A 144179-nucleotide genomic window follows, 5' to 3' on the forward strand; every position below is an offset into this window, starting at 1 on the left:
GCTCGAAAGTTCTAGATACGTTCGAAAACGGTTCTAGCAGCAAAAAGACCAGCTAATTACTAGCTGGCTTTCCACTGTAATAGTGTAAGTCACTCTGTGACTCACACTATTATGACATTTCAGTGTATAGTGTGCGGGAACAGCGCATTCAGATCACTACTGTATGTATAATGGCGACCGCCATTTTTTTTTTTTTCCTTGTCTTCCTTCCTTAAGCGCACGCGTGTTGTGGGGCGGGCCAGCATGTCAGCCAATCCCAGACACACACACAGCTAAGTGTACTTTTAGCCAGAGAAGCAACGGCATGTGTGCTAGGATGTCCATGTCACATGTCCCTGCATTATAAAAACGAGTATCTACCCGTCCGGACGCCATTATCTCTTCTGCGTCCTTGGTGTCAGTCACCGCTGGCGCAGCGCCTATCTCCGATACTGCTGTGTACGCTCTATACACAGCGCTGTACAGAATAGGGATAGCACTTTCTATCAGTCCTTTTAAGGGCTAATATCGGCAGGGTCAGAGCCATAGGTGACAGGTCTGTGAAAAAGGAGTTTAACAGCTACACAAGATGACAGCGTCTGTGTAGCTAAGGTCAGGGATTTCCTCGCTGCATTTCCCCATTAGGACAGATAGAAAGGCAGGAAGGCAGGCTTCCTTTCCTCTATCCAGAGACCCACAACCCTGCCACTGTACCCTCCTGCCCTTTGCACACTCAAACTCATTGTTACTAAGACATTATACTAGCAAAAACACTGAGTGAACTTAGTGGCATCCTAAACGTGGCTGTTGGGACTTCTGTATTGTCCCACTAGTGCAAAGATATTTGCAACACGTCTGCCTGCATTGCACACTCAAACTCATTGTTACTAAGCCATTATACTAGCAAACACTGAGTGAACTTAGTGGCATCCTAAACGTGGCCGTTGGACTTCTGTATTGTCCCACTAGTGCAAAGATATTTGCAGCACGTCTACCTGCATTGCACACTCAAACTCATTCTTACTAAGCCATTATACTAGCAAACACTGAGTGAACTTAGTGGCATCCTAAACGTGGCTGTTGGACTTCTGTATTGTCCCACTAGTGCAAAGATATTTGCAGCACGTCTACCTGCATTGCACACTCAAACTCATTGTTACTAAGCCATTATACTAGCAAACACTGAGTGAACTTAGTGGCATCCTAAACGTGGCTGTTGGACTTCTGTATTGTCCCACTACTGCAAAGATATTTGCAGCATGTCTACCTGCATTGCACACTCAAACTCATTGTTACTAAGCCATTATACTAGCAAACACTGAGTAAACTTAGTGGCATCATAAAAGTGGCTGTTGGACTTCTGTATTGTCCCACTAGTGCAAAGATATTTGAAGCACGTCTGCCTGCATTGCACACTCAAACTCATTGTTACTAAGCCATTATACTAGCAAACACTGAGTGAACTTAGTGGCATCCTAAACATGGCTGTTGGACTTCTGTATTGTCCCACTAGTGCAAAGATATTTGCAGCATGTCTGCCTGCATTGCACACTCAAACTCATTGTTACTAAGCCATTATACTAGCAAACACTGAGTGAACTTAGTGGCATCCCAAACGTGGCTGTTGGACTTCTGTATTGTCCCACTAGTGCAAAGATATTTGCAGCACGTCTACCTGCATTGCACACTCAAACTCATTGTTACTAAGCCATTATACTAGCAAACACTGAGTGAACTTAGTAACATCCTAAATGTGGCTGTTAGACTTCTGTATTGTCCCACTAGTGCAAAGATATTTGCAGCACGTCTGCCTGCATTGCACACTCAAACTCATTGTTACTAAGCCATTATACTAGCAAACACTGAGTGAACTAAGTGGCATCCTAAACGTGGCCGTTGTACTTCTGTATTGTCCCACTAGTGCAAAGATATTTGCAGCACGTCTACCTGCATTGCACACTCAAACTCATTGTTACTAAGCCATTATACTAGCAAACACTGAGTGAACTTAGTGGTATCCTAAACATGGCTGTTGGACTTCTGTATTGTCCCACTAGTGCAAAGATATTTGCAGCACGTCTGCCTGCATTGCACACTCAAACTCATTGCTACTAATCCATTATACTAGCAAACACTGAGAGAACTTTGTGGCATCCTAAACGTGGCTGTTGGACTTCTGTATTGTCCCACTAGTGCAAAGATATTTGCAGCACGTCTGCCTGCATTGCACACTCAAACTCATTGTTACTAAGCCATTATACTAGCAAACACTGAGTGAATTTAGTGGCATCCTAAACGTGGCTGTTGGACTTCTGTATTGTCCCACTAGTGCAAAGATATTTGCAGCACGTCTGTCTGCATTGCACACTCAAACTCATTGTTACTAAGCCATTATACTAGCAAACACTGGGTGAACTTTGTGGCATCCTAAACGTGGCTGTTGGACTTCTGTATTGTCCCACTAGTGCAAAGATATTTGCAGCATGTCTACCTGCATTGCACACTCAATCTCATTGTTACGAAGCCATTATACTAGCAAACACTGAGTGAACTTAGTGGCATCCTAAACGTGGTTGTTGGACTTCTGTATTGTCCCACTAGTGCAAAGATATTTGCAGCACGTCTGCCTGCATTGCACACTCAAGCTCACTGTTACTAAGCCATTATACTAGCAAACACTGAGTGAACTTAGTGGCATCATAAAAGTGGCTGTTGGACTTCTGTATTGTCCCACTAGTGCAAAGATATTTGCAGCACGTCTGCCTGCATTGCACACTCAAACTCATTGTTACTAAGCCATTATACTAGCAAACACTGAGTGAACTTAGTGGCATCCTAAACATGGCTGTTGGACTTCTGTATTGTCCCACTAGTGCAAAGATATTTGCAGCATGTCTGCCTGCATTGCACACTCAAACTCATTGTTACTAAGCCATTATACTAGCAAACACTGAGTGAACTTAGTTGCATCATAAAAGTGGCTGTTGGACTTCTGTATTGTCCCACTAGTGCAAAGATATTTGCAGCACGTCTACCTGCATTGCACACTCAAACTCATTGTTACTAAGCCATTATACTAGCAAACACTGAGTGAGCTTAGTGGCATCATAAAAGTGGCTGTTGGACTTATGTATTGTCCCACTAGTGCAAAGATATTTGCAGCACGTCTACCTGCATTGCACACTCAGACTCATTGTTACTAAGCCATTATACTAGCAAACACTGAGTGAACTTAGTGGCATCCTAAACGTGGCTGTTGGACTTCTGTATTGTCCCACTAGTGCAAAGATATTTGCAGCACGTCTGCCTGCATTGCACACTCAAACTCATTGTTATTAAGCCATTATACTAGCAAACACTGAGTGAACTTAGTGGCAACATAAAAGTGGCTGTTGGACTTCTGTATTGTCCCACTAGTGCAAAGATATTTGCAGCACGTCTACCTGCATTGCACACTCAAACTTATTGTTACTAAGCCATTATACTAGCAAACACTGAGTGAACATAGTGGCATCCTAAACATGGCTGTTGGACTTCTGTATTGTCCCACTAGTGCAAAGATATTTGCAGCACGTCTGCCTGCATTGCACACTCAAACTCATTGTTACTAAGCCATTATACTAGCAAACACTGAATGAACTTAGTGGCATCATAAAAGTGGCTGTTGGACTTATGTATTGTCCCACTAGTGCAAAGATATTTGCAGCACGTCTGCCTGCATTGCACACTCAAACTCATTGTTACTAAGCCATTATTCTAGCAAACACTGAGTGAACTTAGTGGCATCCTAAACGTGGCTGTTGGACTTCTGTATTGTCCCACTAGTGCAAAGATATTTGCAGCACGTCTGCCTGCATTGCACACTCAAACTCATTGTTACTAAGCCATTATTCTAGCAAACACTAAGTGAACTTAGTGGCATCCTAAACGTGGCTGTTGGACTTCTGTATTGTCCCACTAGTGCAAAGATATTTGCAGCATGTCTGCCTGCATTGCACACTCAAACTCATTGTTATTAAGCCATTATACTAGCAAACACTGAGTGAACTTAGTGGCATCATAAAAGTGGCTGTTGGACTTCTGTATTGTCCCACTAGTGCAAAGATATTTGCAGCACGTCTACCTGCATTGCACACTCAAACTTATTGTTACTAAGCCATTATACTAGCAAACACTGAGGGAACATAGTGGCATCCTAAACATGGCTGTTGGACTTCTGTATTGTCCCACTAGTGCAAAGATATTTGCAGCACGTCTGCCTGCATTGCACACTCAAACTCATTGTTACTAAGCCATTATACTAGCAAACACTGAGTGAACTTAGTGGCATCATAAAAGTGGCTGTTGGACTTATGTATTGTCCCACTAGTGCAAAGATATTTGCCGCACGTCTGCCTGCATTGCACACTCAAAGTCATTGTTACTAAGCCATTATTCTAGCAAACACTGAGTGAACTTAGTGGCATCCTAAACGTGGCTGTTGGACTTCTGTATTGTCCCACTAGTGCAAAGATATTTGCAGCACGTCTGCCTGCATTGCACACTCAAACTCATTGTTACTAAGCCATTATACTAGCAAACACTAAGTGAACTTAGTGGCATCCTAAACGTGGCTGTTGGACTTCTGTATTGTCCCACTAGTGCAAAGATATTTGCAGCACGTCTGCCTGCATTGCACACTCAAACTCTTTGTTACTAAGCCATTATTCTAGCAAACACTGAGTGAACTTAGTGGCATCCTAAACGTGGCTGTTGGACTTCTGTATTGTCCCACTAGTGCAAAGATATTTGCAGCACGTCTGCCTGCATTGCACACTCAAACTCATTGTTACTAAGCCATTATTCTAGCAAACACAAAGTGAACTTAGTGGCATCCTAAACGTGGCTGTTTGACTTCTGTATTGTCCCACTAGTGCAAAGATATTTGCAGCACGTCTACCTGCATTGCACACTCAAACTCATTGTTACTAAGCCATTATACTAGCAAACACTGAGTGAACTTAGTGGCATCCCAAACGTGGCTGTTGGACTTCTGTATTGTCCCACTAGTGCAATGATATTTGCAGCACGTCTGCCTGCATTGCACACTCAAATTCATTGTTACTAAGCCATTATACTAGCAAACACTGAGTGAACTTAGTGGCATCCTAAACGTGGCTGTTGGACTTCTGTATTGTCCCACTAGTGCAAAGATATTTGCAGCACGTCTGCCTGCATTGCACACTCAAACTCATTGTTACTAAGCCATTATACTAGCAAACACTGAGTAAACCTAGTGGCATCATAAAAATGGCTGTTGGACTTCTGTATTGTCCCACTAGCGCAAAGATATTTGCAGCACGTCTGCCTGCATTGCACACTCAAACTCATTGTTACTAAGCCATTATACTAGCAAACACTGAGTGAGCTTAGTGGCATCATAAAAGTGGCTGTTGGACTTATGTATTGTCCCACTAGTGCAAAGATATTTGCAGCACGTCTACCTGCATTGCACACTCAGACTCATTGTTACTAAGCCATTATACTAGCAAACACTGAGTGAACTTAGTGGCATCCTAAACGTGGCTGTTGGACTTCTGTATTGTCCCACTAGTGCAAAGATATTTGCAGCACGTCTGCCTGCATTGCACACTCAAACTCATTGTTATTAAGCCATTATACTAGCAAACACTGAGTGAACTTAGTGGCATCATAAAAGTGGCTGTTGGACTTCTGTATTGTCCCACTAGTGCAAAGATATTTGCAGCACGTCTACCTGCATTGCACACTCAAACTTATTGTTACTAAGCCATTATACTAGCAAACACTGAGTGAACATAGTGGAAATCCTAAACATGGCTGTTGGACTTCTGTATTGTCCCACTAGTGCAAAGATATTTGCAGCACGTCTGCCTGCATTGCACACTCAAACTCATTGTTACTAAGCCATTATACTAGCAAACACTGAGTGAACTTAGTGGCATCATAAAAGTGGCTGTTGGACTTATGTATTGTCCCACTAGTGCAAAGATATTTGCAGCACGTCTGCCTGCATTGCACACTCAAACTCATTGTTACTAAGCCATTATTCTAGCAAACACTGAGTGAACTTAGTGGCATCCTAAACGTGGCTGTTGGACTTCTGTATTGTCCCACTAGTGCAAAGATATTTGCAGCACGTCTGCCTGCATTGCACACTCAAACTCATTGTTACTAAGCCATTATTCTAGCAAACACTAAGTGAACTTAGTGGCATCCTTAACGTGGCTGTTGGACTTCTGTATTGTCCCACTAGTGCAAAGATATTTGCAGCACGTCTGCCTGCATTGCACACTCAAACTCATTGTTACTAAGCCATTATTCTAGCAAACACTGAGTGAACTTAGTGGCATCCTAAACGTGGCTGTTGGACTTCTGTATTGTCCTACTAGTGCAAAGATATTTGTAGCACGTCTGCCTGCATTGCACACTCAAACTCATTGTTACTAAGCCATTATTCTAGCAAACACTAAGTGAACTTAGTGGCATCCTAAACGTGGCTGTTGGACTTCTGTATTGTCCCACTAGTGCAAAGATATTTGCAGCACGTCTACCTGCATTGCACACTCAAACTCATTGTTACTAAGCCATTATACTAGCAAAGCAAACACTGAGTGAACTTAGTGGCATCCCAAACGTGGCTGTTGGACTTCTGTATTGTCCCACTAGTGCAATGATATTTGCAGCACGTCTGCCTGCATTGCACACTCAAATTCATTGTTACTAAGCCATTATACTAGCAAACACTGAGTGAACTTAGTGGCATCCTAAACGTGGCTGTTGGACTTCTGTATTGTCCCACTAGTGCAAAGATATTTGCAGCACGTCTGCCTGCATTGCACACTCAAGCTCACTGTTACTAAGCCATTTTACTAGCAAACACTGAGTGAACTTAGTGGCATCATAAAAGTGGCTGTTGGACTTCTGTATTGTCCCACTAGTGCAAAGATATTTGCAGCACGTCTACCTGCATTGCACACTCAAACTAATTGTTACTAAGCCATTATACTAGCAAACACTGAGTGAGCTTAGTGGCATCATAAAAGTGGCTGTTGGACTTATGTATTGTCCCACTAGTGCAAAGATATTTGCAGCACGTCTACCTGCATTGCACACTCAGACTCATTGTTACTAAGCCATTATACTAGCAAACACTGAGTGAACTTAGTGGCATCCTAAACGTGGCTGTTGGACTTCTGTATTGTCCCACTAGTGCAAAGATATTTGCAGCACGTCTGCCTGCATTGCACACTGAAACTCATTGTTACTAAGCCATTATACTAGCAAACACTGAGTGAACTTAGTGGCATCATAAAAGTGGCTGTTGCACTTCTGTATAGTCCCACTAGTGCAAAGATATTTGCAGCACGTCTACCTGCATTGCACACTCAAACTTATTGTTACTAAGCCATTATACTAGCAAACACTGAGTGAACATAGTGGCATCCTAAACATGGCTGTTGGACTTCTGTATTGTCCCACTAGTGCAAAGATATTTGCAGCACGTCTGCCTGCATTGCACACTCAAACTCATTGTTACTAAGCCATTATACTAGCAAACACTGAGTGAACTTAGTGGCATCATAAAAGTGGCTGTTGGACTTATGTATTGTCCCACTAGTGCAAAGATATTTGCAGGACGTCTGCCTGCATTGCACACTCAAACTCATTGTTACTAAGCCATTATACTAGCAAACACTGAGTGAACTTAGTGGCATCCTAAACGTGGCCGTTGGACTTCTGTACTGTCCCACTAGTGCAAAGATATTTGCAGCACGTCTACCTGCATTGCACACTCAAACTCATTGTTACTAAGCCATTATACTAGCAAACACTGGGTGAACTTAGTGGCATACTAAACGTGGTTGTTGGACTTCTGTATTGTCCCACTAGTGCAAAGATATTTGCAGCACGTCTGCCTGCATTGCACACTCAAACTCATTGTTACTAAGCCATTATACTAGCAAACACTGAGTGAACTTAGCGGCATCATAAAAGTGGCTGTTGGACTTCTGTATTGTCCCACTAGTGCAAAGATATTTGCAGCACGTCTACCTGCATTGCACACTCAAACTCATTGTTACTAAGCCATTATTCTAGCAAACACTAAGTGAACTTAGTGGCATCCTAAACGTGGCTGTTGGACTTCTGTATTGTCCCACTAGTGCAAAGATATTTGCAGCACGTCTACCTGCATTGCACACTCAAACTCATTGTTACTAAGCCATTATACTAGCAAACACTGAGTGAACTTAGTGGCATCCCAAACGTGGCTGTTGGACTTCTGTATTGTCCCACTAGTGCAATGATATTTGCAGCACGTCTGCCTGCATTGCACACTCAAATTCATTGTTACTAAGCCATTATACTAGCAAACACTGAGTGAACTTAGTGGCATCCTAAACGTGGCTGTTGGCCTTCTTTATTGTCCCACTAGTGAAAAGATATTTGCAGCACGTCTGCCTGCATTGCACACTCAAACTCATTGTTACTAAGCCATTATACTAGCAAACACTGAGTGAACTTAGTAACATCCTAAACGTGGCTGTTGGACTTCTGTATTGTCCCACTAGTGCAAAGATATTTGCAGCACGTCTGCCTGCATTGCACACTCAAACTCATTGTTACTAAGCCATTATTCTAGCAAACACTGAGTGAACTTAGTGGCATCCTAAACGTGGCTGTTGGACTTCTGTATTGTCCCACTAGTGCAAAGATATTTGCAGCACGTCTGCCTGCATTGCACACTCAAACTCATTGTTACTAAGCCATTATTCTAGCAAACACTAAGTGAACTTAGTGGCATCCTAAACGTGGCTGTTGGACTTCTGTATTGTCCCACTAGTGCAAAGATATTTGCAGCACGTCTACCTGCATTGCACACTCAAACTCATTGTTACTAAGCCATTATACTAGCAAACACTGAGTGAACTTAGTGGCATCCCAAACGTGGCTGTTGGACTTCTGTATTGTCCCACTAGTGCAATGATATTTGCAGCACGTCTGCCTGCATTGCACACTCAAATTCATTGTTACTAAGCCATTATACTAGCAAACACTGAGTGAACTTAGTGGCATCCTAAACGTGGCTGTTGGCCTTCTTTATTGTCCCACTAGTGCAAAGATATTTGCAGCACGTCTGCCTGCATTGCACACTCAAACTCATTGTTACCAAGCCATTATACTAGCAAACACTGAGTAAACCAAGTGGCATCATAAAAATGGCTGTTGGACTTCTGTATTGTCCCACTAGCGCAAAGATATTTGCAGCACGTCTGCCTGCATTGCACACTCAAACTCATTGTTACTAAGCCATTATACTAGCAAACACTGAGTGAACTTAGTGGCATCCTAAATGTGGCTGTTGGACTTCTGTATTGTCCCACTAGTGCAAAGATATTTGCAGCACGTCTGCCTGCATTGCACACTCAAACTCATTGTTACTAAGCCATTATACTAGCAAACACTGAGTTAACTTAGTGGCATCCTAAACGTGGTTGTTGGACTTCTGTATTGTCCCACTAGTGCAAAGATATTTGCAGCACGTCTGCCTGCATTGCACACTCAAGCTCATTGTTACTAAGCCATTATACTAGCAAACACTGAGTGAGCTTAGTGGCATCATAAAAGTGGCTGTTGGACTTATGTATTGTCCCACTAGTGCAAAGATATTTGCAGCACGTCTACCTGCATTGCACACTCAGACTCATTGTTACTAAGCCATTATACTAGCAAACACTGAGTGAACTTAGTGGCATCCTAAACGTGGCTGTTGGACTTCTGTATTGTCCCACTAGTGCAAAGATATTTGCAGCACGTCTGCCTGCATTGCACACTCAAACTCATTGTTATTAAGCCATTATACTAGCAAACACTGAGTGAACTTAGTGGCAACATAAAAGTGGCTGTTGGACTTCTGTATTGTCCCACTAGTGCAAAGATATTTGCAGCACGTCTACCTGCATTGCACACTCAAACTTATTGTTACTAAGCCATTATACTAGCAAACACTGAGTGAACATAGTGGCATCCTAAACATGGCTGTTGGACTTCTGTATTGTCCCACTAGTGCAAAGATATTTGCAGCACGTCTGCCTGCATTGCACACTCAAACTCATTGTTACTAAGCCATTATACTAGCAAACACTGAATGAACTTAGTGGCATCATAAAAGTGGCTGTTAGACTTCTGTATTGTCCCACTAGTGCAAAGATATTTGCAGCACGTCTGCCTGCATTGCACACTCAAACTCATTGTTACCAAGCCATTATTCTAGCAAATACTGAGTGAACTTAGTGGCATCCTAAACGTGGCTGTTGGACTTCTGTATTGTCCCACTAGTGCAAAGATATTTGCAGCACGTCTGCCTGCATTGCACACTCAAACTCATTGTTACTAAGCCATTATTCTAGCAAACACTAAGTGAACTTAGTGGCATCCTAAACGTGGCTGTTGGACTTCTGTATTGTCCCACTAGTGCAAAGATATTTGCAGCACGTCTGCCTGCATTGCACACTCAAACTCATTGTTACTAAGCCATTATTCTAGCAAACACTGAGTGAACTTAGTGGCATCCTAAACGTGGCTGTTGGACTTCTGTATTGTCCCACTAGTGCAAAGATATTTGCAGCACGTCTGCCTGCATTGCACACTCAAACTCATTGTTACTAAGCCATTATTCTAGCAAACACTAAGTGAACTTAGTGGCATCCTAAACGTGGCTGTTGGACTTCTGTATTGTCCCACTAGTGCAAAGATATTTGCAGCACGTCTACCTGCATTGCACACTCAAACTCATTGTTACTAAGCCATTATACTAGCAAACACTGAGTGAACTTAGTGGCATCCCAAACGTGGCTGTTGGACTTCTGTATTGTCCCACTAGTGCAATGATATTTGCAGCACGTCTGCCTGCATTGCACACTCAAATTCATTGTTACTAAGCCATTATACTAGCAAACACTGAGTGAACTTAGTGGCATCCTAAACGTGGCTGTTGGACTTCTGTATTGTCCCACTAGTGCAAAGATATTTTCAGCACGTCTACCTGCATTGCACACTCAAACTCATTGTTATTAAGCCATTATACTAGCAAACACTGAGTGAACTTAGTGGCATCATAAAAGTGGCTGTTGGACTTCTGTATTGTCCCACTAGTGCAAAGATATTTGCAGCACGTCTACCTGCATTGCACACTCAAACTTATTGTTACTAAGCCATTATACTAGCAAACACTGAGTGAACATAGTGGCGTCCTAAACATGGCTGTTGGACTTCTGTATTGTCCCACTAGTGCAAAGATATTTGCAGCACGTCTGCCTGCATTGCACACTCAAACTCATTGTTACTAAGCCATTATACTAGCAAACACTGAGTGAACTTAGTGGCATCATAAAAGTGGCTGTTGGACTTATGTATTGTCCCACTAGTGCAAAGATATTTGCAGCACGTCTGCCTGCATTGCACACTCAAACTCATTGTTACTAAGCCATTATTCTAGCAAACACTGAGTGAACTTAGTGGCATCCTAAACGTGGCTGTTGGACTTCTGTATTGTCCCACTAGTGCAAAGATATTTGCAGCACGTCTGCCTGCATTGCACACTCAAACTCATTGTTACTAAGCCATTATACTAGCAAACACTAAGTGAACTTAGTGGCATCCTAAACGTGGCTGTTGGACTTCTGTATTGTCCCACTAGTGCAAAGATATTTGCAGCACGTCTGCCTGCATTGCACACTCAAACTCTTTGTTACTAAGCCATTATTCTAGCAAACACTGAGTGAACTTAGTGGCATCCTAAACGTGGCTGTTGGACTTCTGTATTGTCCCACTAGTGCAAAGATATTTGCAGCACGTCTGCCTGCATTGCACACTCAAACTCATTGTTACTAAGCCATTATACTAGCAAACACTGAGTGAACTTAGTGGCATCCCAAACGTGGCTGTTGGACTTCTGTATTGTCCCACTAGTGCAATGATATTTGCAGCACGTCTGCCTGCATTGCACACTCAAATTCATTGTTACTAAGCCATTATACTAGCAAACACTGAGTGAACTTAGTGGAATCCTAAACGTGGCTGTTGGACTTCTGTATTGTCCCACTAGTGCAAAGATATTTGCAGCACGTCTGCCTGCATTGCACACTCAAACTCATTGTTACTAAGCCATTATACTAGCAAACACTGAGTAAACCTAGTGGCATCATAAAAATGGCTGTTGGACTTCTGTATTGTCCCACTAGCGCAAAGATATTTGCAGCACGTCTGCCTGCATTGCACACTCAAACTCATTGTTACTAAGCCATTATACTAGCAAACACTGAGTGAGCTTAGTGGCATCATAAAAGTGGCTGTTGGACTTATGTATTGTCCCACTAGTGCAAAGATATTTGCAGCACGTCTACCTGCATTGCACACTCAGACTCATTGTTACTAAGCCATTATACTAGCAAACACTGAGTGAACTTAGTGGCATCCTAAACGTGGCTGTTGGACTTCTGTATTGTCCCACTAGTGCAAAGATATTTGCAGCACGTCTGCCTGCATTGCACACTCAAACTCATTGTTATTAAGCCATTATACTAGCAAACACTGAGTGAACTTAGTGGCATCATAAAAGTGGCTGTTGGACTTCTGTATTGTCCCACTAGTGCAAACATATTTGCAGCACGTCTACCTGCATTGCACACTCAAACTTATTGTTACTAAGCCATTATACTAGCAAACACTGAGTGAACATAGTGGCATCCTAAACATGGCTGTTGGACTTCTGTATTGTCCCACTAGTGCAAAGATATTTGCAGCACGTCTGCCTGCATTGCACACTCAAACTCATTGTTACTAAGCCATTATTCTAGCAAACACTGAGTGAACTTAGTGGCATCCTAAACGTGGCTGTTGGACTTCTGTATTGTCCCACTAGTGCAAAGATATTTGCAGCACGTCTGCCTGCATTGCACACTCAAACTCATTGTTACTAAGCCATTATTCTAGCAAACACTAAGTGAACTTAGTGGCATCCTAAACGTGGCTGTTGGACTTCTGTATTGTCCCACTAGTGCAAAGATATTTGCAGCACGTCTGCCTGCATTGCACACTCAAACTCATTGTTACTAAGCCATTATTCTAGCAAACACTGAGTGAACTTAGTGGCATCCTAAACGTGGCTGTTGGACTTCTGTATTGTCCCACTAGTGCAAAGATATTTGTAGCACGTCTGCCTGCATTGCACACTCAAACTCATTGTTACTAAGCCATTATTCTAGCAAACACTAAGTGAACTTAGTGGCATCCTAAACGTGGCTGTTGGACTTCTGTATTGTCCCACTAGTGCAAAGATATTTGCAGCACGTCTACCTGCATTGCACACTCAAACTCATTGTTACTAAGCCATTATACTAGCAAACACTGAGTGAACTTAGTGGCATCCCAAACGTGGCTGTTGGACTTCTGTATTGTCCCACTAGTGCAATGATATTTGCAGCACGTCTGCCTGCATTGCACACTCAAATTCATTGTTACTAAGCCATTATACTAGCAAACACTGAGTGAACTTAGTGGCATCCTAAACGTGGCTGTTGGACTTCTGTATTGTCCCACTAGTGCAAAGATATTTGCAGCACGTCTGCCTGCATTGCACACTCAAGCTCACTGTTACTAAGCCATTTTACTAGCAAACACTGAGTGAACTTAGTGGCATCATAAAAGTGGCTGTTGGACTTATGTATTGTCCCACTAGTGCAAAGATATTTGCAGCACGTCTACCTGCATTGCACACTCAGACTCATTGTTACTAAGCCATTATACTAGCAAACACTGAGTGAACTTAGTGGCATCCTAAACGTGGCTGTTGGACTTCTGTATTGTCCCACTAGTGCAAAGATATTTGCAGCACGTCTGCCTGCATTGCACACTGAAACTCATTGTTATTAAGCCATTATACTAGCAAACACTGAGTGAACTTAGTGGCATCATAAAAGTGGCTGTTGCACTTCTGTATAGTCCCACTAGTGCAAAGATATTTGCAGCACGTCTACCTGCATTGCACACTCAAACTTATTGTTACTAAGCCATTAAACTAGCAAACACTGAGTGAACATAGTGGCATCCTAAACATGGCTGTTGGACTTCTGTATTGTCCCACTAGTGCAAAGATATTTGCAGCACGTCTGCCTGCATTGCACACTCAAACTCATTGTTACTAAGCCATTATACTAGCAAACACTAAGTGAACTTAGTGGCATCCTAAACGTGGCTGTTGGACTTCTGTATTGTCCCACTAGTGCAAAGATATTTGCAGCACGTCTGCCTGCATTGCACACTCAAACTCTTTGTTACTAAGCCATTATTCTAGCAAACACTGAGTGAACTTAGTGGCATCCTAAACGTGGCTGTTGGACTTCTGTATTGTCCCACTAGTGCAAAGATATTTGCAGCACGTCTGCCTGCATTGCACACTCAAACTCATTGTTACTAAGCCATTATACTAGCAAACACTGAGTGAACTTAGTGGCATCCCAAACGTGGCTGTTGGACTTCTGTATTGTCCCACTAGTGCAATGATATTTGCAGCACGTCTGCCTGCATTGCACACTCAAATTCATTGTTACTAAGCCATTATACTAGCAAACACTGAGTGAACTTAGTGGAATCCTAAACGTGGCTGTTGGACTTCTGTATTGTCCCACTAGTGCAAAGATATTTGCAGCACGTCTGCCTGCATTGCACACTCAAACTCATTGTTACTAAGCCATTATACTAGCAAACACTGAGTAAACCTAGTGGCATCATAAAAATGGCTGTTGGACTTCTGTATTGTCCCACTAGCGCAAAGATATTTGCAGCACGTCTGCCTGCATTGCACACTCAAACTCATTGTTACTAAGCCATTATACTAGCAAACACTGAGTGAGCTTAGTGGCATCATAAAAGTGGCTGTTGGACTTATGTATTGTCCCACTAGTGCAAAGATATTTGCAGCACGTCTACCTGCATTGCACACTCAGACTCATTGTTACTAAGCCATTATACTAGCAAACACTGAGTGAACTTAGTGGCATCCTAAACGTGGCTGTTGGACTTCTGTATTGTCCCACTAGTGCAAAGATATTTGCAGCACGTCTGCCTGCATTGCACACTCAAACTCATTGTTATTAAGCCATTATACTAGCAAACACTGAGTGAACTTAGTGGCATCATAAAAGTGGCTGTTGGACTTCTGTATTGTCCCACTAGTGCAAACATATTTGCAGCACGTCTACCTGCATTGCACACTCAAACTTATTGTTACTAAGCCATTATACTAGCAAACACTGAGTGAACATAGTGGCATCCTAAACATGGCTGTTGGACTTCTGTATTGTCCCACTAGTGCAAAGATATTTGCAGCACGTCTGCCTGCATTGCACACTCAAACTCATTGTTACTAAGCCATTATTCTAGCAAACACTGAGTGAACTTAGTGGCATCCTAAACGTGGCTGTTGGACTTCTGTATTGTCCCACTAGTGCAAAGATATTTGCAGCACGTCTGCCTGCATTGCACACTCAAACTCATTGTTACTAAGCCATTATTCTAGCAAACACTAAGTGAACTTAGTGGCATCCTAAACGTGGCTGTTGGACTTCTGTATTGTCCCACTAGTGCAAAGATATTTGCAGCACGTCTGCCTGCATTGCACACTCAAACTCATTGTTACTAAGCCATTATTCTAGCAAACACTGAGTGAACTTAGTGGCATCCTAAACGTGGCTGTTGGACTTCTGTATTGTCCCACTAGTGCAAAGATATTTGTAGCACGTCTGCCTGCATTGCACACTCAAACTCATTGTTACTAAGCCATTATTCTAGCAAACACTAAGTGAACTTAGTGGCATCCTAAACGTGGCTGTTGGACTTCTGTATTGTCCCACTAGTGCAAAGATATTTGCAGCACGTCTACCTGCATTGCACACTCAAACTCATTGTTACTAAGCCATTATACTAGCAAACACTGAGTGAACTTAGTGGCATCCCAAACGTGGCTGTTGGACTTCTGTATTGTCCCACTAGTGCAATGATATTTGCAGCACGTCTGCCTGCATTGCACACTCAAATTCATTGTTACTAAGCCATTATACTAGCAAACACTGAGTGAACTTAGTGGCATCCTAAACGTGGCTGTTGGACTTCTGTATTGTCCCACTAGTGCAAAGATATTTGCAGCACGTCTGCCTGCATTGCACACTCAAGCTCACTGTTACTAAGCCATTTTACTAGCAAACACTGAGTGAACTTAGTGGCATCATAAAAGTGGCTGTTGGACTTATGTATTGTCCCACTAGTGCAAAGATATTTGCAGCACGTCTACCTGCATTGCACACTCAGACTCATTGTTACTAAGCCATTATACTAGCAAACACTGAGTGAACTTAGTGGCATCCTAAACGTGGCTGTTGGACTTCTGTATTGTCCCACTAGTGCAAAGATATTTGCAGCACGTCTGCCTGCATTGCACACTGAAACTCATTGTTATTAAGCCATTATACTAGCAAACACTGAGTGAACTTAGTGGCATCATAAAAGTGGCTGTTGCACTTCTGTATAGTCCCACTAGTGCAAAGATATTTGCAGCACGTCTACCTGCATTGCACACTCAAACTTATTGTTACTAAGCCATTATACTAGCAAACACTGAGTGAACATAGTGGCATCCTAAACATGGCTGTTGGACTTCTGTATTGTCCCACTAGTGCAAAGATATTTGCAGCACGTCTGCCTGCATTGCACACTCAAACTCATTGTTACTAAGCCATTATACTAGCAAACACTGAGTGAACTTAGTGGCATCATAAAAGTGGCTGTTGGACTTATGTATTGTCCCACTAGTGCAAAGATATTTGCAGGACGTCTGCCTGCATTGCACACTCAAACTCATTGTTACTAAGCCATTATACTAGCAAACACTGAGTGAACTTAGTGGCATCCTAAACGTGGCCGTTGGACTTCTGTACTGTCCCACTAGTGCAAAGATATTTGCAGCACGTCTACCTGCATTGCACACTCAAACTCATTGTTACTAAGCCATTATACTAGCAAACACTGGGTGAACTTAGTGGCATACTAAACGTGGTTGTTGGACTTCTGTATTGTCCCACTAGTGCAAAGATATTTGCAGCACGTCTGCCTGCATTGCACACTCAAACTCATTGTTACTAAGCCATTATACTAGCAAACACTGAGTGAACTTAGCGGCATCATAAAAGTGGCTGTTGGACTTCTGTATTGTCCCACTAGTGCAAAGATATTTGCAGCACGTCTACCTGCATTGCACACTCAAACTCATTGTTACTAAGCCATTATACTAGCAAACACTGAGTGAACTTAGTGGCATCCTAAACGTGGCTGTTGGACTTCTGTATTGTCCCACTAGTGCAAAGATATTTGCAGCACGTCTGCCTGCATTGCACACTCAAACTCATTTTTACTAAGCCATTATACTAGCAAACACTGAGTGAACTTAGTGGCATCCTAAAAGTGGCTGTTGGACTTCTGTATTGTCCCACTAGTGCAAAGATATTTGCAGCATGTCTACCTGCATTGCACACTCAGACTCATTGTTACTAAGCCATTATACTAGCAAACACTGAGTGAAATTAGTGGCATCCTAAACGTGGCTGTTGGACTTCTGTATTGTCCCACTAATGCAAAGATATTTGCAGCACGTCTGCCTGCATTGCACACTGAAACTCATTGTTATTAAGCCATTATACTAGCAAACACTGAGTGAACTTAGTGGCATCATAAAAGTGGCTGTTGCACTTCTGTATAGTCCCACTAGTGCAAAGATATTTGCAGCACGTCTACCTGCATTGCACACTCAAACTTATTGTTACTAAGCCATTATACTAGCAAACACTGAGTGAACATAGTGGCATCCTAAACATGGCTGTTGGACTTCTGTATTGTCCCACTAGTGCAAAGATATTTGCAGCACGTCTGCCTGCATTGCACACTCAAACTCATTGTTACTAAGCCATTATACTAGCAAACACTGAGTGAACTTAGTGGCATCAAAAAAGTGGCTGTTGGACTTATGTATTGTCCCACTAGTGCAAAGATATTTGCAGGACGTCTGCCTGCATTGCACACTCAAACTCATTGTTACTAAGCCATTATACTAGCAAACACTGAGTGAACTTAGTGGCATCCTAAACGTGGCCGTTGGACTTCTGTACTGTCCCACTAGTGCAAAGATATTTGCAGCACGTCTACCTGCATTGCACACTCAAACTCATTGTTACTAAGCCATTATACTAGCAAACACTGGGTGAACTTAGTGGCATACTAAACGTGGTTGTTGGACTTCTGTATTGTCCCACTAGTGCAAAGATATTTGCAGCACGTCTGCCTGCATTGCACACTCAAACTCATTGTTACTAAGCCATTATACTAGCAAACACTGAGTGAACTTAGCGGCATCATAAAAGTGGCTGTTGGACTTCTGTATTGTCCCACTAGTGCAAAGATATTTGCAGCACGTCTACCTGCATTGCACACTCAAACTCATTGTTACTAAGCCATTATACTAGCAAACACTGAGTGAACTTAGTGGCATCCTAAACGTGGCTGTTGGACTTCTGTATTGTCCCACTAGTGCAAAGATATTTGCAGCACGTCTGCCTGCATTGCACACTCAAACTCATTTTTACTAAGCCATTATACTAGCAAACACTGAGTGAACTTAGTGGCATCCTAAACGTGGCTGTTGGACTTCTGTATTGTCCCACTAGTGCAAAGATATTTGCAGCACGTCTACCTGCATTGCACACTCAAACTCATTGTTACTAAGCCATTATACTAGCAAACACTGAATGAACTTAGTGGCATCCTAAAAGTGGCTGTTGGACTTCTGTATTGTCCCACTAGTGCAAAGATATTTGCAGCATGTCTACCTGCATTGCACACTCAAACTCATTGTTACTAAGCCATTATACTAGCAAACACTGAATGAACTTAGTGGCATCATAAAAGTGGCTGTTGGACTTCTGTATTGTCCCACTAGTGCAAAGATATTTGCAGCACGTCTACCTGCATTGCACACTCAAACTCATTGTTACTAAGCCATTATACTAGCAAACACTGAGTGAACTTAGTGGTATCCTAAACGTGGCTGTTGGACTTCTGTATTGCCCCACTAGTGCAAAGATATTTGCAGCACGTCTACCTGCATTGCACACTCAAACTCATTGTTACTAAGCCATTATACTAGCAAACACTGAGTGAACTTAGTAACATCCTAAACGTGGCTGTTGGACTTCTGTATTGTCCCACTAGTGCAAAGATATTTGCAGCATGTCTGCCTGCATTGCACACTCAAACTCATTGTTACTAAGCCATTATTCTAGCAAACACTGAGTGAACTTAGTGGCATCCTAAACGTGGCTGTTGGACTTCTGTATTGTCCCACTAGTGCAAAGATATTTGCAGCACGTCTGCCTGCATTGCACACTCAAACTCATTGTTACTAAGCCATTTTTCTAGCAAACACTGAGTGAACTTAGTGGCATCCTAAACGTGGCTGTTGGCCTTCTTTATTGTCCCACTAGTGCAAAGATATTTGCAGCACGTCTGCCTGCATTGCACACTCAAACTCATTGTTACCAAGCCATTATACTAGCAAACACTGAGTAAACCAAGTGGCATCATAAAAATGGCTGTTGGACTTCTGTATTGTCCCACTAGCGCAAAGATATTTGCAGCACGTCTGCCTGCATTGCACACTCAAACTCATTGTTACTAAGCCATTATACTAGCAAACACTGAGTGAACTTAGTGGCATCCTAAATGTGGCTGTTGGACTTCTGTATTGTCCCACTAGTGCAAAGATATTTGCAGCACGTCTGCCTGCATTGCACACTCAAACTCATTGTTACTAAGCCATTATACTAGCAAACACTGAGTTAACTTAGTGGCATCCTAAACGTGGTTGTTGGACTTCTGTATTGTCCCACTAGTGCAAAGATATTTGCAGCACGTCTGCCTGCATTGCACACTCAAGCTCACTGTTACTAAGCCATTTTACTAGCAAACACTGAGTGAACTTAGTGGCATCATAAAAGTGGCTGTTGGACTTCTGTATTGTCCCACTAGTGCAAAGATATTTGCAGCACGTCTACCTGCATTGCACACTCAAACTCATTGTTACTAAGCCATTATACTAGCAAACACTGAGTGAGCTTAGTGGCATCATAAAAGTGGCTGTTGGACTTATGTATTGTCCCACTAGTGCAAAGATATTTGCAGCACGTCTACCTGCATTGCACACTCAGACTCATTGTTACTAAGCCATTATACTAGCAAACACTGAGTGAACTTAGTGGCATCCTAAACGTGGCTGTTGGACTTCTGTATTGTCCCACTAGTGCAAAGATATTTGCAGCACGTCTGCCTGCATTGCACACTCAAACTCATTGTTATTAAGCCATTATACTAGCAAACACTGAGTGAACTTAGTGGCAACATAAAAGTGGCTGTTGGACTTCTGTATTGTCCCACTAGTGCAAAGATATTTGCAGCACGTCTACCTGCATTGCACACTCAAACTTATTGTTACTAAGCCATTATACTAGCAAACACTGAGTGAACATAGTGGCATCCTAAACATGGCTGTTGGACTTCTGTATTGTCCCACTAATGCAAAGATATTTGCAGCACGTCTGCCTGCATTGCACACTCAAACTCATTGTTACTAAGCCATTATACTAGCAAACACTGAATGAACTTAGTGGCATCATAAAAGTGGCTGTTGGACTTATGTATTGTGCCACTAGTGCAAAGATATTTGCAGCACGTCTGCCTGCATTGCACACTCAAACGCATTGTTACTAAGCCATTATTCTAGCAAACACTGAGTGAACTTAGTGGCATCCTAAACGTGGCTGTTGGACTTCTGTATTGTCCCATTAGTGCAAAGATATTTGCAGCACGTCTGCCTGCATTGCACACTCAAACTCATTGTTACTAAGCCATTATTCTAGCAAACACTAAGTGAACTTAGTGGCATCCTAAACGTGGCTGTTGGACTTCTGTATTGTCCCACTAGTGCAAAGATATTTGCAGCACGTCTGCCTGCATTGCACACTCAAACTCATTGTTACTAAGCCATTATTCTAGCAAACACTGAGTGAACTTAGTGGCATCCTAAACGTGGCTGTTGGACTTCTGTATTGTCCCACTAGTGCAAAGATATTTGCAGCACGTCTGCCTGCATTGCACACTCAAACTCATTGTTACTAAGCCATTATTCTAGCAAACACTAAGTGAACTTAGTGGCATCCTAAACGTGGCTGTTGGACTTCTGTATTGTCCCACTAGTGCAAAGATATTTGCAGCACGTCTACCTGCATTGCACACTCAAACTCATTGTTACTAAGCCATTATACTAGCAAACACTGAGTGAACTTAGTGGAATCCCAAACGTGGCTGTTGGACTTCTGTATTGTCCCACTAGTGCAATGATATTTGCAGCACGTCTGCCTGCATTGCACACTCAAATTCATTGTTACTAAGCCATTATACTAGCAAACACTGAGTGAACTTAGTGGCATCCTAAACGTGGCTGTTGGACTTCTGTATTGTCCCACTAGTGCAAAGATATTTTCAGCACGTCTGCCTGCATTGCACACTCAAACTCATTGTTATTAAGCCATTATACTAGCAAACACTGAGTGAACTTAGTGGCATCATAAAAGTGGCTGTTGGACTTCTGTATTGTCCCACTAGTGCAAAAATATTTGCAGCACGTCTACCTGCATTGCACACTCAAACTTATTGTTACTAAGCCATTATACTAGCAAACACTGAGTGAACATAGTGGCATCCTAAACATGGCTGTTGGACTTCTGTATTGTCCCACTAGTGCAAAGATATTTGCAGCACGTCTGCCTGCATTGCACACTCAAACTCATTGTTACTAAGCCATTATACTAGCAAACACTGAGTGAACTTAGTGGCATCATAAAAGTGGCTGTTGGACTTATGTATTGTCCCACTAGTGCAAAGATATTTGCAGCACGTCTGCCTGCATTGCACACTCAAACTCATTGTTACTAAGCCATTATTCTAGCAAACACTGAGTGAACTTAGTGGCATCCTAAACGTGGCTGTTGGACTTCTGTATTGTCCCACTAGTGCAAAGATATTTGCAGCACGTCTGCCTGCATTGCACACTCAAACTCATTGTTACTAAGCCATTATACTAGCAAACACTAAGTGAACTTAGTGGCATCCTAAACGTGGCTGTTGGACTTCTGTATTGTCCCACTAGTGCAAAGATATTTGCAGCACGTCTGCCTGCATTGCACACTCAAACTCTTTGTTACTAAGCCATTATTCTAGCAAACACTGAGTGAACTTAGTGGCATCCTAAACGTGGCTGTTGGACTTCTGTATTGTCCCACTAGTGCAAAGATATTTGCAGCACGTCTGCCTGCATTGCACACTCAAACTCATTGTTACTAAGCCATTATTCTAGCAAACACTAAGTGAACTTAGTGGCATCCTAAACGTGGCTGTTGGACTTCTGTATTGTCCCACTAGTGCAAAGATATTTGCAGCACGTCTACCTGCATTGCACACTCAAACTCATTGTTACTAAGCCATTATACTAGCAAACACTGAGTGAACTTAGTGGCATCCCAAACGTGGCTGTTGGACTTCTGTATTGTCCCACTAGTGCAATGATATTTGCAGCACGTCTGCCTGCATTGCACACTCAAATTCATTGTTACTAAGCCATTATACTAGCAAACACTGAGTGAACTTAGTGGAATCCTAAACGTGGCTGTTGGACTTCTGTATTGTCCCACTAGTGCAAAGATATTTGCAGCACGTCTGCCTGCATTGCACACTCAAACTCATTGTTACTAAGCCATTATACTAGCAAACACTGAGTAAACCTAGTGGCATCATAAAAATGGCTGTTGGACTTCTGTATTGTCCCACTAGCGCAAAGATATTTGCAGCACGTCTGCCTGCATTGCACACTCAAACTCATTGTTACTAAGCCATTATACTAGCAAACACTGAGTGAGCTTAGTGGCATCATAAAAGTGGCTGTTGGACTTATGTATTGTCCCACTAGTGCAAAGATATTTGCAGCACGTCTACCTGCATTGCACACTCAGACTCATTGTTACTAAGCCATTATACTAGCAAACACTGAGTGAACTTAGTGGCATCCTAAACGTGGCTGTTGGACTTCTGTATTGTCCCACTAGTGCAAAGATATTTGCAGCACGTCTGCCTGCATTGCACACTCAAACTCATTGTTATTAAGCCATTATACTAGCAAACACTGAGTGAACTTAGTGGCATCATAAAAGTGGCTGTTGGACTTCTGTATTGTCCCACTAGTGCAAAGATATTTGCAGCACGTCTACCTGCATTGCACACTCAAACTTATTGTTACTAAGCCATTATACTAGCAAACACTGAGTGAACATAGTGGCATCCTAAACATGGCTGTTGGACTTCTGTATTGTCCCACTAGTGCAAAGATATTTGCAGCACGTCTGCCTGCATTGCACACTCAAACTCATTGTTACTAAGCCATTATACTAGCAAACACTGAGTGAACTTAGTGGCATCATAAAAGTGGCTGTTGGACTTATGTATTGTCCCACTAGTGCAAAGATATTTGCAGCACGTCTGCCTGCATTGCACACTCAAACTCATTGTTACTAAGCCATTATTCTAGCAAACACTGAGTGAACTTAGTGGCATCCTAAACGTGGCTGTTGGACTTCTGTATTGTCCCACTAGTGCAAAGATATTTGCAGCACCTCTGCCTGCATTGCACACTCAAACTCATTGTTACTAAGCCATTATTCTAGCAAACACTAAGTGAACTTAGTGGCATCCTAAACGTGGCTGTTGGACTTCTGTATTGTCCCACTAGTGCAAAGATATTTGCAGCACGTCTGCCTGCATTGCACACTCAAACTCATTGTTACTAAGCCATTATTCTAGCAAACACTGAGTGAACTTAGTGGCATCCTAAACGTGGCTGTTGGACTTCTGTATTGTCCCACTAGTGCAAAGATATTTGTAGCACGTCTGCCTGCATTGCACACTCAAACTCATTGTTACTAAGCCATTATTCTAGCAAACACTAAGTGAACTTAGTGGCATCCTAAACGTGGCTGTTGGACTTCTGTATTGTCCCACTAGTGCAAAGATATTTGCAGCACGTCTACCTGCATTGCACACTCAAACTCATTGTTACTAAGCCATTATACTAGCAAACACTGAGTGAACTTAGTGGCATCCCAAACGTGGCTGTTGGACTTCTGTATTGTCCCACTAGTGCAATGATATTTGCAGCACGTCTGCCTGCATTGCACACTCAAATTCATTGTTACTAAGCCATTATACTAGCAAACACTGAGTGAACTTAGTGGCATCCTAAACGTGGCTGTTGGACTTCTGTATTGTCCCACTAGTGCAAAGATATTTGCAGCACGTCTGCCTGCATTGCACACTCAAGCTCACTGTTACTAAGCCATTTTACTAGCAAACACTGAGTGAACTTAGTGGCATCATAAAAGTGGCTGTTGGACTTCTGTATTGTCCCACTAGTGCAAAGATATTTGCAGCACGTCTACCTGCATTGCACACTCAAACTCATTGTTACTAAGCCATTATACTAGCAAACACTGAGTGAGCTTAGTGGCATCATAAAAGTGGCTGTTGGACTTATGTATTGTCCCACTAGTGCAAAGATATTTGCAGCACGTCTACCTGCATTGCACACTCAGACTCATTGTTACTAAGCCATTATACTAGCAAACACTGAGTGAACTTAGTGGCATCCTAAACGTGGCTGTTGGACTTCTGTATTGTCCCACTAGTGCAAAGATATTTGCAGCACGTCTGCCTGCATTGCACACTGAAACTCATTGTTATTAAGCCATTATACTAGCAAACACTGAGTGAACTTAGTGGCATCATAAAAGTGGCTGTTGCACTTCTGTATAGTCCCACTAGTGCAAAGATATTTGCAGCACGTCTACCTGCATTGCACACTCAAACTTATTGTTACTAAGCCATTATACTAGCAAACACTGAGTGAACATAGTGGCATCCTAAACATGGCTGTTGGACTTCTGTATTGTCCCACTAGTGCAAAGATATTTGCAGCACGTCTGCCTGCATTGCACACTCAAACTCATTGTTACTAAGCCATTATACTAGCAAACACTGAGTGAACTTAGTGGCATCATAAAAGTGGCTGTTGGACTTATGTATTGTCCCACTAGTGCAAAGATATTTGCAGGACGTCTACCTGCATTGCACACTCAAACTCATTGTTACTAAGCCATTATACTAGCAAACACTGAGTGAACTTAGTGGCATCCTAAACGTGGCCGTTGGACTTCTGTACTGTCCCACTAGTGCAAAGATATTTTCAGCACGTCTACCTGCATTGCACACTCAAACTCATTGTTACTAAGCCATTATACTAGCAAACACTGGGTGAACTTAGTGGCATACTAAACGTGGTTGTTGGACTTCTGTATTGTCCCACTAGTGCAAAGATTTTTGCAGCACGTCTGCCTGCATTGCACACTCAAACTCATTGTTACTAAGCCATTATACTAGCAAACACTGAGTGAACTTAGCGGCATCATAAAAGTGGCTGTTGGACTTCTGTATTGTCCCACTAGTGCAAAGATATTTGCAGCACGTCTACCTGCATTGCACACTCAAACTCATTGTTACTAAGCCATTATACTAGCAAACACTGAGTGAACTTAGTGGCATCCTAAACGTGGCTGTTGGACTTCTGTATTGTCCCACTAGTGCAAAGATATTTGCAGCACGTCTGCCTGCATTGCACACTCAAACTCATTTTTACTAAGCCATTATACTAGCAAACACTGAGTGAACTTAGTGGCATCCTAAACGTGGCTGTTGGACTTCTGTATTGTCCCACTAGTGCAAAGATATTTGCAGCACGTCTACCTGCATTGCACACTCAAACTCATTGTTACTAAGCCATTATACTAGCAAACACTGAATGAACTTAGTGGCATCCTAAAAGTGGCTGTTGGACTTCTGTATTGTCCCACTAGTGCAAAGATATTTGCAGCATGTCTACCTGCATTGCACACTCAGACTCATTGTTACTAAGCCATTATACTAGCAAACACTGAGTGAACTTAGTGGCATCCTAAACGTGGCTGTTGGACTTCTGTATTGTCCCACTAATGCAAAGATATTTGCAGCACGTCTGCCTGCATTGCACACTGAAACTCATTGTTATTAAGCCATTATACTAGCAAACACTGAGTGAACTTAGTGGCATCATAAAAGTGGCTGTTGCACTTCTGTATAGTCCCACTAGTGCAAAGATATTTGCAGCACGTCTACCTGCATTGCACACTCAAACTTATTGTTACTAAGCCATTATACTAGCAAACACTGAGTGAACATAGTGGCATCCTAAACATGGCTGTTGGACTTCTGTATTGTCCCACTAGTGCAAAGATATTTGCAGCACGTCTGCCTGCATTGCACACTCAAACTCATTGTTACTAAGCCATTATACTAGCAAACACTGAGTGAACTTAGTGGCATCATAAAAGTGGCTGTTGGACTTATGTATTGTCCCACTAGTGCAAAGATATTTGCAGGACGTCTGCCTGCATTGCACACTCAAACTCATTGTTACTAAGCCATTATACTAGCAAACACTGAGTGAACTTAGTGGCATCCTAAACGTGGCCGTTGGACTTCTGTACTGTCCCACTAGTGCAAAGATATTTGCAGGACGTCTACCTGCATTGCACACTCAAACTCATTGTTACTAAGCCATTATACTAGCAAACACTGGGTGAACTTAGTGGCATACTAAACGTGGTTGTTGGACTTCTGTATTGTCCCACTAGTGCAAAGATATTTGCAGCACGTCTGCCTGCATTGCACACTCAAACTCATTGTTACTAAGCCATTATACTAGCAAACACTGAGTGAACTTAGCGGCATCATAAAAGTGGCTGTTGGACTTCTGTATTGTCCCACTAGTGCAAAGATATTTGCAGCACGTCTACCTGCATTGCACACTCAAACTCATTGTTACTAAGCCATTATACTAGCAAACACTGAGTGAACTTAGTGGCATCCTAAACGTGGCTGTTGGACTTCTGTATTGTCCCACTAGTGCAAAGATATTTGCAGCACGTCTGCCTGCATTGCACACTCAAACTCATTTTTACTAAGCCATTATACTAGCAAACACTGAGTGAACTTAGTGGCATCCTAAACGTGGCTGTTGGACTTCTGTATTGTCCCACTAGTGCAAAGATATTTGCAGCACGTCTACCTGCATTGCACACTCAAACTCATTGTTACTAAGCCATTATACTAGCAAACACTGAATGAACTTAGTGGCATCCTAAAAGTGGCTGTTGGACTTCTGTATTGTCCCACTAGTGCAAAGATATTTGCAGCATGTCTACCTGCATTGCACACTCAAACTCATTGTTACTAAGCCATTATACTAGCAAACACTGAATGAACTTAGTGGCATCATAAAAGTGGCTGTTGGACTTCTGTATTGTCCCACTAGTGCAAAGATATTTGCAGCACGTCTACCTGCATTGCACACTCAAACTCATTGTTACTAAGCCATTATACTAGCAAACACTGAGTGAACTTAGTGGTATCCTAAACGTGGCTGTTGGACTTCTGTATTGCCCCACTAGTGCAAAGATATTTGCAGCACGTCTACCTGCATTGCACACTCAAACTCATTGTTACTAAGCCATTATACTAGCAAACACTGAGTGAACTTAGTAACATCCTAAACGTGGCTGTTGGACTTCTGTATTGTCCCACTAGTGCAAAGATATTTCCAGCACGTCTGCCTGCATTGCACACTCAAACTCATTGTTACTAAGCCATTATTCTAGCAAACACTGAGTGAACTTAGTGGCATCCTAAACGTGGCTGTTGGACTTCTGTATTGTCCCACTAGTGCAAAGATATTTGCAGCACGTCTGCCTGCATTGCACACTCAAACTCATTGTTACTAAGCCATTTTTCTAGCAAACACTGAGTGAACTTAGTGGCATCCTAAAAGTGGCTGTTGGACTTCTGTATTGTCCCACTAGTGCAAAGATATTTGCAGCACGTCTACCTGCATTGCACACTCAAACTCATTGTTACTAAGCCATTATACTAGCAAACACTGAGTGAGCTTAGTGGCATCATAAAAGTGGCTGTTGGACTTATGTATTGTCCCACTAGTGCAAAGATATTTGCAGCACGTCTACCTGCATTGCACACTCAGACTCATTGTTACTAAGCCATTATACTAGCAAACACTGAGTGAACTTAGTGGCATCCTAAACGTGGCTGTTGGACTTCTGTATTGTCCCACTAGTGCAAAGATATTTGCAGCACGTCTGCCTGCATTGCACACTCAAACTCATTGTTATTAAGCCATTATACTAGCAAACACTGAGTGAACTTAGTGGCATCCTAAACATGGCTGTTGGACTTCTGTATTGTCCCACTAGTGCAAAGATATTTGCAGCACGTCTACCTGCATTGCACACTCAAACTCATTGTTACTAAGCCATTATACTAGCAAACACTGAGTGAACTTAGTGGCATCATAAAAGTGGCTGTTGGACTTCTGTATTGTCCCACTAGTGCAAAGATATTTGCAGCACGTCTGCCTGCATTGCACATTCAAACTCATTGTTACTAAGCCATTATACTAGCAAACACTGCTGCCAGTTTAAGGGCCGTAGTTGCATTGTCAGGGATAATTATTGTTGTTTATTCTGCTGTTAATAAAGCTAGACCACCGCTGTAATCTACACCACCTCTCAATTTTTAAACAAAGAAGAAAAAAATCAGCTCACCGAGTTGCTGTGATCCGCTGTGTATCCAGGGCTGCGCACGGAGGGCTGGGCTGCCATATAGAAATCAAGGAAGAAAAGTATCCAGCGCGGTCCAAATTCTCGTATAAAAAGTCATCTTTATTATTAATATTATTAATATATTATTTATATAATTATATATATAATAATATATATATTAATAATAAAGATGACTTTTTATACGAGAATTTGGACCGCGCTGGATACTTTTCTTCCTTGCTCTCAATTTTTACTACCACATTTTAAGTGCACAATCTTGTCGCAATCAAAATGAGTGGCAAAATGACAGATGCTGGTGGAAAGGGGAAGAGGCGTGTTGGAAAAGGAAAAAAAGGGTTTTTCCGTGGGGAAGGTGGAAAAGCTCCATTAACATCTGCTGAAGATAGACCATCTTCCAGCAAAAGTAAGATGTCTACTACTTACCGTGGACAATCCGATGTGCTCCCTTTTTTACGGACACGAACAACTGGAACAAAGGTGGATGATGGCCAAAAAAGGAAAATGCTTGAATGGATCTCAAGTGGTCCAACAAGTGCCCTCTCCGCCACCTCAACTACCGCATCCAAAAAACACCAGTCCTCTGAGTTGTCATCCCAATCAAACTTGCTTTCTCCCAGCTCTGAAGTCTCCATCCGCCCTGCACAGTATGGTGGAACTGAGATGGCTGAGTCTGCAGAGCTGTTCATTCACACTATAGCCTGGGAATCAGGCTGTACTCACTGTAGCTCCCAAGCTACAGTGAGTACAGACCAGGAAATGGTCTGCAGTGATGCCCAGAACCTTTGTGACTCTGATTCAGGCCATGAGGACCAAGTTTCTGAGCATCATGTTGACCCTTTTTCACAAACTGTAACACCTGTTGTTATAGACAAAGAGGAACATACTAATGACGACGAGACACAGATACCAGATTGGGATGACAACTTAAATATTCGGTCAGGGCAAGAAGAGGCTCGGTCTGAGGGTGAGGGGAGTGCAAACACAACAATTGATGAGGAAGTTCTAGATCCCACCTACTGTCAACCCACAGTCAGGCCCTCGAGGAGGTCAACAGAGACGGTGTAGGAGGATGCAACTGACGACGAAGTTACCTTGCGCCTTCCTGTACAAAGTAGGAGTACTGGTAACACGTCTACAACTGTATCCTCAGCCACCACTGTGCCTCTGAGCACTAGTCGGGGTGGATCATCAGTTCGCATGACCTCTAAGCCTTGCCTAGCCTGGTCCTTTTTTGACATAGCAAAAGATCGCCCAGATTATGTGATCTGTAAAATTTGTCATGATTCTGTTAGTAGAGGGCAAAACCTCAACATTTTGACAACTTCTTCCATGAATCGTCACATGAATAAATATTATATGTCCCGGTGGGAAGCTCACCGTGCTGCAATGCGACCTAGTGGAGCGAACCATCCACCGCCTGCCCCTTCTAGTGCATCAGCGCACTCTTCATCTTCTAGGACTGTGGGGACAGCTGTCACACCTGATTTTCCACGCACAACTTCCACCACTGTAACCGCAACAGGCAGTTTGCTTGGTAGGTCGTCAGTTGGTTTGGAAGGGGAAACATGTACGTGTGTACAGCTCTCTCAGACATCGATAGCACCAACGTTGGATGAAGGCGACATCATGTCTACGCCTGCACTTTCCTCACAAACCTGCATTTTTACAGGGACACCCTACTCAACACCGTCTACACACAGCAGCCAGATCTCTATCCCTCAGATGTGGACAAATAAAGGGCCATTTCCTGCGACCCATGACAAAGCTAAGAGGTTGACTTTATCCCTCTGTAAGCTCTTGGCTACCGAAATGCTGCCTTTCCGCCTGGTGGACACACAGGATTTTAGAGTCCTTATGTCTGTCGCTGTGCCCCAGTAACAGATGCCCAGCCGCCACTACTTCTATAAGAAAGGTGTGCCCGCGCTACACCAGCATGTCGCACACAACATCACCGCTTCCTTGAGAAACTATGTCTGTCAATGGGTGCATTTCACCACCGATACTTGGACCAGTAAGCATGGACAGGGATGTTACATGTCGCTGACTGGGCACTGGGTAACTATGGTGATAGATGGTGAAGGGTCTGCTGCACAAGTCTTGCCATCCCCACGACTTGTGTGTCAATCCTCTGTCTGTCCAAGTTCCGCCACTGCTTCTGCCTCCTCCACCTCATCTGGGTCCTCCACATCCGCCCCATGCCTGCCTGGTCAGGCCACCAGCGTTCTCACTGCGCAGAAGGAATCACGCACCCCTCATTACTATGCTGGCAGCAGAGCGCAATGGCATCAGGCGGTCTTTAGCTTGACATGTCTTGGGAATAGGAGTCACACAGCTGAGGAGTTGTGGTCAGCTCTGCGGTCCGAGTTTAATAAATGGTTGTCTCCACTCAATCTGCAGCCTGGTAAGGCCATGTGCGACAATGCTGCAAACCTGTGTGCGGCCCTTCGCCTGGGCAAGGTGACACACGTGCCTTGTATGGCTCACGTGTTGAACCTTGTTGTCCAGCAATTTTTAACACACTATCCCGGCCTGGATGGCCTTCTGACCAGGGCACGAAAACTGTCTGCTCACTTCCGCCGTTCAACCGCCGTAGTTGAGCGACTTGCATCGCTCCAGAAGTCTTTCGGCCTGTCGGTTCATCGCCTGAAATGTGATGTGGCGACACGCTGGAATTCGACTCTCCACATGTTACAGCGACTGTGGCAGCACCGCCGAGCCCTGGTGCAATACGTCATGACGTATAGCCTGGGCCAACGAGATGCAGAAGTGGGGCAGATCACCCTGATTGAGTGGTCTCAGATCAAGGACCTATGCACCCTTTTGCACAGTTTCGACATGGCGACGAATATGTTTAGCGCTGACAATGCCATTATCAGCATGACAATTCCAGTCATTTACATGCTGGAGCACACGCTAAACACTATTCGGAGTCAGGGGGTGAGACAACAGGAAGGGGAGGAACTACAGGAGGATTCATATGCGCAAGACACAACAACATCACCAAGGTCCAGACGTTCATCATCACCAACGCGGCAGGCATGGGACCATGGGGGACAGGGATCAACAAGGGCGCATGGTAGCAGGCGAAATGTTGAGGAAGGTGCAGGAGAACATGAAGAAATGGAGGACGAACTGTCCATGGACATGGAAGACTCAGCGGATGAGGGAGACCTTGGTCAAATTTCTGTTGAAAGAGATTGGGGGGAGATGTCAGAGGAAGAAAGAACGGTTAGCAACTCTTTGCCAAAAACACAGCATGGACTTGGTCTGCATGGCTGCGCAAGACACATGAGCGCCTTCTTGCTGCACTACCTCCAACATGACCCTCGTATTGTCAAAATTAGAAGTGATGATGACTACTGGCTTGCCACACTATTAGATCTCCGGTACAAGTCCAAATTTTGTGACATAATTCCAGCCATAGAAAGGGACGCACGTATGCAGGAGTATCAGCAGAAGCTGTTACTCGATCTTAGCTCGGCTTTTCCACCAAACAACCGTGCAGGTGCAGGGAGTGAATCTCCCAGTTGTAACTTGACAAACATGGGACGGTCTAGTCATCTTCAACAGTCTACCCGTACCAGTAGCACCGTATCTGGTGCTGGTAACAGCAATTTTCTGGAATCTTTTCATAATTTTTTAGACCGTCCTTTGCAAGGCCACCAGAGACAACAAGTCTGACACATAGTCAACGGCTGGAGAGGATGATACAGGAGTATCTCCAAATGAACATTGATGCCATGACTTTGCAAATGGAGCCTTGCTCATTTTGGGCTTCAAATCTTGAAAAATGGCCAGAGCTCTCAACTTACGCCTTGGAGATTTTGTCGTGTCCAGCAGCCAGCGTTGTCTCTGAACATGTCTTCAGTGCTGCTGGGTGTGTGCTGACAGATAAGCTCACGCGTCTGTCCAGTGACAATGTGGACAGACTAACGTTCATCAAAATGAACAAGTCATGGATCCACAAGGAATTTACTACCCCTGTGTCATCCTGGGGAGAGTAAATGCTTGTGGATTTGGAATGTGCTTGATGTAAATCAAAACATCCTGTTTGCAACTAGGGCACAAGTGCTGCCACTGATGGGGTGTCTGTGGGGCCCAATTTTTGGAAAAAAGGGAGACTCCGCTTGGAGTAACCCTTGCTTGCCGTGTTTTTCAAAAGGAGCCAAGATGAACAAGTCATGGTTCAGCAAAGACTTTGCTACCTACCCCGGTGTCATCCTGGGGACGGTTAAGGATGGCGTATTTTTGAATGTGCTTGATGCAAATCTAGCTGTGAAGAGTACAACTGGGGCACAACTGCTGCCACTGAAGGGGTGGGTGTGCGTGGGGCCCAATTTTTGGAAAAAAGGGAGACTCCGCTTGGAGTAACCCTTGCTTACAGTGTTTTTAAAAAGGAGCCAAGATGAACAGAGCTGGGATCAGGAAAGACTTAGCTACCTACCCCGGTGTCATCCTGGGGACGGTTAAGGATGGCGTATTTTTGAATGTGCTTGATGCAAATCTAGCTGTGAAGTGTACAACTGGGGCACAACTGCTGCCACTGAAGAGGTTAGTGTCTGTGGGGCCCAATTTTTGGAAAAAAGGGAGACTCCGCATGGAGTAACCCTTGCTTACAGTGTTTTTAAAAAGGAGCCAAGATGAACAGAGCTGGGATCAGGAAATACTTTGCTACCTACCTCGGTGTCATCCTGGGGACGGTTAAGAATGGCGTATTTTTGAATGTGCTTGATGCAAATCTAGCTGTGAAGTGTACAACTGTGGCACAACTGCTGCCACTGAAGGGGTGGGTGTGTGTGGGGCCCAATTTTTGGAAAAAAGGGAGACTCCGCTTGGAGTAACCCTTGTTTGCCGTGTTTTTTAAAAGGAGCCAAGATGAACAAGTCATGGTTCAGAAAAAACTTTGCTACCTACCCCAGTGTCATCCTGGGGACGGTTAAGAATGGCGTATTTTTGAATGTGCTTGATGCAAATCTAGCTGTGAAGTGTACAACTGGGGCACAACTGCTGCCACTGAAGGGGTGGGTGTGTGTGGGGCCCAATTTTTGGAAAAAAGGGAGACTCCACTTGGAGTAACCCTTGCTTGCCGTGTTTTTTAAAAGGAGCCAAGATGAACAAGTCATGGTTCAGCAAAGACTTTGCTACCTACCCCGGTGTCATCCTGGGGACGGTTAAGAATGGCGTATTTTTGAATGTGCTTGTTGCAAATCTAGCAGTGAAGTGTACAACTGGAGCACAACTGCTGCCACTGAAGGGGTGGGTGTAAGTGGGGCCCAATTTTTGGAGAAAAGGGAGACTCCGCTTGGAGTAACCCTTGCTTACAGTGCTTTTAAAATGGAGCCAAGATGAACAGAGCTGGGATCAGGAAAGACTTAGCTACCTACCCCGGTGTCATCCTGGGGACGGTGAAGGATGGGTTTTTTTTGAATGTGCTTGATGCAAATCTAGCTGTGAAGTGTACAACTGGGGCACAACTGCTGCCACTGAAGGGGTTAGTGTCTGTGGGGTCCAATTTTTGGAAAAAAGGGAGACTCCGCTTGGAGTAACCCTTGCTTGCCGTGTTTTTCAAAAGGAGCCAAGATGAACAGAGCTGGGATCAGGAAAGACTTAGCTACCTACCCCGGTGTCATCCTGGGGACGGTTAAGGATGGCGTATTTTTGAATGTGCTTGATGCAAATCTAGCTGTGAAGTGTACAACTGGGGCACAACTGCTGCCACTGAAGGGGTTAGTGTCTGTGGGGCCCAATTTTTGGAAAAAAGGGAGACTCCGCATGGAGTAACCCTTGCTTACAGTGTTTTTAAAAAGGAGCCAAGATGAACAGAGCTGGGATCAGGAAATACTTTGCTACCTACCTCGGTGTCATCCTGGGGACGGTTAAGAATGGCGTATTTTTGAATGTGCTTGATGCAAATCTAGCTGTGAAGTGTACAACTGTGGCACAACTGCTGCCACTGAAGGGGTGGGTGTGTGTGGGGCCCAATTTTTGGAAAAAAGGGAGACTCCGCTTGGAGTAACCCTTGTTTGCCGTGTTTTTTAAAAGGAGCCAAGATGAACAAGTCATGGTTCAGAAAAAACTTTGCTACCTACCCCAGTGTCATCCTGGGGACGGTTAAGAATGGCGTATTTTTGAATGTGCTTGATGCAAATCTAGCTGTGAAGTGTACAACTGGGGCACAACTGCTGCCACTGAAGGGGTGGGTGTGTGTGGGGCCCAATTTTTGGAAAAAAGGGAGACTCCACTTGGAGTAACCCTTGCTTGCCGTGTTTTTTAAAAGGAGCCAAGATGAACAAGTCATGGTTCAGCAAAGACTTTGCTACCTACCCCGGTGTCATCCTGGGGACGGTTAAGGATGGCGTATTTTTGAATGTGCTTGATGCAAATCTACCTGTGAAGTGTACAACTGGGGCACAACTGCTGCCACTGAAGGGGTGGGTGTGTGTGGGGCCCAATTTTTGGAAAAAAGGGAGACTCCGCTTGGAGTAACCCTTGCTTACAGTGCTTTTAAAATGGAGCCAAGATGAACAGAGCTGGGATCAGGAAAGACTTAGCTACCTACCCCGGTGTCATCCTGGGGACGGTGAAGGATGGGGTTTTTTTGAATGTGCTTGATGCAAATCTAGCTGTGAAGTGTACAACTGGGGCACAACTGCTGCCACTGAAGGGGTTAGTGTCTGTGGGGCCCAATTTTTGGAAAAAAGGGAGACTCCGCTTGGAGTAACCCTTGCTTGCCGTGTTTTTCAAAAGGAGCCAAGATGAACAAGTCATGGTTCAGCAAAGACTTTGCTACCTACCCCGGTGTCATCCTGGGGACGGTTAAGGATGGCGTATTTTTGAATGTGCTTGATGCAAATCTAGCTGTGAAGAGTACAACTGGGGCACAACTGCTGCCACTGAAGGGGTGGGTGTGCGTGGGGCCCAATTTTTGGAAAAAAGGGAGACTCCGCTTGGAGTAACCCTTGCTTACAGTGTTTTTAAAAAGGAGCCAAGATGAACAGAGCTGGGATCAGGAAAGACTTAGCTACCTACCCCGGTGTCATCCTGGGGACGGTTAAGGATGGCGTATTTTTGAATGTGCTTGATGCAAATCTAGCTGTGAAGTGTACAACTGGGGCACAACTGCTGCCACTGAAGGGGTTAGTGTCTGTGGGGCCCAATTTTTGGAAAAAAGGGAGACTCCGCATGGAGTAACCCTTGCTTACAGTGTTTTTAAAAAGGAGCCAAGATGAACAGAGCTGGGATCAGGAAATACTTTGCTACCTACCTCGGTGTCATCCTGGAGACGGTTAAGAATGGCGTATTTTTGAATGTGCTTGATGCAAATCTAGCTGTGAAGTGTACAACTGTGGCACAACTGCTGCCACTGAAGGGGTGGGTGTGTGTGGGGCCCAATTTTTGGAAAAAAGGGAGACTCCGCTTGGAGTAACCCTTGTTTGCCGTGTTTTTTAAAAGGAGCCAAGATGAACAAGTCATGGTTCAGAAAAAACTTTGCTACCTACCCCAGTGTCATCCTGGGGACGGTTAAGAATGGCGTATTTTTGAATGTGCTTGATGCAAATCTAGCTGTGAAGTGTACAACTGGGGCACAACTGCTGCCACTGAAGGGGTGGGTGTGTGTGGGGCCCAATTTTTGGAAAAAAAGGGAGACTCCACTTGGAGTAACCCTTGCTTGCCGTGTTTTTAAAAAGGAGCCAAGATGAACAGAGCTGGGATCAGGAAAGACTTAGTTACCTACCCCGGTGTCATCCTGGGGATGGTTAAGGATGGCGTATTTTTGAATGTGCTTGATGCAAATCTAGCTGTGAAGTGTACAACTGGGGCACAACTGCTGCCACTGAAGGGGTGGGTGTGTGTGGGGCCCAATTTTTGGAAAAAAGGGAGACTCCGCTTGGAGTAACCCTTGCTTACAGTGCTTTTAAAATGGAGCCAAGATGAACAGAGCTGGGATCAGGAAAGACTTAGCTACCTACCCCGGTGTCATCCTGGGGACGGTGAAGGATGGGGTTTTTTTGAATGTGCTTGATGCAAATCTAGCTGTGAAGTGTACAACTGGGGCACAACTGCTGCCACTGAAGGGGTTAGTGTCTGTGGGGCCCAATTTTTGGAAAAAAGGGAGACTCCGCTTGGAGTAAGCCTTGCTTACAGTGTTTTTAAAAATGATCCAAGATGAACAGAGCTGGGATCAGGAAAGACTTAGCTACCTACCCCGGTGTCATTCTGGGGACGGTTAAGGATGGCGTATTTTTGAATGTGCTTGATGCAAATCTACCTGTGAAGTATACAACAGGGGCACAAGTGCTGCCACTGAAGGGATGGGTGTGTGTGGGGCCCAATTTTTGGAAAAAAGGGAGACTCCGCTTGGAGTAACCCTTGCTTGCCGTGTTTTTAAAAAGGAGCCAAGATGAACAAGTCATGGTTCAGCAAAGACTTTGCTACCTACCCCGGGGTCATCCTGGGAACGGTTAAGTATGGCGTATTTTTTAATGTGCTTGATGCAAATCTAGCTGTGAAGTGTACAACTGGGGCACAAGTGCTGCCACTGAAGGGGTGGTGTGTGTGTGGCCCAATTTTTGGAAAAAAGGGAGACTCCGCTAGGAGTCACCTTGTGGTGTTTTACATGATTTTAGAAGGGCGTGTTTGCCTATATCTGTGTCTTCTCCTCTTTTTCCTTGTCCAGCTCTTTTGTTTTCGCATGAGTATATGTCCTTGTCACTTTCCCATGTGTTTGTGTTGTGTTGTGAGTTGTTTGTCACCTTTTGGACACCTTTGAGGGTGTTTTCTAGGTGTTTTTATGTGTTTGTGATTGCCTGCCATTGTTTTCTATGCGGTTCGAGTTCGGTTCGTCGCACGTTCGACGAACTGAACTCGAACAAGACCTCCGTTCCGGATGGTACTGTTATACTCACTGTTATTGACACACACAAGTCTCTGGTAAACAAAGTTGATGGTGGTCGGTGCCCGCAGCCGGCTGCGTCTGGTCCCCCACCCGGTTCGGTGGTCTTTGCCTTTCTCCTGCACCGTGTAGTGTATGTGTAGACTGCCTGCTCTTCAGCGACGGGAGTCCGCTCCCCGGCTGCAGGTATGTCAGGAGAGCCCGTTTGCCAGCAGACGCTGGCCCGTGGGATCTCTCTGCCTGTGCGGTGGCTTTCAATCCCCCTCGGTGGGCTGTTGTCTTCAGTCGGAACTTGGGTGGGAAAGGACCTATAGTCCAGACCTCAATCAGTGAATTAACTCAGTCCAGTGGCTTCTGGACCTCATTTCAGGGTCTGAGTACCCCCCTGTGTGCTTCGGTTTCCTGTCGGTTCCCCGGGTCGGTACCGGCGGGCCACTACCCTGTCCCGGAACACCACGGTTCCACCTGGCCATCTTCCCGGCTCCTGCAGGCTAGGCCACCGTATGCCTCCTAGCCAAGGTGTGCGGGCTACGACTCTCACACCTGTCAGTCTAACACAGGCCCGTACCACGGGCCTGACCTCCTTACTCCTCAACACTACAAACTTAACTGCCTGTTAGTTTCCTGCCTCAGGCCCTCTGAACTCCTCGGTGGGCGTGACAACCGCCTGGCTTTGCTCCCCTGGTAAGTCCATTAAGCACTGAGGGAGGTGACTAGGGTTTATGTGTTTGGCTGATGTTACCTTGTGTGGGACTGGTGTTGTGTGGGTCGCTATCTGTGACTACCAGGGCGTCACACTAGCACTTCTTGTTTCGGACAATCCCTGACTTAGAGTACTGTGGGATTCGTCCAGGGAAGTCGCGGCTGCCTTCCTCCCCTTTCTGACCCGTTTGCTGGCAGCGTGGACAAAGGTTAAGATGGCTCCAGGCTCAATCCTCCTTATGGGCTCCCTCGTTGCTGCTGATGCTTGGGCTCTGTGATGGTTGGTGTGGGACTTGTTGTCCACCCCACCGGCAGGTTTAGTAGGTAGTTAAACTTGAGCATACTTCAGGAACCTGTTTCCCCTGCGTGCCTAGCCCTCCAGAAGTCTCCGTACACAACCAGCTGGTTCCCTCAGTGTCCTCCAGACTAGCTGATTTCCCCAGCGTCTTTCCTTCCAGCTTCTGGTGACTGAACTCCCCCGCCAGCAGCCACTACAGGTGCAGGATCTGACAGTGTTCTGCTCTTCAGCCCTACACTTCAGACACGGCTTCTCCACTCCTACTCCTTTGACTGCCACTGCACACTCTCTAGCTTCCAGTCCCACTACCCACCACTAGCCGAGATGCGATGGCTACGACCCCTCCTGGGTCTGCCCAGGGGTCCCCTCTAAGCTGTGTGTGTTCTGGGTACTACATGTCTGTGCGTACACACCCCTGTCAGCCTTTGGGATTACCTGTTTGTACTGACCCTGGCATGGGTGCAGTACTCAGTGACGCCTGACCAGATCAGGGGCGCCACATATGAATGGACCCCCCCGCCTTGTGCAGTGTATGAATGGGCCCCCCAGCCTTGTGCAGTGTATGAATGGGCCCCCCTGGGCCCCCCAGCCTTGTGCAGTGTATGAATGGGTCCCCCCAGCCTTGTGCTGTGTATGAATGGGCCCCCCTAGTCTTGTGCAGTGTATGAATGGGCCCCCCGCTTTGTGCTGTGTATGAATGGGCCCCCCAGCCTCGTGCTTTGTATGAATGGGCCCCCAGCCTTGCACTGTGTATGAATGGGCCCCCCAGCTTTGTGCTGTGTATGAATGGGCCCCCCAGCCTTGTGCTGTGTATGAATGGGCCCCCAGCCTTGCGCTGTGTATGAATGGGCCCCCCAGCCTTGTGCTGTGTATGAATGGGCCCCCAGCCTTGTGCAGTGTATGAATGGGCCACCCAGCTTTGTGCAGTGTATGAATGGGCCACCCAGCTTTGTGCTGTGTATGAATGGACCCCCCAGCCTTGTGCTGTGTATGAATGGGCCCCCCAGCCTTGCGCTGTGTATGAATGGGCCCCCCAGCCTTGTGCTGTGTATGAATGGGCCCCCCTTCCTGTTCCCTATTATGCCATTGTTCACACACACACACACACACACACACTTTATTCTCACCTGTCCTCTGTTCCTGCGCTGTCCTTACCTTATCAGTCCGCAGGCTCATAGACCCCTCGGTGATCCCGCTCTCTGCACGGAGCCGCTACCGCAGGATGCAATCATGGCTTTACTGCAGTTAAATGCTTTGCAGCGCCATAAAGCATTTAACTGCAGTAAAGCCATGAATTCACCTGCAACGACGGCTTCGTGCAGAGGACGGGATCACCGAGGGGTCTGTGTCCTGTGGTCTGGAAGAAGGAGCTGGAGCACCGCGGGAACGAGGAGAACAGGTGAAAATATATTTTTTTCCTTCAGCTCCTCCTGAGCGCTTACCTGCAGCCCTGCGCGTCCTCTTCTCTGCTGCTCCAGTGGCAGTGTGATGACGGCCGCTGTGTCGGTGCGGGGCTGACCAGCTCCGCCTCAGACCTGACACCGGCCGCATTGTTCAAATTTACGCGCGTCTGAATGATGCGCGTACATTTGAATAGTGTTGCGGTTTCCAGGACAGGTCTGGGACTTCCGCAGTGCAGGACCTACGGTGATATCACATAACTTTAATGTCACCACAGGTCCTTCTGCAGCCGCGCAAACTGCAGCGATAGTATGGAACTTGTGCTATCGCTGCAGTTTATGATTGAAAAGCTGGGGGCCCTCAGAGCGTGGGAGGGGGGGGCCTTCACAGCGTGGGGGCCCTGCCCAGTCTGCCGCACATAACGCCGGCCCCGAAAAACCGGCAGCCCCATGGCACTATACACTGCCCCACACTATATAAGGCACAGGGGCCCACCTGAGGACCCGGGGCCTACCGGGGGATTCCCCGCTACCCCACCGGGCCAGACCGCCCCTGGCCCCAGGAATATCATTCCACCTTCAGGGACGCCACAGGGTCTTCTTTAGTATACGTGGCAACAGGTATGTCAGTTTTGTATATAGGAGCCATGACGACACTCACAGTTTGCGGTCAGGGATATGGGTGACCACCACTGCATATTTAACGAGCGTCTGGGGCTGATGGAATCTGCAGTCGGATGATATGGCCTCCCGTGAGTGAGGCTGGCCCCAGGGGCTCAGATGTGTGGAACAACAGGTCCCAGAATAACTCAGGCTCAGTCCAGAAAGTCTTTCAACTCATTTTTACTCACTTTTGCTGTTATCGTGAGGTAACCCGGGCGATGCTGAAACAAACCAGTTGGAACCAGGAAGTCTTTCAGGCCGATCTGAGGGTAACCATTAACTCGCCTTCCTAGCACTTCTTTGTTCGGATAACTGTCGCGGGCGGGGAGGAGGGTGTCTGCACTGCGCTCACCCCTCTGCTCGGGTCCGGCGGCTGCTGCTCAGTGGTGGCTCGAGCGGTGGGCCGGATCCCAGGGGTCCTCGAGGGGCACTCCTCGCCCGTGAATGAAAGGGGATTGGGTTTTGAATAAAGTCTATTGTCCGTGACGCCACCCACGGTTGTGGTGATTTGCTGGCACCACCGCTGCTATGGATGGGGATCCCGGGAGTGATGGTGTGTAGCAGCAAGGTGTTGTGTTGCCCCTCCGTGGGTAGGGGTTGGTGATCCCGGGGCCCAGTGATGAGGTGCGAGATGCAGGGCCTGGTGGGCGCAGGGATGCAGGGGCAGCGCTGTGCCTTGCGGCACTGTGGTACTCACTCAGCCAGAAATCAGGACACAGTTCTTGGTAAAACACTCGGCTGGATGGACGGGTCCCACAGACGCTGCGGTGTTTTCCCCTGACCCAGTTTGGTGATGTAAGTCCCTTTCCTGCACCTTCCGTACACTCCTCCTGCGCTCCGGCTTCCAGCTGGCTCCCCGGTTCAGTACCGGTGGGTCACCGCCCAGCCCCGGCTACCTACGGTTCCACCAGCTGTCTCCCCGGCTCCCTGCAGACGGCCACTCACGTCTGCCGAACTCTCTGTACGAGGCCCTAGGCTCCAACCTAGGCCCCTGGCTATGTCTGCCTCTCTGCAGACCTTCTCTCCTCCTCTCCTAGGACTTGACTGGGCTTGTTTCCTTCCTCAGGCCAGCTCACTCCTGGGTGGGCGTCTCCATCTCCTGACTCCGCCCACCTGGTGTGTCAGTCTGAGCCCGAGGCAGAAAGCAGGTCACTTTGGGGATGTCTGCTGTGAACTGCTGGGGGTGGGTGTGTGTGTGTGTGTTGTTACCTGTGTCCCCTGGCTTGTCCAGGGCGACACATTCCCCCTTAGCAAAATGCAGACCGTCCTCGGGCTGCCCGTCCATCACCGGTTTTATTTTATTTTTTTTTTTAAACTGCAAAAGATCAAAACATCAAACACAGCATTTTCAATCCTCCCACAACGGGATGCACATTACTTTAACGTTGCAATAACAGTCAAACACTTTTAATAATAACAGTGTAACGGGTCCTTCAGTCACCCACCCAAACAACCTAGCCTTGGTGCTGCCCCTAGGAAGTGGGCAGCACCACTTGACCCCAGTCCAGGAACGGCTCCAGATCGGTCAACGGGACCGGTACTTCGCTGCCGTTGCGGCCGGGCGGACTGCCGGAGCCGTCGTCATCTCCGTCGCGGCCGGGCGGACTGCCGGGGCAGGTGGCAGGGTGGTGACAAAGGTGAGGCCTGGGGACCCCAGGTCTGGGTCCTCCCCCACAGATGCTGCGGGCTCCGCTACCGATAACAGGGGTAACGGGTTGGTGCATCACTGCGGCGGCCTCTTCCAGGAACCAAATGCAGGCAGAGTCCTGGCGTCCCTGCTTCCACAGCCGCGGTTCACATGCAGCCGGACGCCATCCCGTCCCCCTTAGCTTCTTTTTAGCACTTCCTTCTGCAGGGGGCGGGGCTCCACTTTCACGCCTTTCCTGCTCGGGGAAGACGCTCGAGCGGGAAATTCTTCGCGCCAAAGATGGCGGCTTCCGAAATTTTTCTGCCGGACACCTCCGGCGGTAACAAGGCGCACCTCTACCAGACGGCAGAGCGGTAAGATCCTGTTCGTGACGCCAAGTTGTCGCGAGCGGGGAGGAGGGTGTCTGCACTGCGCTCACCCCTCTGCTCGGGTCCGGCGGCTGCTGCTCAGTGGTGGCTCGAGCGGTGGGCCGGATCCCAGGGGTCCTCGAGTGGCACTCCTCGCCCATGAGTGAAAGGGGATTGGGTTTTGAATAAAGTCTATTGTCCGTGACGCCACCCACGGTTGTGGTGATTTGCTGGCACCACCGCTGCTATGGATGGGGATCCCGGGAGTGATGGTGTGTAGCAGCAAGGTGTTGTGTTGCCCCTCCGTGGGTAGGAGTTGGTGATCCCGGGGCCCAGTGATGAGGTGGGAGATGCAGGGCCTGGTGGGCGCAGGGAGGCAGGGGCAGCGCTGTGCCTTGCGGCACTGTGGTACTCACTCAGCCAGAAATCAGGACACAGTTCTTGGTAAAACACTCGGCTGGATGGACGGGTCCCACAGACGCTGTGGTGTTTTCCCCTGACCCAGTTTGGTGATGTAAGTCCCTTTCCTGCACCTTCCGTACACTCCTCCTGCGCTCCGGCTTCCAGCTGGCTCCCCGGTTCAGTACCGGTGGGTCACCGCCCAGCCCCGGCTACCTACGGTTCCACCAGCTGTCTCCCCGGCTCCCTGCAGACGGCCACTCATGTCTGCCGAACTCTCTGTACGAGGCCCTAGGCTCCAACCTAGGCCCCTGGCTATGTCTGCCTCTCTGCAGACCTTCTCTCCTCCTCTCCTAGGACTTGACTGGGCTTGTTTCCTGCCTCAGGCCAGCTCACTCCTGGGTGGGCGTCTCCATCTCCTGACTCCGCCCACCTGGTGTGTCAGTCTGAGCCCGAGGCAGAAAGCAGGTCACTTTGGGGATGTCTGCTGTGAACTGCTGGGGGTGGGGGTGTGTGTGTGTGTTGTTACCTGTGTCCCCTGGCTTGTCCAGGGCGACACATAACCCCAAACTTAAAGTACCGTGGGGTCTATCCAGGGAGTCGCTACTGCCTTTTCTCCCTTTTTGGCCCGTTTGCCGGCAGCGTGGACCAGGTGAGATGGCTTCAAGCTCTGTCTCCTTATGGGTCCCTGCGTTGCTGCTGAGGCTCGGACTCTCTATTGTTGGTGAGGTACCTCTAGTCCCCTCACCGGCAGGTTTAGCAGATCAATAAATGAACGTCTACTCTAGGCACCTGTTCCCCGTGCATGCCTAGTGACCAGCAGTCCCCGTACTCGACTGCCTCTCTCTCGGTGTCTTTCTGACTAACTCACTGGTAAACGTTCTTCCACGCTAACGGCTACTCCACGTGCAGGGTCTGACTAGCATGCGTCCGCGTCTCCTAGCAACCGCCGCTCACTACAACCAGGCTGGCTCACTCCACTTCTTTCCTGACAGCCCTGCAGCTTAGCTTACAGCCCCTCCGCTACACCCCTCAATAAGAATTGAAGGCCAGACCCCTCTAGGGACTGCCCAAAGGTCCCATATAATGGTGTGGGAGACCTAATTGCTATGTGTCTGTGCGTACACACCTCTTTCTGGCCTTTGGAATTACCTGGAAGCACTATCCCAGCATGGGTGCAGTACTCAGGGATGCCTGACCAGGCCAGGGGCGCCACAGCAGCATCGGACGCCGATCACACTACAGACTCTGCTCCACACTATGCTTTCTCACATGCTTCTGAGTTGTACAGGCAGGTTCAGATGTAGCTGTGTGCTCATTAGTGATTAGGCTAGCAGGAGTTAATCTTCTGCTAGCTTGCTGGTTGCCTTTGGATCACATGTTGTTGGAGACCTATCAAGTTAAGGTACTTTACACGCTGCGATATCGGTCCCGATATCGCTAGCATGGGTACCCGCCCCTATCTGTTGTGCGACACGGGCAAATCGCTGCCCGTGCCACACAACATCGCGCAGACCCATCACACATACTTACCTGCCCGGCGAAGTTGCTGTGACCGGCGAACCGCCTCCTTTCTAAGGGGGCGGTCTGTGCGGCGTCACAGCGACGTCACTGAGCGGCCGCCCAATAGAAGCGGAGGGGCGAAGATGAGTGGCCGGAACATCCCGCCCACCTCCTTCCTTCCTCATAGCGGCCGGGAGGCAAGTAAAGAGAGGTTCCTCGTTCCTGCGGCGTCACACATAGCGATGTGTGCTGCCGCAGGAGCGACGAACTACATCGTTACTGCTGCAGTAACGATAATCGAGAATGGACCCCCATGTCACCGATGAGCGATTTTGCACGTTTTTGCAACGATGCAAAATCGCTCATCGGTGTCACACGCAGCAACATCGCTAATGCGGCCGGATGTGCGTCACAAATTCCGTGACCCCAACGACTCCGCATTAGCGATGTCGCAGCATGTAAAGCCCCCTTTACTCCCCACCTTTTTAAGATAGGGGATTCTGTGTTCGCATGCCAACTATAGCTTTTGCTACTCTGGTCCATGTGCTGTTGTGTTCCAGTTGCTTGTGATTTATTGCATATGCTATGGAAATCCTCTCGTCGTCTGGTTATTTCCTTCCTGCTCTCTATTTTCTCCTTATCAAGTATTGTCTTATATCTCCGTTTGTGGTAGTGGTGTGATGGAGTTTTGGTGCCCCATTTGTCCATATCAGTGGGTGCAACCGCTCCTGTCAAAGCCCTCGACTGGGGTGAGGGTGAGGTGGTATTAGATCAGGGCTGTACAGGAGCAGGGAAAGGAAGGTAACCCAGACATCTTCACCATTGGAAGTATCTCTAGGTTCAATGACAGCTAGGGTCCCCTATTTAATTTAGGAGCCCCGGTCTCCTGTTGTTCCTTCACACCCAGTGACATCAGCACTCCCCTCTACTGCCTGCTACACACTTACTGGCTGTTAGTAATCTACCTCAACACCAACCTCTATAATTCATTCTAGCATTGTAAGTGATAGAGCAGTGATCCTGTGTTCCCATTAAAAAAATGTGTTGCTATGGAATGCAATGCACTGTTTCAAATGTAGTTTTACGTGTTTGCTAAATCACATCATCAGGCACATACAGGGTTAACAGTTTGGAACAGCCCGGGATGAGAGGAGCTACATGGACATACAGGGAGCAACTTTCTTGTAATGATTGAGACAGAGCTGAATATTCAGACGAGATAGACTAAAGGCCACTTTACACGCTGCGATATCGTTACCGATATCGCTAGCGTGCGTACCTGCCCCTATCGGTTCTGCGACACAGGCAAATCGCTGCCCGTGGCACACAACATTGCTCAGACCCGTCACACTACTTACCTGCCTAGCGACATCGCTGTGACTGGAGAACCGCCTCCTTTCTAAGGGGGCGGTTCGTTCGGCATCACAGTGACGTCACTATGCGGCCGCCCAATAGAAGCGGAGGGGCGGAGATGAGCGGGATGTAACATTCCGCCCACCTCCTCCCTTTCACATTGCCGGCAGCCGCAGGTAAGGTGATGTTCCTCGTTCCTGCGGTGTCACTCATAGCGATGTGTGCTGCCGCAGGAGCGACGAACAACATCGTATACGCAGCAGCAACGATAATTGGGAATAGGTGGGATGTCACTTATTAGCGATTTTGCACGTTTTTGCGACGATGCAAAATCGCTCATAGGTGTCACATGCAACGACATCGCTAAAGCGGCCGGATGTGCGTCACAAATTCCGTGACTCCAACGAGATCGCTTGAGCGATGTCGTAGCGTGTAAAGCGGCCTTTAAGCTACCCATTACATCTAAATTGATCATAGAGCTGTCATATGTCCCCCTATATTACCCGTGTCCACAATTTTAGGTGTGTACAAAACTGTGGTTGTCAACACTTGTGCATTAAATATACACTTAAAATAACATGACACCACAGAGGCCAGATGAAGTTCACAGTGACTCCATCTGCATCACCATAGTGAGTGGTTCTGTCAGGACTTTTGTAGCTTTACATGAATTCTGTTTTTTGTGAATTTACGCAGAAACCCTGATGAAAGCGGATATACAGTATGTGAACTGAGTCTTATGACGATATCACTGGCCTAGAAAATTTAACTTTTTTTGTGATAAATGCATGAAATAGTCTGTTTCCTATATTATTGCCTCTTGAATCCAAATCTGCTGTCAAGAATGTCTCTATGGGGCAGGGATTTTGAGTAACGCATTTACATTTTGTATTTTCTAATTCTATATTTTCTATATTTTTCTAGAATCATTGCCTACAGGCCTGTAGTACACAATCCCTACTTTACCAGCTTGCCCCACTCTAAATGCAGCTAGTAGTGGTATAATTAGAGAATAGATTACATTTTTTAGGCAAACATATATGTATACCCCCAGAGGTAAAAGTTTATTAGCCCTAGCACCTGGTGCATACGCTTTGCCACTGTAGGAGTCCCACTCTTTAAAATTGATAAATATATTCTGAGGCCCTCCTCTAAGTGTTTTCCAGGGTTTACTGCAATACCTCCTTTAAATTTGGCCCAAATTGACTGCTTACCTCGGAAATGTTTTCATTTAGGCTTGTGGACACTGATGCTTTCTGCAACCTAAAGGTGACAGCCATCCCCTAGCACTCATTCTCCAGCCGCCACTATTTCTCCTGGTGCGCTGTCCCCGCCTTACACAAGAATGTGTCCCATAACATCACCCATTTAACCACTGACACATGGACAAGTGCTTGTGGCTAGGGATGCTGAATTTCCCTGGCACACTGGGTGACTAATGATGAGTGAGTTTCAAAATACTCGGATTCGCGATATTCGTATCGAGCACTGTCTAATACTCGTGTATGGATTCCGAATAGTGTGTGCAATGCAAGTCAATGGGGAATACTCGCAATGTAACGAGTAACCCGAATACTGCACTATTCGTGCGAGTAGCGAATAGTACAGCATTCGGGTTACTCGTTACATTGCGAGTATTCCCCATTGAATTGCATTGCACACATTATTCGGAATGGTATTAGCGTAATGGTATTACTCATTACAAGTATCAAGAATTCAAGTATTTCGAAACCTGTTCATCATTATGGGTGACCCCTGTGGATGCCTGGACCCAGTCAGACCCTGGAATGGCACATGTGCTGCTGATGCCTAGGATTGCCACTCCTAGTTCAATCAGGGTTTCCCCCACCTCCAACATTAGTTCCTGCACCACCTTCTCCTGCACCAGATAAACAGGGTGATCATGTGACTCTATATTTTAATTTTTCAAGGGTGTATACAATGCCATCCTTGATCATTTTTAGGTGCCTACCTCGAAAATTCTCTTACATATGCAAGTACATCTCAATAAATTAGAATATCCTGAAAAAGTTAATTTATTTCAGTAATTCAATACATAAAGGGAAACGCATATATTATATAGCGTCATTACAGAGTGATCTATGTCAAGTGTTTATTTCTGTTAATATTGATTATTATAGCTTACAGCCAATGAAAACCCAAAAGTCATTATCTCAGAAAATTAGAATATTATATAATACCATCTGAAAAAATGATTTTAAACTCAGAATGTTGGAGCCTACTGAAATGTCTGTACAGTAAATTCACTCAATACTTGATCGGGGGTCCTTTTGCATGAATTACTGCATCAAAGCAGTGTGGAATTGAGGCGATCAGCTTGTGGCACTGCTTAGGTGTTATGGAAGCTCAGGTTGCTTTGATAGCAGCCTTCAGCTCGTCTGTATTATTGAGTCTGATGTCTGCCATCTTCCTCTTGAGAATACCCCATAGATTCTTCATGGGGTTTAGGTCAGGCGAGTTTGCTTGCCAATCAAGCACAGTGATATTGTGGTTATTAAACCAGGTATTGGTACTTTTGTAACAGTGTAGACAGGTGCCTAATCCTGCTGGAAAATGAAATTTTCATCTCCAAAAGCTTGTCGGCAGAGGGAAGCATGAAGTGCTTTAAAATTTCCTGGTAGACGTCTGCATTGACTTTGGTCTTGATAAAACACAGTGGGCCTTTTGTACACCAGCAGATGACATGGCTCCCCAAACCATCACTGATTGTGGATAAATCACACTAGACCTCAAGCAGCTTGGATTGTGGCCTCTCCACTCTTCCTCTAGACTCTGGGACCTTGATTTCCAAATAAAATTAAAAATCTACTTTCATCTGAAAACAACCCCCTTGGACCACTGAGCAACAGTCCAGTTCTTTTTCTCCTTGGCCCATGTAAGATGCTTCAGGCATGGTCTATGGGTCATGAGTGGCTTGACACAAGGAATGCGATACTTTTGACCAATATCCTGGATACATTTGTGTGTGGTGGCTCTTAAAGCACTGACTCCAACAGCAGTCCACTCCTTGTGAATATCCCCCAAGTTTTTGAAAGGCCTTTTCTTAACAATCCTATCATAGCTGCGGTTATTCCGGTTGCTTGTTCACATTTTCTACCACACATTTTTGTTCCACTTAACTTTCCATTAATATGCTAGGATACAGCACTCTGTGAACAGCCAGCTTCTTTAGCAATGACATCTCTGAAGAAGATAGCACCGAATTGTGTGCGCGTCGGGGTGGGCATCACATCCTTGGCCTGGTCCTCCTGCTACATTCTAGTAAATACCTGTGGTTTATCTTTATTCACCCTTCCTTGTGGATCGGCTTTGTATGGCTTCTGGCCATTACCTGTGCCCTCTGACTAGTGGAGCAGCGTTTCATTATGTTATACACCTGCAACTCTATGTAACTGGCATATGATTTCACTATTTACAGCTATAGAGCTACAGGTAGTCAGTAACTGTCGGTGCACAGTGTAACCCATGCCTTTTACCACTACCTTGTGGTTTCATTATCGTTGTATACTATGGTAGCAATTTTGTATACATTGGATGCATAGCTTTTTATTAATATTACACCCTTATTTGTGGTGTTTGGTACTTTTTGCAATTGTTTTGTAGTCAGCTGCTGTCACGCTCCCGGTGTCCCAGCGCTCCTTACCTACTGAGCCGGTTTCACCATCCAAGCACCACTCCGTACCCACTGATCCGGTCGCACCATCCAGGCACCGCTCCATACCCACTGATCCGGTCTCACCGTCGCTGCACCGCTCTGTACCCACTGGTCCGGTCTCGCCGTCACACCACCGCTCCTTGCTCACTGGTCAAGTCGATGCGTCCACCGGTCATGGCTGCCGCTCCCGCTCATGCTCCCCTGAGTCCAGTTCCTGGTCTCAGGAGTCTGACTCTGACTGATGCCTCTGTATAGGACCGGGCCGCGCCCACTCACCTGGTCTTATAGGCCTAGCACTGCTGCAACAGGAAATCACCTGAGGCTGTGCTGGGTATATAAGACTGGCCTTTCTATGTGGGCAGGACCTGATCATCGCTTGTGTTTCTTTGCTTTGTCTTGTGAGCTAGGTGCTCAGGTCCTTTTGTTCCTGTTTCCTGTATTACTGCCTTAAAGTACGCTGTGACCCTAGTGACCTGGTCCTGTCTTTGCTTCCTGATACCTGCACCTGTTCCTGTACTGTCCTATGGGACTCCATGACCCTGGTGACCTGGTTCTTCCCGTTCCTGCCACGCTAGTGCTCCAGCTACCGTGTACCCTGCCCTCCAGGTGGGGTACTCGGTCCAGTGGATCCACCTCCTGGGCCTACCAGTCCTCCCCGGCCCTCACAGTATGATCAGGCCATGGATTCTGCTGAAGCACAGAAATCAGAGCTGGCTGAGCTGCGCCAGGAGCTGGCGCAACAGCGCAAAACCCTGAACCGGATGCTGAAATTCCTGGCGTCCGTGGACCACCGGTTGTATACGCTGCAGACCACCGCCTCGTCTTAGTCCACGCAGCAACCAGTCTCCACGTCTGAACCAGGTTCCTCCGTGGCCTCGCAACTTTGCCTTGCTGCTCCGCCTCGCTGCGCAGGGGATCCCAAGTCCTGCCGCGGCTTCCTGAACCAGTGCTCCCTGCACTTCCAGTTGCTCCCGCACTTGTTTGCCTCAGACCAGGCCAAGGTGGCGTTCCTGATGTCACACCTGGAAGGTGAAGCCCTGGCCTGGATTAACCCCCTGTGGGAGAACGAAGACCCGATGACCACCGATATCCAGGAGTTCCTACGAGCCTTCCGGGGCACCTTCGACGAACCCGGACGAACTACCGCAATGACCTCTACGCTCCTCCGGCTATGCCAAGGGACCCAAACAGTCGGCCAGTATGCCATACAGTTCCGCACGCTCGCTTCGGAGCTGGGCTGGAACAATGAGGCCTTAACGGCAGCCTTTTGGGAGGGTCTCTCTGGTCGTATTAAAGACTAACTCGCTGGCCGTGACGTTTCACGCTCCTTGGACGCTTTGATTTCCCTGGCCACCCGGATTGACCTCCGTTTTCTGGAGCGTGCCCAGGTGGTACCCAAGCGGTAGTCCATGAGAAGCGACCACCTCGCCACATCTTGCCCCCTCAGAAACCTACCGCACCCTCGTCCCTGCCTTTGCGCAAATCGTCATCAGAACCCATGCAAGTGGACCATCTGACTCAAGCCAAGCAACGCCGTGCAGAATGGCTCGCCTGGGGTCTGTGCTTCTATTGTGGAGACGGGTCACATATGCTTCGAACATGCCCTGAGAAACCTGGTAGACCCCAGGTCCAAGGGATGGTGGGAACAGCCACCCTTGCCACCAGAATCCCTTCAGTCCCAGTTAAACAGACGGTTCAGGTGACGACAGAGGGGACCCGGTTTTCGGAAGAGGCCCACAACGATTCCGGGGCAGCAGGCAACTTTATCCACCAGGCCACGGTAGACAAATACCAGGTCCCTGTCACTCCACTGAAGAAGTCCCTCTGGTTCGCCTCCGTAGACGGCAAACCGCTCTACGAGCCTGTCTGGTATACCACCGAGCCCGTGAACCTCCAGGTTGGCACTTCGCATACAGAGACCATCGCCTTCTATGTGATCCCGGGGATAGCTCCTGAGCTCCTGTTGGGCCTGCCCTGGCTGAAACTTCATGACCCTGTTATTAGTTGGCGCTCTGGCGCGGTTACCCGCTGGAGTCCCTTGTGCCACGAAAACTGCTTGCAGCCTGTTCCTCAGTCCCTGGCACCTGACTCAGTGAAGCTGTAGGATCCTGAAGAAGAGACAACGCTACCCAGCGACGTTCCACTGCCCCAGGCATCTGAGACTTTGATTCCACCGCCTTCTGGAGATGAGACTTTGAGTCCACCGGCTACTGAGGATGAGACACTGTCCTGTACCCAGTCCGAGACGCTCGATCCGGTCGTCCAAGATTCCAGCCCTGCTTCTGACTGTCCTTCCCTTTCCGTTGCCTCCCTTGCCGCTGACATGGGTTCCCCGATATGGGACATAGTGGCCATGAAAACGGTCCGGGGTAAGCAGTCCTTCCTGGTCGATTGGGTGGATTGCGGTACTGAGGCCCGGTCCTAGTTGTCCCGGAAGTACGTTGCTGCCTCTCTTCGGTGCGCCTTCATGTCCCAGTCGCGGAGAGGGGGGCTTCAAGGGGAGGTACTGTCACGCTCACGGTGTCCCAGCAGCGCTCCTTACCTACTGAGCCGGTTTCACCATCCAAGCACCGCTCCGTACCCACTGATCCGGTTGCACCAGCCAGGCACCGCTCCGTACCCACTGATCCAGTCTTACCGTCGCTGCACCACTCTGTACCCACTGGTCTGGTCTCGCCGTCACACCACCGCTCCTTGCTCACTGGTCCAGTCCATGCGTCCACCGGTCATGGCTGCCGCTCCCGCTCATGCTCCCCTGAGTCCTGTTTCTGGTCTCAGGAGTCTGACTCTGACTGATGCCTCTGTATAGGACCAGGCCGCGCCCACTCACCTGGTCTTATAGGCCCAGCACTGCTGCAACAGGAAATGACCTGAGGCTGTGCTGGGTATATAAGACTGGCCTTTCTATGTGGGCGGAGCCTGATCATTGCTTGTTTCTTTGCTTTGTCTTGTGAGCTAGGTGCTCAGGTCCTTTTGTTCCTGTTTCCTGTATTACTGCCTTAAAGTACTCTGTGACCCTAGTGACCTGGTCCTGTCTTTGCTTCCTGGTACCTGCACCGGTTCCTGTACTGTCCTATGGGACTCCATGACCCTGGTGACCTGGTTCTTCCCGGTCCTGCCACGCTAGTGCTCCAGCTACCGTGTACCCTGCCCTCCAGGTGGGGTGCTCGGTCCAGTGGATCCACCTCCTGGGCCTACCAGTCCTCCCCGGCCCTCACAGCTGATTTTATATATTTATATATATATATATATATATATAAAATTATATTTATTCTTGCAAATTGTACCCGTCCACTATACATCATGCGTTTTTTTTCTATTAGTGACACCACTTTCATTTCAGCCAATTGGCAATTGGTTGTGTTTTTTTATAAAACTTTAATATATGTTTTTTTATGAAGAATTAATAAAGATATTGTTATTTTGTGACTTTTTGTTTGGCTTTCTTTCTTGATGTAATGCTTAATCCCGAAAGGTCTTATTGGTCCTTCTAAACCCCCACACTCATGATTATAATTGAATTGTATCTCACAGCTATCACTAATTTCCTTCTGTGTGTAGGTACGGGTTTTTTTCTTTAACAAATTCTGTGATAGCAATTACATTTTGTGACTTACCCTGCTTGCGCAATGTGTCAATGACTGCCTTCTGGACATCTGTCAAGTCAGCAGTCTTCCCAATGATTGTGTAGCCTACTGAATCAGAGTAAGGGTACCTTCACACTTAGCGATGCAGCAGCGATCCGACCAGCGATCTGACCTGGTCAGGATCGCTGCTGCATCGTTACATGGTCGCTGGTGAGCTGTCAAACAGGCAGATCTCACCAGCGACCAGTGAACAGCCCCCAGCCAGCAGCGACATGGAAGCGACGCTGTGCTTGCACGGAGCCGCCGTCTGGAAGCTGCGGAGACTGGTAACTAAGGTAAACATCGGGTATGGTTACCCGATGTTTACATTAGTTACCAGCGCACACCGCTTAGCTGTGTGTGCAGGGAGCAGGGAGCCGCGCACACTGAGCGCTGGCTCCCTGCTCTCCTAGCTACAGTACACATCGGGTTAATTAACCCGATGTGTAATGCAGCTACATGTGCAGAGAGCAGGGAGCCGCGCACACTGCTTAGCGCTGGCTCCTTGCTCTCCTAGCTGCTGTACACATCGGGTTAATTAACCCGATGTGTACAGCAGCTACATGTGCAGAGAGCCGGAGCCGGCAGCACAGGCAGCGTGAGAGCTGCAGAGGCTGGTAACTAAGGTAAATATCGGGTAACCACCTTGGTTACCCGATGTTTATCTTGGTTACAAGCTTACCTCAGCTGCCAGACGCCGGCTCCTGCTCCCTGCTCGCTTCATTTCGTCGCTCTCTCATTGTCACATACAGCGATCTGTGTGTCACAGCGGGAGAGCGCCTTTGAAGAAAACGAACCAGGGCTGTGTGTAACGAGCAGCGATCTCGCAGCAGGGGCCAGATCGCTGCTCATTGTCACACACAGCGAGATCACTAATGAGGTCACTGCTGCGTCACAAAAAGCGTGACTCAGCAGCGATCTCGGCAGTGAGCTCGCTGTGTGTGAAGCACCCCTAAGGGACCATTTTAAATGCTTAGGAAGCATTTGTAGGTGTTTTGTGGTAATTATTCTAAGTTTCTGAGATAATGACTTTTGGGTTTTCATTTGCAGTAAGGCATAGTCATCGACATTAACAAATATAAACACTTGAAATAGATCACTCTGTTTATAATGACTATATAATATATGCATTTCCCTTTTTGTATCGAATTACTGAAATAAATTAACTTTTTGAGGATATTCTAATTTATTGAGATGCACTAGTAATTTCAAACAAAATTCCAAAAATGGGCGAGACAAAATTGTTGGCACCCTTAATTCATTATTTGGTTGCACATCCTTTGGAACAAATAACTGCAATCAATTGCTTCCTATAACCATCAACAACCTTCTTACACCTCAACTGTAATTTTGGACCTCTCTTCTTTTGCAAACTGCTCCAGGTTTCTCATATTTAAAGGGTGCCTTCTACCAAGCAATTTTATGAGCTCTGCACAGGTGTTCAATGGGATTCAAATCTGGACACATTGCTGGCCATGTCAGAACTCAGCTTTCTGACACTGGGGACTACATTGTGACCCTTTGGTATCTTTCAGATTTCATAATGCTTTGCACCAATCATGATGGCCAGATCTTTGAACCTCCACCAAATTCTGTTGTATGCCCTGTATTCTTTTATGATGTGCTTTACCAAAAAGCTCTCTCTAAAGCCTGCTTTACACGCTACAATATATCTTACAATGTGTCGGCGGGGTCACGTCGTAAGTGACGCACATCCGGCATTGTAAGTACATTGCAGTGTGTGACAGGTACGTGCGATTGCGATTGAACGTTAAAACATTCATGGCATACACATCGTACCTGTCTCTAGAATTGCACGTTAGATTGTTCATCGTACCCGGGGTAGCACACATTGCAGTGTGTGACACCCTGAGAACGATGAACAGATCTTACCTACGTCCTGCGGCTCCCGGCTCACAATGCGGAAGGAAGGAGGTGGGCGGGATGTTTACATCCCGCTCAGCTCCGCCCCTCCGCTTCTATTGGCCGGCTGCCGTGTGACGTCGCTGTGACGCCGAACGTCCCCCCAATCCAGGAAGTGGATGTTCGCCGCCCACAGCGAGGTCGTATGGACGGGTAAGTACGTGTGACGGGGGTTACTCGTATGTGCGGTACGTTCAACAAATTGAACGTGTCACACATGCGATGGGGGCGTTGCAAATCGCATACAAAATCGTATGCGAAATTGCAACGTGTAAAGCAGGCTTTAGTCTTATCTGTCCAGAAGACATTTTCCCAGAAGGATTTTAGCTTACACACGCACATTTTGGCAAACTGCTGTCTAGCTTTTTATTGTCTCTGTGTCAGCAGTAGAGTTCTCATGGGTCTAGTACCAAGGCAGGATAGCTTAAATTTCTTTGGAACTTGATTAGGGCTGCTTGTCTACCATCTGGACTATCTTGCGTTTCAATCTCTCATTAATTTTTCTCTGCTGTCCAAGTCCAGGGAGAATAGCTATAGTGCCATGGGTTGTAAACTTCTTCATTCTATTGCACACCATGGACAAAGCAACATCAAGATCTCTTCAGATAGTTCTCTTCTCCTCTTTCTATTCTCTATGCTTAGTGTTGCACACTCAGACAGACAATGCAAAGATTGAGTCAACCTCTCTTTTTACCTGTTACTTGTCACAGGTCAGTTTGAACAAAGTTGTTCACCCATAATTTTGGAAAGGTGCAATAATGTTGTCTGGCCCATATTTAGAGTTTTGTGTGAAATTATGTCAAACGTTCTCTGTTTATTTTTGCTGTTCCAATACACACAAATTAAGTAAGCATGTGTATGATAAAGCATGTGTAATTCCAATATTTTTCTGGGAGAAATACTTCATTTTCTTGAACAAGTGTGTCAACACTTTTGGCCATGACTGTATGTATTTCTCAGCATTGAGGACTTCATTAAAAGCGTGTATGTACTGTGTGTCTAGTGTACGACTGGCGTGTATGTGATGTGTGTCTAGTGTACGACTGGCAGCTATGTGATGTGTGCACTGTCTAGACACTAGACACTGTCTAGTGTACAACTGGCGTCTATGTGATGTGTGTCTATGACTGGAATTTATGTGCGTCTAGGATACGGCCGGTGTATATGTGATGTGTGCCATTAATGCTTCTCAATTAGGCCCCAGCCATTCCATCATTAGGTCATGCCCCCTCATGTACAGACTGAACCAGATATACATTTCTGTTGTACATGTTTTCAACATTGTTTAGGTATACTGCCTTGCATTACAGCTGGCATGTGCTACCCTGCTTCTCTGCACCCCAATGATGCTGATGTCTGCCCCTGCCCTATGCTTATACTATAACCCATAATTTAATAAGGGTCCCTCTCCCAAAAAAAAACACTGTCAGTCGGTGTGTGTGCCCTTTCCCAGCTAGCAGTGATATGAATGGCAGTTGAGCAGGCCTCAGCGACCTCGATCTGAATCATTGCCTCCCTCAAACACCACTTATATAACTTCTGTAGGGTCGGTCCGGGCATTGGTTGAGACCTAGTGTTGTAGTTGTGCACCCGTCCGACACACTACATGAAACAGGGTTAGGGTGTGTGGTGGAGCCGGTGTGGTGTGGTTACATGAGGGCTGTGGGTTCTTTTCACAGGCTGATAGTCCTGAAAAATCACAGACACACTCTTGGTTGCTGATTAACAATTTAACTTTACTAAAACACTACCATTCTTCTCCTTGGGGAGGCACACATAATTTACAGACTTTGTTATACAGTGCAACACGGCTCTTACCATACAAGCTATATACAGAGGCTCCTGAGAGTATACAGATCCTCCACTCCGGGTCTTTTAGCAAGTAACTTCTCCCCTAAGGATAGGCTACCCTAAGTTTAACATCCAAGGACCCCAAAACTGGTAATGACAGAAAGTGATCTTTTCCCGCACTACCTAAGTCTGCCTGTTGACCACGGAGGCGCTGCTGATATACTGTATCTCCCGGACACCTCTCTGTAACAACCTTCTGTAGGTCACCAATTTCAGTCTTCCTCCTGCCCAATGCTTCTGCTGTTCTCTATCACACCTTACTGCTCTTGCTCTCTATTACTGCTCTAACTTTATCTCAAACACTTATTGACTAAAACCAGGCAATCCTACCTCTTATATCCCCCTAAACTGTGGGCCGGGCTTCCTTCATTAATGCTTGCAGTCCTACCACTGTACATTAAATCTGAACTCCCTCCTGGAATTTGGCGAGTCCAGTGATATCTAGTGGTAGCTGGCAGAACTACGACACAATCCACAGGAACACTTAAATATATTACTCTAAAATACATTAAAGATACAATTCAATAAACAGATAAAATCCACTTTCAGAGTATAACTTCCGGTATTTTCAGGAGGGGGATTCTATCCGTAGGACACCCTCCTACATCCCTCCCCTCTTTGACCTTGGTCGTTTTCGACCAAGTCGACACTTGCAAGATAGAATGGTATAGAAAACATCCTATACATAAATCATTATCTTTCACGTCTTCCCCTGACGAAGGAGGCATGTTTTGCACCCCTGAAATGCATTGGGACCCCTTTTGCCCGTTACAGGCTTCCGTAGCCTGTCCTGAGCTCTGTGACATCACACGCACGTGTCTAAGTATCCAAAGAAGCCGCCGGCCGGAGCTCCTGGTTACAGACGCCAGCTCTGATTTACATCCTTTCCACTGGGTCAGATCTTACCCCGTGAAGCCTGCCCGCAGCACACTGCAAGTCCTCGCACCCACTGGGAAGAAGCAGCTGCAATCCCGTAACCCAGCCATCCTGAAACACACCATCTCAGCAGCGGTCCAGGCTGGTCAGATAAGGATTCCCATCTACTCATCCACATTTACTGCTATCATTTATAACAAGTAAGTTATCCCCATTCATTTAAAATCGTCTAAATTTTGTTAAAATTGTACTAACCCTCACCTTATCTCTTTGTGAGCGCTATAGTCTTTTGTTATAAATCATTATCTTTAACGTCTTGTTCCAAGACAATAACAGCCCGAGAGCCAACATTCATGACCCTCAAAGTCCAGGGTACAGTCTCTTTACACTGAAAGTTGCATATCTCTTACCGGGTGCCACGGTGAGGGCAAAAATCTTAAACCACAAGATTACTCTTCCCGACAGTTCAGGAGGTATACCATTTGATCAACGTTCCGTTTCTTGATGCGGCTAGCGCATCAGGTCATCCATTACTTTTTTTCCTCCTCCCTGCTGCACAGGACTGGGCTCAGTCTCTCAGGTGTCATTCAGGCCAGAGTCCATGGGGACTACATCCATAAACAGGACAGGACCTAGTCCAGGGGGCTACGTCCATAAACAGCAGAGGACTTAGTCCATAGGGCAAGACTGGCCAAGTCCATGAGAGCTGCAAGGGAGCAAGTCCTGGGCTGAGGGTACAGTCCTCCTCCAGCATCAAGGGCTCGCAGAGTTCCCGAATCCAGCAGAGGGGTGCACAGCATGCGCTAAACTTGAATAGGGGAAAAACAAAAGTCAAATGCAAACACAAAGTTCTGGCCTCTTCTGGCCGTGAGGGGCATTTCAACATCAGTCCAACACAGATACAGGTCTTTTCCGGCCTCGATTTGTAGTTCAACATCCCTCTTCATCAAACACATACAGGCCTCTTCCAGCCAACAGGGCAACATAACAAGTCCCAACAGAAGCTCATAGCATCCAAGTCAGAACAGGGGGGGGAAGGGTGCTTCAGAACCAACCCCTACCTCCACAACTGTTCTCTATCACACCACACCACTCTTGCTCTCTATTAATAATCTGATTTCATCTCAAACACCTACTATAACCAGGAAATCCTACCTCCTATATCCCCCTAAACTGTGGGCCAGGCTTCCTTCATTAACCCTTGCAGTCCTACCACTGTACCTTTTATCTGAACTCCCTCCTTGCATTTGGAGAGTCCAGTGCCATCTGGTGTTAGCTGGCAGAAATACGACACAACCCACATGAACACTTTAATATAATACTCTAAAATACAATAAAGGTACAATTCAATAAACAGATAAAATACACTTTCAAAGTATAACATCCGGAATCTTGGGAGCCCCATATCATACTAGTGCCTGAGCCTGCTTAACAATCTACTTACCAAAATTGTGAAGCAACAGTACCTTCTTAGGCCCTGTGCGCACAGTGCAGTTTTTTATGCATTTTTGGTGCAATTTTGGGTGCAATTTGTTGCCCTAAACTGCATGCATTTCCTTCTCCGGCAAAATCTATGAGAAATCAGAGAGGCTGTGCGCACATTGCTTCTTTTTTACTTGCAATTTTGGTTGCAGAAAAAAGAAGCAGCATGTCAATTCTTTCTGCGTTTTTGACTTGCATCTTTCCTTTGAATATAGTGAAAAAATGCATGGGCAAAAACGTACCCAAAAATGCACCGAATCGCAGCAAAAACACATGAATTTTATTCATGTCTTTTTTGGCCAAAGGTGCGTTTTTTTCTGACAGAGGGTGCATTATTCGCTGAATAAACAAAACTGCAGCATGCGCACATAGCCTTATACAGTATCTCCCTCTGTTCTTCTTGCAGCAGTGCAGTCCACCAATCATAGCACAGACCTGAGCTGTGCTATTGAACCAGATAGGGGTTGGAGCCAGAGAGGAAAAACAACTTAACACTGATTTGCTGATTTACAGGCAATCAGAGTCTGAATAACACCAGCAGCATTGCGCCGATCCTGCAGTGCTTGTGACTGTAACTTCTCACTGCTAGAAAGACAGAAGTTATAGTGGGTATGGAAAGTATTCAGACCCCTTTAAATTTTTCATTGTTTGATTCATTGCAGCCACTTGGTAAATTCAAAAAAGTTCATTTTTTTCTCATTAATGTACACTCTGCACCCCATCTTGAGAGAAAAAAAACAGAAATGTAGACATTTTTGCAAACTTTATAAAAAAGAAAAACTGAAAGATCACGTGGTCATAAGTATTCAGACCCTTTGCTTAGTATTGAGTAGAAGCACCCTTTTGAGCTAGTACCACCATGAGTCTCCTTGGGAATTATGCAACAAGTTTTTCACAGCTGGATTTGGGGATCCTCTGCCATTCTTCCTTGCAGATCCTCTCCAGTTCCATCAGGTTGGATGGTGAACGTTGGCGGACAGCCATTTTCAGGTCTCTCCAGAGATGCTCAATTGGGTTTCGGTCAGGGCTCTGGCTGGGCAGGTTACGAATGGTCACAGAGTTGTTCTGAAGCCACTCCTTTGTTATTTTAGCTGTGTGCTGAGGGTCATTGTCTAGTTGGAAGGTGAACCTTTGGTCAAGTCTGAGGTCCAGAGCACTCTGGAAGAGGTTTTCTTCCAGGATATCTATGTACTTGGCCACATTTATCTTTCCTTCAATTGCAACCAGTTGTTCTGTCCCTATAGATGAAAAATACCCCCCATGGCATGATGCTGCCACCACCAGGTTTCACTGTGATGAGGTACCCGATTTTCACCAAACATACCGCTTAGAATTATCACCAAAAAGTTTTATCTTCGTCTCATCAGACCAGAGAATCTTATTTCTCATAGTCTGGGAGTCATTTTTGTGTTTTTTTGCAAACTCTATGCGGGCTTTTATATGTCTTGCATTGAGGAGAGGCTTCCGTTGGCCATTCTGCTATAAAGGCCCAACTGGTGGAGGGTTGCAGTGATAGTTGACTTAGTGCAACTTTCTCCCATCTTCCTACTGCAGCTCTGGAGCTCAGCTCTGGAGCCACAGTGATCTTGGGGTTCCTCTTTACCTCTCTCACCAAGACTCTTCTCCCACAATTGCTCAGTTTAGCTTAACGGCCAGGAAGAGTTCTGGTGGTCCCAAACTTTTTCCATTTAAGGATTATGGAGCCCACGGTGCTCTTAGGAACCTTGAGTACTGCAGAAATTCTTTTGTAACCTTGGCCAGATCTGTGCCTTGCCACAATTCTGTCTCTGAGCTCCTTGGGCAGTTCCTTTGACCTCATGATTCTCAAATGGTCTGACATGCACTGTGAGCTGTGAGGTCTTATATAGACAGGTGTGTGTCTTTCCAAATCAAGTCCTACTAGTTTAATTAAACACAGCAGGACTCCAATGAAAGAGTAGAACCATCTCAAGGAGGATCACAAGGAAATGGATAGCATGTGACTTAAATATGAGTGTCTGAGCAAAGGGTCTGAATACTTATGACCATGTGATATTTCAGTTTTTCTTGTTTAAAAAAATTGCTAAATTTTTCTGTCAAGATGGGGTGCAGAGTGGACATTAATGAGAAAAAATAAACTTTTTTGAATTTACCAAATGTCTGCAATGAAACAAATAGTGAAAAATGTAAAAGGTCTGAATACTTTCCGTACCCACTGTATGTCACAAGCTCCCAATACAACTCTATGAGAGCCAGAATGAGGCTTACAAAGAGATGCACTGATGTCCGGAGCGGTGGCAATAGAAGATGAAGTCGCTCCAAGGTGAGTAAATTACAGGGGGTCAGGGTCTTTCATTTAAAGCACGACTCCAGCTTGGCAACAAAAAAACAAAACAAAAACACTTGAGTGGTGCTTTAAGTGAACTACTGCAATACTTTAGTGCGTGTCACTGTCAGAGCCCACTAGAGGATCATCCAGTCCTGAGGCAAGCTAGTTTGAGGTAAGAGAGATGTCTTTTATATGCTGCACTACGTTTCCTTGGTCAACCACTACTTCTACAATCCTCAAAATTGCCAATTTATTAGTGTTCTCAATGTTGAGAAATACAGACGGATTCTGCTCCCTCCCTCAGTATTATTAGGGAGACATATTGTTGTTTCTAAATTTATTTTGCAGCAGGACAATGACTCCAAACTTACAACTATTGTCATTAAGAACTATATTCAGCTTAAAGAAACACAAGGAGCCCTAGAAATGGTTACAGTATATGGCTCCTAAAGAGACGTGATAATAACATCATGCACTGGGTCTGAAATTACATAAAGAGACAGTAGGATTTGAGTAGGCCTATATCTGTGGCACCCCTGAGGCTTCGGTATCCACAGGGTACTGCACCTCACTTATGGTACGGTACTCATCCTGGGTCCAGAGGAGGTCGGTACCGGTTTCACTACACACAAACTCATACATACAGTCAGGTTGCCCTAACCATTGGGGACCGAGCCAGGGTCGGGTCTTAAGGTAGTCAACAAACATGGGGGGTTGCCACCCACTAGTGACAGGGAACCGGGGGAGGAGCAGCCACCAGGGGGAGTTGTGAGCTAACATAACAGTGAGGAGTTCTCCAGCAGGAGAGGAAAGGAGTGGACGGGTAGCTCTCATGGGACAAAGGAGACAATACAGTCCCTGAGGTGAGAGAATCATTGCTCCTTCAAGACTGGCGCAGTGCAGGGTGCAGAGCCCTAGGGTGACACAGACTTTACGTTGTATCACCAGAATTTGCAGGACAGGGGGATTGTACGTCCCTCTAGCCACCACAAGTTCCCGGAGCACAGTGGCACATAGGGTCTGGAGTCGTGACTAAAAGTCAGACCCCACTGCAGACCCGCATCACCTGCACACTGGACGGGAGCTAAAACTACAAGAATCGGGGTCCCCAAGTAGCTTCAGGCCACGGGGATTCATCTCTAAAAGAACAAGAAGAAAGGGCCCACAGACTACTGGACTGGTTCTGACCTCCGAAGGATCCGGGATCGGCTGGGGGCCATCATGGCAGAGACCGGTACCCTGATGCAGTACTTGAACTGTGAGTAAAAAGACCTGAAACTGCAGCAGCTGACTCAGCCTCTTATTGCTGGCGCCCCGCGCTACAGCACCAACGGCCGCCATTACAGTCCCTCATCATCCTCCCTGGGGCGCGCTCCACCTGTTTTCTGTTAGGACAGTAGGTAGGACCCAGCATGTTTCAGATTGACCTTAAGTCTGGTTAGTCGGCAGAACCGCATAACATAGGTGTCAGTGAGAGGAGACCAGGGTGAAAGATAGCAAGATCTGGAAAATCAGGAAAGGAAGTAACTAACTACAGAGAGATAACTACTACATTAGCGTGGGCTCTATAGAGATGAGCGTTGTTCAAATCGAACTGTTCACCAATTTCAAATTCGAGTTGTTTTTGGTAATGTTCGAGTCATTCGACGAACTCGAACGATTTGCTTAACGTTCGACCATTCGAGGTACCGTTCGATAATGGTTCGATCACCAAAAACGTAACTGTAGCTTTTTACAGCTACGTGTGCAGGGAGCCAGCGCTGGCAGCCTGCGGTAAGCTGGTAACCAGGGTACATATCGGGTATCCAAGCAAAGCGCTTTGCTTAGTAACCCGATGTGTACCCTAGCTATGTGTGCAGGGAGCCAGCGCTGGCAGCCTGAGAGTTGCATACGCTGGTAATCAGGGTACATGTCGGATATCGAAGCAAAGCGCTTTGCTTAGGAACCCGATGTGTACCCTAGTTACCAAGCACAGCGTCGTTACACGGGTTGCTGGTGGCTGGTCGCTGTGGTGATCTGCCTGATTGACAGCTGTCACGCTCCCCGAGTCCTCGGCTCCCCTCCCCGGGTCCTCTGCTCCGCTCCCCGGGTCCTCAGCCCCGCTCCCCGACTCACCTGCCACGCTCCCCGCTCCCCAGCCTCCGGTGCCCGTCCTTCCCAGGTTCCCTGGCCTCCGATCCCGGCGTCTGACGGCTTCCCAGGCCCTGGCCGGCTCCCCTGCGTCCTCCCCTCAGCTTCCTTCCCTGGCTTCTGGCACCCGGGCGGCGCGCATGCGCATTAGGGCGCGCGCGCGGTCACTGACCCTTTCTTAAAGGGCCAGCGTCCATTAACAGGAAATGAAGCTAAACAGGTACAGGGTATATAAGGGTTTATTGTCCAAGGGGGCGGGGCCTGATCTTCGTGTTTTCCAAGCTAGGAGTCAGGTCTCCTTGTGTCTCCTTGCCATACTCACGTATCTCTCTTCTAGAGCTGATCCTGCCTCGGCATCCGGTCCTGCTGAATCCCGAACCCCGCACGCTGTCCGTCTGCCATCTGACAGTCCGTACCATCTCGGATCCCTGCGGTGACCCGTCATCTCGCTCCAAAGGTTCCGGACCCCGCCTGACCTCATCTCGGCTTCCGAACCTGAGCTACGTCACCCGGACTACCATCTGTGACTCCGTGGTCCCAGGGACTTCTCCGTTACACACTTGCACGGACTGTTCTGCTGCCCATAGTGCTTCAGCTACCGGACTCCTTACCACCATCTTAGAGTTCGGACCAGTGGATCCACCTCCTGGGTCTGCCCGACCGCCTGGCCCTGACAGTAAGATCAGGCCATGGATCCCGCTGCAGCACTAGCGGCCTTGCAAGAGGAACTCCAACGCCAGCGTGAAGTCCAGACCCGCATGTTGGACTTTATGACTTCCGTGGACACTCGCCTGTACACGTTACAAGCGGCAGTTACGCCTTCAACATTCCGGGCCTCCACTAGTCAATCCACGGCTCCCGCACCCGTGGCAGCCTCTTCGGATGCTTCCCGACTCCGTTTGGCTTCACCACCTCGTTATGCCGGAGATCCCAAGACCTGCAGGGGCTTCATAAACCAATGCTCCCTTCATTTCACGCAGCTGCCACATTTGTTTGCCTCCGACCAAGCCAAGGTCGCCTTCATCATGTCTCACCTAGAGGGCGAGGCACTGGCGTGGATGAATCCCTTGTGGGAGAAGGAGGACCCTATGACCAAGGACCTTCAAGAGTTCCTGCAGGCCTTTCGCAGCACCTTCGACGAGCCGGGACGCGCCTCTGCGTCTGCTTCATCCCTTCTCCGCCTGCGTCAAGGAACACTGACGGTAGGCCAATATGCCATCCGTTTCCGCACTTTGGCTTCAGAACTCGGGTGGAATAATGAGGCCCTAACAGCCGCCTTCTGGGAAGGACTCTCGAGTCGCATCAAAGACGAGTTGGCGGGTCGTGACGTGCCCTCCACCCTAGAAGCCCTGATTGCCCTAGCCACTCGAGTGGACATTCGTTTTCAGGAACGCTCCAAAGAGCTATCTCGTGAGAGACGTCCGGTACGGCATTCCTCACCTCCACGGAAGTCCTCCGTACCTCAGTCATCAACAGCGGGGATTCCCGTCCACGAGCCCATGCAGATTGACCGAGTACGGCGGTCTGAACAACGTCGAGCGGAGCGGCTCGCCAAGGGTCTCTGCTTTTACTGCGGAGAGGGCACACACCTGCTACGCTCCTGTCCAGAGAGGCCGGGAAACTCCAAAGCCTAGGGTTGGTAGGAGAGGCCACCCTAGGTGCTGGGACTCTCTCAGACCCGGTTATGTGGACCGTGCAAGTGTCAGCGGGAGAGACGCGCTTCACGGCTGAGGCATACCTCGACTCTGGAGCAGCAGGCAATTTCATCCAGCAGGCCACGGTGGACAAGTACCGGTTGCCTGTTACTCTACTCGATAAGCCCCTAGTGATTGCCTCTGTGGATGGGAGACCCCTCGCTGATACCATCTCCTGGGTCACCAGGCCGGTCGAACTGCGTATCGGTGCCCTGCACACCGAGAACATCGCTCTCTACGTCCTTCCACACATGTCCCATCAAATCCTGCTGGGACTTCCCTGGTTGCGGACACACGAACCATCAGTCAGCTGGGGTACTGGCGAAATCACCCGATGGGGCTCCGCCTGTCATGAGAGGTGTCTGAAGTCTATACAACCCATCCGACGACCTCCGGTTCCAGAGAGCCTACCAGAACTGCCCTCGGCCTATTGGTCCTTCGCAGACGTTTTTGACAAGAAGGAGTCTGAGGTACTTCCGCCACACCGTCCCTACGATTGCGCCATCGACCTGCTCCCAGGAACAACACCACCTCGAGGACGGATATATCCGTTGTCTCCAGCCGAAACCAGGGCCATGTCTACCTACATCACAGAAAGCCTGGCAAAGGGATTCATCCGGAGATCCTCCTCTCCTGCGGGAGCAGGCTTCTTCTTCGTTAAGAAGAAAGAGGGTGACCTACGCCCATGCATTGACTACCGGGGTTTGAATCAGATCACCATAAAAAACAAGTACCCCCTGCCGCTCATCCCCGAATTGTTCGACCGGCTCAGAGGAGCCCGTGTGTTCACCAAACTGGATCTTCGGGGTGCCTACAACCTAGTTCGTATCCGCTCTGGGGACGAATGGAAGACCGCGTTTAATACTCGCGATGGGCACTATGAATACTGCGTAATGCCCTTCGGTCTGTGTAACGCTCCTGCCGTATTCCAAGAATTGGTGAACGACATTTTCCGGGACCTCCTCTACATCTGTGTAGTAGTTTATCTGGATGACATCCTTGTCTTCTCTCCGGACCTCCAGACCCACAGAGAGAACGTACGGCTGGTTCTACAGAGACTGAGAGAGAATCGTCTCTATGCCAAATATGAGAAGTGTGTCTTTGAGCAGTCTTCTCTCCCTTTCCTGGGATACATCATCTCGGGTACAGGGCTGCAGATGGATCCACAGAAGGTCTCCTCCATTCTCAACTGGCCTCCCCCTTCTGGACTGAAGGCAATCCAACGGTTCCTGGGATTCGCCAACTACTACCGCCAGTTTGTCCCTCACTTCTCTGCCCTGACTGCTCCTCTCTCCGCCTTGACCAAGAAGGAGGCTAATCCAAAGGACTGGTCACCTGCGGCCGACGCCGCGTTTTGCTCTCTGAAGCGAGCATTTGCCTCCTCTCCTGTACTCCACCGACCGGAGTTAAACCGCCAGTTCACCTTGGAGGTGGATGCCTCCTCCTCAGGAGCCGGAGCAGTGCTCATGCAGAAGTCCTCCTCCGGGAAGATGGTGACTTGCGGTTTCTTCTCCAAGAGCTTCTCAGCGCCTGAACGTAATTACACCATCGGTGACCGAGAACTATTGGCGGTCAAACTGGCTCTGGAGGAGTGGCGCTACCTCCTGGAAGGAGCAGTGTACCCCGTGATTATCTACACGGACCACAAGAACCTGGAATACCTTCGGTCCGCTCAGCGACTGAACCCACGGCAAGCCAGGTGGTCCTTATTCTTTGCCAGGTTTGATTTCCAGCTCCATTTCCGACCCGCGGACAAGAATGTACGCGCTGATGCCCTGTCTAGGTCTCTCATGCCCAAGGAGCAGGAGGAAGAGAGTACCCAACCTATCATCTCTCCTAGCAAGATTATTCCGGTAGCTCCTGTCACCCTGGCCCAGATACCGCCCGGGAAGACCTATGTCTCCGAGACCGACAGGCAAAAAGTCTTACACTGGGGTCATGCCTCAAAAACAGCCGGTCATGCAGGTCAGAAGAGAACATGGGGTGCGATTGTACGCCATTACTGGTGGCCATCCCTTCGCACGGACGTCGCTGCTTTTGTCTCTGCCTGCTCCTCTTGTGCCAGGAACAAGACGCCCAAGCACCTGCCATATGGCCGTCTTCTGCCTCTGCCTATACCCTCAGTTCCATGGCAACACATAGCGATGGACTTTAGTACGGACTTGCCGTTATCCTCCGGGCACACAGTCATATGGGTCGTGGTGGATCGGTTCTCCAAAATGGCTCACTTCGTCCCTATGGCCGGACTGCCCTCTGCTCAGGAACTCGCGGAAGCCTATATACAACACATCTTCCGCTTGCATGGCTTTCCATCCCACATCGTGTCCGACAGGGGAACTCAGTTCACCTCCCGCTTCTGGAGGGCGCTCTGCAAACATCTGGGAGTGACTCTGGACTTTTCTTCTGCTTACCATCCTCAGTCTAATGGCCAAGTGGAGAGGGTCAATCAGATCTTGACCTCCTTCTTACGTCACTATGTCAACGCCCATCACGACGACTGGTCCACGCTTCTGCCTTGGGCTGAATTCTCCCATAACCACCACATCAGTGAGTCGTCCTCCAAGTCTCCCTTCCATGTCGTTTACGGACTTCAGCCCTCCGTCCCGTTGCCTATATCCCCTTCTTCGGATGTCCCTGCTGCTGATACTGTAGCCCGTGACTTCGCTACCATTTGGGACTCTGTCAAGGCGTCCCTTGGGCGCGCTTCCCAGCGGATGAAGACACACGCCGACAAGAGGCGCCTGGACCCTCCGTGTTTCTCTCCTGGTGACCTGGTCTGGCTTGCTTCCCAGTACATCCGATTGAAGATACCTTCCTACAAGCTGGGTCCTCGCTACATCGGGCCGTTTAAGGTCCTCAGCAAGACCAATGAGGTCTCCTACAAACTGAGGCTTCCGGCCACGATGCGGATTCCCAACTCCTTCCACGTCTCTCTGCTCAAGCCGGTTTTCCTTGGTCCCTTCTCCTCTGCTGCCAGTCCGGCTCCTCCTCCTATTGCCGAGGACGACATCTATGCGGTAAGGGATATTGTGGCCATGAAGACTGTTCGAGGCCGACAGTTCTTCCTGGTGGACTGGGAGGGGTATGGTCCTGAGGATAGGTCCTGGGAGCCCAGGGAGAACGTGGGCACTCCTCTGATCCGTGCCTTCATGTCCCGGTTGCGGGGAGGAGGGCGTGGGGGGGGGGGGTACTGTCACGCTCCCCGGGTCCTCGGCTCCCCTCCCCGGGTCCTCTGCTCCGCTCCCCGGGTCCTCAGCCCCGCTCCCCGACTCACCTGCCACGCTCCCCGCTCCCCAGCCTCCGGTGCCCGTCCTTCCCAGGTTCCCTGGCCTCCGATCCCGGCGTCTGACGGCTTCCCAGGCCCTGGCCGGCTCCCCTGCGTCCTCCCCTCAGCTTCCTTCCCTGGCTTCTGGCACCCGGGCGGCGCGCATGCGCATTAGGGCGCGCGCGCGGTCACTGACCCTTTCTTAAAGGGCCAGCGTCCATTAACAGGAAATGAAGCTAAACAGGTACAGGGTATATAAGGGTTTATTGTCCAAGGGGGCGGGGCCTGATCTTCGTGTTTTCCAAGCTAGGAGTCAGGTCTCCTTGTGTCTCCTTGCCATACTCACGTATCTCTCTTCTAGAGCTGATCCTGCCTCGGCATCCGGTCCTGCTGAATCCCGAACCCCGCACGCTGTCCGTCTGCCATCTGACAGTCCGTACCATCTCGGATCCCTGCGGTGACCCGTCATCTCGCTCCAAAGGTTCCGGACCCCGCCTGACCTCATCTCGGCTTCCGAACCTGAGCTACGTCACCCGGACTACCATCTGTGACTCCGTGGTCCCAGGGACTTCTCCGTTACACACTTGCACGGACTGTTCTGCTGCCCATAGTGCTTCAGCTACCGGACTCCTTACCACCATCTTAGAGTTCGGACCAGTGGATCCACCTCCTGGGTCTGCCCGACCGCCTGGCCCTGACAACAGCTCACCAGCGACCATGTAGCGACGCACCAACGATCCCTGCCAGGTCGGATCGCTGGTGCATCGCTATGTGTGACGGGAAACGAAGCGTTTCTATGACTATAAACACAGCTATAAACACAAGTGGTGGGTAGTACAATCACGTGTACAGGAAGAGGATTCCTTGTGTTGATAAACACAGAAGAGTGGATCCTCCCGGTATCGCCACCCCTGCTTCCACCTCCCGTCCAGCGCCCTGTCAGCTCCACGGGAGGTGGAAGCAGCTGCGAAATCAAAAGTGAACAGTAGAAAAAAAAATATCATATTCACCTGTCTGCTGACTCCCGATATCTCTGCTCCAGGTTCCTCTTCCCGATACCGCCACCCCCGCTCCGGCTGTGTGCAGACTCCCTGGACACGTCCGATGGCTGCAGGACCTGACGATGATCAGCTGATGCGGTTACCTGACGGAATCAGCTGACAGTATAAGTCCAGCGGAGAGGCCGGCTATTTACCGTCCGGCTAAACTATCAGCTGATGCTGTCAGGAGACTTCATCAGATGTTTACCGGCGGCTCCTGCAGCAGATGGGAGTCTGAACAGAAGTGAGTAGCTTTTTTTGTTTTCTTTTTTTTTTTGCACTGATGCATCAGCTGATTGTATAAAAGCCGTTTATACAATCAGCTGATGTGTCATGTGATTCAGGCCCTTGAACCTGACACATCATCTGATCGGTATGCCTTCCAGCATACCGATCAGATGATATTGGATCTGGATTGGACGGCGCGGGACACTTCACCCAGGATTCCTGGGGAAGGGGGTTCTTTATTTCAATAAAGATGGAGTCACTAATGGTGTTGTGTTTTATTTCTAATAAAACTATTTTTCTGTGTGTTGTGTTTTTTTTTTAACTGTACTAGAAATTCATGGTGGCCATGTCTAATATTGCCGTGACACCATGAATTTCGGGCTTAGGGGCAGTTGATAATATACAGCTAGCCCTAACCCCATTATTACCCAGCAAGCCACCCGCCACCAGGGCAGCTGTAGGAGTTGGACACAGCACCAGAAGATGGCACGTCTATGAAAGCGCCATTTTCTGGGGCGGCTGCAGACTGCAATTCGCAGCTGGGATGCCCAGAAAGCTTGGGCACCCTGCACTGAAGATTCCAATCCCCTGCTGCCTAGTTGTACCTGGCTGGACACAAAAATTGGGCGAAGCCCACGTTATTTTTTTTAAATTATTTCATGAAATTCGTGAAATAATTTAAAAAAAAGGGCTTCCCTATATTTTTGGTTCCCAGCCGGGTACAAATAGGCAGCTGGGGATTGGGGGCAGCTCGTAGCTGCCTGCTGTACCTGGCTAGCATACAAAAATATGTCGAAGCCCACGTCATTTTTTTGGGGGAGCAAGAAAACTCCTGCATACAGCCTTGGATGGAGTATGCTGAGCCTTGTAGTTCTGCAGCTGCTGTCTGCTCTCCTGCATACACTAGTGGATGAAGTGTGCTGAGCCTTGCAGTTCTGCTCCCCCTGCCACTCCCTCCAGCATACAGTCCTGGATGGAGATTGCTGAGCCTTGTAGTTCTGCAGCTGCTGTCTGCTATCCTGCATACACTAGTGGATGAAGTATGCTGAGCCTTGTAGTTCTGCTCCCCCTGCCTCTCTCTCCAGCATACAGTCCTGTATGGAGCATGCTGAGCCTTGTAATTCTGCAGCTGTCTGCTCTCCTGTATACACTAGTGGAGAATGAAGAACATATTGAAGAAGGAAATGATATCAGACCTTTTTTCTTTTGCCGCAAAACGCAGCCAAAAAAGCAAAAAAAAATGCATTTTTGATGCATTTTTTAAGATACTGTGTATTTGTGTGTTTTTTGTGGGAACAACCGCAGCGTCAAAAAAACACAGTGTGTGAACTTACCGTTAGCGTTTCTAGGACTATAAACACAGCTATAAACGCAAGGGGTGGGTAGTACAATCACGTGTACAGGAAGAGGATTCCTTGTGTTGGTAAACACAGAAGAGTGGATCCTCCCGGTACCGCCACCCCTGCTTCCACCTCCCGCCCGGCGCCATGTCCAGACAGGAGGTGGAATCAGCTGCGAAATCAAAAGTGAACAGTAGAAAAAAAATATCATATTCACCTGTCTGCAGACTCCCGGGACACGTCCGATTGCTGCAGGACCTGGCGGTGATCAGCTGATGCGGTCACCTGATGGCATCAGCTGATCGTATAAGTCCAGCAGTGAGGCCGGCTTCTACCGCCCGGCTGGCTTAAACTATCAGCTGATGCTGTCAGGTGACCGCATCAGCTGATTACCGCCGGGTCCTGCAGCGATCGGATGGGAGTCTGCACAGAAGTGTGTAGTTTGTTTTTTTTTCTACTGATACATCAGCTGATTGTATAAACGGCTTTTATACATCAGCTGATATGTCATGTGATTCATGTCCTTGAACACCTGACACATCATCTGATCGCTTTGCCTTTCAGCAAACCGATCAGATGATATTGGATCCGGATTGGACATCGCGGGACCCTCCACCCAGGACTACTTTAGAGTGGGGGGTTCTTTAGTTCATCAAAGATGGAGTCACTAATTGTGTTGTGTTTTATTTTTAATAAAAATAGTTTTCTGTGTGTTGTTTTTTTTATCTTTACTAGAAATTCATGGTGGCCATGTCTATTCTGGCGTGACACCATGAATTTCGGGCTTAGTACCACCTGAGAATACAAAGCTGGTATTAACTCCTTTATTACCCAGCGAGCCACTGCCATCACGGCTACTGGATGAGCCGGATAAGTGCCTGGAAATGGTGCTAAGAAACAATGCACCATTTCTAGGGGTGGCTGTGGGCTGCCGAGAATCCCAGCCCCCAGCTGCCTGGCTTTACCTGACTGGTGATCAAAATACGTTGCAATAGTAACCTGACAGGCAGGTTACTATAGCAACGGTGATCTCCGATCACCTGATTCCCAGCGTCGCTATTCACCGGCTGTGGCATCCAGTCCCTGCATGTGGGCTGACTTTGTAAAGAGCGCTGACATGCAGGAACGGGAGCCAAGCATGTGCCCGAGTATCTTGCCGGTACTCGCTGAGTATACTGAGTACGGAGATGCTCGGGCGAGCACCGCATACTGGCGACATGCACTGACAGGACCTAGCATGACATCATAGCCATGTGACAAGTCTGTAGCCAATGAGATAATACACATGCGACTGGTCACATGCCATGACATCACGGAAAGGTCCTATCATCAGTGCTGGTTACCGGGAGGACACAGCGATGATCGGAAGGAGAAGCAGCGGGACACAGAGTCTGCAGGACGCGTCACGGGACCTGTAAGTATAATGGCAATGTTTATTATTAACTGTATGTGTATATGTATAATGTGTTTGTATGTGTTTCTGTTTGCCTGCCATTGCTTTCAATGGGGTTCGAAGGTGTTCATCGAACGTTCGTCGAACGCTCGACGAACACACCCGGCGTTCGACGAACCGAACTCGAACACTAGGGGGGTGGCTCATCTCTAGCGCTGTTTTGTACCATTTTCGGTCACATACGTTTTCTGCAGAAAACGTATGTGCCCGAAAGTAGTGCAAGACAGAGAACATGCTAATGTAGTCTTCTCCATTACATTCAATGGCCCTGTCAGCGCATGCATCCGAAACACGTTTTGCAGGGTCGGGAGGAGCGGTTCGGACGGATGCCCTGACGGGACCACGAAACGTAAGGCAAAACGCAGTGGGAAAGTAGCCTAAGCCAAAATCCTTATGGAAAAGCGTCTTGTGGATACATGAGAATGAGATACAGCCTTTGGGCAAAGAACATCATTCTACTGTTTACAGAAAATGAAATAAGACCTGCAAAGAAAAAATACAGTCAAATATGGTGGCAGTTCAAAGATGTTTTGGGTTGTTGTGCTGTCTCTGCCACTGGGTGTCTTTACTGTGTACAAAGCATCAAGAAATCTGAAGATTACCAAAGGAAATAAAGTGTCAGAAAGCTGGGTTTGTGTCCTAGGTCATTGGTCTTCCAGCACCACAATGACCCCAAACATACTTCAAGAAGCACCTAGAAATGGATGGAAACAAAACGCTGTAGAGTTCTGAAGTGGCCAGCAATGAGTTCATACCGACATCCCATTGAACACCTGTGCAGACATCTTAAAATTACTGATGGGAGAAGGCTCCCTTTAAATATGAGAGTCCTGGAGCAGTTTGCAAAAGAAGAATGGTCCAAAATGACAGTTGAGTTGTATGAAGTTTGTTGATGGCTATAGGAAGAGAATGATTGCAGTTATTTATTCCAAAGAATATGCAACCAAATATTAAGTTGAGGATGCCAACACTTTTGTCTGCCTATGTGTGGGGTTTTGTGTGAAATTATGTCAAATTTGCCTTTTTTTCTCCAATACACAAAGAAAGTAAATGTGTTTATAACATTCAGTGCCTACAAGTAGTATTCAACCCCCTGCAGATTTAGCAGGTTTGATAAGATGCAAATAAGTTAGAGCCTGCAAACTTCAAACAAGAGCAGGATTTATTAACAGATGCATAAATCTTACAAACCAACAAGTTATGTTGTTCAGTTAAATTTTAATAAATTTTAAACATAAAAGTGTGGGTCAATTATTATTCAACCCCTAGGTTTAATATTTTGTGGAATAACCCTTGTTTGCAATTACAGCTAATAATCGTCTTTTATAAGACCTGATCAGGCCAGCACAGGTCTCTGGAGTTATCTTGGCCCACTCCTCCATGCAGATCTTCTCCAAGTTATCTATGTTCTTTGGGTGTCTCATGTGGACTTTAATCTTGAGCTCCTTCCACAAGTTTTCAATTGGGTTAAGGTCAAGAGACTGACTAGGCCACTGCAACACATTGATTTTTTTCCCTCTTGAATCAGGCCTTGGTTTTCTTGGCTGTGTCCTTTGGGTCTTGTTGGAAGATGAAATGATGACCCATCTTAAGATCCTTGATGGAGGAGCGGAGGTTCTTGGCCAAAATCTACAGGTAGGCCGTGCTATCCATCTTCCCATGGATGCGGACCAGATGGCCAGGCCCCTTGGCTGAGAAACAGCCCCACAGCATGATGCTGCCACCACCATGCTTGACTGTAGGGATGGTATTCTTGGGGTCGTATGCAGTGCCATCCAGTCTCCAAACGTCACGTGTGTGGTTGGCACCAAAGATCTCGATCTTGGTCTCATCAGACCAGAGAACCTTGAACCAGTCTGTCTCAGAGTCCTCCAAGTGATCATGAGCAAACTGTAGACGAGCCTTGACATGACGCTTTGAAAGTAAAGGTACCTTACGGGCTCGTCTGGAACGGAGACCATTGCGGTGGAGTACGTTACTTATGGTATTGACTGAAACCAATGTCCCCACTGCCATGAGATCTTCCCGGAGCTCCTTCCTTGTTGTCCTTGGGTTAGCCTTGACTCTTCGGACAAGCCTGGCCTTGGCACGGGTGGAAACTTTCAAAGGCTGTCCAGGCCGAGGAAAGGCTAACAGTAGTTCCATAAGCCTTCCACTTCCGGATGATGCTCCCAACAGTGGAGACAAGTAGGCCCAACTCCTTGGAAAGGGTTTTGTACCCCTTGCCAGCCTTGTGACCCTCCACGATCTTGTCTCTGATGGCCTTGGAATGCTCCTTTGTCTTTCCCATGTTGACCAAGTATGAGTGCTGTTCACAAGTTTGGAGAGGGTCTTAATTAGTCAGAAAAGGCTGGAAAAAGAGATAATTAATCCACACATGTGAAGCTCATTGTTCTTTGTGCCTGAAATACTTCTTAATACTTTAAGGGAACCAAACAGAATTCTGGTGGTTTGAGGGGTTGAATAATAAATGACCCTCTGAATAAACTTTTCACCATTTAAAAAAAAAAAAAAAAAAAAAGAAATAACATTCTTTTTTGCTGCAGTGCATTTCACACTTCCAGGCTGATCTACAGTCCAAATGTCACAATGCCAAGTTAATTCCGAATGTGTAAACCTGCTAAATCTACAGGAGGTTGAATACTACTTGTAGGCACTGTATGTCATTGCAATAATTTTATGGGACAATTGCAAGGGTGCCAGCTGTGATACGAATGAGACAAGTATGAGTGTGTTACTGGGTTAAGATAGGTATCCAGTCTTCAGAATATTTGAAATGTTATACTATAATCAATAGCAAACAAACCTTGGGTTGTTACGTTGTAATTAGTAACAAAAAACCTTGAAGCACTGTGCTGTGATCATAAGACTAAGGGGTGCTTCACACACAGCGAGCTCGCTGCCGAGATCGCTGCTGAGTCACGCTTTTTGTGACGCAGCAGTGACCTCATTAGCGATCTCGCTGTGTGTGACAATGAGCAGCGATCTGGCCCCTGCTGCGAGATCGCTGCTCGTTACACACAGCCCTGGTTCGTTTTCTTCAAAGGCGCTCTCCCACTGTGACACACAGATCGCTGTGTGTGACAGCGAGAGAGCGACAAATGAAGCGAGCAGGGAGCAGGAGCCGGCGTCTGACAGCTGAGGTAAGCTTGTAACCAAGATAAACATCGGGTAACCAAGGTGGTTACCCGATATTTACCTTAGTTACCAGCCTCTGCAGCTCTCACGCTGCCTGTGCTGCCGGCTCCGGCACTCTGCACATGTAGCTGCTGTACACATCGGGTTAATTAACCCGATGTGTACAGCAGCTAGGAGAGCAAGGAGCCAGCGCTCAGTGTGCGCGGCTCCCTGCTCTCTGCACATGTAGCTGCATTATACATCGGGTTAATTAACCCGATGTGTACTGTAGCTAGGAGAGCAAGGAGCCAGCGCTCAGTGTGTGCGGCTCCCTGCTCTCTGCACACACAGCTAAGCGGTGTGCGCTGGTAACTAATGTAAACATCGGGTAACCATACCCGATGTTTACCTTAGTTACCAGTCTCCGCAGCTTCCAGACGGCGGCTCCGTGCAAGCGCAGCGTCGCTTGCACGTCGCTGCTGGCTGGGGGCTGTTCACTGGTCGCTGGTGAGATCTGCCTGTTTGACAGCTCACCAGCGACCATGTAGCGATGCAGCAGCGATCCTGACCAGGTCAGATCGCTGGTTGGATCGCTGCTGCATCGCTAAGTGTGAAGGTACCCTTAAGGGGTGCTTCACACACAGCGAGCTCATTGCCGAGATCGCTGCTGAGTCACGCTTTTTGTGACGCAGCAGTGACCTCATTAGCGATCTCGCTGTGTGTGACAATGAGCAGCGATCTGGCCCCTGCTGCGAGATCGCTGCTCGTTACACACAGCCCTGGTTCGTTTTCTTCAAAGGCGCTCTCCCACTGTGACACACAGATCGCTGTGTGTGACAGCGAGAGAGCGACAAATGAAGCGAGCAGGGAGCAGGAGTCGGCGTCTGACAGCTGAGGTAAGCTTGTAACCAAGATAAACATCGGGTAACCAAGGTGGTTACCCGATATTTACCTTAGTTACCAGCCTCTGCAGCTCTCACGCTGCCTGTGCTGCCGGCTCCGGCTCGCTGCACATGTAGCTGCTGTACACATCGGGTTAATTAACCCGATGTGTACTGTAGCTAGGAGAGCAAGGAGCCAGCGCTCAGTGTGCGCGGCTCCCTGCTCACTGCACACACAGCTAAGCGGTGTGCGCTGGTAACTAATGTAAACATCGGGTAACCATACCCGATGTTTACCTTAGTTACCAGTCTCCGCAGCTTCCAGACGGCGGCTCCGTGCAAGCGCAGCGTCGCTTGCACGTCGCTGCTGGCTGGGGGCTGTTCACTGGTCGCTGGTGAGATCTGCCTGTTTGACAGCTCATCAGCGACCATGTAGCGATGCAGCAGCGATCCTGACCAGGTCAGATCGCTGGTCGGATCGCTGCTGCATCGCTAAGTGTGAAGGTACCCTAACTTTGTTAAAAAACAACATACTGTGCAACTGCAAGAAACTGATGATCTGGCTAAAACATACTGCGCAGCCGTGATGGAGGATGAAGTTGGAGCTGTTTATAAAAAGGGGGGGCCCTGCTCAGCGAGTTAGGGACGTTCCAGAAGGTATAATGGACGCATTTCTTCTGTGATGATAAGACCAGAGTATACTCCTTCTCGCTGACACTGAGGACCCTCCATCTGAGAAGTGATGTTACAATACTTGGTAATGTAATGTATTAATGCTTAATTTCTCTATACAGTTAGGTCCAGAAATATTTGGACAGTGACACAAGTTTTGTTATTTTAGCTGTTTACAAAAACATGTTCAGAAATACAATTATATATATAATATGGGCTGAAAGTGCACACTCCCAGCTGCAATATGAGAGTTTTCACATCCAAATCGGAGAAAGGGTTTAGGAATCATAGCTCTGTAATGCATAGCCTCCTCTTTTTCAAGGGACCAAAAGTAATTGGACAAGGGACTCTAAGGGCTGCAATTAACTCTGAAGGCGTCTCCCTCGTTAACCTGTAATCAATAAAGTAGTTAAAAGGTCTGGGGTTGATTACAGGTGTGTGGTTTTGCATTTGGAAGCTGTTGCTGTGACCAGACAACATGCGGTCTAAGGAACTCTCAATTGAGGTGAAGCAGAACATCCTGAGGCTGAAAAAAAGAAAAAATCCATCAGAGAGATAGCAGACATGCTTGGAGTAGCAAAATCAACAGTCGGGTACATTCTGAGAAAAAAGGAATTGACTGGTGAGCTTGGGAACTCAAAAAGGCCTGGGCGTCCACGGATGACAACAGTGGTGGATGATCACCGCATACTTTCTTTGGTGAAGAAGAACCCGTTCCCAACATCAACTGAAGTCCAGAACACTCTCAGTGAAGTAGGTGTATCTGTCTCTAAGTCAACAGTAAAGAGAAGACTCCATGAAAGTAAATACAAAGGGTTCACATCTAGATGCAAACCATTCATCAATTCCAAAAATAGACAGGCCAGAGTTAAATTTGCTGAAAAACACCTCATGAAGCCAGCTCAGTTCTGGAAAAGTATTCTATGGACAGATGAGACAAAGATCAACCTGTACCAGAATGATGGGAAGAAAAAAGTTTGGAGAAGAAAGGGAACGGCACATGATCCAAGGCACACCACATCCTCTGTAAAACATGGTGGAGGCAACGTGATGGCATGGGCATGCATGGCTTTCAATGGCACTGGGTGACTTGTGTTTATTGATGACATAACAGCAGACAAGAGTAGCCGGATGAATTCTGAAGTGTACCGGGATATACTTTCAGCCCAGATTCAGCCAAATGCCGCAAAGTTGATCGGACGGCGCTTCATAGTACAGATGGACAATGACCCCAAGCATACAGCCAAAGCTACCCAGGAGTTCATGAGTGCAAAAAAGTGGAACATTCTGCAATGGCCAAGTCAATCACCAGATCTTAACCCAATTGAGCATGCATTTCACTTGCTCAAATCCAGACTTAAGACGGAAAGACCCACAAACAAGCAAGACCTGAAGGCTGCGGCTGTAAAGGCCTGGCAAAGCATTAAGAAGGAGGAAACTCAGCGTTTGGTGATGTCCATGGGTTCCAGACTTAAGGCAGTGATTGCCTCCAAAGGATTCGCAACAAAATATTGAAAATAAAAATATTTTGTTTGGGTTTGGTTTATTTGTCCAATTACTTTTGACCTCCTAAAATGTGGAGTGTTTGTAAAGAAATGTGTACAATTCCTACAATTTCTATCAGATATTTTTGTTCAAACCTTCAAATTAAACGTTACAATCTGCACTTGAATTCTGTTGTAGAGGTTTCATTTCAAATCCAATGTGATGGCATACAGAGCCCAACTCACGAAAATTGTGTCACTGTCCAAATATTTCTGGACCTAAAGCTGGTGTCACACATAACGACGACGACAACGACGTCGCTGCTACGTCACCATTTTCTGTGACGTTGCAGCGACGTCCCGTCGCTGTCGCTGTGTGTGACATCCAGCAACGACCTGGCCCCTGCTGTGAGGTCGCCGGTCGTTGCTGAATGTCCAGCTTCATTTTTTGGTCGTCACTCTCCCGCTGTGACACACACATCGCTGTGTGTGACAGCGAGAGAGCGACGAAATGAAGCGATCAGGAGCCAGCACTGGCAGCTGCGGTAAGCTGTAACCAGCGTAAACATCGGGTAACCAAGGGAAGACCTTTCCCTGGTTACCCGATGTTTACGCTGGTTACCAGCCTCCGCTCTTGCTGCCAGCGCCGGCTCCTGCACTGTGACATGTGGCTGCAGTATGCATCGGGTAATTAACCCGATGCATACTGTAGCAAGGAGAGCAAGGAGCCAGCGCTAAGCAGTGCGTGCGGCTCCCTGCTCTCTGAACTGTGACATGTAGCTGCAGCACACATCGGGTTAATTAACCCGATGTGTGCTGCAGGAGAGCAAGGAGCCAGCGCTAAGCGCGGCTCCCTGCTCTCTGAACTGTGACATGTAGCTGCAGCACACATCGGGTTAATTAACCCGATGTGTGCTGCAGGAGAGCAAGGAGCCAGCGCTAAGCGCGGCTCCCTGCTCTCTGAACATGTAGCACAGCGACCTTATGATCGCTGCTTCTGCTGTGTTTGACAGCTAAGCAGCGATCATAACAGCGACTTACAAGGTCGCTGTTACGTCACCGAAAATGGTGACGTAACAGCGACGTCGTTGTCGCTGTCGTTTAGTGTGACACCAGCTTAACTGTATACTGTGATTTACATTGATTGTATGATTTACATTAATTGAATCAATAGAACAGGGTAATATTGTTTCTGCCATTCCATAATTGAACATTATCCTGATAGAATCTTAATAAATTGTTACATTATTGTTTTACCATAAAACTGTATTCAGTGTGCCTGATTTGTATATTAGTGAGTGCTACATAAGTAAGGGCGTATCCGCCCTGTCACTTTGACGTGGTAAGACACAAAAGGGTGCTTTACACGCTGCGACATCGCTAGTGATTGCTAGCGATATAGAGCACGATAGCACCGCCTCCGTCATTCATGTGACATTTGGTGCTCGCTGCTATAGCGAACATTGTCACTACGGCAGCGTCACATGCACATACCTTGTCAGCAACGTCGCTGTGACCGCCAAACAATCCCTCCCTCAAGGGGGAGGCGCATTCGGCTTCATAACGACGTCACTGCGGCGTCACTAAGGAGCCGGCCAATAGAAGCGGAGGGGCGTAGATGAGCGGGATGTAACATCCCGCCCACCTCCTTCCTTCCTCATTGCCGGTGGATGTAGGTAAGGAGATGTTTGTCGTTCCTGCGGTGTCACACATAGCGATGTGTGATGCCGCAGGAACAACGAACAACATCGTACCTGTGGCAGCAGCGATATTAAGGAAAGGAGCGACGTGTCAATGATCACCGTTTCTTAACGATTTTGCAATCGTTGATCGTCGCTCCTTGGTGTCACACGCCGGATGTGCGTCATTAACGACGTGACCCCGACGATATATCAGTAGCGATGTCGCAGCGTGTAAAGCACCCTTAACACTTTCGGCCTTGATTGTAATTAACATCAAATGTCTGCACAGTAAAATACTGTATTAAAGAACTGGTGGTCTCCTTCAATGACTTGGTTAACAACTGGTCCTGGCCAGCAAAAGCATTGCATCTATCTAAAAATTCCATAATTCAAAACATCATCTCAATATGCAAAAAAAAAGTCATCACACAGCCCCAATCCCGAAAAATGAAAATGCTATGGGTCTTGGAAAATGGCAACAAAAGCGCAATTGTTTTTTTGACAATCTTCTGAAATTTTTTTCACCACTTAGATAAAATTTGATGCTGAAATGTCTGCACCAAATTTCTGCACCAAATTTGCATCTCCTGGCAGTTAACAACACCAAAACTGCATCAAAACCTTTTTTGTACATTTTTTTGCCAAGAGATGCAGATTTGGTGCTGAAATTTATATGTGGCGCCCCTGAGGTCTCAGTCGCCACAGGGTACTGCATCTGTCTTAAAGTGCTTTCCTGATCCAGGTAAGAAGAGGTTAACCACTGGTGTTCAGAGCTTACACACATCCTGAGCTCATAACTTACACAATTCCCAGCCTATCAGTCAGCTAGTTATACAATACAGAAAGCCTGACAGCCTGGGGAATTTCCGGTTGCTGAGGCAACCACCAATTAGTCATTCCAAGGATGGGGGCTGCCTGAGGAAATGAGCAAACACAAACAGTTTCTAGTCAGATCATTCTGAGACAGATAAGCAACAATAGGTCCCTGGGGGGTGTGCAACTTAGCTCCCATCAGGGAGACCGCCCGGGATGTGTGCTTCAGAGCTATCTCGGGAAAGGAGAAAGTGCCAGAACATCTTGGGACTTGTAGTACCATGGCTGCTATAATGAGTGCTTAAGAGATTTTATAGCTATGACCGGACAGACTGGAAGAGATAGGGATGAGGGAGAGAAGCAGGATATGAGCGGGTGGAGCTGGTGAGACAGAGGAAAACATGGTAGCTGAGGTCGAGCCTAACCGTACCCGCAGTGCCAGCGCAGTCGGAGTGCAGAGCCCTCGGTTAGGGAAACCTTCATGGACTCTAACAAATCTGCAGTGGATGGGGATTCCAAGTCCCATCTCCCACTACCCATTTTCCCGGAGCTAGACCCCACATCGGACACGCATCCCCTGCATATAGGATGAGACGCTTAACACAGACGGCAGGGTCCCCAAATTGCTTCAGTCCACTGGAACCGTTTGTCAGCGCAGAGGAAGAAGGTCTCACACACTCCACAACAACGGTAGTGACCTCTCATTCATCCGGGATCGGCTGGGGCCCAGCACGGTGGTAACCAGTACCCTGAGGGCATTATCATAAGAACTGTGAGTAAAAGACCTGGACCCTCAACTGTTGCCTCAGTCCCTTATTACCGGCGCCGGCGGCCTACACTTCGGTGCCATTGGCCCTTCTCCCCCATCTCCACTGTTTCCCCCTAGGGCTCGCTCCACCTGTGGGGAGCTGGACTACCTGAGCTGCGTCAACATCCCTGGGAGAGAGCCACATCTCGCTGTGGCGGCTGAATCCCTTGCCATGCACCACAGGTGGCGCTTCAAAGCAAACCCTCCTCCCCCCATTACCGGGACACTCTGCACCCTTCTTTAATGACACCAACGGGGCCACGGAGCCATGTCAGGTAAGTCATAGCAACCCCAAAATACCACTGGCCTGGTGACAGGTGAGACCTGAGGCCCCGGGGTGTTGCATATACACCAAATTACTGCACCAAATCTGCATCTCCTGGCAAAAAAATGCATTAACACTGCATCAAACCCGCATCGCGTTTAGATGCATTTTTTTTTTTGCCAGAAGAGGCAGATTCGGTACAGGAATTTGGTGTATAAATTTCAGCACCATATCTGCATCTCCTGGAAAAATATCATATCAAAACTGAATCACGTTTTGATGCGGGTTCTTTTGCCAGAAGATGCAAGATTGATACAGGAACTTGGGTGTGTAAATTTCAGCACCATATCTGCATCTCTTGGCAAAAATAGCCGCACAGTTATCTGCCAGGAGATGCAGGTCTGATTCAACTCAGTTCACCTGAGATGGGGTTACTGAGTTCAATATCACCTGAGGTCAGTTTACTTGGAGTCACAGAGGGGTAATGTGGGACCTCCAGCTGTGATCACAGATAAACTGAGTGAAGTCACCACTCATAGTTGCCGTTCAGTTGGTTTCTGCCTGAAGCTGAAGAATGATGTCATATTCTGTAATGTGCTTGTGCGCTGTGACTTCAGTATATAGCAGAATCAGGATCGCCGTGGGACCTCATTTGGATTACATCAGAACTGGGTGTTTTGGCTTAATAAATTGGACAAAGAGGGTGGGGGTTTTGTATTTTATTTTAAATAAAGGATTTTTTCTGTGTTTGTGTTTATTTCTTTTCACTTACAGTATTAGTAAAGGGGTGTCTTATAGACCCTACTCATTACTATTTTAGGGCTTAGTGGCAGTTGTGAGCTTTCATTAAATCCTTATATTACCCCGATTGCTACCTCACCGGGATGAGCTGGGTAAAGTGCCGGAATTGTCGCATCTAATGGACGCAACAATTCTGGGTGACTGCAGGCTGATATTTTAAGGCTGAGGGGGCCAATAACCTAATCTAAGAATACCAGCCCCCAGCTACTAGCTTTATATTGTCAAAACTAGGGAGGACCGCATTTTTTAAAATTATATCTAATTAAATATCAGTTTTAGAAAAAGCCATATAGCGTCCCTATTTTTTTGATACACAGCCAAGATAAGCACATGGCTGGGGACTGTAGCCTGTAGTCGTATGCTTAATCTGCACTGGGTATCACAATATTGGGGGACCCCACGCCAATGTATTTATTTTTACACCATTATAGAGACGCAGACAGCCAATCATAGACCCTGTCATACGGGTGGGGGCACAGTCTGACTACAACCAATCACAGATGCTGGGAACTGGTGGTGAGCGGGGAAAGCAGTGCATATATAAGAGGGTTAAAAAGCGACCCAGGAGTATTGTTACAGCCATGTGGGAGACTCAATTGTACCTCCCCGGGGCTCGGCCGGCTGCCGAGACACTTGGATCCGTGCTCGTCGGTGGGTGGCTCGAGCTTCTCACGGACCCGTGGTTGCTGGCAATGTACGGTGGGGTGATCCACGGCCGGGGCTGCAGTTCTTTGGGGGGTTTTAAGTTTGTGACGCCACCAACGGGTTGTGGTGAATAGATGGGCACCACCACTGCCGTTGACTAGGCTCCCGGGGACGGTGTTGCGCAGCCTGGTGTTAACCCCTCTGTGGGTAGGGGGTGATGGTCCCGGGGCCCGTGGGATGCGAGGCTAGGGGAGTGCCTAACGTTGCGGTGCGGTGCAGTGCTGCGCGCGGCCCGAGGGCACTGTTGTACTCACTATCACAGACACACTGGAGTCTCTGGTAAACCAAACAAGATGGTGGACAGTGCCCGCAGCCGGCTGCGCTTCTCCCCTTTTTCAGATTGGTGGTTTCCGCCTTTCTCCTGCACCTCGCTTTTAATGGAATGATGACTCCTATGCCTGAGCAACGGTAGTCCGCTCCCCAGCTTTGTGTATGCCAGAAGAGCCCTTTTGCCTGCAGACGCTGGCCCGTGGGATCTCTATGCCTGGGCGGTGGCTTTCTATCCCTATGGTTGGGCTGTTGCCTTCAGTCGGGTCTTGGGTGGGAAAGCACCTTAAGTCCAAACTCCAATCAGTGAATTCGACTCGGTCCAGTGGCTTCTGGGACTACCTGTGACTACCTGGCTAGTCCAGGGCGTCACACAATAAGTACAACAGTCCTGCTTTATTCCTTAGTTTCTTTCTCATTCCTTTTTTTTATTAACCAGTTGGCTGAATTTGAACAGTAACACAGAGTTCCTTGAGAACTCCATGTTCGGGGTCCGTGCATGGACACTAAGTATCTAGTATGGACCTCAAACTTTACAGTTCGGGTTTGCCCATCACAATTTATAAAGATTAGGAAACACAGGAAGTATGGTAATGGTGGCTTGTTAACTTCATGAGTTTCAGAATGGTCTCCACCTATTTTATATTACATTTTGAACCCTCTATATTGCAGTAGAGTGATTATGTCGATCATTTTTATTTTGTTTTCTAAAAGTAAACTTTAAATCTTTTTTTATGTTTATTTATTTCTGAATATCATACACTAGAGAAAAAGATAAAGAAGAGAGACCTGTTTACAGGGTGATAAGTAGTAGGACCGAGCTTTGTTCTTGTTTTTTTTTCCGGATTCTGTCTGCCAAGACTTACAAAAGTAAAAGCTTTGTATTTGTCTCCATGTTGTGTTGACTTCATATGATTTTCAAATGTTTATTTAAAGTTTCAGAAAACAGTTGACACCCAGACTTAAACCAAATCTGCCAAGACTCAGCTTCTATTTCTCAATCCTTGAGTTCAGGGGGTCAAGAAAAAGGGGGTGGTTAATTTGAAACAGCTGGTTGACCCGAAAGCTGCAGGATTGTGCGATATTGCTGTGTAGTGCATTATGTACCTTGTGCGCTGAACGGCTTAATTGTCCCCGGGTATGGATAGGCCAGATACTTTGTGTAACACATTGGTGTTATTCTGATCTACAGATAATCATATGTAATTAACAAGACATTAGCATAGTAATCACTCAGTGCCTCGTTATTACATTAATTAGAGGGAACTAGTGCAGACCGCATACAAAATAGAAAATCCATTTTCCAAGAAAGAGTGGCGATTCCTCTAGCCCCAACCTCCCACAAGCACCCTGGTCAGCTCTCCATCTGCTCTCTGACCTGCAGCAGGTTCATAATGAATGTGGGCAAAGAATATGATACTCCGATGCAAAATGGAAACAACTTTTTACAAAGGCTAATTCTACAACTATTGCCTTAAGAAATGTGCAAGCGAGCGCAGAAGAGAGCAGGATACTGAAAAGGAACCAGAAGGAAAAACAAAAAATAAAGAGACAATGGGTTATTCTCCTTTTGTAAACAGCCAAACCAGAGAGCAAAACCGAGGGAGATTATCTCACTCACAAGCGTATCAGGGTTGGAAAATCCCCAGATTCTGTAGGGCTGCTTTGATACCAAAGAATACAAAGACGGGTGAATTTTGCAAGAAAAACTGAGCAGTGCTGAAAAAGTGAGAACACGTGCATAACATAGTAGCTATGGCATTAGAGTATATAACTGGTGCATATGCCATAGAAAACATATAGGCAAGCAGATGCTATTATCTACAGGAAAATCTAATATAAAAAGTTTGCTTTCTTATTTTAACTTTTTTTATTATTATTATTTTCAGCGCTGGGTGTTGTATTTTTGTATGCGCTGATAAATTGCTTTCTTTCCCTTGTGTGTGCACTTTGTGGTGTAAAAACTGCATGTTCCTCATGATGCCACCTGCATCCCAGCCATTTGGCCCGCTCCTTGTAAAACGCCCTGCTTGTTGATACAGCAGCCAGGGCCGCTTTCATTAAATTTTGCACATTCCATAACACAGGAGCAGATTTGTAGGTAATGTTAACTCTTCACAGCATATTTCATGAAGCGTGAGAACAATACATTACTTAAAGTTACCATTCCAGAATGTTTCCGTTTGCAATGCAGACAGTAGATCCACCATCAGCTCCAAAAAGTCTCATGGAGCCGCAAAGCACAACCTATATGTGAAGAAGCAAACTACCCAGTATCAATCAAAAGGTCCCAGAATTTTCAGATATGCCCTCAACTACATCACCATCTGCCTATTTTATGACCTAAGTGTAGTTATGAGTGAGCTCTACCAGGCTCGGGTGTTCGGTAGCATAACAAGCAGTTACCGGAGTAAAATAGAAGTGAATGGGGAACTGAAGCATTTTCTGGAAGAGCTCCTGTAAAAATGCTTGAGTTCCCCATTAATTTCCATTATAGTCGAGACCGTCCAAGTGTCCAACTCCTCATATCGAGTACCAAGCACCTGAGCATGGTAGTGCTTGCTCATCACTAATACTGAGCACCCGAGCATGTCAGGGCTCGCTCATAACTAACACCGAGCTCCTGAGCATGGTAGTGCTCGGTCATCACTAGTTATGAGTACCGAGCACCCAAGCATGGTAGTGCTATCTCATCACTAGTACCGAGAACCTGAACATGGTAGTGCTCGCTCATCACTAGTACTGAGCACCCGAGCATGATAGTGCACGCTCATCACTAGTATCAAGTACCCGAGCATGGTAGTGCTCGCTCATCACTAGTACTGAGCACCCGAGCATGGTAGTGCTCGCTTATCACTAGTACCGAGCGTCTCATGCATTATCAAAATTATATCACATATAATGGTGCTTTTCATACTTTTTTCATACATTAAGTGTATTTGAAAATGTAACACAATGTTACACAATGTTTCTGTCATGATTTTAGCATGGCTTTGACTCTGCAGAACCAGTGCATGCATTTTGTCTCCGAGATTAGGTCCGAGTGGAAGGACCTATTCGGTCGTGCCTCGTTCCGGAGGTCATGCTGCCATATCTTGGTGTTGTTATCTCCGTGTCGCCACCAGTAATAACTCCTGCTATGCTGAGTGCAACTCGTTCCTGTGAGTGTACTCTGATCAAGTCCCGCTACCCAGTACCATTCTCCCTGACCTCCGTCCCTCCTGCCCAGCCTGACCTCCCTGCCCTCCTGACTCCAGTCCTGTTTCGTGTCCTCACCTCTACTCCCTCTTCTGGGCGTACTTGTTTTCCCTGACCTGCACTCCTCCTGCCCGATCTGTCATGCCTATCCTCCTGACCCTGATTCCATTCCATGTCTCAACCTCCACTCCCTCCCCTGTGCTTACTTGTTCTCCTGGCCTCCAACCTCAGTTTTGTTCTTTGACTTTTGCTTGCTTACCCCTCGGTACAGATGTGACATCCCGACATAGACCTTGGCTGATTGACTATCCCTGTGCTTATGTTAGCGACCTGTAGTGGGCCCCTGTCTTACTGCACTCAGGAGTTCTTCCTCTACCCTGAGTTCCAGTGTCCCCTAGTGGTAGCTTTACAGTTTCATACCTATGTATCAGATTTGGATCATTCATCAAGTGGGAGCATGGAATTATAAATTGTTAAAATATAATTATGTATAAATAGCTGCAAAAATGTAAAATCTTCCAACATCCCCTGTATCAAATGGAAGGTGGATGTCTGGTGCGGGTATATGAAGCAGGTAACAGGTGCACTGGTATACATGGAGGGTGCCAGCTGCTATACTCTTAAACATTTATTACTGCAATCAATGATGCCTATTTCCACTTCATAACATGTTTGGGGGGTGCTGATTGGTTGCCATAGCAGCCGGGGGGATACTTACGGTCTCTGTTCGTGCCATTTTTGTAGTAGCCCTATAAAGCACAACCGGTGGATTTTGCAGTCCACATATGGTTTATTCATGCTTCTCTACAGTAATACTGAAGTACTGCAGTATATGGTACAATCTATCCAACGATCACAAGTTCAAGTTCTCGGACTAAAAGTAAAAATTATGAAGTTAATAAAAAAAAGTTTGAATGACCAATCTTTTGAAAATACAAAAATTAAAAATATAAAATTATTTAACCCTGTATTTCAGTTGCCACAACTGCCTCCAGAAAAAAATATTAAATGTGATTTAAACATTGTGGGCGCCTAAAAATGATACCAATAAAAATGACAACTCATGACATAAAATCAAAGTCGGCATTGCATTTTTTTACACGATTTTACCCCCCAGGAATTTTTTTTTCTATATTTTAAGACATTATATAAAGTGCTTGGTATACAGAGATACCTCCGTTTTTGTTGATAATCCGTCCAAAAACAATCGATGAAAACCGAAGCAATTCATTTTATAGGAATCAACGTAAATCCAATTACTTTGTTTTAGACACTGTAAAATACATACAAAAAAGCACATTTTATAGAGAATAAATATAGTGTTTAATACTAAAAACAATAAGAAATAAATATAAAATGACAATTAAATTAATATAAAATACTAATATAAAGAATAAATACATTTTATCTTACATTTCTTACATACATTTTGAAACTGACGAGTGGGGTGATACTCCCATAATGCCACATGGAGCTGGAGAATGCATGGATCACCATTTGGTGTCTCAAAATTAGCAGTGTAGTCATGTGGTCATGGAGACAAAAACAAATGAAAACCGAGGCAATCAACGAAAACCGAAGCAAATTTTTAGAAACCCAAACCAACGATAACCGACGTCAACGAAAACCGAAGTATTTAAAAACTACAACTCGTCCCACATAAAACATGCTCTCATATGGCTATTTTGATTGAAAAAAAGAGTTTATTGGGATATGGAGAGGATGTAGAAAATGTAAAGAAGCAAAGAATGGTCATATCAGCAAGGAGTTAAAGATCATTTTATAAAAACTACAAGTGTCTCGGTATAACTTGTTTGTGGGCCTGTAAGATGGGTGGATTTGAAGAGAACCACCTGAACATGACAACCACCTCACCAACTTTACAAGTAAATGTATCCTGGAACTGTGGAATAACTGGTCATACTGGTTATCATTTACTTTACTTTGTTATACTTTATTTCCTACTAGCAAACAAGTAATGTGGCTACTGGACCTTTAAGAAAAGTAATGTGGGCAAAGACCCTTTGCAGTACTAAGTGCCTAATTATGACTTTTGTGCTAGTGAGCAAGGCCAACCACCCTGTTTGATCTATAACCACATTTATTAAGTAATATAAGTATAAGTGATACAGTCACTGCATATTTCAATGTGTAGGTGGTGGGTATTCAGGCTACTAATCTGATTATATGCATTTAATTCATGACACTATGAAAATACGGAGTCATGTTTCATGGTTGAGGGACCTGTTATCACATGGACAAAAAAAGGAGGAATTCTGGGCACCTCATAGTCAGTGGGAACTAGTCAAGTGGATTTAGTTAGAGCAGTGAGAAATACTGTATACTATAATGGTTGTGAATTGTTGTAGACCCCCTGAGAGCATCTCTAAGCTGCCAAACTAGGAGATACTTAGCTACTTCTACAGAAAGCTGCCCTAGACACATCCAGTGGGTATGGATTCCTCCATGACAGCTACTAGCAAGAGGTAAAGTATAGACGTAACATCCAAAAAAAAATGGTGAAGGCTGGGCAAGTACAGAAAAACCCTAAAGTGACCTACTGTGATGATTGCTTCAACCTGTTTGGTCCAAAATCAAATGTGTTGAATTTAATTGAATTTCAGTTGGCAATCACCTGTCCATTCTCTACTTTAGCAACTAGCTCTACAGTTTCCTGAGACCGTGAAGTTAACAATAAGGCCTAAGCCACACGGCGAGAAAATCAGTGCGAGTGGAGTGCGATAAAACATCGCATTCCACTCGAACCAATTTTAGCCTGTGTGTCAGCGCACATGAGCGATTATTTTCTCAGCCCTAATCGGACATGCTGCAATTGTAATGCGAGACTCTTTTCTCTCACACCCATTCAAATATATGGGGCGAGAGAAAAATCACACTGCACTCGCGGTGCACCGGTGTACAGCGCGTGCAGAGCGAGAATCGCAATTGCCAGCTAGAGGAGAGAGGGAGAGAAATCCCTCTCTTCCCTCCTCAGTGCCGGACTGCGCCCGGCAGCTGAGGTCCGCTCGCACAGTCGGACCTCAGTCGCATGGATACTAGCATGACACCCGGCTCCTGCTGTGCTGCCAGCGCGAGCCGAGTGTTATGCGAGCATCGCACTAGTGCCCCGTGTGCCCCTGGCCTAACCTGAACCATGGTATTCTGTGCTCTGACACAGCAATAAAGATTGCGTTCTGTTCTGGGAGTTCAGCTGAATTCATCTCCATGTGTGATAAAAATTTCGTTGTTCTCATTAACCCAAATGTAGACACTTCCAAAGAGTGATAACTGCCAACTCAAAGCTGTAGGTCTTTGCTGTTTCTAGTGGCATGTGCCATCTGAATTGGTTATAAGAGAAAGTTCCTGCTGTACCAGTACTGTCAACCTCAGTGCCACAGTATTGTTGTGTAACTACCAAGCTCAGTGCTACAGTATTGTTGTGTAACCAGCAAACTCAGCGCCATAGTATTGTTGTGTATCCACCAAGCACCATGGCAGATTATCACTGTGTAATCACCAAGCTCAGTGGCAAGATATTGTTGTGTAACAACCAAGCTCGGTGCAACAGTATTTTTGTGTAATCACAAAGCTCAGTGGCACAGTACTGTTGTGTAACCACCAAGTTCAGTGCCACAGTATTCTTGTGCAACCAGCAAGCTCAGTGACACCGTATTGTGATATAACCACCAAGCTCCATGGCAGAGTATCACTGTGTAATTGTGCCGCCCCTGCAGCAGGCGGACTGCTCGGATCCAGGGGTTTTGCTGTGGCTCGAGGGTCCCTGGACCCGGGGCTCAGTGGCCACTCAAATAAAAGGGGGAAATATTTACAAGGGGACAGTTTGTGACGCCACCTGTGGTGTGCGGTAAGGGAGTACCTCCGCTGCCGATGGGAGTTCCCAGGGTGGATGGAGCGGGAAAGCGAGATGGTGGTCCCTCCACAGGTAGGGAAGGCCCAAGGGCTCCGTAGGGATGGTGAATGGGATGGTGGAGGTGATTTGGGCAGGTCAGGAGCCCGAGGAGGCAAGTGTACTCGCTCAGGCAGTACAATTGTTAGTGCGGCCAATAAGCAGACTCTGACACAGAAGTAAACCAAGTCTCTGGGTGCCACTGCCACTCTGGGGAGACCGTCCAGGTGTCCGTTCCTGCTGGTATTGCTTAGTGGTCCGAAGACTGCCTCCATGCACAATTGTGTAGAGTGACCCTTTGGCCTGAAGCTGTCAGGGTCCAGCTTCCTATATTGAAATAGTGGAGCTGTGCTCTCGATGGCTGACACTTGGGATTTCAGTTTGCTGCATAAGCTGGAAAGCCCTATCTCCCTCGTTGTGTTGATGCCTTCGATCTCTGAGAGTGCCGCCCCCGTGCCAGCAGCCGGGATGCTGCTGCTTGGATCTGGATCTGCGGTGGCTCGAGGGGTCTCCGGACCCGGGGGTAGCTCGGCCACTCGAATGAAAAGGGGGGGGGGACTATGTACAGGGGATCAGGAAAGTCCGTGACGCCACCCATGGTGCGTGGTAATGTGAGGGACCACCGCTGCCGCTAGGGAGCCCGGTGACGATGGTGTGGCAGCCTGATGTTTAACCCCTCTGTGGTAGGGGGTTTGTGTCCCGGGGCCCGTTGATGGTGAGATGGTAGTTGGGTGCCGTTGGGGATAGGAACAGGAGTTTTCAGTGTACTCACTCAGTCCTGGAATAACTACACCGACAGCTTGTAAACCAGAATTCTGAGCACCACTGTAGCTTGTAGGGCGCACGCTTGGGTCCGTGCCCTTGGTGTTGCTGTTAGTCTGTGGCCCTGTCCTTGGCACCTTCGTCTCTGTTGGACCCGTGGGTATAAAACTCCTCGGGTCCCGCTCACCCGTATGGCTAACGCAGTGAGCTTACTCTCAGGGTTCACGTGTAGGATTTCTTTGGACTGTAATGGGAAAGTCCTATCCCATCGGTGCACTAGTACCCCGATTTTGGAGCGGGTTGGGGATGACACTTGAAGTCTTCACCCCCGTTGGGTAAATTACCGGAACGCGTGAAGCTACTTTCCAGCCTGGGGTCCACGTACCCCGTCGTGCCCTGGCCCCTTCCCGGTGATAGCTCAAGGCCACCGGCCGCCCTCCTTGGCAGTCCGTGCCCCTTGACACTGTCCCCTGTGACCGGGGTTCCAGCTCCTACCAGGCCCAGATCAACGTCTGCCACCTAGTACACAAGACCTCTCCTCCGTGACCTCTCCCTCTCGGAGAGTCACTTCACCTCCTCTCCTTTCACTCTACTAGACTCTCCACTCAACTCAACTCACTGTCACTTTCCTCTCACCAACCCTCCATGTGGGCGGCCCTATTCCCTTCAGGCCCCCCAATGGTGTGTCTGGTAGGTTAAAGTGGGAAGTGTTCCTAGGATTTTGATTGGCTAAGCTGTTAGCAAAACCAAAGGACCAGGACCCGTAACCAAGGAGGGTGGATACTGTGCAGAAGGGCAGATTGCACAATATGCTGTGACGACCTGATAGGCCAGGGCGTCACATTAGCTCTTGGGAAAAGTTAAAGAGACTATCCTCCACAGGTGAATTATCAGGTTGTGTGAAGCTACTCCCTGATCTAGGGTCCTGTACCCAGCCGTGCTCGGTACTGGTCCGGTTACTGGACTTCTGATGCCAACCGTTCTCCAAAACTAAGTCTGCTTCACCTCCTTCAATACCCTGCGATCGGGTCTCCGACTCCTCTGGTCTCAGACCACTGTCTGCGACCCAACCAAGTTCACACAGGGAACTACAACTCTCCCAGCTCCTCACTCTCTGAGGGCTACTACTGATCTGACTTCCTCCCTCCCACCAGTCTGCCTGACCCCTAGGCGGGTGGTTCTTTTCCTGCTAGACCACCCACTGGTGTGCCTGACAGGGTGTGGTGTGATGTGTGGTTAGGATTTGAGTGCTGATGGAAGCAATACAAGTGTGTAGGAACCCAGAGCCATGGAGGGTGGGCTCTGCACCATGAGAGGCAGGGGTGCAGTTCCCTGTGACACCCTGAGAGAGTCAGGGGTGTCATATAATCACTAAGCTCAGTGGCATGGTATTGTTGTGTAACCACCAAACTCAGTGGCACAGTACTTTTGTGTAACTACCAAGCTCAGTGCCACAGTATTTTTGTGTAACCACCAAGCTCAGTGCTATAGTATTGTTGTGTAACTATCGTGCTCAGTGTATCACCCAGGAAATGGAGTACTCGGTCCCGGGCAGTTACCTATTTAGGAATGTCACTTTGGTGGTGGCCATTGCCCGGTCCCGTGCCTTGGAGCCTTTTCAAAAAGGGGTTATTTACATGGGAGATGAAAGTCATTTATGTGACGCCACCTGCGGGTTGCGGTTAATAGGATGGAACCGCCGCTGCTTGGTGGATTTACCCCTGGGCTGATGGTGATGGCAGCTATGGTGGTAGGCCCTCTGCAGGCAGGGTTGAACCAGGGGATTTGTGAGATGGGAGCTTTCGCACTTTATAATGAAGGAGACCACACTGGGGTTGTAATGAACAGTCTCTACTCACTTTAACCTGTGGACGGCTGGTTCAGGTCCCTGTATTCCAGTGCCAGTTTAATGACTCGGTTACTCTGTCCCCAGCACTCTCAGTGTAGTTGGGACCCCGAAGCCTGGAACTTTGGGGTCCCCCAGCTGTGATACAGCAGTCTGTCTGTTCGGCCGGCAGTGTGGACCCTGTGGGGAGGTATGTGTCCGAACCCCAATCCTTGCTTTACTGCTGATACCCCTGGATCTGTAGGTCAGTGAGGCGCTTGGAGAACCCTTACCATACAGGAATTTGCCAGGCTATGTGAAACTGTCGCCTGACCTAGGGCCCTGTGCCCTTTGCATGCTTGGTTCCAGTGGTGCTCCCTCGTACCGTCCCTGGCAATTTCTCTCTGTTCCAGAGGTACTTGTTGCTCCTATTCTGGAAACCTACTCCTGTGCCCCCGAGTCACCGTTACACAGACCCAGCTCAAGGCATGTCTGCTCCCTTCACTACATTCTTACAGACTGACTTGTCCACTCCCACCAGGCTGTCTAGTCCCCTGGTCGAGCTCCACACTCTAGGTGGCCATCCCCCAGCGTCTGACTAGTGAATGCCCCTGGTGTGGTGTGGGAACTATGATTTTTGGTGTGTGCAGATGTTACTTGCACTGGTGTTCCAGGACTAAGAGGGTAGGCCCTGCATCCTTGTGGGGCTGCAGTACCTAGTAGTGCCCTGAGTGGCTAAAGGGCACTGCACTCAGTACCTCAGTATTGAAGTATAGTAGCTGTAATCAATAACGTCATTGACATTATTCAGTGAGAAACCATAAACTTTGTGACCATACTAAGAGACTGTGACCATTCATGACCATTCATGTTGTGCTGCCTTATGTTTCACTTCAATGTCTGTGATCTATGATCCAAAAATCGCTTATGAAAAATGACCTGCTTGCTGCTTAAATGTCTAATATTCCTATAATCACAGTAGATGAATCCAGAGCAAGAATAGCAGGTGACTCTAAAGGGGGCTTTACACGCTGCGACATCGCTAACGATATATCGTTGGGGTCACGGTGTTTGTGACGCACATCCGGCGTCGTTAGCGACGTCGCAGCGTGTGACAGGTAGGAGCGACCTAAAACAATCACAAAAAAGACAAAAATCGTTTGTTTTGGAGAGGTCGTTTAATTACAAAAAATCGTTGTCAGATAAGTAGCTATGTTGTTCCTCATTCCTGCGGCATCACCCATTGCTATGTGTGACACCGCAGGAGCGACGAACATCTCCTTACCTCCTTCCCGCTGGCAATGAGGAAGAAAGGAGGTAGGAGGGATGTTCGGCCCGCTCATCTCCGCCCCTCCGCTTCTAATGGCCGGCCGCTTAGTGACGCCACAGTGACGTCGCTATGATGCCAAACGCACCTCCCCCTTGAAGGAGGGATTGTTCGGCAGGCACAGCGACATCGATGACAAGGTATGTGTGTGTGACGCTGCCGTACCGATAATGTTTGCTACAGCAGCGATCACCACATATCGCACGTACGACAAGGGCGGGTGCTATCACGCACGACATCGCTAGCTATAGCTAGCGATGTCGTAGTGTGTAAAGCACCCTTTAGTAAGAAGGTCCATGCAGAACTGTGGCGAACCCAGTCTCTAACTGTAGACAGATGAAACACTGGATTGATTTTACAATAGAATTGCATAGTTGGTGCCATGTGAATGATGATCATCTGTGTACAGCGCTGGGAATATTTTGGCACGATACAGCTCTGACAAAAATTAAGAAACCACTGCAAAATTTTCAGTTTTTCTGATTTTTCTCTTTATAGGTATATTTTTGATTGAAATATAATTTGTTCTTTTATTCTATAAACTAATGACAACATGTCTCCAAATTTCCAAGCAATACATTTTGTATTTATTTTCTGAAAATGAGAAATGGTCAAAATAACAAAAAAATGCATTGCTTTCAGACCTCAAATAATGCAAAGAAAACAAGTTCATAATCATTTAGAAACAACAATACCAATGTTTTAACTCAGGAAGAGTTCAGAAATCAATATTTTGTGGAATAACCATAATTTTTAATCACAGCTTTCATGCGTCTTGGCATGCTTTCCACCAGTCTTTCACACTGCTTTTGGGTGACCTTATGCCACTCCTGGTGCAAAAATGTAGTCTTCTTCCTGATTACATTCCAGAGGTTTTCAATGGGGTTCAGGTCTGGAGATTGGGCTGGATATGACAGTTTTTTGATGTGGTGGTCCTTCACCCACAGATTGATTGACCTAGCTGTGTGGCATGGCGGATTGTCCAGCTGGAAAAAACAATCTTCAGATTTGGGGAACATTGCCTGAGCAGAAGTAAGCAACTATTTTTCCAGGATAACCTTGTATGCGGCTTGATTCATACGTCTTTCGCATAGTTTAAGCTGCCCAATTCCAGCCTTGCTGAAGCATCCCCAGATCATCACCAATCCTCCACCAAATTTCACTGTGGGTGCAAGACACTGTGGCTTGTACGTCTCTCCAGGTCTCTGTCTAGCCATTAGACCACCAGGTGAAAATTAGACTCATCAGAGAAGATTACCTTACTCCAATCTGCTATGGTCCAATCCTTATGGTCTTTGGCAAACTTCAACCTGACTCTCCTCTGCTTCTCATTGATGAAAGGCTTTTTCTAGCTTTACATGACTTGAGCCCTGTCTCTAGAAGCCTGTTACAAACTGTTCTTGATGTGCACTTCACCCCATCTGCCATTTGCCATTCCTGTTTTAGGTCACTTGATGTCATCCTGCGGTTGCTGAGTGACATTCTAATAAGATGATGGTCATCTCGGTCAGTGGAGAGTCGCTTTCGCCCTCTGCCGGTCTGTACTCTGGTTGGAATTCAACTGACACTGGAATAGAATGGCTGTCAGACTTGTAGAGAAGCTGATTTTTACAAAACTGTGTAGCGGTCTCTTATTTATTTACCATAGTTTTACATGCAGCATGTGAATGAGATTTTGGATTTTGTAAAGTCTCATGCACTTTGATAGCACTCAAATGCAATGCGCTGGATCCTATTTTTACTGTTTTGCTTCTGTATCTAATATAGTTATAAAAATTTAGATTATATCAATATTACGTTTTACTAATATTATTTCAAGTCTCTCCATAATATATAGGTGTGGGGTCGCATATCTAATAATTGGATTTCTAAAAAACTATGTGCAGCATCTGACCAAAGGTCCACAAAAGGAACATAACGCCTAGCTGCAACAGGCAAACAGATCAAATGGAAAAGTGACTAAAAATTGTGCCCATGGCAAATATAAAAGGGAAAGAACTGTTTTCAAAGGCTCGAAAAAGCAGAACATTCCATATTAAGAAGCTGTGTAAGTGACCTGGCCTGCAAGCTTCTCCTTTGGGTTTTCCACCTTATAGCATGAAAGAAGCTAAATTAGCAAAACAGAAGTAAACTGTTGACTGTTTCATTGCAGGATTAAGTGTGATAAATGGGGGTTTTGTTCTGCCTCTGTCCAGATGTTGTGTCTATGCCTTGGTGTTTTTTCTTTTACATTCTTGGCTTGTAGCCCGTATATATTTTGGATAGTGAGGGGAGAATATAATACCGCTGGAAAATGATGCGGTCTGGTTACCTTTTAAATAACATTTCCTCCCTCCTCGATTTTCTAATAGTTTGTTTTTCTTTCCATGTTTTCCTTTTATTGGAAGGGGTTTTTTTTTCAGGGGGAAATTATTAACACTGCCAAAAGCTCAACCAGAAAAAAAAGTGCTTCTATTTATTTTATGCCTGAAGTTAAAGAAAAGGCTCTTCTTCATTTAATTTCTTTGAAATATATATATATAAAAAAAACCTTTTAGACTAGAACCTTTGCCCAGAATCACACACTGTTGGTTTACGTGTCTGATTTTGCACCTTTGACCTGTCATTTTCTCTAATTGTGGCTCCAGAGATGCACCCTCCGTTTTCTAGGAAGTACCTGCAGTTCCTGGCCTTCAGTCTCAAAAAACACCCAAAACTGCTACGGCATTGAGAAAGAATTCAGACCTCCCAATCTCAGGAAAACAAACAAAGGAAGGCTGTCCAGTGAGGCCTCCGCTTTCACTGCAATAGAAAACCTTCCACTGATCTCTGCTCTCAGAGTCCTGACACCAATGTTCAGCAGATCGCTAATTAACCTCTGCACTGCCAATTTGGCGGCACACTGCTCTCTTTTCCTAAACTTGAACCCCAGCTTTTTGCGATCCCACGTCTCGTTCTAGTAGAAAGTTCATTACTTTAAAAGCCGGCGTGATTTAATATAGTATTAATCGACAATTATCTGAAATTTAATTTCTGAAGATAAATTGTTGCTGGATTATATACTTTTAAGTGGAAAGCTTTTAGTATTTAGATACACAGTAGTAATTTATTATGGCATGGAAAATTTCCCAGTAGAACGTACTGGCTGGTGTGGCTTGGTTATGGGTATTTATTAAAACTGGGGCTACAGCAAGACTTAGGGGAGCTTTACACGTTGTGACATTGCTTCCGAAATATCGTCGGGGTCACGTCGTTAGTGACGCACATCCGGCGCCGGTAACGACATCACAACGTGTAAATCCTAGATTCGCCGATAAACGATCGCAAAAGCGTCGAAAATCGGTGATCTGTGTAGCGTCGGTCATTTTCATAATGTCGGGTCGACCGCAGGTACGATGTTGTTCCTCGTTCCTGCGGCAGCACAAATCGCTGTGTGTAAACCCGCAGGAGCAACAAACATCTCCTTACCTGCGTCCTGACGGCAATGCGGAAGAGAGAAGGTGGGCGGGATGTTATATTCCGCTCATCTCCGCCAGTCCGCTTCTATTGGCCGGATGATTAGTGACGTCGCGGTGACGTCGCTGTGATGCCACACGCACCTCCCCCTTGAAGGAGGGATAGTTCGGCAGTCACAGCGACGTCGCCGAGCAGGTATGTGTGTGTGACACTGCCGTAGCGATAATGTTCGCTACGACAGCCAGCACCAGATATCGCATGTGCGACAGGGGCGGGTACTATCGCGCTCGGCATCACTAGCCGATGCTAGCGATGTCGCAACGTGTAAAGTACCCCTTAGGGCTCGGTTCCACTTGCGTTTTGCACAGATGACTGCAATCTGATAAAAGATCGGATTGCTCTCACTCTAGTGTAAAGCTATGGGGCGGTGCCCATCTGTGATTGATTTCTCATGGCATAGCGGCATGCGGAATGAATCGCAGCATGCTGTTTGGCAGCGAGTCTCAGCTCACCCGCCCCCATACAAGTCTATGGGAGTGTGTGAAACATTGCACTGCACTCGCATGTCATCTGAGTGCAGTGCGATGTATGCAGAGACAGGCCGTGGAGGAGATGGGGAGAAAGTGCTCCCTCCCTCTTCTCAGCAGCTGTGGTACAATCGCAAGACCCTCGGCTGATGCTCAGAGTAGAGGGTCATTAGTATTTCACGTCCGATGCTCTCACATTGGAAGCTTTGCGCAAATGGAACCATACCCTTAAGATAAGACACAAGTCGCGCCGCCTATATGCTTGATCAAAATGCACACCTAGGGAAAGTTGCAAAAAATTATTATTATTCCAAGATCTAGTGATTAAAATCAATTTTAAAATGAACTTTGTTAGTGGGGAATACTCCTTTAAGGCTGGTGTCCTGCTCATGTCATATTGCTAGTTATAAAAACCTGTTCATATATATCAAAAGTCATACACCGAGACCCTGAATCAATCGCTTTGTGTGACCTTCTTGATTTAGTGTGTGCTGAAGTAAGATGCACCAAATTCACTAAGAGGTAAGAGGGCCAACTGCCACTATCCCGGCTAATCTCAGCCCATTTTTCCAAAAGTTGGAGAACCTAGCAGGAATAGGTAGCTGAAAAGTTTTGCACCATGTCAGAAAGTTTTACACCAGATTTCTGATGAAAACTGATGAATTGGGATCGTATCTTATTTATCAAGCAGAATTTTCTGCCTGTATCATTCTAAGCCAAAACTAAATAAAAACAGTGAATTTTCTGGTTAAGGTAAGTCATGGTGCGGTTTTGTACAAATTTGTTCTGAGAACATGTCTTGCATGAAATTGCATTAGTATATGATGCTTCATATATGCAATATTTTGTGATCACTAAAAGTGCTTAATTGTGCCATTAAGGAGTTAACACAGCTTAACATTTACCTTATTCTGGGTATAACAATTAATATCAGTTTGCTCAAGTGATGCTTTAAATTTAAGTCCCCTGCTCCCTTGTCTTAGGCTCCTTTCACATTGCGTTTTGCCTTAACGTTCACTGGAGACTTATACTCACCTTCTATTATAGATGCTTTGGTCGATCTCATTGATTGTGACTTGCCAGCAGTGTGTTTCATGAAGCATGCAGGAGGTTACAAATCAATACAACTCTACGAGACCATCGTTCTGGCTCTCATAGACTTGTATTGAGACTTTGTAACGTAACTTCTGACTTTCAGCCAGTCAGAAGTTAATGCCGCTGTGGGACCGGAGCATCGTCGGTAAAAGGTGAAGCTGCCAGAAGGTGAGCATATGACAAGGAACAGGGGGCTTACATTTAAAGCGCCACTCAAGCGCTGAAAACTCCCCTTCTGAAATAGTTCTTTAGGGATGAAACCTATAATGTGACATATATCGTAGTGGTACATCACAACTTTTTCATGGCTTTTTGGCTGGTGTTGTTTTTACCAAAAATGCACTGGCTAGCCAATACACTGAAGGAGTTTTTTTGGTGAAAATAAGTTGTGTATGTTCACACAGCGTTTTTTGCAGCGTTCTTTTTTCCACGTGAAAAATGTACTGTTGGCAGAAAAAACACTGTGTACATTACAAGCATTTTTGATGCGCCTTTAATGTAGTTTTTTTCTGCATTTTTGATTTGTTTTTTTTATGTATTTGCTTGAATAGGACAAAAATGCAGCAACAACACTGGAAGAGTTGACAAAAGAAAAACACAACGCAGCTCAAAAAATCCAAGCAAAAATAAAAACAGCGTGAATGTGATTTTTGAATCTCATTTATTTTGCTGGTAATGTAAAATGCTGTGTTTTTTCCTACACAAAAAACACGCAGCAATAACGCTATGTGTGAACAAGCCCTATTAATGACCCACAGGATAGGTGATAACGTGCCACCAACCGGAAAAGAGGGGCACTTTTATCCCTGCTGGAATAAAGCTCGACCTCTACTCCATTCATTCCCATGGAGTACTTGGCTTTTCCAGCAATATTATACAGAATGAATAGAGTGTCGGCCGAGCATTCGATCTGCTACTTCATTATGTAATGAGGATAAAAGTGTTCCTTTGGATATAAAAGCTCCCCGTTCTGTTGATCCTTACAGGTCCCTGCAATCAGTAAATTATCAGCTAGCCATGTTTTCACTGGACAATCCCTTTAAAATTTAAAGGAAATTATAAAATGAACATAATGCATTGAATTTTGATTTGTTCCTTTTGTAACAGTTTTTCAGTTATTAGCGTATTTCTCCAAAACTCAAGTCCACGTATCACTTATTTTCTTCCTTTATTCCTATATGTTTCTTTATAGGTGGCAATAAATACTCATTCTTCGTGAGAAAAAAAAACACCAACAAAAATATTTGCAAAAAGAAAAACATTTCCAAATCAAGACACTTTTACATGTCTCTCCAACAACTAAACGAAGACGCGAAAGTATGTGAGTATTTCTATGAGGGGATATTTCATATAATCTTGAAGACCCTTGCCTTTTCTTAAACACAAGAGACTGAAGCTTCACTTTTCGGCAGTAACATCACTGGAGCCCCATTAATGGTGACGGACCTTCACTGAAGGTCACAAGCAGCTGTTGATGGTACAACATCAGTCTCCTACTTGTGAGATCAACCCAATAACACATCTTCCTCTCTTGGGCTTTCAACTTATATGCAGCAAGGGGCAGAGGGCAGAATTTGGGAAATAGGAGCGGTCTCAGCTGGATTCAGCAGTAAACACCTTGGCAGCGTGTTCTCAATTTTCTTTTTTTCCTTCTTCCTTTCTTTCTTTTCTTTCTTTAAGGTAGCCAGGCAGGAGCTTTGCCAAAACTGTGCGGTCCCATGGGGAGATCCCCCCTCTCTGAGTGCGCCCCAGCGCCTGCCAGCCCAATTAAAGGGACACGAGGGGGAGGCTACAGCTGGAGCTGTCCTGCTTCTCACAGCCAAGTCACAATTGTTTAGTCTGAAAGGCTTTTCTGGGAGTGTTGGCGTTCAGTGGCCCCCACATCTGGATCTGCGGCTAGACTGCCTCTCTCCTTGGCTGCTGTCCCTTGAGCCTGTGCAGTCTGTAACCCAGGGATCTGCTGACAGGCTGCAGTCAGACAGTGTGTGAAAGCAGCGGGGCTATCCCTCTGACACACAGCTTGGATAAATACAGGGAGCTTGGCTTCCCAAATCAGCGGGGCTCTCCCTTTCCTCTTCAATGTCTTTTGTTACCTCAGTATGAGTATACAGTAGACTTAACTCTTGCAAGTATGCAAATCTTAACATAAGGAAAAAAAGAGACTTTCTTTTTTTTTACTGTAGATTATAGTCATTAATGAGAAAAATAACATTATTTTTGCACTCTTCTTGGCCTTTATGCTTTGTGATTTATGCAGTGTAAATGTGGTAGAGATCCAAATGCCATGCCAAATTTTACTTCAGTGCTCCTTCTTTTGGCATCTGGACAAACACAACTTAGTAGCATCTGTATGGCTGGACTATATTGTGGATACTACACATGTAAGTGAGGGTCCTCTCCCACCGATGTTGTATATGTAACACCCTGGGGTTGAGGGGGTTTTCACTCGACACGTCACCTGGCCGGGAGTGCAGATCCTCTGCATCGTCACGGGCTGGCCGGGCCCAGTTTCGTGACCCCGAGACGTACAGGAGGTTAAGGAAGGCCGTACACGGGAGACAGGATGGAGGATGGGGGTGGTAGTGACGGTTAGGAAAGTCTTTTATGATCGTGATGCCACCTGTGGTACGCGGCCAGGGATGGGCCGTTGCTGCTGGTGCTGCTCTCTAGGGCTGATGGTGAAGGTCACAGCCGGGATGGTGTTGCTCCCCACATACGGAGCGGGATTACCCCGGGGAGGATGATGGAGGATGGACTGGAGTGGTGGTAGTCCCTGTTGGCACCGCACCGTTGGGCTATAAGATAGCAACCTTTCTCTTATTACAGAAATTTCTTTTTAAAAATTTAACTTTTAATGGATCCTCTAAAATTGTGGTCAATACTCACAAATAAAAAGACAAACAACCAACACATAAAAGGTTTGGCCCCTCCTGTCTATTTAAAGGATATGTGCAAACCAAAACTATAGTTGGACTTCCACCGCTATAGTAATAGGACTTATCTCACCACATTTATAGGTGCCACTTACATTAAAGTCCACTGCTAATAAATAATCGGATTTGTCTCACCAAATTTCATAGGTGCCACTTTTCAGTCATCGGGGTCCAAAAACTCTCATAATGGAACCCCTTAAAGAATCAGGTGTACCTCCCAACGCGTTTCGTTCAGGAAAACTCTTCAGGGGATTCATAAATGCGGCAAATCCTTTTCAGGTCTCATTAAACATGAACCTGTTATTTGCATCACATGCAATTAGCATAGACTCATCACAGAGTCAAAATGCGGTATATCAAATTCAGGTCCCACAAAATATGGACCTATCACCTAAATAACATGCACGTGGCAGGAGCGGCCGTGCTTCTCGCTCTATCTACGATGACTCCCCTGAAGAGTTTTCCTGAACGAAACGCGTTGGGAGGTACACCTGATTCTTTAAGGGGTTCCATTATGATAGTTTTTGGACCCCAAAGACTGAAAAGTGGCACCTATGAAATTTGGTGAGACAAATCCGATTATTTATTAGCAGTGGACTTTAATGTAAGTGGCACCTATAAATGTGGTGAGATAAGTCCTATTACTATAGCGGTGGAAGTCCAACTATAGTTTTGGTTTGCACATATCCTTTGAATAGACAGGAGGGGCCAAACCTTTTATGTGTTGGTTGTTTGTCTTTTTATTTGTGAGTATTGACCACAATTTTAGAGGATCCATTAAAAGTTAAATTTAAAAAAAAAATTTATGTAATAAGAGAAAGGTTGCTATCTTATAATTTGATATTTGAAATTTACCCAGTGGCTATTTGTATCACCGCAGCGTTGGGCAATGGCGCCGGCAAATGAGAGGCAGAGGCAGGGGCTCCGGTTCCAGGTCTTTTACTCACAAGTAGTTCAAGTGCTGCCTCAGAGTACCGATCTCTGCCACGATGGGCTCCAGCCGTTCCCGGAGAGTCGGCGGTCACCGCCGGTGCCCGTGAAAGTCTTATTAGTGAAGTGTCCCAGAAGCCAGACCGGCCTCCTGCTCTAAGCCATTGGTCCTACGAAGAGAGAGAAACACCAAACTACAGTTGTCTGTGCTAGATGTTATCCCAAGATGAGCCCGGGAAGGTCTGCTCTATTGTGATGGTTGCGCCTACGTCTACCCCAAGTGGTGCCCGCCCCCAGTGGTTATCCTAGCGACTGAGAAAGTACCATGCTTCGTGATGGCTAACTATCCTGTCTGTCCTAGTCCAACCCCCTGTGGGAAGGCACCTAACTGTTGTTTGTGTGAGTTTTTGTGAATGCACCGGCAGTTAACCCCCTCCTAACCCAGGATAAATATTACCCCTGAAAAGTGGTGTAATACCCTGTGGCGTCTGAAGCCCAGGGGTGCCACATATAACCATCATGAATTTATGAAAAAGTTATCTTTGGTCCAGGTAGTGCCGCCAATACCAGTAAACCACTAGGCCGGCATTGCCCATGAGTCTGGAGGTCCACATTCAGCACTCTCTACCCCTCTTTCCCCTGCCTGATGACACAATTTTGATGCTATTTGTATACTCAGATACCATTAAGTAAAGACCTATTGACCAGCCTTTGTGACCACTCAGCCTGCGCATCTGAGACTCCGTGATGTCACTACATCGCACCTGCTGCATAGAACCTCAGTCCACATGCAGTACAGACTGCAGCAGCACATTAGGGAACTGGGCTAAGTGATTAGTTTTATTCATTTTTATTGGCAGTATTTGTGTAGTGTATCACGGGACCTTAGGGTACTCAATACCGGGCCAGTGGTTCCTTGGGGTAGCAATGACTGGCCTGACCCGGTTCCATGACCCCGTCGGCTACATGAAAAACAAAAACAGCAGATGGACAAGTGTCCAATACAGATGAAAATGGAAGTAGGGTGACAAGCCCCTGGGAAGCGTGTCACCGGTTGCAGCGGTGACTGGGGTCTCGGCCTCCTCCGCCGCCGAACCTTCCTGAAACTTTCCCAGGGGCAGTACTGGTTGGGGAATGGGAATACTTAGCAGCGCCACCCACGGTATGCAACCAGGAATTAGCCGCCACTGCACAGTCTCTCTTTGGGGCAGATGTTAGGTGCAGCCGGGATGGTATCGCTCCCCACGGGCGGAGCAGGGAACCCCGGGAGGTTGATGAGAATGGAGGCGTCAGTCCACGATGGGAGAGCCGGAGCACAGGGCAGTGGCAGTTACTCACAGAGTCACCAGGTGCGGGTTCCAGTCACTTTATTTACAGGCTCAGGTGGTATCGCACCCCAGGTGCTGGTCCTCGCCGTCAGAAACTCCGGGTGATCCTGGGCAGGTCAGAGGCTGGATCCGGTTTGGTAATCTGTGGCCTTTCTCCTCCATGCACAACTCTGTACTCTCCCTTGGTCCTTGGCTATACAGGCCGGCAACCTGGGCCTCTTATGGGTCGGACCTTTGTCCCATCTCCCCAGACTCCCTCTCTGCTGTCGCGCTGCGGCCACACGAACTGGGGCTCTGTACCTCTCCTGTGCTAAGTCCTGTGCTGATGCCAGTAAGTTCAGAATTGCCCCTGCCCTAACGGGTGTGCTGACCCCGCCACCGCGGCTGCGAGAGGCCATCCCAACCGCGATCTCCGCTGAGGCCCTTGTTTGCAACCCCGATGGAAGTCCCTGCTGCGACGCCAGGCTCGGCCCGCCAAGATTAGGCAGCACCAGCGTTCCGCTCGGCCCGCCAAGACCAGGCCGCAGCGGCGCCAGGCTTGGCCCGCCAAGACCAGGCCGCAGCCACGCTAGGCTCGGCCCGCCAAGACCAGGCCGCAGCAGCGACGCCCAGCCTGGCCTGCCAAGACCAGGCCGCAGCAGCGGCGCCCAGCCCGGCCCGCCAAGACCAGGCCGCAAGGCCATCTATCCCAGCCTTTAAGGCAGAAACAGCCACCGCACCCCAGCCACTGACCGAAGAGCCAGGTCTTGTGTCCCCGCCGGGAGAAGACCCTGCGTTCTTGAGATTCAAGGCAGAGCTGGAGGCGCGGTTCCCAAAAGACCTGGTGGACCAGTACGTTGTCCCCAGGCGGTTACACGGAGTGATCGCAGCGGCTGCCCTGGCTCAGATAAGCCCACTGCCCTGTCCCAAGGAGAGAAGTCTGTCCCCAGCGCTGCCGTTGGAGGAGTGCTCAGGAGAACTAAGGGGGAGGGGAGGCCTGGAAGCTGAGGAGCTGACCCCAGAACCATCGGAGGAGGACGCAGCACCGTGTGTGATTGAAGGGGGCCCAGAGCCAGAAATGTTACCCTACTCCCGCTGGGATGAGGAGAGCCTGACATCCCCAGCTGAAGACAAAGCGCTGGCCATAACGATACCGCACATGTATGTAGCCTGGGAGCCTGCAGTTACAAAGAGTCCCATGAGCAGAGCACGGTGCCGCGCCCGAGCAAAACAGACCGCAAAACAGATCGCAAAACAGCAGTCCCCAGATCGGTATAGAGAAGATGTTACAGCCCGGGATTTAGAAGACAAACAGGCGCTAAGGAAAGCCCGTCACCAAGAAAGAGGACCCCTTTGCCGTGGAGTGGTCGAAGAATTTAGCCTCAAGTCGGGATAAGGCGTCATTGTAGCGCCTGGTGTCAGAGAAGGCATCCGTGTAAGTAGGAGGGATGTGAGAGCCCACTTGCCAAGAGGACATCCTGGAAGAAACCTGCATATGGGAGACCTGGTTGAGTTCACTAAACACCAAGGAGAACGTGGCTGGTTTGCACTAGACGTCACTCCATGCTCCAGGAATTCCTACAGCAGCACAACAGTCTCTACCCAACCCCCAAAGCAAGCAAGCCAAGAAAAAGAAACAGAGGAAAGAACAGAACAAGATGAAGAAACAGAGAAAGAAACAGAAACAGATAAAGACAAAGAGCAAAATGAAGATACGACTACAGATGATGACCGAGATGTGGAGAATGTCAGGTGCCACAGCACTACAGGCCAAAGCCCTGGTAAGGAAGAAGAGTCCATGTAAAGCAAAGAAAAGTACAGCAAAGTTCCAAGTTTGAAGGTCCAGTTTACAACATTAGAAAAAGTTCAAGAAATGTGCCCACAAATACTGTTGTGAGAACTCTTTAAAACTTTGCACCTGGTTTTGTGCACTTTTGAAAAATACGGACCATATAGCTATGAACTGGCAATAGCCACAAACTCTCGCAGTGTATGTAGTTACCTTGAATGGTACCTCCACCAGAGCCTGCCTGTTTATGGGCCTGGCTCGCCTGTGACCAGGGAGCACGCCTGTTTATGGGGCCTGGCTCTCCACCACAAAGAGGGTAGCCTGTCTACATCGACTGTGGATGCCGACTCTACATTCCTGCCAGAAGAGGCTGAAGGCGCGGCTCCACAAGAGAGGGTTACCCGGTAACAACACCGACCAAGAAAGCCGCCTCTACATCCTGCCAGAAGTGGCTGAAGACGCGGCTCGACGGGAGAGGGGCTTGTTTTCAACCACCAGCCCCAGGAGAGAAAGATTGGAGGAAGGGTCTGGGGAAACAGATGGCTCAGGCCTGGTTGCTAAAAGGACCGGTGACCTGCCTCCTGAGAGGGTTTTGGGTTGGTAACGGACTTGTGGGTGGAGGGTGGTGATGTATGGTATCTGGTGTGTTTTACATGTTTTTACTGTTTTATGCATTTTAAAATGTTTGTCTTGCAGCCCGAGGACGTGCTGTTGATAACTAAGGGGAAATGTGGCGCCCCTGACCTGGTAAGGCACCACTGAGTACTGCACCCATGCTGGGGGCAATACAACACAGGTAATCCAGAAGGCTGACCGGGGTGTGGTTACACAGGCGCATAGTAACCAGGTCTCCCACATTGACCTTTGAAGGGACCCTTGGGGAATCCAGGAGGGGGCGTGGCCTCCATCTCCACTCAAGGGGTGTGGTAGAGAGCCTGGTTGCTAAGTTGCATAGGCAGGCAAAGAGGGGAGGAAGTAGTGAGCCAGTCTGAAGTGAAGCTCAGGGAGAGTAGTCGCAAGGAGGAGACCTGGAGGCTGTCACTAGTCAGACACCGCAGGTGCAGTGGTTGCTGGCAGGAGAGAACTGGTAGTGCCGCCCGAAATCCACCTAAGGCCGGAGTGCAGAGAGGTGGCTGAGTACGGGGACTGCCAGGCGAGGACCAGGCCTCACGGGGTTACAGGTCCCCAGAGCAGGGGCCCATTTAGTTGGCCTGCTCAACCTGCAGGTGGGGGTACTTCATACCCTCCACCAAAACACCAAAGAGTCCGCAGCCACATAGCAACGAGAGGGCCCATAGATCACAAGAGGCTAGCAGCCGGAGTGACCTGGTCCAGGCTACAAGCAAACGGGCCGAAAAAGGGGAGAACAGGCAGAAGCAACTTCCCTAGGTGACCCTGTAGGACTACAAGTCTGGGTCACCACAAAAACATGAGGGCTAGGAAGCTAGGAGTCAGCAGCTACCCCCTAAGTCAGCCTGAAGGAGCCTGGTTCCCCTCTTGGGACATCACAGCATCCCCCGGGTTACTCACCCCTGCCATCTGAAGTGAGTAAAAACCCTGAAAGACATTCCTGCTGTGCATGTGAGTTCTTCTGCGACCTGTGGTACTACACACCTACACTGGGCCCTAGGGCCAGCTTCACTCTTGGGAGGCCACTACATCTAACTGCATCCAACATCAGCGCCAGGGGTCCCCTAATCTGCAGTGGCGGTCGCCCTCACCGCAATACCGAGAGTGGCGTTACGAATCCTATAGAAGTCAACCTACCTGTGACCAGAAGGACCCAGGACGTACCTTCCCTGAAGAACCTGAGACGACCTGAAGGTAACGGGGCGACACAGACATACTGACCTGGTGGAGGGATTAGGGAGCAACAGAAAGTGAGACTTTAGAACAGTAATACAGAGCAAAGAGAACGGTCGCCGTTTGAGAGCTGCTACCCAGCTTTCCAGGACTAAGCACATAAAGCAGGATGCCGACATCCCAGGCTACTGGGTACTAACGGTCCAGTAGTAACATCGGAGGGCAGAAGAGTTCACCTCTTCTGGCTCATCTGAAATCCAGAGGTGAAGTGGCATAAAAGAGCCATTGATGTCACTGCTACAGAGTGGGCCCCAGTACCGGCTCACTCTACCCGTCAGACGGAGGACACAAACACACATAGAAGAGGGACGCTGTGCGGCTTCAGGCCACAGTGCCCTACACCTGCACATAGAAGGAGGCTTACAAGTAACAGGCAGAGAGAAATTCTCCTGCTGCTTCCAGGCTTACCAGACCGCTAACTCCTGGACTACACCAGATACCAGTAAAAGGTAAAAAAAACCTCCAACCTGTGTCGTCCAGTGCTTGCCGTCACCTTCAGCCCTGCACCCCCAACGTATTATTGCATTCTACCATCATCATATCCCTGGGGCCTAGCTTCACCTGCCGGAAGCAAGACCACTCTAGCTACAGTGACATCTGCCCCAGAGGACAGCAATAGCAGCAGCAGCTATTACCTGGTTATTATTATTATTATTATTACCTGCATTACTGCCTTATTTGTTAGTTGTTTTTCGTTTGGGACCCCAACGTAGAGAAATACTTTGGCGTAGTGTTGGGGCTCTATTGCATTGATCAATTCAGTAGCTAAATTTCTCTTTATTCATATATTCATGGCAGTAATGCAGGTTCCATTTTTCACATTTCATTCTTACATATGGCTATTGAATTTTTCATGTCAGTATTCACACAGCAGTTTCTGCTATTCCATGTATTCCCCTTACATAGTCACTGGTGTGCATACCTTATCTCCCCATAGTGATGTTTTTTAGGTTTTTGCACCCAGTTCAGACATAGAATGGAGTTCCAAACGTTATTTCTTATTTGTTAGTTGTTTTTCGTTTGGGAACCCTCCCCACACACACCTATTGCCAATCCACATCGTATATATAGCCTGGGTCTCAGCTTCCCATACACGGTAAGTTTTTTAACTGCATGAGAGGACACACACAAGCTAGGGACCCCAACGTAGAGAAATACTTTGGCGTAGTGTTGGGGCTCTATTGCATTGATCAATTCAGTAGCTAAATTTCTCTTTATTCATATATTCATGGCAGTAATGCAGGTTCCATTTTTCACATTTCATTCTTACATATGGCTATTGAATTTTTCATGTCAGTATTCACACAGCAGTTTCTGCTATTCCATGTATTCCCCTTACATAGTCACTGGTGTGCATACCTTATCTCCCCATAGTGATGTTTTTTAGGTTTCTGCACCCAGTTCAGACATAGAATGGAGTTCCAAACGTTATTTCTTATTTATATACCGGGAGCGACATGGCTGCCACAGTATTCCGGGCAGTCGCATGACTTGAGTGACTTCCATGAGAGACTGTGTGATTTGTTTGCTGTGTACCCCCTTGCTGAGAGTCATAGGGCAAGGGTCCTGCTTGGTCAGCTAACTGGTGAGGCCCAGCGGGAGGCTAAAGGGCCATTTACATGCTGCGTCATCGCTAACGATATATCGCCGGGGTCACGGTGGTTGTGACGCACATCCGGCGCCGTTAGCGACATCGCAACGTGTGACAACTAGGAGCGACGAGCAACGATCGGAAAAATGGTAAAAATCGTTGATCGTTGCCACGTCGCTCCTTTTCCAAATGTCGTTGCTGTTGCATGCGGTTGGTTATTCCTCGTTCCTGCAGCATCACACATCGCTGTGTGTGACACCGCAGGATCGACGACCATCTCCTTACCTGCGTCCACCGGCAATGAGGAAGGAAGGAGGTGGGTGGCATGTTCTGGCAGCTCATCTCCTCCCCTCCTCTGCTATTGAAGGAGGCTGTGGACAAAAAAGCGCAAATAGGGTCTTACCCCGATATATGTGGGGTGGGGAAGGGGGAGTAAATTCACTCACCTGATGTAGTTGTGACAGTCACAACTACTATAAGTGCATGTAAAACAAGATCCACGGCTGCAGCCACCCAGTGGCAGACATCAGAGAGCAATAGAGAAGGGTGTTCAATTGCCGCGCCAACAGATCACTCATTCAGATGATGAAGACCAATGTCACTTTATTTTCATACAGGTCTACGCGTTTCTGGAGCACCTGCTCCCTTCCTCAGGACCATCAGGTTAAAAATAACATCAAATCTGTTCCACAGAGATCAGACACATCATAAGTAGTGAAAATGACATCATAGGGACCACCCCCTTCAGAAAAAACGGCGGGAAAAGGCTGCCACGTTGTCAGCTATGACGTTTACATAGAAACAATAAAAAAAAAAAAAACATCAAACACATGAATGTCAAAAAACACCTCTGTAAATTGTGAATCACACCCATTACATGTTGCATGAAAAAACGGGATGTGTGTAAAAAATAAAATACATAATGATAATAATTAAACCGTGTATATGCATGACATGTCCATATAATATGAAAAAATGAACATGAAACAGTGTAGAACCCGGAGAAGTACGGGTGCATGAAACATCAAGTGCATACTGTGCTTAAGCAGAGATGGAAGAGCGTCAGCATCAGTCTCTGCCGCCACCAAAGGGGAATGAAAATCAAGTGAAAACCGATGTGGATTGAACCTCAGGTAAGAGCAAGTGTAGTTGAGTGTGCAAAACATGGGAACATAGAAACCCCGACAGTAATAGCTCACGGGCAAAGGCTCATGACCGCAGTGTACTATAGGGCAAGAGCGTGGGAAAAAAAGGTCTGAGCATGCGCCCAGGATAAGTATCAGGAACCGACAGGTCAAACAAGTTCAAAACCGTGGGAACCAATCTACAGCGCATGCGTGGCAGCCGAAAAATAAAACAGATACCGAGAAATATAGATAAAAAGAGGGGAAAAAATCCCAGGGACACCAACAATACAAAAATAGAATTAATATATAAGGAATTGAAAAATTGGAGAAAAAGGAAGGAAGCAGAAGAAACCAAAAAATCCTTTGATGTCATGAAATCACAGATAGATCAATCTGTTGAGTCCCATCACCCAAGAGAAATTAACACCATGAATAAGAGGGATCTAATCAAAGAATACCCTACAACCATATATATACACATAAAAACACAGAAAAAAACAGAGAAAAAGAGCGGGACAAAATGCATATATACATCTGACTGTATATATGAAAAACTATATAACCACAATAGTGTAAAAACATATGTACACCTATATAATTGCATATGTCATATAACACATACTATAATAAGAGGCCCAAATATAGAGCACATGGGCCCAGGTCCATAGAGGACAATGATAATGAAAACTATGATCAAAAATATGTATATAAAAATATATATATTTTAAATGTATAAAAATATATATAATAAAATTAAATAAATATTAAATAAATATTAATATCCCATATCTGAACGGCCAAAGGTGAGATATGTATAAATTATCGTAGATAAGAAAATACAAGATAAAAATAGTTAAAATTGCATAAAAGGAAGGGAGGTAAAAAAATCCATATGTATATATGTGGAAAATAAATACAGTTTAAAAACATGATAAACAATGTCAGTTAAATAAATCAGTTACCTCATTAAGGCCCCGAGGTTTTAAGGTGTTGAGTTTGTAGATCCAGTAGGTTTCTTTTTTATTTAAGATCTCCATCCTATTGGGATTATGGGTGGGTATCTGCTTGATCCTTGAAATCACCATCTAATGTGCAGTTTCTCCTGACTCTCTGGCATCCCCAAAAACCAATACCAGAGAGTCAGGAGAAACTGCACATTAGATGGTGATTTCAAGGATCAAGCCTTGGTCCTGAAGGAAAGGTTTCTGAATAAAAGATACCCTCTGCCTGTTATTAAGAAAGCGTATCAGACTAATAGGCATCAGGTTCTAGATGTTCCTTCCAGCACAACCGTGTCGTCAAATGTTAAACCCGTTTCCAAAAATGAGTTTTCATCGAATTTTCTTACCACGTTCAGTTGTGATAGTGATGCTATTAGGGGAATACTAAAGAAACACTGATCTGTACTTCATAATGACCCTTTTCTCAAGAATGTTTTACCCCCCCTCCCTGGAATCACGTTTCGTAGGGCCTCCAACTTAAAGAACCAGTTGGCACCAAGTAGATTGAGGAGTCCTTCCAACATTATCAGTACCAGTAAACCTTTGGGAAGCTATAGATGTATGGCTAAAAATTGTTTATGCTGTAAATCGATACAACATGGTAGGGTCAGTTTTGGGTCTGACCTGGGAGATACTTTTTTCCCTATACAAGGACACCTTAACTGTCAATCAGATTATGTTATCTATTTGATCGAGTGTGATTGCAATAAGCGGTATGTGGGGAGGACGACCCAAGCCCTGCATAATAGAATTAATTCTCACAGGCACAATATCAAGGTGGGATATATGCTACATGGATTATCCCGGCACACTACTATATATCATAACAAAAAAATTGAGTTAAAAGTCACTCCAATCGAGCAGATACCCACCCATAATCCCAATAGGATGGAGATCTTAAATAAAAAAGAAACCTACTGGATCTACAAACTCAACACCTTAAAACCTCGGGGCCTTAATGAGGTAACTGATTTATTTAACTGACATTGTTTATCATGTTTTTAAACTGTATTTATTTTCCACATATATACATATGGATTTTTTTACCTCCCTTCCTTTTATGCAATTTTAACTATTTTTATCTTGTATTTTCTTATCTACGATAATTTATACATATCTCACCTTTGGCCGTTCAGATATGGGATATTAATATTTATTTAATATTTATTTAATTTTATTATATATATTTTTATACATTTAAAATATATATATTTTTATATACATATTTTTGATCATAGTTTTCATTATCATTGTCCTCTATGGACCTGGGCCCATGTGCTCTATATTTGGGCCTCTTATTATAGTATGTGTTATATGACATATGCAATTATATAGGTGTACATATGTTTTTACACTATTGTGGTTATATAGTTTTTCATATATACAGTCAGATGTATATATGCATTTTGTCCCGTTCTTTTTCTCTGTTTTTTTCTGTGTTTTTATGTGTATATATATGGTTGTAGGGTATTCTTTGATTAGATCCCTCTTATTCACGGTGTTAATTTCTCTTGAGTGATGGGACTCAACAGATTGATCTATCTGTGATTTCATGACATCAAAGGATTTTTTGGTTTCTTCTGCTTCCTTCCTTTTTCTCCAATTTTTCAATTCCTTATATATTAATTCTATTTTTGTATTGTTGGTGTCCCTGGGATTTTTTCCCCTCTTTTTATCTATATTTCTCGGTATCTGTTTTATTTTTCGGCTGCCACACATGCGCTGTAGATTGGTTCCCACGGTTTTGAACTTGTTTGACCTGTCGGTTCCTGATACTTATCCTGGGCGCATGCTCAGACCTTTTTTTCCCACGCTCTTGCCCTATAGTACACTGCGGTCATGAGCCTTTGCCCGTGAGCTATTACTGTCGGGGTTTCTATGTTCCCATGTTTTGCACACTCAACTACACTTGCTCTTACCTGAGGTTCAATCCACATCGGTTTTCACTTGATTTTCATTCCCCTTTGGTGGCGGCAGAGACTGATGCTGACGCTCTTCCATCTCTGCTTAAGCACAGTATGCACTTGATGTTTCATGCACCCGTACTTCTCCGGGTTCTACACTGTTTCATGTTCATTTTTTCATATTATATGGACATGTCATGCATATACACGGTTTAATTATTATCATTATGTATTTTATTTTTTACACACATCCCGTCTTTTCATGCAACATGTAATGGGTGTGATTCACAATTTACAGAGGTGTTTTTTGACATTCATGTGTTTGATGTTTTTTTTTTTTTTTTTTTTTTTTTTTTTTATTGTTTCTATGTAAACGTCATAGCTGACAACGTGGCAGCCTTTTCCCGCCGTTTTTTTCTGAAGGGGGTGGTCCCTATGATTTCATTTTCACTACTTATGATGTGTCTGATCTCTGTGGAACAGATTTGATGTTATTTTTAACCTGATGGTCCTGAGGAAGGGAGCAGGTGCTCCAGAAACGCGTAGACCTGTATGAAAATAAAGTGACATTGGTCTTCATCATCTGAATGAGTGATCTGTTGGCGCGGCAATTGAACACCCTTCTCTATTGCTCTCTGATGCTCCTCTGCTATTGGGCGGCCGCTTAGTGACACTGCTGTGACGTCGCTGTGACACCGAACGCACCTCCCCCTTGAAGGAGGGATTGTTCGGCGGTCACAGCGATGTCGCTGACCAGGTATGTGCATGTGACGCTGCCGTAGCGATAATGTTCACTACAGCAGCGATCACCACATGTCGCATGTACGACGGGTGTGGGTGCTATCGCGCACAACATCGCTAGCTATCGCTAGCGATGTCGCAGCGTGTAAAGCACCCTTAAGACTTGGCCAGATACTGATAAAGGAACTGTAGAGCAAGTTATGGCGCGGCTGAGGACCACCTTTGATACTCGCACAGCCGCAGAGCTAAAAGTACAATTCTTTGGATGCAAACAAGGGGTGCAGGACAGTATATGGGACTACGCTTTGAACTTCCAGGAGGCGCTGAGGGCTGTGAGGCAAGCGGACCCTGGAGATGTGACTGAAGGACATTGGCAGCTGACCGAGCAGTTTATCGGGGGGCTCTTGTCTCCTGATCATTGAACCCAGATGCGCATTCTGGCCCAGCAAACCCCTGACCTGGACTTTGACCAATATAAAGACTGGAGCCCTCCAGGTGCTGCGATACACGGCTTCGGGTGTTACAACTCCTTCCCGACTTCCTGCCATCACATACCCAGAGGAGGTGCCTCCCACTCTGACCATGCCCAGAGCCTGGGAAGCGGTTTCTCTGCAGACCTGAGGTTCCAGGTCTACAAACTAATTAAAAATGTTGCCACCCTAACCAAAGCTGTACAAGTGCTGCAGATGAGCCCGCTGCTGGCAAACATCGGGTTGCCAATCTGCCCGGACAATGCTCCCAGGCAGCGAAGGGGAAAACCCCTTGGTCGAAGATGGACCAGTCATCGCTGTGACTCTGCTGAGCAACCGATTTGCCGCCGCTGTAGCAAAGCGGGGCACTATTCTGCTCGGGACTGTCTCCAAAACCAGGAGCCAGCCCTCGGGACGGAATAGGACTGACTCCTCTAACTGGCGGGACAAGTATGTGGGAGGGCGGCCCGTCCTACCGATCGTGCTGGACGGCATTCCCATGAATGCTCTCCTGGATACCAGGTCTCAGGTGACCACAATACCACATATTCTTTAACAGAGGTACTGGGCCGATGCTGATTTGACTCGCAGCCCGGATATGGACTTGTCTATCATTGGCAGTAAAGGACAACCCATGCCACAGGTGGGGTACAAAGAGGTAACCATAAAGTTGTGGTGGGTGGAGCTAACAGCGCAGGGGATGAAAGTGGTGGACGTTGATCGCCGGACGCGCACTCCAATGGTAACCATCGGCACAAATGTAATTGAAAACTGTTTTTCTGAAGTGACTGTTTTGTTGCAGCAGGTGGCCAAAACTGCCAGCGTCGAGCAGCAGAAGGCGTTTCAAAAAGAGATCAGGGCCCTGATGCAAAAACAACAGGTTGAGCAGACCGGGGGGAAATTGTTAACGTCAGGATGAGTGACTCCTTCCCTATCTTAGTTCCCCCTAGGAGCGAAATGTTGATTTGGTGTAGAGCGGCAGTGGGCCCCCGGGGTAGAGATTACCAGGCCCTCGTGGAACCCGTATATTCAGAGGACAGGGCCAATATCCTGACAGCCTGGGGAACAGTTGAAGTGCATCAGGGGAAAGTGCCCATTCCGAATTCTGTATTGCGAGAAGGAGGAGGTTAAATTGCCCTGGTTTGCCACTGTCGCCACACTACTCACTGTTGGCAATGACACCATCGAAGCTGCAGAACCCTTGGTCCCGTCCGACCCAGAGAGGTGAAGTGAGGAAAACCCACGGAGGGATTGGTGCCAACAGCTGCACATTGGTACAGATTCCACCCAAACCCATGAAATACAAGGAGTCCACTGGGTCGTACAAGAGTATGAGAGAGTCTTTACTAAACACCCTTTAGACTTTGGGCAAGTGAAGGGGGTTCTCCATCAAATTCTCACCGGGGACCACCCTCCCATTAAGGAAAGATACCGTCCCATTCCCCCTGCTCACTATTAGCGGGCAAAGGAAATGCTACGGGAAATGAAGGCGGCTGGGGTGATCAGCGATAGCTGTAGTTCCTGGGCTGTTCTACTGGTTCTGGTTAAAAAGAAGGATGGTACGATGAGGATGTGTGTGGATTATAGACATGTAAATCGTGTCATCCACAAGGATGCTTACCCATTGCCTAGGATAGTGGAGTCTCTGGCTGCCTTAAAATCTGCTAACTACTTCTCTACCCTAAATCTTACCAGCGGGTACTGGCAGGTTCCCATGGAAGACCGCATTTACTACACCTATAGGTCTTTGCAAATTTAATTGTATGCCGTTTGGACTTTTAATGCACCGAGAACATTCCAGAGGCTGATGGAGTGTTGCCTGGGCCACAAGAATTTTAAAACCGTCCTATTATACCTAGATGATGTGATTGTGTATTCAAGACATATGAGGATCATCTACAACACCTGGTGGAAGTGTTTGAAACCCTGTCCGGGTTTGGCCTCAAGGTAAAACCATCTAAATGCCATTTACTGAAACCAAAAGTCCAGTATCTGGTACACCTGGTGAGCGCTGAAGGAGTGGTCCCCGATCCAGAGAAGGATACCGCCATCCCAGACTGGCCAAGACCAACCTCCATTAAAGAAGTGCGGCAGTTCTTCGGCCTGGTGAGCTACTACTGGCGGTTTATAAGCAAGTTCACCAAGATGGCGTAGCCCCTGCAAGATCTCCTGGTAGGCCAAGCCAAACGACGGGGACCTCCATTTGAGTGGACTGAATAGCAGGAAAAGTCCTTTGTTCAGCTAAAAAGGGCGCTCACCAGAGAAGAGATACTCTCCTACCCGGACTACGGACGACCCTTCATCCTTTATACGGACGCCAGTAACATGGGTCTGAGGGCTGTGCTGTCCCAGGTACAAGGGGGCCGCGAGAAGATGATAGCCTATGCCAGCCGGAAGCTTCAACCCACTGAGCGGAACCTGGAAAATTACAGTTCCTTCAAGTTGGAATTCTTGGCTGTGGTTTGGTCAGTCACTGAACTTTTCAAACATTATCTCGCATCAGCAGAATTCATCATTTTCACAGATAAGAACCCGGCGGTTGATGGCCAGATTATCCAATTATAACTTCATGATAAAATACCGGACAGGGCGGAAGAATGCAAATGCTGATGCACTGTTCCAAACGCCTCATCTACCGGACATCGGAGAAAACCTGGATGAAATGGAGGAAGTGGAGATGCTGGTATTCTATCGACGCTTTGCCTCTCAATGCTCCCATCAGGTGAAGGAGAAGCAGACTATCGAGCAGGCAGTCTCCCTCAACCCCATGCCCCATTACAACTAAAGGGAGGCCCAGGACAGTGACCCAGCGGTGTGGTTGGTTAAAGAACTATTAATCCAAGACAACTTGTACCCAGACCCAGATGCTCCACCGGAGGCTCAATGTGGAAAGAGAAGGGCAAGCTGTTCATGTGGAAGAAGACACTGTGCCTACAACATGTTGATCCCCGGAACAATAAAGACATCTGGCAAGTTGTAGTTCCTCAACTGGATGCCCCGAAGGTCCTGGAGGTGTATCACAATGGGCAGGGCACTTTGAATGGAAGAATCAGGAGGCCCTGCTCCGTACTCATTTCTATTGGATTGGTATGAGACCGTCAATTGAAAAAAGGTGTCGGGAATGTGGACCCTGCAATTTGAGATGGAAGGACTGCGAGAGTCAACGGGCCCCCTTACAGCCAATTGTTACAAAGCAACCGCTTGAACTAGTGGCACTCGACCATGTAAAATTGACTCCGAGCCGGTCGGGCTATGTGTACGCCCTCACCATCGTGGATCATTACCCTTGTTTCTTGGTGGTGGTCCCGGTTAAAGATCAGACAGCTAAAACCACAGCCAAAGCATTTCAAGAGTACTTCTGCCAGTCCCATGGCTACCCGGAACAGGTGCTCGCCGACCAGGGCTCAGCTTTTGAAGCCGAGGTGTTCCAGGAATTCTGCTAGTTGTAAGGATGCAAGAAGATAAGAACCATCCCATACCATGCCCAAGGTAACGGACTTTGTGAAAGGATGAAGCAGATAATACCTGACTTATTAAAGAATTTGCCTTTGGAGGAAAGAAACCTGTGGCCCGAGAAGTTGCCAGACTTGATGGATATGAACAATCACATCCCGGTGCAGTCTACTAATCGTACCCCGGCCTACCTATTGCGGGCCAGACCTGGAAAGTTACTAATAGACTTGGATATGGGCGTCCTGGTACCTGATGCCATCCAATTCAACACCGATTGGGATGCTGAGCGCCAACAACAATAGTGCCGGGTCCAAGAATGTGTGGAGAGAAGCCTGTCATAGGCCAGAGAAAGACAAGAGCGAGACTACAATCAGGCAGCTCCCGCTGCTCCCAAAGCACCTGGAGAGCAAGTTTTGAAAAGAAAATGAAGAACACATAAATTAGATGATCACTGGCAGGCCGAACCGTACACAGTCTTGCCATCCAAGTTTGATAACCCGCAGGTGTGTCTCATCAGCAAGAAGGGAGGACATCTACAACAGTTTCAAGAGATCACTTGAAAGTGTGCCCAGAGCAGCTGAAGGCTAATGAAGAGGACCCCGAAGCTTCCCAGTCTGAAGAACCAGAAGAGACCATCCAGATTGTTCTTGGAGCATTCCCCAAAACCTGGACACAGTGGAACCACGCCATTAAGGTACTGGCTCTAACCTTTCTTCAACCTGTTCCCCTTGAAGCAGCAGAGACCACAGACCAGCCCGAAGACCCCCTAATCGATGCAACAATGCCTCCAGTACAGCACGAAGACCTGCCAGCCAGTGAAGGGGATGTCACCACATCAGGAGAACTGGAGAACCTGTCCCTGGTCCATGGTGAATCTGCCATACCCACGGTGAATCTAGTAAGTAGTAAGCATCCACCTGCCCTGTCAGTCATCACCGGGTACCCTTCCAACTCAACTGAAGGCAACTGGGTCGGGCCAGGTGAATTACCAAATAGTGAGGGGTTACGACCCATCCTGCGTAGGTCGCAGCGGTGTAACCTGGGTCAAAAATCGGCCCGGTATCTAGAAACAGATGTTTAGAACCAGTTAAATGTATGCAATGTAAAGATGTAAATATTTCTTTTGTATGTGATATATGTCAAGTGTAATGTTTTTCTTATTTCTGTAAACTGTTTCTCAGTCCAAGAGTACTGAATTTAACCAAGGGGTAATGTGGCATCCCAGTGGTTGTGGGAGCCACAGTGGCGTTGTTCTCATCACTGGGGGCAATGCCATGCATGAAAGCAGTGGGGAAATCTCTGCTAGGTACACTAACATGCAACACCACTTCTCCTCCTCCTCCTCCTCCGGACCAGTGGGGGAGCTAATAACCTGTGTTGAAGGGGGCCTTTCTGGACATACTGACCTGGAGGAGGGATTAGGGAGCAACAGGAAGTGAGACCTCAGAACAGTAATACAGAGCAAAGAGAACGGTCACTGTTTGAGAGCTGCTACCCAGCTTTGCAGGACCAAGCGCATAAAGCGGGATGCCAGCATCCTAGGCTACTGGGTACTAACGGTCCAGTAGAAACACAAGAGGGCAGAAGAGTTCACCTCTTCTGGCTCATCTGAAAGGTGAAGTGGCAAGAAAGAGCCCTGGGTCACTGCTACAGAGTGGGCCCCAGTACCGGCTCACACTACCCGTCAGACGGAGGACACAAACACACATAGAAGAGGGATGCTGTGCGGCTTCAGGCCACAGTGCCCTACACCTGCGCATAGAAGGAGGGTTACAAGTACCAGGCAGAGAGAAATCCTCCTGCTGCTTCCAGGCTGACCAGACCACTAACTCCTGGACTACACCAGATACAAGTAAAAGGTAAAAAGAAACTCCAACCTGTGTCGTCCAGTGCTTGCCATTGCCCTCAGCCCTGCACCCCTAACGTATTATTCCATTCTACCATCATATCCCTGGGGCCTAGCTTCACCTGCGGGAAGCAAGACCACTCTAGCTGCAGTGACATCTGCCCCAGAGGACAGAGACAGCAGCGGCGGCTATTACCTGACCGCGTCCCGCAGGTGGCGTCACGATCATCCATAGACTTTCCTTACTGTCACCCCCATACTCCACCACAAACTACCACCACCATCCTTCCTACAATCCTCCAACCTCCTTCCTGTACACCTCAGGGCAACGGTACTGGGCCAGGCCACCTTGTGACAACACAGAGGATCTGCACCCTGGCCCGGCAACGAGTAGGTTAAAACACCTGCCCCATGGGGGACTACAATAATGGACAAGGGTGTCCAGTTGGGACTTTTGCCATGATGCCCCATGATTTCTAAATACTCCCCTGCTTAGGATGCTTTGCAAACATGCCATTTTAATAACCAGCAAATCACAGACCTGGCAAATGAATTCTATGAGCTATAAAAACATTAAAAGATAGGATCTGCAATCTGCCCTTCTGCATGGTACCTGCTCCTCCTTGGTTACGGGTCCTGTCAATTTGGTGTTGCTACCAGCAGGTGTACTGTCCTGGGGAACACTCTGCACCACACCCACCAACCACCCATTGGGCAGCCTGAGGGGAATAGGGCCACCCAGATGGAGGGATGGAAGAGGGAGAGCAGAGATGTCAGTCGGAGAGTAGAAGTTGAGCAGTGAGCAGCGGTGACAAGACAGGTCCCGCTGTGGAGCTGGGCTGCTGTACCCGTCTCAGGTGCCAGACGTTCGTCTGGCCAGAAGGAGCTGGAACCCCGGTCGCAGGGGGTAGTGACAGGGGGCACGGTGCTGCTACAGAGAGCAGGCCGGCTGCCTTGTGCTACAACAGGGCAGGGGCCAGGGCACGACAGGGTACGTGGACACTAGGCTGGGAAGAAGCTTCATGCAGCCCAGTAATTTACCCGACGGGAACGGAATCTTCAGGAACCGTTCCCCACCTGCTCCAGAATCGGGGTACTAGCGCAACGAGGGGGATATGACTTCCCACAACTGTCCAGAAAATCCCAAGCGTGAACCCTGAGAGCAAGCTCACCCTTCTAGCCACGCAGGTGAGCGGGAACCGAATCGCTTCATGTGAGAGGGATCCACACGTAGGACACACAGTGCCAAGGGACAAGGCTTCAGACCAACCTGCAATACCAAAAGGGCACGGACCCAGCGTACTCTCCCAAAGAGAGCAGGATACTCAAGAGTTTGGTTTACCTGGTGTCAGTGTCAGTGACTTTGGACTGTGTGAGTACCCGATATCCCTTTGCACCCGACGGGTCCCCCACTCCAGCCATCACCGGATCTCGGGACACCACTTCCCCTGCCCACGGAGGGGTTAACATCTTGAGCTGCCACACGCCATCATCCCCGGGCTCTCCCCAAACGGCAGCGGTGGTCCCTCATGTTACCACACACCATGGGTGGCGTCAGGAACATTATCCCATTCACCACCCCAACACAACCAAACCCCCCACCCTTTTTATTCCGGGGAAGCCGCGCAACCCCGCCTCGAATCCGGAGACCCCTCGAGCCACTGCAGATCCGGGTCCGAGCAGCCCGTCGGCTGTCGCAGGGGCGGCACACTAGCATTTTATGTAAAGTCGCAGAATTTTTGCAAAACACAAGATTGCACAAAAAGTTTTGTGACTTTTGCTGCTTTCACATCATTCTCACCCAGATCCGATTAACTGGGGGGAAGGGGGTGAGACGGGCCATGGTGACCACTGTTTGCCAAATTTATGATCAAAAGCGTTCCATCCACCACAAATCTTACTCCAGTTCCTGACTTCATGTTTCACATCATTCAATAAGAGACTTGCACCTCTTAATGAATCAGGCACCTGGCACTCCGCCATGCCACCTCATCAAGACTGGTGTGAAAAAAGGTGTCTAAGGTCCCCTCCACATGTCTGTTTTGACTATCCGTGTTTATTTTTAATCACCCATCCATGTGTACATTTTTAGAAATGTGTGTCATCCATGTGCCATCCGTGTTTTACCGGTATGGATATAGAAAATTAAATTACAAAGCTTCTTATATATTTTTGATGTTAAACACATACAGCGCACGGATGGTGGATGGATGGTACATGAATGTTATCTGTGTGTTGTGCGTTTTTACACGTACTCATAAACTTCTCCCATGCCAGCAGCCGGTGCTGCTCGGGTCCGGGCCTTCAGGGATGGTGGCTCGAGGGTTTCCGGAGCCGGGGGTCTCGCGGACACGCCGAATAAATTGGGGGGGACGTAGATATATGGGCTAGGCCGTAGTAAGTTCGTGACTCCACCCACAGTGTGTGCTGAGGTGGGACACCACCGCTGCTGTTATGGGGCACCCGGGGGATATGTTGTGCAGCAAGTTGTTAACCCCTCCGTGGGTAGGGATGGTAGCCTCGGGACCCCTTGGCTCAGTACAGGGGATGGCGACTGCAGGGGGTGCTGGTGTACTCACTGTTAGTAAAACACACAAGTCTCTGGTAAACCAAGGTGATGGCGGCCGATGCCGCAGCCGGTTGCGTTCGAGTCCTCCACCCGGCTGGTGGTCTCTATCCTTTTCCTGCACTGCTTTGTGTAAGGTGGACTTTCCTAGTGTGAAACTCAGGAGTCCGCTCACGGCTGGATGTGGCCTAAGGAGCCGTGTCTGCAGATTCTGGCCCGTGGGATCTATGGGTCCTGACGGTGACCTCTTATCCCTAATCGGTGGGCTGTTGTCTTCTATGAGGGACTTTGGGTGGGACAGGACCTCTAGTCCTGGCCTCAATCGGTTAATTAACCAGTTCCGCTTGGTTCCAGTCCTGGCTTCAGGGTCCGACTACCCCCCTTTGTGCTCCGGTTTCCGGGTCGGTTCCCCGTGTCAGTACCGGTGGGCTACAACAATGTCCCGGTCCACCTCGGTTCTGCCGAGCCGTCTTCCCGTCCCCTGCTTGTTTTCCCGCCCCGGGCTGTCTGGACCCATGGGTGGGCGTGTCCCAACCGCCTGGTCACGCCCACTGCTGCGTCTATCTTTCCCTTAGGGGGGATGACTAGGGTTTCTGGTTGGCTGTGTATTTCCTAGTGAGGGAATGGTGTAATGCGGGGGCCTATCTGTGACAACCTGGTTTTGCCAGGGTGTCACATTAAGGGGGGCCTTAATGAGCAAGGGCCTTAGGGTGATTTCAGACGACTTTATAAATCGGACCACAATGCTCAGATTGGCCACGTGTCTCTCAACCCAAGCATGACAGCTACATAGAAATATATGAAGCTGTCACACTTGGGTTGGGAGAGCTGTGGCAATTCCGAGCATTGCGGTCCGATCTCTGATCAATTTATAACGTGATTTGAATCCAACTTTACGTATTGCTAACTTTTACATATAAAAATGGTGCCATTTTCATCCAGAAAACTTGGATGAGTGAAATTCGTTTGGTATTCCATTTGTTATGAGAGTGCTAGCATTTGTATGACATGCGTACACATATCAAGATGCTGATTAGACATCATGGTTATTGCACAGGTGTGCCTTAGGCTGGTCACAATAAAAGGCCACTCTAAAATGTGCAGTTTTGTCACACAACACAATGCCACAGATGTTGCAAGTTGTGAGAGAGCGTGCAATTGGCATGCTGACTGCAGGAATGTCCACCAGAGCTGTTGCCCCTGAATTGAATATTTATTTCTCTACCTCAAGCTGTCTCCAAAGGGGTTTCAGAGAGTTTGACAGTACATCCAACCGGCCTCACAACCGCAGACCATGCGTAACCACACGAGCCTAGGACCTTCACATGCAGCATCTTCACCTCCAAGTTCATCTGAGACCAGCCTCCTGGACAGCTGCTGCAAAAATCGGTTTGCATAACCAAAGAATTTCTGCACAAACTGTCAGAAACCATATCAGGGAAGCTCATTGGCATACTTGACATCCTCATCGGCATCTCCACCTGACTGCAGATAGTTGTCGTAACTGACTTAAGTGGGCAAATATTCACATTGAATCACTGTACATAGCAGATGGCAGACTACATGTATGGCGTCATGTGAATGAGCAATTTGCTGATATCAGCTTTGTGAATCCGAGTGGCCCATGTTATGGACAATGGACACAGGTACATTTTAGTAATGCCATTTTGAATGCACAGAGATACTGTGCAGAAATCCTGAGGCCCATTGTTGTGCCATTTATTCACGACCATCACCTCATGTTGCATAATGATATTACACAGCCCCATGTTGCAAGGATCTGTACACAATTCCCCGAACCTGAAAACATCCCAGTTCTTGCATGGTCAGTGTACTCACCGGACCTATGTAACGCCAGCTTCCCTAGTACGCTGGCGCTATGCGGCGTCCTTGCACCATGTCCCTGCCCCTCCTCTTGCCTTCATTTCCATCCACGTGTACTGCGGTCCCCGGCTGACCCCTCCCACAGATGCCGACGTATAATGTCTTCAGCTCCTGCCTAGGTCTCAGACCCTGCACCTGTTGTGTGGGGTTTCCTGGCCTCCAGCCTAGGGGGGGTGCCCGCATGCTTCCTGTCTTTTTATTAGGAGGCATGCGTACCTTGCTAACATGTCCCCAGCCTATGGATGTGAGACATCTGGTATAAAAGTTCCTCTTCCCTGATGGGCGTTGCCAAGCAACCTACTTAGGTTACTGAACCTAGCTCTGTGTTGGTCATGCCATGTTGCTCTGGTCTGCCTGTATTCTACACCTGTTCTGATTGTACCTAGTTCTGGCATGCTGATGTCTGCCCCGGACCCGTTATGTCTGTGTTGCTGCTGAAGGACTGCAGTCTCTTGCTGCTGAAGCCCGGTGTTCTGTCTGAGTCTGGTCACCTGTCTGAGTCTGGTATCCTATCTGAGTCTGGTTAACCGTGGATCAAGCGTATTCAGGGACTGGCATATTCAGGGACCGCATATCCAGTTACCGGCATGTCGTAAGACTCCAGCCTTGTTCCTGCGGTGTCCTGTTCCTGTTAATAAAGTCCTGTTTTTGTTTCAAACCTGAAGTCTGGATTCCCTGCTGTACCTGCACTACCCTGTTGCGGTCCAATCCCACTGTGCCTGCACTACCCTGTTGTGGTCTAATCCCGGTGTGCCTGCAGAACCCTGTTGCGGTCCAATCCCACTGTGCTTGCACTACCCTGTTGCAGTCCAGTCCCGCTGTGCCTGCACTAAACAGTTGCTGTCCGATCCCACTGTGCTAGCTGGCCCTGCTGCAGTCTGTTCCCATCTGTGTTGCTGCTGCTGCTGAAGTGCTGGAGTCTGCTACTTTTGTAATCCGGTGTTCTGCCTGAGTCCGGTGTTCTGCCTGAGTCCGGTCACCTGTCTGAGACTGGTATCCTGTCTGTAGTCCGGCTAACCTTGGATCCGGTGTATATAGGTACCTGCATATTCAGGGACCAGCGTATCCAGGTACTGGCCTGTCCTGAGACTCCAGCCTTGTCTATGTGTTCTGTACCTGAAGCCCTGCTGTGGACTGTGCTTATTGTGCCTGTGCCGCCCTGCAGATGACCTCTGCCCGATGCCCGGAGCCATACCCAATGTCTGGTGTCTGACCGCTACCCAATATCTGGAGCCATACCCAGTGTAAGCTGACCTCAGCCCAATGTCTGGAGTCTTACCCAATGTCTGATGACCTCTGCCCGATGTCTGTAGCCATACCCGATGTCCGGTGTCCTCTGCCCGATGTCTAGAGCCATACCCGATCCAGTGTCTGATGACCTTTGCCCAATGTCTGGGGCCTTGCCAGAATATTTCCAGTGACTGTTGTCCTGTGTCCAGTCCGTTTCTGTGTCCTGGGACCAGCCTGATCCTAACCCATTACTGAACTGTCTACCCTGCCTGAACTGTACTGTGTTCCCGTGCCAAACCTGCCTGTCCTTGAACTGTGAACTCTCCCCTGTCCTGCTGTCACTTAGCCCTGGCTCAGCTGCCACAGTCCCTGGACTCCGTCCTTCCCTTGTCTCGGTGGGTCCGGGTTCCCCTTGTGGTCCAGTGGGTCCACCTCACCCTATGACAAAATGATGCAACATCACATGTCACAAGTTCAAAGGTTCATACTTAAAACCGGATACAAAGAAACATGAATAAAAAGAAATGTCTTTTTATTCATGTTTCTTTTTATCCAGTTTAAGTATGAACCTTTGAACTTGTGACATGTGATGTTTCGTAATTTTGGCGCCTTTTTTTCAAATGCTGACCATTTAAATACTGTCTGGCACATGCTGTCTCACTTTGGTTTTTGGCCTTTTCTTGATAAAGAAGCCAGTGTAGGCTTTGAAACGCGTAGAAATAAACCACAGCTGATAATAACTCTCATGATCGTGGACTCCTCATCCTTATATCAGAGAGGCAGCACAAAAATGATCCAGATATTATTCATCACGTTCGGATGCTGACTCATCTACAGTCTCTAGATGCCCCCTTTCAAGTCATGTCTATGTCGAATGCGGTACTGGTTGTGATTCCTACCCTAGCTGCAAAGTATCAACCTCCACTTGATGTACCCTCCACGTTTTGATGGCAAAAACAGCCACAAAATTGCCGCAAACCATGTGGGTTGGAGACTCAAGCGTAGCGCTCCAGTTTCAGGATACTCAATCTAGTATCAAGCATTCCGAGCACCCCGATGCTCAATTGATTACCAAATAGCCATAGAAGTAGAAAGTCCACGGCACATACAGTGAGTTTCAGAAAAGTGCTTTTATTTTAATTCCGTAAGTGCAATAAAAAGCGGGCAGAGAACCGGATGCAGGTCTCTAAGGGACGACGGCCGTTTTGGTACTTCGACGGGTCCACGGTGGAATTATAATAAAAGCACTTTTGGTTATATGTGGAATTAAAATAAAAGCACTTTTGGTAAACTCACTGGATGTGCCGTGGACTTTCTACTTCTATGGATGTTTGCAACTTTATCTGCCTTCTTTCTATGTGCACCCCAGACCCACACAATGAAGGAACCGACCAGCTTACTCCTCCCTGGTATCGTAAAGAGCTCAGCAAGGTAGTGCAGAACCGTATTCTTGTAAATAGTGCTGAACACGCTTGCCCATCACTAATTACAATTCATCACTGTACTAAGCTTTTTTTTGTATTCAAGTGTTTATCTGGTTCTGGCGAGGTATTCATGTACTTATGGGTGTTCTGGTGATGTATTCATGTACTGATGGTAGTTTTAGAGATGTATTCATGTCTGATGGGTCTGGGGATTCATTTATGTACTAATGGTGGTTCTGATGACGTATTAATTTACTGATGGCAGTTCTGGTGACTTATTTATATACTAGTGGTGGTTCTGGTGAAGTATCCATGTACTGATGGTTATTTTGGTGATGCAGTTATATATTGATGCCGGTTCTGGTGATGTGTTCATATACTAATGATTTTTCTGGATATGTTATCTGATGTTATACTGATGGTGGTTTTAGTGATGCATTAATGTACTGATGGTGGTTTGGGTTCAGTATTTATGAACTGATGAAAGTTCTGATGATCTATTCATGTACTAATGATTTTACTGGTGATGATGTATACTGATGATGATTTTGGTGATGTAAACAAAGGGAGAAAAGCTGCCTGGTTACACAAGGCGCACACCCAAATCATATTATGTAAAAGCGTGATCTTTATACAAACTGACAAAAACAGAAATATTTAATTAAAAACACTTATAAACATGTTGGACAGGAAAAAAAATAATTTCCAAATATAATGGGACAGGATATAATAATCCAATAGGAATGTCACCAAACTAATACAATATCCAGACACTGGGCACTAATATCTAGTATCTGGCAGGCACACCATACAGAGGGGACAATAAGAAAAATGTAAATATATATAAAGCATTCTAACTAGAGATGAGACACCCCTCTGGAGTTCGAGTTCGGTTCGGTTCGTCGACAAGTGCCCCGTTCGACGAGCCATTCGACGAACCTCTCGAACCCCATTAAAAACAATTGGAGGCAATCAAAAACACATAAAAACACATTATAAATGTACACATACAGTTAATAAACATTGCCATAACACTTACCGGTGCCCGCGATGCGTCCTGCACTCTGTCTCCCACCGCTTTTCCATCGGTAATCGCTGCGTCCTGCCGGTAACCAGCAGTGATGCAGGACCTATCGAGACGTCAAAATAGCCATGTGACCAGTCACGTGTCTATTATCTCATTGGCTACAGACTGGTCACATGGCTTTGACATCATGCTAGGTCCTGTCATTGCACTCTCTGGTACACGGTGCACGTTTGTGTATCGCCGTGTACCGGCGACATGCTCTGGCACACGGTCGACTCCCCGTTCTGCTTCACCATTCCATTATTGACCGGCTGACAGAGCCGGTAAATAACGGAGATCACCGTTGCCATAGCAACGCGCCTGTTAGCGGTGACGTCACCGCTAACAGCCGCAGCGGCACCAGGAATCACGTGATCGGAGCACCATTGCTATGGCAACCTGTCTGTCAGTGGTGACGTTACCGCTAACAGCCAGCAGCACTGATCACTCACGGAGTCAAAAGCCTGCATGGGGAGCAGCGTCTTTCTCCCATGCAGTGCTGCTGATGGAGCAGAGCTGCATGTGTTGAAGGAGAAAGAAGACAGAAGACCATGGATCGTGGAGGGATAAGAGGGAGTAATAAACATGGAGTCTAAGTGTGTCTGTGTATTTATTTCTATTAAAGTATTTTTTCTCTGTGTGGTGTCTTTTTTTTAACCCTTTATTGGAGATTCTTAATGACTGTGTCAAACTTGCCTGACATTAAGAATCTCTGGCTTAATACTAGCTAGTAAAACAAAGCTAGTATTAACTCATTATTACCCAGCAAGCCACCCAGCTTCAGGGCTGCTGGAAGAATTGGATACAGCGCCAGATGATGGTGCTTCTATGAGAGTGCCATTTTCTGGGGCGGCTGTGGACTGCAATTCGCAGCAGAGGGGCCCAGAAACCTCGGGCTAACCTGTGCTGCAGATTCCAATCCCCAGCTGCCTAGTTGTACCCGGCTGGACACAAAAATGGGGCGAAGCCCACGTGGTTTGTTTTTTTTAATCATTTCATGAAATTCATGAAATAATTAAAAAAAGGGCTTCCCTATATTTTTAGTTCCCAGCCAGGTACAAATAGGCAGCTGGCGGTTGAGGGCAGCCGTACCTGCCTGCTGTACCTGGCTAGCATACAAAAATATAGCGAAGCACACGTCATTTTTTTTGTAGTTGTTTGGCAAAAAAAATAAAAAATGCTTCCCTGGATTTTCCATTGCCAGTGAAGGTAACACCAAGCAGTGGGGGTTGGCAGCCAGTAGCTGCTTGGATTACCCTTAGCTAGCAATACAAAAAAATGCAGCAGGAGCCCATATATATTTTTTTATTATTTATTTAAATAACTAAAAAAAAAAAAAAAAGGGCTTCCCTGTATTTTGATTGCTGGACATCACAGTGCTGTAAAAATAAATCTTAAAAAAAAGACATAGCGCTACGCGGTATTTTTGATTCTCAACACAGATAAAGCAGACAGCTACGGGTTGCCACCCCCATCTGCCTGGCGTTACCTTGGCTGGCAATCAAAATACAGGGAACCCCATTAATTTTTTTTATTTAAAAAAATAGTTAAATAAAAATGACGTTGGGTCCCCCCATTTTTGATAGCCAGCTAGGGTAAAGCAGACGTCTGTAGCCTGAAAACCACAGCTGACAGCTTTACCGTGGTTGGGGATCCAATGTGGAGGTCACCCCAGGCTCTTTTTTTATAATTATTTTATAAATATTAATAATTACAAAAAAAAGTAGGGTCCCCCCAAATTGGATCACCAGCCAAGGTAAAGCAGACAGCTGTGGTTTGGTGTTTTCAGGGTGGGAAGGTCCCTAGTTATTGGCCCTTCACAGCCTAAAAATAGCAGGCCGCAGGCGCCCCAGAAGTGGCGCATCCACTAGATGCGCCAATCCTGGCGCTTCACCCCAGCTCATCCCGTGCCCTTGTGTAGTGGCAAACGGGGTAATAAATGGGGTTGATACTAGCTGTAAGGTCACCTGACATCAAGCCCAGCAGTTTGTGATATCATGGTGTCTATCACATACCCGACATCACAAACTGTCAGTACTAACAAAAAAAATAGACAAAAAAAATGCATTTGAAAAAACACTCCCCAAAACATTCCCTCTTTCACCAATTTATTGTAAGCAAAAAAAATAAGGGGATCCCACGATGACTCTGGACCGTCTAGAATATGGGGGGACACGCTCAGGGAACGTATCTCCCATTTTGTAGGAGTGCAGACCCTCCATGTGAGGAGTGTGGGTGTAATGAATCTGCACTCTCCCCGGGTCCATAGCAGCAGAGTCCATGTCATAACGGTTGCTACCAAAGCTGCAATGCCCTGCTCATGAGGTAAGGGCATGCCTAATCAGGAGAACTATTCTACATTTCCAAATATTGGTATTTGCTGATATTATTGCTATTCCACCTACTATATATTGGGGATAGGATCTTGGAGATGGAATACCCCTTTAAGTCCAGTTATCCAGCTGAATGAATACTAAACAACAGAGCTCGTTATTTAGACATGTTATCTTGTGGCGTATAACGGACTCTCATGTTTGGTAGTCGTTCAGCAGGGCAACTATAAAATCAAATACCTCCATTTGGAAATGTAGTATAGCTCTCCTGATCAAATATGTTCCTTACCTCATGAGCAAGGCATTGCAGTAGCTTACAGATGCATGGTTACCACCACTCACTGTGTCTGAACGCAGGAAGCTGAGCTGACAGCCGCTCTTTGCATGCGGCAGCGTCTATTGTGAAAGAGGGGGCTGCGGGGGATCAACGCTGCACAGGTACTGTGGGACACCGGGGAACACAGGTGGGGTTATAGGGGGTGACCTGGTAGGGCCTGGGGAGGAGTTTTCTGTCGCATGTGTCATGGCACATGTGACAGAAATCAGAGGAGTAAGGTGAATGCGGCCGTCACGCTGCTGTGCGCATGGCCATCTTGAATTTCCGGGAGGGGGTCGGGGGGAGCACTTTGGCGACACCGGGGGACTGGAGGGGACCGGGGAGGAGATTTATCTCCCATCTGACATGTTTGTTCATGCCAAATGGGAGATAAATAATTTTTTACCGGTGCTGTCATTTACTGTAACATGATCATCGGTATACGGTGTATACCGGTGATCACGTGAGCGGGACCGGAAAAAACGGCCTGAATCATGATCTCCAGGGTCTCAGCTACCCCCTGAAACCCCAGAGATTTTCTGACGCTGGGGGGCGCTATTAACTTATTTCTGCCTGCTGTTTATAAACGGCAGATCAGAATAAGGCTTCATTCACACGACCGATCCGTTTTTGTGGTCCGCAAAAAACGGTCCATATTTTTCACGGGTGCATCCGTGTGGCATCCGTTTCCGTTCCGTATACGGTCCGTATGTCATCCGTTTGTCATTCGTGTGCCTTCCGGTTTTTTTTGCGTACTGCAAAAAAACTAAAGGAGGGAAAATATATAAATTTACCCAGGATCCATAGCTTCAACCTACATGAGGCGGTCACATGTTCACTCCAGTGCCATTTTTTACTGCTTTTCACAGCGTAGAGCGCTCTGGTGATTTTCTTGTGCTTGTACACTTCATATCAGTCTTTTCTGTCATTATAATGGCAGAAAGACACATAATGAATGTCCCACTCTCCTGCATTTTGTAATTTTGCACCCTTTGGTGCCTTTTATGTGGCACTAAGGGGTGCTTAGCCTTGTATTTACCAAAAAAATAAATAAATTTAAAAAAAAAAATTACATGGGGTTCCCCCTATTTTTGATAGCCAGCTAGGGTAAAGCAGACGGCTGCAGTCTGTAGTCCACAGCTGGCAGATTCACCTTGGCTGGTAATCCAACACTGAGGGCACCCCATGCTGTTATTTTAAATTAAATAAATAATTTAAAAAAAAACACGTTGGGTTCCCCTCAAAATTGGATCACCAGCCAAGGTAAACCGGACACCTGGGGTCTGATATTCTCAGACTAGGGAGGTCCATGGTTATTGGACTCTCCCCAGCCTAAAAATAGCAGGCCGCAGCCGCCCCAGAAGTGGCGCATCCATTAGATGCGCCAATCCTGATGCTTCGCCCCAGCTCATCCCGTTGCCCTGGTGCGGTGGCAAACGGGGTAATACATGGGGTTAATACCAGATGTGTAATGTCACCTGGCATCAAGCCCTGGGGTTCGTGAGGTCAGGCGTCTATCAGATACCCGACATCACCAACCCAGTCAGTAATAAAAAAAAAATAGACGACAAACACATTTTTATTTGAAAAAAACACTCCCCAACACATTCCCTCTTTCACCAATTTATTAGAAAGAAAAACAAATCCAGGTCTGCTGTAATCCAAGGGGTTCCCATTAAGATCCATACCATAGTCACTGTTCCAGTCAATGAGAACAGAATGTTCCCCATTTGCTGGGAGAGCAGTGCAGTGACCTCAGCTAACATCAATAGGTCAGCCCAGGTCACTGCAGGGCATGACAAGTGCTGCTGTCAGGAGCGAGGTACATTACCTGCGGTGATGATCTCCTGCACTGCTGATAGCAGAGCTGTCACTGACTTCAATGACCATCGCCTTCACAGCCAAGTATCGCGGGAGCCTGTGACGTCACCGCTAGTCACAGTCTCGGGTCGGCAGAGAGAGGAAATGTGAAGCGGCGGCCATGGAGGACAGTGACAGCGCTGAGGTCGGGAGGGCAGGACTTCATCACCGCAGGTAAGCCGAGCAGGGTAATGTGTTTGGCGTGCGAGCTGGGTGAAGCCTAGCGGGATAATGTGTGCGGAGTGCGAGGTGGGTGGAGCCTAGCGGGGTAATGTGTGCGGAGTGCGAGGTGGGTGGAGCTAAGTGGGGTAATGTGTGCGTAGTGCAATGTGGGTGGAGCCAAGCGGGGCCATGTGTGCGAAGTGCAAGGTGGGTGGAGCCCAGTGGGGCCATGTGTGCAGGCGGTGGAGTGCGAGGTGAGTGGTGCCTAGAGGGGCCATGTGTGCAGGAGGAGTGTGAAGTGTGTGGAGCCTAGCGGGGCCATGTGGCGCTGAGGACGTCAGTGCCGGGGACTGCATGGCTGAGGACAGGTGAGTTTGAGTGTGTGTGTGTACATGCCGCATGCAGGAGGGGGCGGAGCCCAGCGGGGAAGTGTCGGCTCCCTGCAAACGTAACCAGGGTAAATATCGGGTTGCCAAGCAAAGCGCTTTGCTTGGATACCCGATATTTATCTTGGTTACCAGCTTACGCAGGCTGCCAGCGATGGCTCCCTGCACACTGTAGCTATAAAAAGCCCTGCTTTTGGTGATCGAGCTGTTCTCGAACGTAACTCCAACTGTCGAGCTTTTAGCAAAAAGCTCGAGTTCGAGTTCGATCTCGAGCACCCCCAAAATCACTCAAACATGAAATTGGTGAACCTCGAACATCGCTCATCTCTAATTCTAACACTAGATAACAAGTGTATAATTTAAATAGCCATCAACAAACAATTGCCACCAGTGCGCTGACTGCGATTGAAAATGAAAGTACAACAGGTAATTCTATGCAACATTTTTCATCAGGCAAAATAACAATGCTTTAAAAAATAGAAGAGTTAATAGTTGATTTTTAGCAATTAAGAAAATGCAAAGTGAAATCAATAATTGGTGTTAGTACTCTTTGCCTTCAAATCTGTATTAAAGCAAAAATTCTTGTAGGTACGCTTGCACTCATTTTTTGAGGAAAGGGAAGTTGGAGAACGACCACAGATCTTCTGTGGATATAGACTTGCACAAATCCTTTGGTCTCTTCATTTAATCTTAGATGAAACTTCATGATGTTGAGATCTGGGCCCTGGGGCCCATATCATCACTTTCAGAATTCTTATTCTACTTTATGTTAAAGATCGTTTTTACTTCTATTTTTTTAAAGTATTCTTCTTTTGCAGCATTTTTCCCACACTTGCCTAAAACACTTGCACAGTACTGTAAATGCACAATCTGTATGGGCAAAAGTATTTGGACCCCATTTTTAACTATTTCTGGACTGCCTATAGACTAACAATAATAGAAGGACAGGTGCTCATCCAAAATACCATGTGAAGCAGCAACAGATAAAAACGGTAGCCTTGCCCCCATTCAAGAAATAAATACTGTAAAAAAGGAATATCAGTGTGCTATAACTATATAGGGATGTCCAATTTACGAATTGGGTTTGGATTCCCTTTACTGGAGAAGAACATCATGGCCGAAGAGGAAGATCAGCAACCTGATGGCTTGATACTATCAAGATAACAACGTCGAAGACCCTGGTGGACCTATCTAGGCTAGCACAAGATCGATCTTCCTAAAGAACATTCATCCATCAAGAAGCCATAGATCGAGCTGAAGGCCATTAAAATAAAAAAAAAATAATGTTTCGACAAAGACTTCAATGGCTGATCTTCATATCTAAGGCAACATAAATCCTGTGTATAGCCTCAATAAGAGGAGCTAAATGATAAACAAATATATAAATACATATGTGACACCCCTGACTCTATCAGGGTATCACAGGGAACTGCACCCCTGTCTCTTATGGTGCAGAACTCACCCTCCATGGTTCTGGGTTCCTACACACTGGTATTGCTTCCATCAGTACTCAAATCCTAACCACACCTCACACCACACCCTGTCAGTCACACCAGTGGGTGGTCTAGCTGGAAAAGGGCCACCCGCCTAGGGGTCAGGCAGACTGGTGGGAGGGAGGAAGTCAGATCAAGAGTAGCCCTCAGAGAGTGAGGAGCTGAGGGAGTTGGAGCTCCCTGTGTGGCCTTGGTTGGGTCGCAGACGGTGGTCTGGGACCAGAGGAGTCGGAGACCCGGTCGCAGGGTATTGGAAAAGAGTGTACTGACTTAGTTTCGGAAAACGGTCGGCACCGGAAAGTCCAGTAACCGGACTGGTACCGAGCACAGTGGGGTACAGGACCCTAGATCAGGGAGTAGCTTCTCGCAACCTGATAATTCACATGTGGAGGATAGTCTCTTTATGAACTTTCCCCAAGAGCTCTGAGATCAAAGGCACCAACGCAACGAGGGGGCTAGGGCTTTCCAGCTTATGCGGCCTACAGAAATCCCAAGTGTCAGCCATCGAGAGTACAGCTCCACTATATCACTATAGGGAGCGGGACTCTGACAGATTCAGGACGAAGGATCACTTAGAAAAATCTACAAAATTGTGCATGGAGACAGACTCTGGACCACTAAGCAATACCAGCGGGAGTGGAACGGATACCCGGACGAGCTCCCCCGAGAGGCAGCGGCACCCAGAGACTTGGTTTACTTCTGTGTCAGAGTCTGTTTAATGATTGCAACAACGTCTACACAACCTGAGTGAGTACACTGCACACCCTGCTTCCTGCCTGCTCGCATAGCCAGCACAACGCTATCTGACACTTATCTCCAGAGTCCCGGGCTCTCCCCAACCCATGGAGAGATCACCATCTGGCTACCCCACTCCATCTCCCCCAGGTACTCCAATCGGCCAGCGGCGGTACTCCCCTTACCGCGAACCACGAGTGCCGTCACAAACTCTCCCTTGTAAATAACTCCCCCTTTACATTTGAAGTGGCCGCAAGACCCTCGAGCCACAGTAACCCCGGATCCGAGCAGTTCGACTGCGGCAGGGGCGGCACAAAAATAGAACAGTGAAATCTTTATGATGATGAAACTCCGTACTGAGATGGTACTGCAGAGGAAACTACAAAGAATTAGTCCTTCAGAGTCAGTATAAATGTTCCAGAGATGGCATGGGGACTTCTGTTGTGCTGATAAGGTCAAAATCCTGTATGCAGGTAAGAAGTCATATGTGGAGAGTGTCCAGCTGTATATTCACCTGTAATGAATGACACGAGTCCGGAGCGTATGATGCTACAGCTGTCTACAGAGGAAGAAAGCAGTGTTCTTTTGAAACGCGTCGCAGTATTACTGTCCATTGGCAACAAGAGGAGTGTCGGAAGACAGCTGTGACGTCACAGGAGCCCACGAGACCAGCCTTTTAATTAATATATTATATGTATATGTCATGTTCAACTGTTTTATACAGTCATATGAAAAAGTTTGGGCACCCCTATTAATGCTACCTTTTTTCTTTATAACAATTTGGGTTTTTGCAACAGCTATTTCAGTTTCATATATCTAATAACTGATGGACTGAGTAATATTTCTGGAATGAAATGAGGTTTATTGTACTAACAGAAAATGTGCAATCCGCATTTAAACAAAATTTGACCAGTGCAAAAGTATGGGCACCTCAACATAAAAGTGACATTAATATTTTGTAGATCCTCCTTTTGCAAAAATAACAGCCTTTAGTCGCTTCCTGTAGCTTTTAATGAGTTCCTGGATCCTGGATGATGGTATATTTGACCATTCCTGTTTACAAAACAATTCCAGTTCAGTTAAGTTTGATGGTTGCCGAGCATGGACAGCACGCTTCAAATCATCCCACAGATTTTCAATGATATTCAGGTCTGGGGACTGGGATGGCTATTCCAGAACATTGTAATTGTTCCTCTGCATGAATGCCTGAGTAGATTTGGAGCGGTGTTTTGGATCATTGTCTTGCTGAAATATCCATCCCCTGCGTAACTTCAACTTTGTCACTGATTCTTGCACATTATTGTCAAGAATCTGCTGATACTGAGTTGAATCCATGCGACTCTCAACTTTAACAAGATTCCCGGTGCCGGCATTGGCCACACAGCCCCAAAGCATGATGGAACCTCCACCAAATTTTACTGTGGGTAGCAAGTGCTTTTCTTGGAATGCCGTGTTTTTTTGCCTCTATGGATAACGCCTTTTTGTATGACCAAACAACTCAATCTTTGTTTCATTAGTCCACAGGACCTTCTTCCAAAATGTAACTGGCTTGTCCAAATGTGCTTTTGCATATCTCAGGCGACTCTGTTTGTGGCGTGCTTGCAGAAACGGCTTCTTTCACATCACTCTCCCATACAGCTTCTCCTTGTGCAACGTGCGCTGTATTGTTGACCGATGCACATTGACACCATCTTCAGCAAGATGAAGCTGCAGGTCTTTGGAGTTGGTCTGTGGATTGTCCTTGACTGTTCTCACCATTCTTCTTCTCTGCCTTTCTGATATTTTTCTTGGACAGCCACTTCTGGGCTTAACAAAAACTGTACCTGTGTTCTTCCATTTCCTTACTATGTTCCTCACAGTGGAAACTGACAGTTTAAATCTCTGAGACAACTTTTTGTATCCTTCCCCTGAACAACTATGTTGAATAATCTTTGTTTTCAGATCATTTGAGAGTTGTTTTGAGGAGCCCATGATGCCACTCTTCATAGGAGATTCAAATAGGAGAACAACTAGCAAGTGGCCACCTTAAATACCTTTTCTCATAATTGGATACACCTGCCTATGAAGTTCAAAGCTCAATGAGATTACAAAACCAATTTAGTGCTTTAGTAAGTCAGTAAAAAGTAGTTAGGAGTGTTCAAATCAAGAAATTGATAAGGGTGCCCATACTTTTGTACCGGTCAAATTTTGTTTGAATGCGGATTGCACATTTTCTGTTAGTACAATCAACCTCATTTCAAACCAGAAATATTACTCAGTCCATCAGTTATTAGATATATGAAACTGAAATAGCTGTTGCAAAAACCCAAATTGTTATAAAGAAAAAAGGTTAACATTAATAGGTGTGCCCAAACTTTTTCATATGACTGTATGCATCAAATGTACCATAGTGAGAGGTTTAATTCCCACCTAGAATAACATATGCAAAGAGTTTATATGTTTTTCTTATGTTTGTGCGGATTTCCTTAGATGTAGTCCGACAATCAAAATACATACTGATATGGAATTTATATTGTGGGCCCCAATAGGGACAGTGATGAGAATGTCTGTAAAGTGCTATGGAATATAAATACCAAAAAAGGGTCCATTTGACATAAAGGCCATTCCCTATAAATTGTATTACCCAAAGAACAAAATCGAAGCAAGAAAGCCCAAATAAAAGGACTACATTTTATTAATTGCCTATCCAGGCTTTCCCAGGGTACCTCTGGATTTTGATTATTCACTAAAGTTATATATGTTTTCACTTTGAATGGCCCCACTAGGGTAAATTTTGACCACCATCCACATGGTCGTCTTCGTCATTTACCTTTTACCATCAATGGCTTATTTACATGCACATATATAAGGATTTATTGCTGTTCATGAAATGATCTGGATACATATACTGTTACGGGGGGCTGTCTGATAATAAAACCTAAAGGAATGTCAGACAGTCAGGGTCCACCGTGCAAAGACTCTGCTGCAGACTATGGCAGAGGATAAGGGGTATATATGTGTGCCACTGTAAATAGTAATAGCACAAGTGCAGAGTGCAATACCTCTGTTACACTCACAGAGGAATATAATTAGAAAATAAAGCAATTCCTCCCTTACTTGGAGGGTGTGTGGAATGATCTCTGTTAATAATCACAGAGACAAAGGCAATGTGTGCGAAATGGCACCTACCTAGGTCCGCTCTTCTAGTGGTGCAAAAGAGACGAACAGCAGCGTAAGCCGCACAAAGCTCCTACCTGCGTTCGCTCCACTAGTGTGCGAGGACACGAACCACTAGATATGGCACCTGCCTAGGTCCGCTCTTCTAGTGGTGCAAAAGAGACGAACAGCAGCGTAAGCCGCACAAAGCTCCTACCTGCGTTCGCTCCACTAGTGTGCGAGGACACGAACCACTAGATATGGCACCTGCCTAGGTCCGCTCTTCTAGTGGTGCAAAAGAGACGAACAGCAGCGTAAGCCGCACAAAGCTCCTACCTCTGTTCGCTCCCCTAGTGTGCGAGGATACGAACAACTGCCAGACGCAGTATAAGAAACGTTACCCTAGCGGCAACGTCCACCTACGAGTCGAACCACAAGGCCCAGCCAGACCATGTGCCTCAGGCACCTGCCTATGTCCGCTCCCCTAAGAGGTAAGGATACGGACAGCAGCCGAAGCTGTAAGGTATAAGAACGCTACCCTGCCGGTAGCGCTCACCTAGCATAGACAGAGGAATGCCTAGAGGAACACGCACAAAGCGTCTACTCTTATGCATGAACCAAGAGGACTGAGCGCCATGCGGCGTGTGTCAGGGTCTTATATAGACTCTGTGCCTCATCCAAGATGGAGGACACCAGAGCCAATCCGCTGCCAGAACGACAGGAGTGACGTCATGCTGGCCTATCACCGAGCAAGGCGTCACAAGCACATGACCAGCGACCAATCGGCATAGAAGGTGTCAGAGACATGTGACCTCGTGTCAGCGATGATGTCACCCGCACATGTGCAATGGCTCCAAGATAGGACTTAGTCTCCGGCGCTCGCACATGTGCAGTAGCAAGAAATCTGGACTTAGTCTCCAGCGCTCGCACATGTGCAGTAGCAAGAAATCTGGACATAGTCTCCAGTGCTCGCAGCAACTGTAACAGTACCTCCCCCTCAAGGGCCCCCCTCCCGGCGACGCAGGTAATTGGCAACTAAGTCGAGAGCATGGACAGCCTCCTCAGGCTCCCAAGAGCGATGTTCCGGGCCATAGCCCTCCCAATCTATCAAGAAGAACCTGCGCCCTCTAACCATCTTAGAACCAACTATGGCTCGTACCTCATAGCTAGAGCGAGAGGAATCAGAGGCAGGAGAGTGCACTTCACAAGCGTGAGGTAAAATAGCCGGCTTTAGCAGTGAGACATGGAATTTGTCATGAATCCTAAGATGGACAGGTAACTTCAATTGGTAGACTACAGGATTTACCTGTCGAAGAACCTCATAAGGACCCAGGAAGCGAGGAGCAAATTTGACAGAGCTCACTCTAAGTCTCACGTGTTTTGCAGAGAGCCACACAAAGTCCCCTGGAGAAAAGACAGGAGCCGGGCGACGAAACCGATCGGACACCGTCTTCATACGGTCCTTAGCTGCTTGGATCGACTCTTGAGTCCGATCCCAAACCTCTCTGGCATTAGTTGCCCAGTCGGCCACAAGAGGAGGAGGTGCAGCAGCGGGAAACGGTACCGGTACCCTAGGGTGTTGCCCATTATTGAGTACGAACGGTGTCTGCTCAGTGGCCTCAGCCAGCGAATTGTTAAGGGCAAATTCTGCCCAGGGTAGGAGGGAGGACCAGTTATCGTGGTTCTCAGCAACAAAGTGTCGAAGGTATATAATCATAGATTGATTGGTACGTTCAACCAAACCGTTGGTCTCCGGATGGTATGCCGAAGAGAGATTCAACTCAATTTGCAGAAGGCTACAAAGATCTCGCCAGAAACGGGAAGTAAATTGCGGGCCTCTATCACAAATGATACGATCTGGCATCCCGTGAAGCCTAAAGACATGCTTGAGGAATAGTTTGGCTAGTACCCTGGAAGATGGGATTCTCGATAACGGTACGAGATGAACCATCCGGGAGAAATGGTCAGTAATGACCCACACAAATCTATGTCCCTGTGAACATGGAAGATCACCCACAAAGTCCATGCCTACCACCTCCCATGGTCTATCTGGCACTGGTAAAGGATGCAAGAGCCCAGCCGGTCTCTGCCGTAATGGACGGTTGCGAGCACACGAGTAGCAGGAACCGACATATCTCTTGACGTGGCTGGCTAAGTGTGGCCACCAATATCACCTCTCCAGTAACTCTCGTGTCCGTCTAATACCAAAATGCCCACCCACCTTTGAGGTGTGGGCCCATGACAGTATATCATTCTGTCGATCAGGCGGAACAAAGGTCTTGCCCGGTTGGATTTGGTCTAACGTCACAGGGGAGAGCGTATGAAAAACCCTGGAGGGAAGGATAAGACGAGGTTCGTCAATCTATTCCTGGGTAGAAAGCATAGAGCGAGACAGGGCGTCTGCCTTGTTATTCTTACTCCCAGACAGATAGTTGATGGAGAAGTGAAAGCGGGAGAAAAACAAGGACCAGCGGGCTTGGCGAGGATTCAGACGCTGAGCGGTTTGTAAGTACGTCAGATTCTTATGGTCTGTATAGACCTGGAAAGGATGTTTCGCTCCTTCCAGCAAGTGACGCCACTCCTCCAAGGCTAATCTCAAGGCGAGCAGTTCCCTATCCCCAATGGTATAGTTTCTCTCTGCCGGTGAAAAGGTTTTAGCAAAGAAGAAACACGGCCTTTTTCTACCTGCACCGTTCTTTTGATACAAGACCGCACCAGCACCCACTGAAGAGGCATCAACCTCCAAGAGGAAGGGCTTACTCTCATCGGGTCTTTGAAGAACGGGAGCAGTTGAAAAGTGTCTTTTTACTGCCTCAAAAGCCTGAGATGTCTCAGTAGACCAGGCTTTGGGATTAGCACCTTTCTTAGTCAAGGCCACCAAAGGGGCCACCAAAGTAGAAAAATGGGGTATGAACTGCCTGTAATAATTTATGAATCCTAAGAAGCGTTGCACCGCCTTCAAGGAATGAGGTTCGGACCATTGCAGGACAGCAGAGAGCTTCGCAGGATCCATAGCCAGGCCCTCTTGTGAGATAATGTAACCCAAAAAAGGCAATGAGGACTGCTCGAATACATATTTCTCGAGTTTAGCAAACAATGAGTGCTCCCTTAAACGGGAAAGGACACGAACGACATCCTGACGATGAGTCTCCAGATCAGGAGAAAAAATCAGGATGTCGTCCAGATACACCACTACTGAGGATAACAGTAAATCCCTGAACACATCATTTACGAAGTCCTGAAATACTGCGGGTGCATTACATAACCCAAAAGGCATGACGAGGTATTCATAGTGACCGTCTCGGGTGTTAAAAGCGGTCTTCCATTCGTCACCCTTTCGAATTCGTACCAAGTTATACGCACCCCGCAGATCCAACTTCGTAAAAACTTGAGCTCCTCTCAGTCTGTCAAAGAGCTCCGAAATTAAAGGTAATGGGTATTTGTTCTTTATTGTGATTGCGTTGAGACCCCTGTAATCTATGCAGGGACGCAAATCACCCTCTTTCTTCCGAACAAAGAAAAACCCAGCTCCCGCGGGAGAGACAGACTTACGAATGAACCCCTTCTCTAAACTCTCTCTTATATAGGTCGACATGGCCTCCGACTCAGGTATCGACAGGGGGTAAACCCTGCCTTTAGGTGGAACCGAACCTGGGATAAGGTCTATGGCACAGTCATACGGCCTATGGGGTGGAAGAACCTCAGCACCCTGTTTGGAGAACACGTCAGCGAAATCCAAATAGGGTGTAGGTATGGGAGAGAGATCAGTTGATGCAACCGCAACGACCTTAGGTGGTAAGGGAAGACATCGGGACTGACATTTCGAACCCCAACTAATAATGCTGTCAGACTCCCAGTCAATGTTAGGAGCATGAGTCCGAAGCCATGGAAGACCCAGAAGGACGTCGTCTATACCCTCAGGCAAAACAAGAAAAGAAATCTCCTCTATGTGACCCTGAGACAGGGAAAGGCGCAAGGGAACTGTCCTCAATGTAATGGAGTCAGACAACATAGTTCCATTAACAACACGGACA

Source organism: Anomaloglossus baeobatrachus, chromosome 2, assembly GCF_048569485.1.
Source record: "Anomaloglossus baeobatrachus isolate aAnoBae1 chromosome 2, aAnoBae1.hap1, whole genome shotgun sequence".
NCBI lineage: Eukaryota > Metazoa > Chordata > Amphibia > Anura > Aromobatidae > Anomaloglossus > Anomaloglossus baeobatrachus.